General features: G+C 36.7%; 2 protein-coding genes across 5 annotated transcripts; both read left to right on the top strand.

The window, feature by feature from the left end:
* Window positions 1-45192: 45192 nt before the first annotated feature.
* Window positions 45193-113709, top strand: LOC131049948 (uncharacterized). Of its 4 annotated transcripts, none has more exons than XM_057984054.2 (11): window positions 45193-45580; window positions 48608-48690; window positions 99139-99274; window positions 99500-99999; window positions 100233-100280; window positions 101105-101279; window positions 105049-105161; window positions 105287-105383; window positions 105508-105724; window positions 105944-106109; window positions 112956-113709. In XM_057984054.2, the coding sequence occupies exons 1-11, from the start codon at window positions 45400-45402 to the stop codon at window positions 113469-113471; spliced, it is 2232 nt and encodes a 743-aa protein (XP_057840037.2). In that variant the 5' UTR covers window positions 45193-45399; the 3' UTR covers window positions 113472-113709. The 4 variants fall into 4 exon arrangements, with proteins under 4 accessions (XP_057840037.2, XP_057840038.2, XP_057840039.2 ...); XM_057984057.2 differs by lacking the exon at window positions 48608-48690 and adding an exon at window positions 47860-47947 and having other exon boundaries at window positions 45458-45580; XM_057984055.2 differs by lacking the exon at window positions 100233-100280.
* Window positions 113710-117280: 3571 nt separating this feature from the next.
* Window positions 117281-123840, top strand: LOC131857363 (uncharacterized). The gene is made up of 2 exons (XM_059209813.1): window positions 117281-118109; window positions 123350-123840. Exons 1-2 carry the CDS (start codon window positions 118047-118049, stop codon window positions 123650-123652), a joined length of 366 nt encoding a protein of 121 aa, XP_059065796.1. The 5' UTR covers window positions 117281-118046; the 3' UTR covers window positions 123653-123840.
* Window positions 123841-144179: the final 20339 nt, after the last annotated feature.

Raw genomic sequence — 144179 nt, 5'->3', positions numbered from 1 at the left:
TCGAGGTATAAACCCAAGGATAAAGAACACAAAACATGAGGTGGTGTTGTTTTCCTCAGGGTTAGTATGTTGTATGATAACTCATGTATATGACGTATGTATATGCATATAATAATCTTCATTCCCCAAAGAAGGACACTACCTTAGAAGAAAGGGAAGAGAGGATGTCTTTTAAGTCAACATGAAAGAGACCAAGAAAAGATCTCAACGCTTTGCATCATCCCCAAGTAGACATTAAGCGAATAATAGAAGAACAAGGATACATATAGAAGAATGGTCACAAAAGAGAAACAAAGGAGAGGGAGAAAGATCTGCATTGCTTAATATTGCTAATAAAGCATAACATTCGCCTCTCGATCTTGTTGATCACTATTTTGGAAAGGCGAGCAACATGCTGGAGGAGCGACATCAAGCACAATAGATGGAGCTATCACAAGATCCAAACAAGGACTATGCTCATGTTGTAAGTCACTTTGTTTGATTCTAGGAGCTAGGATTAGGGTTTGTGAAAATTCATATGATAAATGTTTGTCCACATCAACATACTCATACTCACTGTCAGAAGCATTAGGAGTTGTATTACCATTATGAATAACATTTTCACCCATTTCTTCATCAAAGTTTAGAGAAAGAGGAGCAAGAACACGAATAGGAATAAAACCATCACATGTTTTATGAAACTTATGATTTGGAGATGTTGGTTGAACATCTTGCTTAGGAGAAAAGGGAATCATGTCAACTGTCGGAGTCTAAGGAGATTGAATATTTTGAGGGATAGCTTCACGAGCTCAAACATGACATCTTCGTCGGCGTTCTCTCGTACAAAGATTTTGTCGACTCTTAGTAATAGGATAAGAAGGAGGAAGAACACTTGAAAAAGTAGGAGTGTTTCTCTCCTTGATAGTGGAAGGTTTAGGTTGAGGTCTTTTTGGTTGAACAATAGGAGAAGCAGGCCTCTTCTCTCGATAAGAGGAAAGAGGTGGAACTGTGCCATAGAAAGGAGGAACATTAGGTGTAGGAAGGAGACCAGGTCCATCATGAGAAGGATGTATAAGTCTAACCTTAGGAAGAATATTGTTGTTCTCCTTAAAAGAAGGTAAAGTCACATCCATAGGGGTAGGTGGACAATATTCCTTAGGAGGAAAATTAGTTCTATCCAAGAGGGGAAGAACCTCATCTTGAAGAATAATAGGAATGTCAAGTGTTGGCAATCTAGGTTGACTTAAGGATAAGATCATATCGTTCTTCCATTTTTATAAGATTGAAAAAGAGCATCGCTCCTTAATGGAAGAGATTGAAACTTTTTAGGCCAAAAGAGATCAATAGAAACACCAGGGCTTCTTTCGGATGGACTAAATAAGCTATGGTTCACGGTTATAATTTCTCCATTGTGAGGAAATTTAAGACACTTGTGGATTGGAGAAGCAATAGCCTTCATGGAAGATAGCCAAGGATAGCCCAACTTCACACGGAATTGCTCAAAAGATGGTATGCTAACAAAGTCAATAGCCATGGGTTTAGTATGGACTTCAACAAAGAGAGTGATAGAGCCAATGGTAGGACAAGGGACGCCATCAAATAACTTCACAACCATATTATAAGCATCATATATTGGTTTATGCAATCGTAAAGTGAAAAGATACTCTTCAGTTATGACATTAACCATGCAAGAGGGATCAATCAGGGCACCACGACAAGGGATATCCTTAACCTTTGCAACTATGTATAAAGGGCCATCGGGTGCTCTAATGGTTTCACTAGGGTCAAATGTAATACAAGGATCTTTAGGCATATCCTATGTTTCTGCCATATTGACCAAGTCTGGAGCCATAGAGGTGAATTCTTTAGAAGAGAGAGAATTAGGCACAATCTCAATAACGTTAGAGGTATGAGATGGCAAGGGATCAATGAAAATATTAAGATTTTGATTAGGACGAGCTACTGATTTATTCCCTTTGTCATTCACACCTACCACAAATATAATATTATTATAAATCGAGTCTTGAATCTTATTCTTCAGTGCAAAACATTTTTCAGTATCATGACCAAGTTGACGATGAAATTGGCAAAAGGAATTGTTATCAAAATAAAGAGATGCAAGTTTGGAAGGATCAATTTGTTTTATAGGAGGAAGTTTGATAACATTTATGTGCAAAAAATAAGACATAATACTATGTAAAGATTCATTCAAAGGAGTAAATTGTCTTTCTCTTTGGAAAAATTTAGAAATAGAAGGCATGCCTGTTGTAGCATTCACATAGTTATTGTTGATTGGATCATTGAACTTGATGAAGTTTTTTGTTGGTTTGAACTTCACAAACGGTTGTTGAACACTCTCCCTCTTATCACTCAGATCCATAGGAGTGGATTGCTCCATTAAATGACTCACAACCAATTGATAATTGTGGAGTGTTGCTCACAACTGTGAAAAGTAAGTAAACTCAGACAAAAGAAGCTTTTCTCTGATATCTTTTTGTAAATTAGAAATGAAAATTCTTTAAATATCATTATCAGGTACATGAAAAGAAAATTGAGCACACAAATGCTTATATCTACCAATGAAATTAGTCACTTTTTCTTTAGCACCTTGTTTACAATGCATTAAATCAGTCAAAGTGATTTTAGGACCAATGTTGTTTTGAAATTGTTGGATGAAAACATTTGCTAGTTGTTGAAAGGAAGTGATAGAATAAGAAGGTAGAGAGCAATACCATTGTAAGGCCTTATCTCTTAGTGTTCTTGTAAACAATTTTGTAAGTAATCGTTGATCATAAGCAAAATCAGTACACAAGGTTTGAAATGTTTTAACATGCGTAAGAGGATCACCTTTTCCATTATAGAGTTCCAATTGAGGGATCTCAAAATGTTTAGGTGGAAAGAATTTAACAATATCAAGAGAAAGTGGGCTCGCAACATCAAAGATGGGCACACTAAACTTGGATTGATTCATGGAAGCAATTTGTTATTGTAAGGAAGACACAGTTTGAGCAAGATTGTTAATTGTCATTTGGGTGGAAGAATTGATGTTAGACATAGGTGATTGAGTAGGTGTTGTGATGTTATTGAAAGAAGGCATGGACTGAGAATAAGGTGGTGGGACATTATGATAAGTAGGCATGGGTGATGATTGGGTAGGAAAAGGGACAATTAAAGGAGGAATAAAGTTGTTGAAGGAATCATCCCCTTGTGTCACACTGATTGGTTGAGAAACAATAGGAACACTCATGGAAGACATAGGTAAAGATGGAGGATTAAATGAAGAAGAGGGATTGCCCCCATGACCTATAGTTGTAGGAATGACATTTTGAGTTGAAGTAGCGATGATGTTAGATGTGAAAGTAGGAATACTAGTCATAGGAGTAGTCAAAGGAATGGAAGGTTTGACTTGTTTTGAAGGTTGTGAATAACCTAAGGTTTCGGTACAACTCTTAATAGGCATGACATTATAATCAACAATATGTGTAATGTCACGCAATATATCAATTCAATTCTTATCACTTTGAATCATGCGCTTAAGACCTTCAATTAATGGAAGAGCTTCACTATTAGGGTACTCTTGGGATATCCATTGTTGAAAGATATCAAATTGATTGTCCAATGTGGAAAGTTGATCTATAGGTACCCTAGTTAAAGCTTCTGCTTCATCATGAGATTCATCAATGGGGTGAATAGGCACATGATTAGGACTGGAAGAATTAGCATTATCCTCATTAAAGAAGTCACCCAAATTAGGCTCCATCTCCTCGGTAATTAAACCTTGGGAAGCCTTAACTCTAATGCTTCGTCTAATAGGGATAGGATAGGTAGGACTAATAGTGGTAAAACTCATGCACTAGATGGAAATTTTGAATTTTGGATTTTGGAACAAAGCTCACAAAATTGATAAATGCAAAATTTAAAAAATACTGATTAAATAATTTGAACTTTGTTGGAAGAAGAGGATGACACAATTTCCAAAAATGAAAGGAAATTAGAATTTTAAAATTAGGGCCAAGGGAATACCACTTAATTTTAAATTCAGAATTTTTAAAATTGGGGCAGACTATAATTAACATCTTCATCATAAATAATTTCTTGAAATTTGAAATGTTAAATTTGGGAGGTATTTCCGATTCTAGAGGGATAAAAAATTGATAAAATCAACCAATCTTCTAAATTTAAGCTATTAAATATAATCATAACAATCTCTCAAAATTTCGGAAAAAAGTCGAGGACCATGGTGGGAACGCACATGGTCTGACCAACTTTTTTTGAAATTTTTAGGGATGGATATTACGATGATTTTAAAGCTAACCCCAAAAAATTGGCAAATTTTACGATCCCTAGATGGGCGAAATGAAGGCACAAATGTGAAAATAGGACCCTATTAGGGTTTTGAAGAAAAAGAGGAATTGGATTGTAATTTTGGAAAGGGTCAAACCTAATAAATAGGGACACCTTGGAAAATGTTTAGAAATCTGAATGTAAATGAAATTGATTTGAAATTCACACAAAATCCAATTAATTTTAAAAATTAGGGTTTGATGGCCTAACCACTTAATTTTGAAATTTGAATATTGGGAAAAAGGGGGGAAATTGAAATTTTGAATTGTAAAATTGAAGACAAATCTAAGAACAATCAGAAATCTGAAAATTAAATGGAAATCCAATTTTTGCACAAGTTCGAGATGATTTTTGAAAATTAGGGTTTTTAGAAGTAACCTCTTAATTTTGTAAATTTTAGTTGCAAATTGAACAAGACAAGGAGGAAATTGAATTTGACAAACAAAGCAATTTTTCAGATCTAAGATAACCACAAGCAAATTTTACAAAGCACAAGTCCAATTTTAAATTTAAAAACTAGGGTTTTGAATGATTTAACCACTAAGTTTGCAAAAAATTGAAACTTGTAAATGAAAAATATGCAATTTTGTTCAAAGGAAAGCATGCAAGATGTCGGGTTCACCAAAATGTAATGGTGGGAAAATGGTGAATGATAGATCAAGAAGGAAACTACCCTTTCCCTCAAAGAGAGATGAGAGTTTTGCTATTGATTACCATTCAAGCAATTTTCACCATGTTACATTAGAAAGAGGAGAGGATAATTCACTAGATTCAATCTCTCCACATGAAGATGGTAGATTGAGATCTGAATGAATTGGGAATGATAAGTTGATCCCCTCTTCCTTGTTTTATTTGGAAAGGAAATTGATTGAATGATGTAGTGCAAAAGTGACAAAGAATTGATTATAACTTGAGATCGAAATATGGGATGAAGCTGTGCACCTAGATCTGGCAGTAAAATGTCGAGACGAAGTTGCCCTGCAAATTTGAGGAAAATTTGTCTGGACCGTGGCGGGAATGTACACGGTCCTTCGAAAAATTTACGAAACGAAAAGGGTTTCTCCATCTCTGTAAATGAAGCCTGAATTCGAAAGTACAGTTGCGCACCTGCAACCTACACATAGAAAAGAGAGGAGAATGGGTTAGGATTGGGGGTTTGCCTTTAGGTCAAATCCTAGTTTTGCAATTAACCAAGTAATGAAAGAAAGTACTTGCAAATAGTTGTAAATGAAAGAATGAATTGTAAATCACCTCAAGGGAGGTTGTAGTAGCAATGTTGATAGAAGTGCTTGTGTGGAATTTAATGTTGAAATCAATCTCCTCTTCAATGGTTGAATCCTTGACTTGAATGCAACACCTAGCCTTGAAGGTAGACTTGAGAATGCTCAATGCTGGAAAAGACTCATTTTTTTTTCCAAAAATTATCTAAAATAATATATTTTCTTTTCAAAAATTATAAAACTTTAAAATATACACATAAAATTTCAAAAAAAATCACATCTTCACATTCTCAATGGTTTAATTGCTATAGGTGATATATGGTGAAATTTTGGTTTAAAATGTTGATTTCAATGTCCCATTTTAACCAAGAAGTGGGAGATACTATTTTGGGATCACCCTTAGGTTATTTTTTGAATGTATTGGTCATCCTTTCTATAGTTAATATTCTTATTACACACAAGATATTGCAAGTCTATATAAGTACACTGTTAGGATTCCCAAAGATACTGAGAGGGGGGGGTGAATCAGTATCTAACCGGTTATAAGATTTTCTTAACTCAAAACATGTAGAGCATATCAATACTGTATACCGGTAAACAAGAAATAATGCAATAAACAGAGATAACAGCAACCACATGAAAAACACACCATAACACAGTAGTTTAACGAGGAAACCCGATGTGGGAAAAACCTCAGTGGGATTTGTGACCCACAATATTCACTTACTGGCCAATAAGAGAATATTACTGCTACAAGAGGGGCCTGCACATGCAAGAAGGCCAAGTGCCTAGAGCTCACTGCTCAATTACAAAATGGGAAGTCTCACTGACTTACAAAATGGATTATATAAATCCAATGTCTTGTACTACTTCAAAATAGCATCTACTATGCCAGATCCAGTACCGGTTTATAGCTCTGCTTCCTACATAAACCCTTAACCTATAATTTGCATAATAGGTCTGCCTTATTTTGCCTATCTTCTTCCTTTCTTTCATTCTAAAATGTTCTACAATGATCTCTTATATATATGAGTCATTTTACAACTTGCCAAGTCGACTTACAATGATTTTACAATAATTTACAAAATATATTATAAACAAAATTCCTGTCAGCTTCTGTGTCGGTATACTTCCTTTCACTGTCGGTGCTTTGTGTGCCGGTGTAGAGTCTGACCTTGCCGGTGCCGGTAAATTGTCTTGCCGGTGTCATAGGATTGTAAGTTTTCCATCAATGACAAAACCTTCAATCACCTACAATATCTCATTAGAGTGTGCATTTGCAAACAATCTCCCCCTTTGGCATTGATGGCAACACTCGTGAGAAAAATCCAAAAATTGTCATCCAAAAAGAATCTACCAGAATTGTCTTGCCAAAAATTGTGTACCAAAAGAATATGTGCTCCCCCTGAGCTGATGAGTCATTTGCTGGTTATTTTTCTCATTCCACTACTCCCCCTTTGGCATCAATGACAAAGGTTCTCAAAGTGTCAATTGAGTGTGGTTTCCTGTTTCATCCTTGTAACCGCTTGGTTACAATCTGAAAAAGATCTGCCAGTACCAGATTCAGGCTCTTAATGAACCGTTTGTTATCTTTTAATGTGGCCTCTGTCCTCTGAATTGTACCGATAAGGTGTTGCATTTTCTATGTCGGTGTTTTCTGTCCTTGAATTAAAGCATCGGATATTTATTTTCTTAAGGAGGCGAGGTAATCCAATTTTGGACTAAGTCTCCATTTTAGATCTTTAGCCTTTCCTTTTATTCTCTCCTTTTCTCTTTCCAACTTTAGAAGTTCCTCCTCAAAACCTGTTATTTTCTGCTCAAAAACTGATAATGGTTCAGATGAATTAATGAAATTATCAACTAGTTGATTTATTTCTTCCTGTATCTTGATGATCTTCCGGTCTATATCTACTGTCAAAAAGTTAGTTTTACATGTATCTCTGTACAAGGTTTTAAATTCCTTCAATGTACTACATAGTTCCGGTAAAAGAGTGTCAAATTGTCTTGTACACTTCTTTATTTCTTCTTCAAAGAATTTGTGTTTTTCCTTCTCCAATCTCTCCTCGAATGCTTCCTCTTTTATTTGTTCAACTGTCATAGTGTTGTCAGTAATATACTCAGACAATGTGTCAAGTTGATTCAAAGAATCTTTATTATCTACATTGCATGTAGGTGCTATCATTTTCAAAATTGGAATTGTGTCATCAATTGCTTTGTATGCTTGTGAACTACACTCTGTTATCTTCTTGATAGAATCCAAAAGAACTTCTGTCACATTTGTTGATTTGAAATCTGCAGTGGAAAAACCAACAATCTATATACCACCGGTGGGAGTAACTTCTTTGCTTGTAGTGACCTCTGGTAGGTCAGTTTGTGTTTACATTTCTTTAAGCAAAGGTTTGGATTGCTCGGTTGTTACCGGTGGCACTGTCTCTGTATGAACCTGTTCTTGTGAAGGAGCCTATTGCTCTGCCTATTTCTCAGTGTTGTCACCTATTGGTTTACCTTCTGAGCTATTTGTTGCCGGTGGCTTATTTTCCACATCTATTTTTCCTGTTGAATCCTTATCTACCACAATATTGACTTTCTGAGTGTCAATATTCATTGTGTATAACACCTCAGAATCAGGATTTGTGTCCTCATGTGGTGTGTCCACACTCTCATTAGCCGGTTGATTGTTTGTGGTAACTATCGGTGGAGTATCAAGAGGCAGTGGGGATAAGTTATCTATTATTTTTATGCTGGGTGGTCCACCAACCTTACCTTTTCCCTTATCCTTATCTTTTTGGTATACTTTGATGGGTTTAGGATTTTGATATTCTTCCTACTTTTCCTTTTCTACAAAGAATATGTCCTATGCATTAGTTGTTTCCTCTACAACCTCATTAACTCTACCAACCATAAGTGCTACATGTCGGTGTGCAGTTGAAATTATTGACCGATTAGCCTCTGAAATCAGTTTATCTATCTCATTTGGTGAGTTGACTGGATATACAACAAGTAGTTTTTCAATTTTTATTTTCTTATCAAGCTCTACAACAGCTTGCCTTCTAGCTTCAAGTCTTTTGAACAGTTGTGCCGGTAATTCATCCACAACTTGCATCAAAATTTTCTTGTAAATATCCAAGTGTAGGATTACACTGTTTTTAACTTTTTCCTTGTCATCAGTTGATAATGAGTCATATAATTTGTTGATGTTTTTCAGCTTTCCATCCTTTGTTATTTCATTGATAAGTTTGTCAATTGGAGCAATGGTTTGTTGAGTCTTCTTCTTGGGGGTTAACTTCTTCTTTGGAGTCAACTTCCTAGCTGTGGGCCTTACTGCTTGTTGTTTATGTCTGGTTCTTATAGGAGAAGGTGTAGATACCGGTGAAAGTTTCCTTTTTCTCACAACTCTTTTGAATGCAGTTGGTGTATCACTTTCTGAAGAATTTCCAACTGGTGAAAGGTGAGTTTCCGGTTGACGTGCTTCTAACTCATCTTCGGTAATACTAGTTTGTTTGAGTACATCATCCTTAATAGCTTTTGCTTTCCTGGATCCTCTTCTAACTATTGCTTCAACCTTCTTAACCCTTTTCTTTGATTGAATTTGGTTTTCAATAGTCTCAGCACTGCCAAATACCTCTTCTTTAGGTTCCTTAGGTGCTTCCAGGAGGGCTTTTGCATATGTTTCTATTATGTGGTCATCAGTTTCATACCCCATTTCAGTAACCCAAATGGTTCTTGGGATAACTGCCTCCATCCAAATTTCATCCTTCTTTATAACAGAACAAATTTCATCCTTATACTTGTTTACAATTTCTTGTGACAATCTGACTCTGGTCTTCATCCGGGCCTTCAATGCCTGAAAATACTCATCTATGTTCTTTTCTCTATTCTCTCCCATGTTGTTTAGTAAATCTGACAATTGTTTGCCTACCAGTATGTCAAAACCAAGATTTTTGTTACCTATACCGGGTACTTGTTTGGTTATGTGTAGCATTAGACAGACAAGTAGATTTCCAAATCATGTCCCCTTTTTGTCTTTCTTAATCTTTCCCAAATTGTCAATTAGCTCATCTTTAAGCCATTCACACACATCTATTTTTGCATTATCATTAATCATGTCATAGGCACTCTTTATGCATAGGCTAGAGACTGAGTTTAACCTATTTCCATGTGTGGTTTTGTAGCCTAAGATCATACTGATGAATCTGACATTGATATATGTTACATCATTTACCCTTAAAGATCTCTTGTCAGATGTTGCGCCAGTTAGGTTAATCACTAGGTCATTTGAGACCTTCTTTGTTTTATTAGGTCTGTTACTGGTGGAGGGTAACCCTGTCATAGCTTTTACTACTTCTTTAGTAATTTTGTGAACTGAGTCCAACCAAAAGAATGCACCATGTACCCTGCTTAGTACTATCCTTATAACATCCTTAGGAAAATCCAGAATACTGAGAATTTCAGTGAAACCTAGCGTTTCAACTATCTTGTGTTCAAGTTTAACATTACCAGATTCATCACAAATTACAGACTTATACATATTCATGATTTCCTCATCACCTAATTCTTCTATATGACAGTGAATATACATTCTAGGGTCTTCAGCAAAAACTACTCCTTTAGGGATTTGAGAAAAAGCACCAACATTATCATCTTTCTTGGCAATTTCAGGAACTAACTGAAATACGGGTCTAGGACGTTTAATCACTTCGACAACAGTAGGGTTTGCTATGAATTCAAGAACATATGAAGAAGCCATGATTATAAATACCTTTATCTGCCTTAGGAATGATTTCTTGATGAGTTTCTTTACTTCTTTGCTCAGAATGCCTTTGCTCTGGAATTTTCGTGCTCTCGAAGGTTTGAATGCTCGGTGAAATGAAAATGTAGCCAAAACATTGTTTTATAATGTTATTTTGCCAACCACCACATTTAATGCTTGTCGGTTAAGTAATGACTTAACTTATCTGCCGGTATAGAAGTAATTTGAACTTCTCACCATCAACCGAGGGAATAATAGCATGTTTCACATTTGATTGCCAAACCCTCAAAGGAATTTTCTTCAGTTGGATGAAGAGTCTCCTGTCGGTGGAGTGTTACTATGTTCTGCCGGTGGAGGAGTATTTCTATCACCATTTAGTTCTGATTTCCTAATCCATTGTTTTGAGAATTCCTACTTTACCTCTTCAACTTTTTCTTTACCTTTCAAACTAGGACCTTTGTTATTTACCGGTGAGGACTTGCTTCTACAAAATTTAGCAATATGTCCAATCTTGTTACAGGCATAACAAGTCATATTATTTTTCTGAATAGCTTTTCCATAACCTATGCCGGTTTGTGTTCTGCATTGATTAGATAAGTGTCCAAATCTTCCACAAACATAACATCTTACATTCATTCTGCAATTTTCTAAATTATAACCAACTTTGTTGCATTTTGAACATTGACCGGTGGGTGTATTGGTATTTTGATAATTTCTAGATCTACATTGATTTTCTCTATGACCATACTTGTTACAGTTAAAGCATTTGCCATTAAATTTATAAGAAGTAGGTTGTCTTATCGATTTGCCTTGATCCTGTGTGTTTGCAGTACCGGAGCTTTCACTAGCTTCAAAGCCAAGACCATTAGTGTCACCATTAGGTTTCTGATTCTTTAACAAGTCACCAAGTTCTTTTGAGCTTTTCTTGAATTTTTCTTTGTGCTGATTTGCAGTATCCAAGTTCTCTTTCCAAGATACCTTTATGTCTCATGAGTTCGTTTGATTTATTTTGTGCATGCATCAGATTTGTCTTCAACATATCATTTTCATAACTAAGTCTTGTGTTTTCATTTGCAACATCATTCAGTTTTCTAGTCAAGTCTTCTTCATTCTTCTTTCTATCTTCAATTTCTTTACAAAATCTCATAGTCATATCCTGCATCTCATTCTTTGTTGTCATGTTTTCTTGTTTCAGCTTATTCATCAGATCACTAAGAGTTTCCTTTTGATCATTCTCATTTTGCATCTTTTCACAAAGTTCTCTTCTCTTGTTCCTTGCAATGGTAAGATTTTCTTGAAGTGCTTGAATAATATCATGTGCAGCCTTTAGATCATCTTCAAGTTTGATATTTTTTTAACTTTTCTGCATCATAGTCTGAGAGAGCTGCTTCTAATTGCTTCATCAAGTTTTCCATCTCTACCGGTGTTAAGATCTTCCTCAAGCTATTAGGCTTCTGAAAATAGAGGACCAAGCTCTGATACCAATTGTTAGGATTCCTAAAGATACTAAGAGGGGGGGGTGAATCAGTATCTAACCGGCTATAAGATTTTCTTAACTCAAAACATGTAGAGCATATCAATATTGTATACCGGTAAACAAGAAATAATGCAATAAACAAAGATAACAACAACCACATGAAAAACACACCATAACACAGTAGTTTAACGAGGAAACCCAGTGTGGGAAAAACCTTGGTGGGATTTGTGACCCACAATATTCACTTACTGGCCAATAAGAGAATATTACTGCTCCAAGAGGGGTCTGCACATGCAGGAAGGCCAAGTGCCTAGAGCTCACTGCTCAATTACAAAATGGAAGTCTCACTAACTTACAAAATGGATTATATAAATCCAATGTCTTGTACTGCTTCAAAATATCATCTACTATGCCAGATCCAGTACCGGTTTATAGCTCTGCTTCATACATAAACCCTTAACCTATAATTCGCATAATAGGTTTGCCTTATTTCGCCTATCTTCTTCCTTTCTTTCATTCTAAAATGTTCTACAATGATCTCTTATATATATGAGTCATTTTACAACTTGCCAAGTCGGCTTACAATGATTTTACAATAATTTACAAAATATATTATAAACAAAATTCATGTCGGCTTCTATGCCGGTATACTTCCTTTCACTGTTGGTGGTCTGTGTGCCGGTGTAGAGTCTGACCTCGACGGTGCCGGTAAATTGTCTTGCCGGTGTCATAGGATTGTAAGGTTGCCATCAATGACAAAACCTTCAATCACCTACAATATCTCATTGGAGTGTGCATTTGCCAACATACACAATGATAATAATTAGGGATTAAACATTCAAATTTTACATCCAAGAAGTGAATACATCTAGACATGTGTATGGCATAATTTAGTTAGACAAGTCTATTATGTCTTATAGTTTCAAATATTAATTCATTCATTCTATGAGTTTTTACATAGCACATTCATTATTTTGAAATAAATATGATGCTACTAGAAAGATGCATTCCTTAATGTAAAATTAAGAAGATCATTTTTATGATTAACACTTATCTGTAATGGTGAGATTATCATACTCATGCCAATTGATATATTGTTTTAGGCCCATTTTGAGAGGATGTCTTAATACAATTATATAGCAAAAAATGGCTAGGTACTCTTCTACCAAATTTGATTCCTTCCTTGGTTCCCATCTACCTTACTGTGCTCCCACTTCCATATTTTTTACCTCATCTCTAACTTATTTGCACCAATCGGCATACATACACATCATCATTAGGCCTCATTCTCTACATTCTTAATCTTTACTTGCCAAATGTGACTCACTAGTGCCATTCTATGCAAGTTATGATTGGTTGACATATGTGTTGCTCACATGGACCAAGCAATTGGTAGATTAATAGCTTATGTGGTAGGAGTAAATTTAATGAAAACGAATTCAAAATACTATCCTCTTCACAAGGAAGGAATTCCTAGTGGTGATATTTAGCGTGATACTTGTGTTATAAATGTTAACCTCTTTATAGAGAGCATTCAAATTTTTGGGGGTAGACTCAAGGAGAAGGAGAGTGTCCAAATGAGAAATCTCTCACTTCAAAATTTTCTTCAACTATGTAATTTTGATGGCTACCAAAATTTTGTTTTCCTTTTCAATTATCTCAAAAGCCTTAGTTTGTTTTGCACTCTTGATGCCTATGGGAGGTGTGAACAACACGCTTAAATCACTCATAGTAACTTCAACCTTATCTTCTCTCACTCTTGGACTACACATGCTTCAAATGTTGCAAGTGAGCACATAGGGAAAAAATGACAAGAGATCATTTATGTTTTGGTTTGAATGTTCTTATTCTATTGACATTTCAAAGCTACAAAATGGAATTTTTAAAATTTACTTTTTAAATGCTTGTTTTGATTAGATGATTGGAGTTTCAAGTTGAATATTTTATTGTTTAAATGTTAAAATGGACAAAGGACTTAATGGTGTTTTATATTTATTTTTTAATATACTTAAATATTGGATGAAAATGGTCATCAAGGGTATGACACGTTCATTAAATCTTGGCGTTGTGGTTGTTGCCACCAAAGTTCAAACCCTCGTAAGGTTGTTGACTCGTGGACTTTATGTCCTTGTTGCATTGTTGAGCTTGTGGTATGAACCTCATTGTTAATGTTTTTAAGGTTCAAAACCTCATTAGGATACTATGTTCATGAGCTTTGTGTCATTACTAGGTTGTTGAGATTGCTTGTTTGAATTTCTAGCATTAATGCTAGGGGAGGAGGTCCCTCATGTGATCTCCACTAGTGTAAGGATAATCTAAATAATCTTGACGTTAATGATAAAAAATTTAAATGAAAAAACTTATGATTTTAATACTACTATGTTGAAACAAGCTTTTTTTGTTTTGTATTTCTAGATGTTATAATTGCATGTATGCATTTTAAGATAATAATATTTTGAAAGGTGAAATTCTAACTTTAACATTAGTAAAGTAAATAATCCTTTTCCCTTTTGAAAACTAGGCATAAATAAATGAGAACTAAAGAAGACCAATCTATCCAAACATTACTTGAATAAATTAATCTTTCCCATATTATTTTTTATTAAAATAATAAGTATTCTTTGAGTTATTAGTTGTTTACTAATTTTTTTCTTGGCGATGGTTAAACTGATTATTTTATTGGTTTGGAATGAAGCTTGCTTGGTTGTTTCTTACTTGAGTTGATTGTTTTGAAATAAAAAATTCTCTTGTTTTGATTTTGGTTTTTGTAAGAATGAAACTATTTTAACAAAAAACATACTACTTCTATGAACACCAAATCCAATTTTAAAACAAAATCATTTCAAATCTAGAGCAAGGAAATATCTATGTTAAAACTAATAACTACTCTGGCTTGCTAAAAGCAAAGTAATCTAAACAACAACAAAATCTATACCTTCTAAACCAAGTATATGACAAATCAAAAGTGTGAAGGGTGTTTATGGTGAGATTTTTTTCCTTAGAGACACAAATTATTTGCTTCCTATACCTATCCTTTATTTTTTTTATTTTTTTTGGTGGGTAATAATATTGGATTTTATTAATATAAAATAAAATAAGAGTTTACACCGAGTAGAAATCTGGGCTTCATACACATCTCTAATCTCCAAAATAGTCCAATAGAAGTAACAAAAACAAACAACCACCTTCTAAGAGAAACCTTTGATACCCTAGCAAACCAAAATCTTTGTTATACATTCCAAAGAAGATCCCCCTGATATATAGAGAAACTACATATAGCCATCCATCTACAAATAAACCACCCGAATACTAAATCTATAAACCATCCAAAAAATCAGACCTACATCCATATCCTAGTAACTTTGAACATATTAAAAAACCGGAGTCTATTACATATGACAAAAAAGTAGACCATTGCCAGACAAAACCTTTCACCTTGCATAGTCTTCAATTTGTTAGAAATGAATCCGCTTATTGGCTTCCTTCATCTCACAGGCTCCATAGACATTTCCATTACATCCCCACCGTCTGCCCTTGTTTTTGGATCGACCTCTTCTATGAATCTCTCACGGTCATGCCTGGGTCAAATCATTCTTCTCTCTCTCATGATGCCTTATTACTTCCTTAAGCGTCTCCCAAGCCTATGCAATTTCTAGCTCATATGCTTCTCTATCTACCTTGCCTACCCACCTAACAAAGGAAACAATTCCAAACTCATCTGCATCCTTAACCTCTTCAAACCCCTCAGAAAATTCTATCCCTACCCCTGGAACAGACCACTCCAAAATGGACTCCAAACCTTCTAGCATCTCTTCTTCAAAGAGTGATGGAGCAACCCACTTGACAACCTCAGTGTCTTCCCCCAATTCTAATCCCCAAGCAATAATCATGGATATAACATCCATAGTGACTCGCCAACACATCCTATTCTCCATGAATAAATTCCCCAAAACCCCTAACGTTGCATTTACCGCCTCCTCTTCCTTGAAGCGAAGAAGTCCCTGCATTCTCTCTTTACTAACAAGCCCCTCAAAACCTTTTTGTTGTTTCTTAGTGTTGACTATAAAGTATGCTTCCATGGTTTCCAAACCGCTCTGTTCTATCTCTCTCCTTCGCTAAAACCAAAGAAAGCAGTTGTGTTCGTTGCCAACAAAAACTTCATCTTACATTTAAATGAAAGCATCGGCTCAATTGACATCAAAGAAATGATTATGAATTTGTCCATCTAACCTCATCTATCTATCAACTTAATTAAGACCATCCTTCCTGACTTAAGACATTCACTGCTAAAACCCCTCACATGCTCAAAAAATTACTGCATTATTATATTATGAGATTGAAGTGATGTGACTTGAAACTCCCCATACACACCATCACTCAAAAAAGAATTAATTGCAATGATGTCACCATCTCAAGATCAACTACACATTCATAATATATTGTCCTTTCCACAACAATTACAATACGCCATTCAAACTCCACGCTCTCACATTTTAAACACGACATACCACTTTGGGGGAGAAACACAATAAGAGCACAAAAAAGTCCATTCATTCAAACATATAAGTTAACTCTTGAATCTAACATCTGCTCTAAATTAAGAGCACCTTGGAAATCTTCTAGCCTTGAGTCACCTTCCTAGTTAAAAGATAAATCTGCAATGTGGTTACCTTCTCGTGTAATGTGACTCACCTTAAAACTATCAAAAGACTTCAAATCTTCAATAATCAATGAAATATAACCCTGCAGATGCCACACTTTGATTTCCCCATTCATAATACCCTGAATTATAATCAGAGAATCCCCTTCCATATGCAGATTCCTAATCCCTAAACTCCAAGCCAATCTAACAGCTAAAAGTGCAGCATGAGCTTCAACCTCATTATTAGTGCTCCTCCTTAACCTCTGAGCTCCACACTTGACTAAATCACCTTTCTCATCCCTTATTACAAAACCTACCCCTGACAAGCCTCGACTGGCTTGAGCTACCCCATCAAAATTCACCTTGAACCAACCTTTCACTGGGGGCTCCAAGATATACATGAATTCACCTTTTTACTAGCATTATTGCTAGACCATGCCCCATGTCTTATTTTAATACCAGGCCACGAACTTTGAATTCTTCTATCCTCTAGAGTAAAGGGGGTGGTCATTGGAAAATATTGAGATGTTGCTGATCCTACAACCTCTTCAATCACATGATTAATTCTACCATGCAATCTTCTTTCCTCTTCCCCTTATCTAGAAAAATTCTACGATTGTGCTCTTTTCAAATTTCCCATATTATTAAAGATGGGGCTATAAGCCAAATACTAGAAAGAGTAGATTTCTTAGGTTGTCTTGGCCAGCTTTCAAAAACCTCTTTGATTGTATGCTGCAAAGGTCCATGCCAATTTAACTTCTCTAACAAATTCAACTAGCACCTTGAAGCCACATCGCATTGAAGTAGTAAATGATCCATGGTTTCTTCAACTTCTCCACACATAACACATTTAGAAGGGCCCATAAACTCAAGTTGTTTCCTTCTCTCCCCAGTAAGAATTATGCCTTTCACTGCTAGCCATGCAAAAGCACCATCTTTTGGTAGACAATATTTGCTCCAAAATAAATCATACACCCTTGAGGGATCATCCTCCCTGCCCTCTAAAAGCTGTTATCCCAATTTGATTGAGTAATTCCCATCCCGAGAACCACACCAAACCACTTTATCCTCTTTCCCTATAAAGAGAATTTTCCTTCGATCTGACACCTCCTTGAGCTGAAGTTGTAGCTTCTCTAAGAGGCTAATTGTAGACAAATATTTCCAAAGCCATTATATCCTAAAAGCCCCATCAATGGCCACCATATAGTCTCTAACTCGATCACCCAAAAGGGGCACCATATGATCTTTAATAGCTGAAAAATTTGCAATATCTTTGATGGCTAGCAACCTTGCCCAAGAGTCTTCCCAAAACTTAGCTTTAGAGCCATTACCAACCTGCTATGTTAGGTGATCAATAACTAAACTTCTACAACTTACTATGAAGTTCCATATAGCCAATCCTTTGGGTGGTTTTCTAATTTTTAAAATTATATGCTCCTCCAATGAGTCCAAATACTTATCTCTCATAACCTTAACCCACAATTGATTCGGATTAGTATAAAGATTCCAAACCAGCTTAGCTCCAAGTGCTTCATTCATCTTTTGCCAATCCCTCAAGCCTGCTCCACCCTTGAACTTAGATTGACAAACTTTATCACAGGCCAAAAGAGGTATTTTATCTTGTTCATTTGCCCCATTCCAAAAAAAATTCCTCATCCTTTGTTTAATCACACTAATCACCTTACTCGAGATCTTAAGACACATCATAGAGAATATGGGAATAGCTGAGATAATAGACCTTAACATCAAAATCCTTCCAACCGAGGTTAACCACCTACTTTTCCATCCGTCCAATTTTCTTAGACAACGATCAACCAAGTTCTTCCATAAAACAAATTTATTTGCTCCACCAAAAAACAGAATGCCTAAATATTTACTTGGAAGGTTTCCCATCCTCATACCCAGAATTCTACAAATCTCCCTTTGTTTAGCTGGCTCTATGTTAAAAAAGAAAATTTCAGATTTCAACTAGTTTACTTGCTGCCCAGAAGCTTGTTCATAATCATTTAAAGTCCTCTTTTTAAACCAAGCTTTTTTGGCAGATGCATCTCCCGCAAGGAAAGTGTCATCAACAAATTGTAAGTAAGAAAGTGGATTCACACCAACAACAATGTTAATGCCCTTCCATAAACCCTCACTACACTTTTTAGAAATCAACCTACCGAGCACCTCCGCAATGACAATGAAAAGGAAGGGGGATAGAGGATTCCCTTGTCTGATCCCTTTCTTAGATTCAAAAAAACCTTGGGGGATACCATTAACAATGACAGAAAAACATGGAGAGCTAATGCAACTATTAACCCATGTAATCCACTCAGCATTGAAACCAAATTTTGATAAAACCTACACAAGAAATTTCCTATTAACCTCACCATATGTAAGCTTTCTTTATGTCCACCTTGGCCATCATTTTTTCAATTTTTGCCAAACGGATAGAGTGGACAACCTCATGAGCAAGGATAATGCCCTCATAAATAGATCTACCTGAAGCAAAACTACTATGTTCACTCAAAATCACAGACTCCAAAACCAATTTTAGTCTATTAGCAATGACCTTTGAAATCACCTTGTATATGATATTACATGAGGAAATTGGATGAAAATCATCAAAGATGAGAAAGCCACCTTTTTCAGAATCAATGCAATGAAAGTGCTATTGAAATCCTTTAGCACAAAGCCCCCTTTCCTCGATTCTTCCACGACATTCAGAATATCTGTTGCAAGAATGTCCCAAAACTTTTGGTAAAAAAGAGCAGGAAAACCATCCCGTCCTAGAGATTTGTGCAATCCTAAACGAAACACAACTTTCCTAACCTCCTCCATAGACACCGGTTCCATAAGCATTTTGTTATGATCTTCGTTAACACAAGAGGGGATTACCTTTAAAATGGATGAGGATCATATCCAAGGTCATCTTCACCATTGAAAATATCTGAGAAATATCTAACTGCCTCCAGGGTAATCTGATTCATATCTGTGAGAATATCACCAATACCATTTTTAATCAAAAAAATCTTGTTGTGAGTCCTCCTAACTTTCACTGAAGTGTGAAAAAATTTGGTATTTCTATTTCCATCTTTTAGCCAATTCTCCTGAGATTTATGTCTGCAAAAAGTTTCCTCTCTTGCTAAGGCTTCAGAATAAAGCTTGTTTAGATCATTTTCTCTGTTAAAAGCCTCCTCATCCATTCCCTGATTAATGATTTGTTCATGAAGTGTTTTCAAATCTCCTTCTATCCTTAGTTTCTCACTAAATATATTCTTGAAAGACTCCCTATTCCATTTTTTAAATTGTTCTTCTAAGAATTGCAGCTTCTTGAAAAAGATAAAAGCTTTATTACCAAGTTTCTCCAGAGTATAACACCACCAACTCTCAACCAACGATTTGATATTATTGTCTCTTAACCACATAGCTTCAAACTTAAAAGGGCATCTATTTGGGGCTATTTCATCCTGAATTCTAAGGCATATAGGATAATGATCTAATCCAGTAACAAGTAAAATTTCAGCAACACAAGTCCAAGGATTTTTAGACCAATCCCCTGCTATAAAGAACCTGTCAAGCCTCTCAGCTATATTTAGAAAACCACTTCTCCTATTGTTCCAAGTGCAATCCCCTGATCTAAAAGTAATTTCAATGAGGTCAGTGTCCATCACAAAAGCACTAAAGTCTCTATGACTCTATCTATTCCAACCCACACCTCCCATTTTTTTTCTGAAGGACGTAAGAGGGCATTAAAGTCCCCACCAAGAATAAATAAGCTTTCCCTATCTTATTTCAGAATACCTGTTAAATAGAACCATAACTATTTTTTCAGATTTGAATTGTTAGGGCCATAATTATTGAAAAAAAAAATTGTACGTAGTTGTTTAGAGTTAATTTTTAGCCACTGCCACCATTTGTTAACTCTGATAACTTCCACCTCAACAATCGAATCCCGCCATAAAATAGCAAGACCCCTCGAAGCTCCTTAAGCTTCAACTAGACTGCATTTCCACTTTTGTAAATTCCTAGAAAAAGCACCAAAATTGTCTTCTTTAATTTTAGTTTCTTGCAATAAAGCTATGTTCGGTCTATCTTGAACAAGACATCTCTTGATCAAGCAAATCTTGTCAGGGGCATTGCAGCCCCTGACATTCCACGAAAGAGACCTCATTGCCCCCGGGAAAAGGCATAGCCTTTTTCCGATCTCAATTTGCTTTGGCCAGCAGTGTTGCCCGTCATTTCCAATTTGACCCTATTTGATTTGTCTCTCCTCTTCTTTTTCTCTCCCACTTTAACTTTCATTTGAAAATAAAACATCATTTCTAGGGATCTCTTTTCCTTCATTCTAGCATATGCCTTTATCCCCAGTTCGTCCTCTCCCTCCAAAGAATAGATGGATTCAATATCCGATTCTGAGACCAAATAACCTCTGCCATTGTCTTTGACTCCTTCAAAAGAGCTTTCAAAATTTCTTATAGGAGAAATTTGTATGTCTTTAAACATAGGTTCCTCTGTGTCTAAGTCCAAATTTCCATTCTGTACATTATCATTGACCTCTCTTAAACACTGATTGAGAGGCAGGGGGATGTCCATTTGATTCAAATCCATATTCTCTGATGTGAACAACTTCTCCTTTTTAAGGGAACCCTCACCATCTTCCTTGAAAAAGCCTTCTACCCCAGCAAAACTAGACTCTGATCTTAGAAGACGTTGATCAGCTTCCTGATCACCAATATTCTCACATGGATGATTAAGCTTGATTTTCTGATTTGCCATCAACAAAAACCATTGGATCTCGCATCTATGGCCATCCCTAAGGATGATCTTCATAGACTGACCTTGTCATCACCATTTCCATCTCTCTTTCAATCCCAGATTCATCCCCATTTATTGAGCATAAATTATTAGTGTCCCTATCAAAAAATTCATCAATTGCTCCTTTCTAAGACCCACTTCCAATGTCAAAATCAGAATTACTGACCGAAACACATCGTCGTTTGAAAAAATATAGAACTTCCCAGTCCACTTGATTCCATTGTTGTTCCCATTGATTACCCTCTGACAGCTTGATAATATCATCAGCTAACTAGTTTTGTAATGATTGTTTTCCTTTGTCATTATCTTTTCAAGATCCTGACGGGTGAGCTATAACTTTACATTTGGAACATGATTCCATAGCCTCCTCCAAAATGATCTTTTGCTTCCATATGTCTGAACCTGTCTTGATCTCGATCATGTCTGGAAGATTGTGAATCGGCTGCCAGTTTATACATAGCCTTGAAAACAACTAAATCAGAGGTATCTACAACTTCCTTCGTCATGACAAACTCGCCTAGTTTATTACCAATCTACCTTAGGGTTTCCAAATCTTTATACTCCTGAGGTAGCCCTAGCAATTTCAAACATATCATAACTGTGTTTAATGAATCTTCATGTGGATTAAAGTTGGGTTTCCAGTTTAGTATGGTGAAACCTTTTCCTTCCAGGAAAAAAGGGCCATTCTCAAGGATCTAGTCCCTATCTAGGGTTGTGGGGCAAATAACTTGGTAGAATCCATTTCCTAAAGTTTTGATTTCTATCCCCTCACCCCAATGCTCATTACACCATGATCTAATCATAGAATAAGTCGGACTTGCACCCCCCCATTTTAAGAAAAGGTCTTTATCATTTAAAAATTGAATAGACTCACTCCATTCCTCATTGGCTATTTCTACATAAAGAACCCGACTATACTCTGCATTAGGGTTTACCTCTAACACTTTTGTAGCCTCAGATGATGGTTTTGGTCGCCAAAATTTCTCTTGAACCGTCTTGAAATCCACTTTTGGGCCTAAATATAATGCCCGATAGTCACCAAAACTTCCACCCCTATGTGCCCTAGATGATCTAAAACCATACTCACCATCCTGTTTCCTGAATTTTGAATTCATCAGAGCCTTCCATGTCCATCTGTTTTGACTGTTAGGGTTCCTAATAATGTTGGTCCGATCTTAGTTGAATCTCCTGTTTAGAGGCCACCTGGAACCTACACCTCCTCTGTAAAGGAAACCATCGTGTTTCCTGAAACCAGACCTTCTACTCTGTTCCGCCATTTTTTTTGATATAATGTACTATACCTCTCCTTTGCTGATGAAAAGAGGATATATAATAGAAATCAAAAGTGTGAAGGGTGTTTATGGTGAATTTTTTTCCTTAGAGACACAATTAATTTTCTTCTTATTCCTCTCCTTTGTTGATGGAAAGAGGATATAAAATAGAACGATTTAGGGAGAAGAAGACGATATTATACTATGGTTGTAAGAAATGCTAAGCATTAATCTTTGATGTTGTTATAAATCATGAAGATAGAAGCTTAGAGGTTGTAGATGTTTTATAAATAATATCAAGAGCCTTGTTAAAGTTGTAGGTAATTGATATTATGGTGCTTCCATTTCCAAAATAGACCTACTAGCATGCTTAAAATTGCAAGAACCAAAAGAAATAAAAAAATTTAAGAAATAAAAGACTCATTCAAAAGAATTGAAGAATCTATTAATGTGCGAAGATCTATAATTAGATATTATAACACTAATTTGACTATGATGCGTGCATCTATATAAGGATTAAACTAGCCATTGGAAAGTGTCAAAATTATAAAAATATATGCATGTAAAATAACTCATCGAGACAAAATTAACATATGCATTCCCCCTTTTACTATTAATTTAGTTGTCATCATCTGTGTATACATTGGGACCTTCACATAATTGTTGAGTATTATTTTATATAAAGAGGCAAATGTGTCAATTAAAAGTAACAAGGATAAGTTTTCAAAAAACAAAAAGGATGAAAGCTTGGCAAACAATTAAACAAGTGCAAAACAATGAATGGGGAGAATTGTAGGGGTTGATTAAACACTTCCACTATACTAGGATTAGTTGAGTTTTGTTTTTATAATTCATGTCACATAGGGTTATCTGCTAAGCCATTGGGTCATCAATGGATCTACTATGTACACTTGTCCACTTTTGGGCACTTACATATCCATGCCTTAAAATATGCATTCCCTTATCCTAGGTCACTTTCACAATGCATGGGATCAATCACACATGGCATGGGTTTGACCCAAAATTCAAAATTTTAAGATTCAAATTACTAACTCTTACACTTTCCTTGTTATCATTTGGAAGCAATTTGTTACAAATTTGTGTGACAACTCATCATGTTTTATTTATGAATTTAAACATATTAAGGAGTAATTTAATTATTATTCGACACCCTAGTCATTTCATATAAACATTTTGATTTGGAGCACTAAAAAGTTACATGAAAATTGACATCTAAATCGCCTACACATATGCTTGCTATCTACCCACATTTGTTAAGGTTGTTGAGCATTTTAAGGGGTCGATAAAAAGTCAATAATCTCCCCAAGGTATTTCTAAATATTATTTGTCCTTGCACCAAGTAAACAATAGGTATTTCGGGGAACCAAATTGCATTGTACACAGCTCACAAAATTAGATCTACAAATTGTAAGAAAGATCCATGTTGTACAAGATTGATCCAAAGCCACATAGTGATCCACACAAAATTTGAGGATAATTTGCATTCCAAAGTCATCATTTTTCTATGCTAAGATGAACCAGTTTTACATGTGACCAACATTCATAATTCATCTTTATACTAAGAGATAAGTATGTGTTTTATTCATATTGAATTTCTTAAATTAGTATTTATTATTCTAATATTTACTTAGCATGAACTTATTCATGTTAATTGTTGATTATTGATTGTGTTATATTAATTAATCCAGGTAGCACCTAAGGACAATGACATTTCCATGTAGAGTATTATTTCTATGCCAGGTGTCTTTGTATAAATTATTCGTATTGATAAATTATAGTACACTTAAAGTCACTTCTTTTTTATACGATTATTGAATATTTTCTTAAATTTTTGCAACATGAGATTCTAAAAAACTAGTAAGATCACTTAAAGATACAATTAAATGACTTAAAACACAAGTATATAAATAACCTTAAATCATAATGACTTTAAACTATTTATATATTGTAAAGCGGAAAAATCGAACCCTAGTTGTTCTCCCCTCCCCAACTCCAAGGAGAGAGAAGGGAGAGTCACTAGGGTTGATGGTTTTCACTTAGGGGAGACTTTACATTCAAAAGAGGGGTTGAAACCCACAAGATCCAATCCCACGCAATGCAAGATTGGATTCTAAATGAGTTTCAAGGGTTAAGACATCAAGGATACCCTCTTTTGTAAAGAATGTAGATAGAAAGATTGAACTAGGAATGCATGTAAAGTAGGAAAGATTCGCTTATAAACAAAGATAGGGATATGGGATGAAGCTGCGGACCTGGAATTAGCAGTAAAATGTCGAGACGGTGCTGTTCTGCAAATTTGAGCGAAATTTGACGGGACGATGGCGCCCGGCATGCACACGGTCCTCCGAAAAATCCGCAAAACGAAGGGGGATCTGTTCGTCTCTGCACAAGGATTCCAGATCTTTAATTATAGCCACGTACCTGCAACCTACACACAAAAAAGAGAGGATGATTGGGGGGTTAGGGATGAGGGGTTTGCCTTTAGGTCAAACCCCGGTTTTGGAATTAACCAAGAAATGAGAATGTTGTAAATGTAAATGTTTGTAATGTAAACAAGTACCGATACCTTGTTGTAAGAATGTTTGTATTCTTACATGCGAAGGTGTAATGTATGTAGTATGTTGTATGTTGTATGTGATCTCCTCTTCAATGGTTGAATCCTTGTCTTGAATGCAACACTTAGCCTTGAATGGAGACTTGGAATGCTCAATTGCTTGAAGGAATGCTTGAATGCTTGAATGTTTGAATGTTTGAATATGGCTTCTGCGTCTTGTTCTTGCTTATTTTCTTCCTTTTTCCTACCTCTTCAAATGGGAGGGGAAATGTAATTTATATACTTGTCAATTAGGGCTGATAGACTGATTTTCCCGACCTTAGGCCGACCAGGAAACATTATTTCCCGAATTGCAAACTTAAAGACCCGATGCCCAAAAGAGACCGGGCCCAAAATAGGGCCAAGGACCAGGGCACTGGGCGCCATGGTCCCACCTCCCGGGACAGCAGGGTGCAAGGAGGGATCAGGCCAGGGTACAGAAAAATGCAGCTTTTGGTGTCGTAAACAGGTTTTGGGGTCTCCATTCAGGTTCAACGTTGCGCCGCCATCGTGAAGACCCAAATGCAGTCGAAATTGCAAGTGTCGCAATTTTAGGACGCTACATATATGTACCTTGACTATTCAATAGTCCTTTATTTACCAATATATGTTGACCTTTAAGGTACTAGCGAATGACAAATAATCACATAAATATATAAACAACCTTATTAGAATGACTTTGCTCAAAAGACATAAATATACATTGAGCAATGAAACTATTTAAATATCTACTTGTAGCCATTCAAGGGGGTTGTGAGGCTTTATACCAATTAAATTGGGAATGTAGAATTATGGGATTGGAAAACCAAGATAATCCTATTTGACTTGCTTGTCACATTGATAGTCCTTTGTTGGCATGAAGTTTGAGACAACAATATGTGAAATAAAAAATGGAGGCAAATAGAAAGAATCCAAAAACATTTAACCATAAGGAGCAATACAATCAAAATTTTACTTCCATTGAGATAGTTGAAACACATACTTTTACATTGGACTTATTGGTGATGGCTCAAACATTATGCTATCTAAAAATAATTCAAAATATGAAGAACCATTATTGGCTCAAAATGGTGGTGGAGGAAGAGTTAAATTAGAGAAAAGGCATGTATATGAAATTGAATGACAAGTGGATGAGTAAATATACCATTAACATGCAAGACTGTCCAAATTTTATTGAAGAAATAAAAGATAAAAAACTAGAATTGCTATGTGGACAAAGTAAATTGATTGTAAGAGAAAATATATATTAATTTTTTTAAGTCAACATGGAATCATGATGAAGAAGCCTATATAAGTGTATAAATTAAGTAGAAGGTTGAAATGTTGATAGTCCAATTTAAGGACTAGCTTGTGTCATCTAAAATGTGGACTCAAAGGTGGACAAATATCTAAGAGGTGGAAAATGAAAAATGTCTATTTTAAAATAACAAGCGAATGTTAGAAATATAATAACACAACATCATGAAGTGTGTACACAACAATGACATCCACGTACAAAGATAACTTAAAAGTTGACAACCCAACCAATTAATTTGAGATGCCAAGACAAAACAAAATAACGAACTTTTAAATCAAAATCCAGAATAAAAAAATCCAACATAAAAAAAACTTCAACTTTTTAAAATAACTAGGGGAAGAGCACCAATAGCTGACATAGCTCCAATAACCGCCATGTTATTGTCATAGTGACCCGCCGAAAAATACAAATCTTTTTATCAGTACATAACTAAAAAAATACCAATAAATATTTAATTGAACACCAATAGATGTTCGCAACTAAATGTGTAGTTGACCACAAAAAAAAGTTAAAAAAAAAAAAAACTACTGGTACATTTCCAATTTTAATACAAATCATCTTGCACAAAATATAATGATTATTTATTATTTTAAAAACTTTATGTTTACATTTACCACTCTATGCAAGTGGCTAAAAAGTACAAATGTACTTAAATTAAATTTACATATGCATATTTATTGGTGCATTACATGACATAAAAACAATCAAATATTGACTTCATAGACACTCATGTGTACATTCTCCCAAACACCATTTCATAGCTTCATACATTAAATATATATGCATTTGGTACCTGCATTTGCAACAACTAGTGTAAGGCTCCCCAATAACCAAGAATTTGCATAAAAAAATTTTAAAAATTCAAATTTCATTCAAACCAACAAAGAAAACAGAAGAGAACGAAGCAATGAAGGATTGCATATTTAATATGAGATGATCAATTGTTTCCCATAAAATTCAAATTTGAAAATCAGCTACCACAAATGAATGCATTCATATTCGACATTCGAATTATTTTATAAAACATAATTTCCTGTGTCACTTTCATTATAATCCAATTCACTGCATATCCCCGAGCTCTGCAAATTCCCTTTGTACATTCCTTATTCAAGGGCGCTCATTCAGTTTGGTACATAAATTCCCTCTATAGTCAATGTTTGATTTTATAAATCTTTCAATTTTAATTATACTGTTTTCAGTAAACCAACATTTCTTTCATATATTTCTTTCAATATCTCATAATTGTATTTCATTCCAAGTTTTCCTATCAATATAATCACTATAAATAATATTAACTGGCATATTGGATGTCAAATGATGGTTTATGCTCCTTCGTAGCTGCATTATGCTTTGTATATTGATGATTTCTTTGTATGTGGTTTACAGTTTCATTTCAATTCTCTCTTATAGTGTACTGTGGCTATATGGTTATTCCCCATACGCGCGCGCGCACACACACATTTGTGTGTGCGTGCGTGTGTGTAAAGACACACATGATAGCATTTTATTTTGTTCAAAGGTTTTCAATCATGTATTTGTACTTGCAGAAATTGATTTGTTTTTTCAATGGTACATGGCATTGAGAGTTTCATTTCAATGATCTTTCTCTGTTTATAATGCCCATGTATTATATTGTGAACTTGACTCATTATAATGCTCTTGTATTTCAATGCTCTCTTACAGTTTAATAATGTCGAAATCCTCAAAGAGAATGGCAAAAAAATCGATTATCTCTTTGTTTTCTTTGAAACCCCTTCATTATTTATCATTTCATTTTATGGGAGTGTTGTTAAATGGCGTCTCTCTGTTTATAATGCCAAAATCATTACAGAGAATGCAAAAAAAAATGATTATTGTTCATAATTATTCGAAACCCCTTCATTATTTATCATTTCATTAATATGTATGCCTGATAGTATTATTTACAGTGAGTATATATATGTATGTATGTATGTATGTAAAACATATTCCTAATATTATAAAGTTTAAAATGGGTGGTCAAAAAATCTATTGAACACCCATAACAACCTTTTTGTGTACACGTTATGGGCCCACTTGGCACGAATTACTGCCAACTATGTTGCCCTAAAAACTTTGGGAAATGAAGAATTTTTGGGGGCATTTTCATTGTTTTCTCTACAAAAAAAACCTTGTTCTCTTGATGCCTAATAATATTAGCTACAGTGAGTAAATAATATTATCAGGCATACATATTATACTGATTTCAAACAACTTAATAATATTATCAGGCATACATATTATATTGTTTACAGAGAACTTTAATCTTTTCTACTTATTGCTTCCAACAAATTGCATATGACAAATACAACAACATCATTCAGTAGTTAATCATATGAGAAATGAATATGCATCTAATTGAATATCAACAATATCCAAGTTTTAATCACATCACAGTTACATCTTTTACTCCTGCATATCATGCTTTTATTTTTTGTCCTTGTGATATATATATATATATATATATATATATATATATATATATATATATATATATATATATATATATATCTGTGTGTGTGTGTGTGTGTGGTTATTGTCTAATAGAATATCAACAATATCCAATTTTTAATCACATCACAGTTACATCTTTCACTACTGTAACTTGTGCTTCTATTTTCTATCCTTGTGATATAAAGTTTCAAGTTTTGTGCCTATATGGTTATTGTCCATATATATATATATATATGTGTGTGTGTGTGTGTGTGTGTGTGTGTGTGTGTGGTTATTGTCTAATAGAATATCAACAATATCCAATTTTTAATCACATCACAGTTACATCTTTCACTACTGTAACTTGTGCTTCTATTTTCTATCCTTGTGATATAAAGTTTCAAGTTTTGTGCCTATATGGTTATTGTCCATATATATATATATATATATATATATATATATATATATATATATATATATATATATATATATATATATATATATATATATATATATATATATATATATATATATGATATTAAATGATGGATTTGTACTCATTGGTACCTGCAAAAATTGATTTGTTTTTTCATCAATTATCTCAAAGGCATTGTGGATTTCATTTCAATGATCTCTCTCTCTCTCTCTCTGTTTGCCATATGGTTGCAGGTTAGGTGAACAACATGGCATGAGGTAGAAAGGGAAACAAATTTGTTAGACGTCGAACAGTTAGAGTCACTCGTGCGGTGCACTTAACCAACGAAGATAGTATGGCCCAAAATGAAGACATAGTGACTCATGATTTGCCCAATGCAACGAACAATGCAATTGATCTACAACCTACAGTTGTAGATGGGATTTCCAGTGCAGGTTGCAATCCTATTCCTGAAACATCGAATGCGCTGCCCTCAAAGGTGCCAAAAAATATATAGAGAATATCCAACATGAAAGCAGCAATAGCATGTATGGAAGATAAGCATATGTCTGTTAGAGACGCATCAATCAAGTATGGTATCCCCATTACCTTTGTTAGGGCATGGCTAATGGGAATTACAAGCATGACTGTGAGGGGTCCACGTACCATTTTATCAGAAGAGGAGGAGATTGAAGTTGTCCAATGGTGCAAGGACATGGCTGAAATTGGCCATGGTCCGCAAATCAGTCAATTACAATCAACCATTTCCCAAATTAGTGGGAATAGGCCCAATCCATTAAAAAATGGGATGCCAGGAAGGTCAAGGTGGGCAAGTTTTAGACGGAGGCACCTAGATTAGACAATGAGAACAATAGGAGTGGGGATTCTGTTAGAGCCATTATGCTTTGACCTTGTATTGTTGCCTCTTTCTATGACAACTTGGAGAAGATGTACAACTTAAATCACTATGGGTCTAGTTGAATTTGGAACTATGATGAGACTGGTGTGTAAGCTGGGAGGAATTGTGGAATGAGAGTGATAACCAAATTGGGGCAGAGGTCTGTACCGCACCTTATTTCAAAAATTAGAGAGTGGATTATTTTTTTGGCATGTGTTAGTGCAAGTGGGTTTAGTATTAGTGGTTTTTACTTGTTCAAATCTAAGATTCATATCTGAAACTACATTGCAAACTGTGAGCCAGGAGCATGCCTGGCAGTCCAAGACCATGCATGGATGACAAAGGATTTATTCCTCAATTGGTTGGAACATTTGGCACATTCAGTCCCTGGTGGGGTTTCACCCTCTAATAGGGCCCTTTTGATCTTTGAGGGTCATGGAAGCCATGTGGCATTCAATACAATTGAGGAAGCAAGGCATATAGGTATAGACTTGGTAACCCTTCCTGCTCATATGAGCCACAAACTGCAACCACTTGATGTCTCTGTATTTTCTCCATTCAAGAATTATTTCAAATAACAAAGGACTATATGGATGTCAAAGCACCCACAAATTGAAATCAGAAGGGAAGAGTTGGCAACTCTTGCGAGCAAGGCCTTTACCCAAGCATTAACACCAGCTAATATAACGAGTGGCTCCTGTAGGAATGGAATTTGGCTACTTAATCGAACTGCATTACATAATGATATGAGGCCAAGTGAGGCATTTGATGTTGAAGAGGATATACAACAAATTGGTGGAACAAAACAAGTTGCCACTACAATGGAAGAAGAATCAGAGCACATTGTAGTGGAGGCTTGCTTGCGGTTGTATGGTTATAGTGAGCAACATATTGAAGAATTTGTGAAATAGTATAGTGGAACACAAGCAACAATTGATGGTATATGTTTTCCACAACAAACCAACAAACCAAGTCTGCCCCCACAAACCAGTCAACTAAATGAGGGTGTGGAAACATCAGCAGGCATGTCTTTGCCAAAAGAAGATGTCATACCAGAGTGGATTCAAGAAGCAACCAACTTTGATGATGCAACCTTTTCCATGCCAACTCCACCTGAAATTGATCTAGCAAATGTGATCCATTACTTCACCAATGCAACCAACTGGGAGCAACAAGATGGTGTTGATTGTGAAGAAGAAATTCACATAAGTGAAGAAGATCCTGACTTTTTGCCATGCACCCAAGAGGATGGACAGTAAGCGTCGACAAAATTAACATATGCATTCCCCCTTTTACTATTAATTTAGTTGTCATCATGTGTGTATACATTGGGACCTTCACGTAATTATTGGGAATTATTTGATATAAAGAGGCAAATGTGTCAATTAAAAGTAACAAGGATAAGTTTTCAAAAAACAAAAACGATGAAATCTTGGCAAATAATTCAACAAGTGCAAAACAATGAATGGGGTGAATTCTAGGGGTTGAGTAAACACTTCCACTATACCAGGATTAGTTGAGTTTTGTGTTTATAATTCATGTCACATAGGGTTATTTGCTAAGCCATTGGGTCATCAATGGATCTACTATGTACACTCGTCCACTTTTGGGCACTTACATATCCATGCCTTAAAATATGCATTCCCTTATCCTAGGTCACTTTCACAATGCATGAGATCAATCACACATGGCATGGGTTTGACCCAAAATTCAAAATTTTAAGATTCAAATTACTAACTCTTACACTTTCCTTGTTATCATTTGGAAGCAATTTGTTACAAATTTGTGTGACAATTCATCATGTTTTATTTATGAATTTAAACATATTAAGGAATAATTTATTTATTATTCGACACCCTAGTCATTTCATATGAACATTTTGATTTGGACCACTAAAAAGTTACATGAAAATTGACATCTAAATCGCCTACACATATGCTTGCTATCTACCCACATTTGTTAAGGTTGTTGAGCATTTTAAGGGATCGATAAACAGTCAATAATCTCCCCAAGGTATTTCTAAATATTGTTTGTCCTTACACCAAGTAGACAATAGGGATTTCGGGGAACCAAATTGCATTGTACACATCTCACAAAATTAGATCTACAAATTGTAAGAAAGATGCATGTTGTACAAGATTGATGCAAAGCCACATAGTGATCCACATAAAATTTGAGGATAATTTGCACTCCAAAGTCATCATTTTTCTATGCTAAGATGAACTAGTTTTACATGTGACCAACATTCACAATTCATCTTTATACTAAGAGATAAGTATGTGTTTTATTCATATTGAATTTCTTAAATTAGTATTTATTATTCTAATATTTACTTAGCATGAACTTATTCATGTTAATTGTTGATTATTGATTGTGTTATATTAATTAATCCAGGTAGCACCTAAGGAAAATGATATTTCCATGTAGACTATTATTTCTATGCCAAGTGTCTTTGTATAAATTATTTGTATTGATAAATTATAGTACATTTAAAGTCACTTCTTTTTTATATGATTATTGAATATTTTCTTAAATTTTTGCAACATGAGATTCTAAAAAACTAGTAAGATCACTTAAAGATACAATTAAATGACTTAAAACACAAGTATATAAATAACCTTAAATCATAATGACTTTAAACTATTTATATATGTACCTTGACTATTCAATAGTCCTTTATTTACCAATATATGTTGACCTTTAAGATACTAGCGGATGACAAATAATCACATAAATATATAAACAACCTTATTAGAATGACTTTGCTCAGAAGACATAAATATACATTGAGCAATGAAACTATTTAAATATCTACTTGTATTCATTCAAGGGGGGTGTGAGGCTTTATACCAATTAAATTGGGAATGTAGAATTATGGGATTGGAAAAGCAAGATAATCCTATTTGACTTGCTTGTCAAATTGATAGTCCTTTGTTGGCATGAAGTTTGAGACAACAATATGTGAAATAAAAAATGGAGGCAAATAGAAAGAATCCAAAAATATTTAACCATAAGGAGCCATACAATCAAAATTTTACTTCCATTGAGATAGTTGAAACACATACTTTTTCATTGGACTAATTGGTGATGGCTCAAACATTATGTTATCTAAAAATGATTCAAAATATGAAGAACCATTATTGGCTCAAAATGGTGGTGGAGGAAGAGTTAAATTAGAGAAAAAGCATGTATATGAAATTGAATGACAAGTGGATGAGTAAATATACCATTAACATGCAAGACTGTCCAAATTTTATTGAAGAAATAAAAGATAAAAAACTAGAATTGCTATGTGGACAAAGTAAATTGATTGTAAGAGAAAATATATATTAATTTTTTTAAGTCAACATGGAATCATGATGAAGAAGCCTATATAAGTGTAGAAATTAAGTAGAAGGTTGAAATGTTGATAGTCCAATTTAAGGACTAGCTTGTGTCATCTAAAATGTGGACTCAAAGGTGGACAAATATCTAAGAGGTGGAAGATGAAAAAATGTCTATTTTAAAATAACAAGCGAATGGTAGAAATATAATAACACAACATCATGAAGCGTGTACACAACAATGACATCCACGTACAAAGATAACTTAAAAGTTGACAACCCAACCAATTTATTTGAGATGCCAAGACAAAACAAAATAACAAACTTTTAAATCAAAATCCAGAATAAAAAAATCCAACATAAAAAAAACTTCAAATTTTTAAAACAACTAGGGGAAGAGCACCAATAGCTGACATAGTTCCAATAACCGTCATGTTATTGTCATAGTGACCCCTCGAAAAATACAAATATTTTTATTAGTACATAATTAAAAAAATACCAATAAATATTTAATTGAACACCAATAGATGTTCGCAACTAAATGTGTAGTTGACCACAAAAAAAGTAAAAAAAAAAACAACTACTGGTACATTTCCAATTTTAATACAAATCATCTTGCACAAAATATAATGATTATTTATTATTTTAAAAACTTTATGTTTATATTCACCACTCTCTGCAAGTGGCTAAAAAGTACAAATGTACTTAAATTACATTTACATATGCACATTTATTGGTGCATTACATGACATAAAAACAATCAAATATTGACTTCATAGACACTCATGTGTACATTCTCCCAAACACCATTTCATAGCTTCATACATTAAATATATATGCATTTGGTACCTGCATTTGCTGCATTTGCAACAACTGGTGTAAGGCTCCCCAATAACCAAGAATTTGCATTAAAAAAATAAAAAAAATCAAATTTCATTCAAGCCAACAAAGAAAATAGAAGAGAACAAAGCAATGAAGGACTACATATTTTACATGAGATGATCGATTGTTTCCCATAAAATTCAAATTTGAAAATCAACTACCACAAATGAATGCATTCATATTCGACATTCGAATTATTTTATAAAACATAATTTCCTGTATCACTTTCATTACAATCCAATTCACTGCATATCCCCGAGCTCTGCAAATTCCCTTTGCACATTCCTTATTCAAGGGCGCTCATTCAGGTTGGTACATAAATTCCCTCTACAGTCAATGTTTGATTTTATAAATCTTTCAATTTTAATCATACTGTTTTCAGTAAACCAACATTTCTTTCAATATCTCATAATTGTATTTCATTCCAAGTTTTCCTATCAATATAATCACTATAAATAATATTAACTGGCATATTGGATGTCAAATGATGGTTTATGCTCCTTCGTAGCTGCATTATGCTTTGTATATTGATGATTTCTTTGTATGCGGTTTACAATTTCATTTCAATGCTCTCTTACAGTGTACTATGGCTATATGGTTATTCCCCATACGTGCGCGCACATACACACACACACACACTTGTGTGTGTGTGTGTGTGTAAAGACACACACTATAGCATTTTATTTTGTTCAAAGGTTTTCAATCTTGTATTTGTACTTGCAAAAATTGGTTTGTTTTTTCATTGGTACATGGCATTGAGAGTTTCATTTCAATGATCTTTCTTTGTTTATAATGCCCATGTATTATATTGTGAACTTGACGCATTATAATGCCCTTGTATTTCAATGCTCTCTTACAGTTTAATAATGTTGAAATCCTCAAAGAGAATGGCAAAAAAATCGATTATCTCTTTGTTTTCTTTGAAACCCCTTCATTATTTATCATTTCATTTTATGGGTGCATTGTTAAATGACGTCTCTCTGTTTATAATGCCAAAATCATTACAGAGAATGCAAAAAAAAATGATTATTGTTCATAATTATTCGAAACCCCTTCATTATTTATCATTTCATTAATATGTATGCCTGATAGTATTGTTTACCATGAGTATATATATGTTTGTATGTATGTATGTAAAACATATTCCTAATATTATAAAGATAAAAATGGGTGGTCATAAAATCTGTTGAACACCCATAACAACCTTGCTGCGTACACGTTATGGGCCCACTTGGCACGAATTACCGCCAACTACGTTGCCCTAAAAACGTTGGGAAATGAAGATTTTTTGGGGGCATTTTCATTGTTTTCTCTACAAAAAAAACCTTGTTCTCTTGATGCCTAATAATATTAGTTACAGTGAGTAAATAATATTATCAGACATACATATTATACTGATTTCAAACAACTTAATAATATTATTAGGCATACATATTATACTGTTTACAGAGAACTTTAATCTTTTCTACTTATTGCTTCCAACAAATTTCATATGACAAATACAACAACATCATTCAGTAGTTAATCATATGAGAAATGAATATGCATCTAATTGAATATCAACAATATCCAATTTTTAATCACATCACAATTACATCTTTCACTCCTGCATATCTCGCTTTTGTTTTTTGTCCTTGTGATATATGTACCTGTATGTATACATTATATACATACATGTATCTGTATATATATACTATACATATTATATGCATCTACACACACACACACAATAGCATTCTATTTTGTTCAAAGATGTTCAATGATGGATGTTTCAAGTACTTGCAGAAATATGAACAATAATTAATTTTTTTTACAACTTTCACTCCTGCATCTCATGCTTTTATTTTCTGTCCTCGTGATATATGTAACTCTATATATATACATTATATACATATACATTTATTTGTACATATATACATTATACGCATATATATATATATATATATATAGAGAGAGAGAGAGAGAGAGAGAGAGAGAGAGAGAGAGAGTAGCATTTTGTTTTGTTCAAAGATGTTCAATGATGGATGTTTCAAATTCTGTGGCTACATGGTTATTGTCTAATAGAATATCAACAATATCCAATTTTTAATCACATCACAGTTACATCTTTCACTACCGTAACTTGTGCTTCTATTTTCTATCCTTGTGATATAAAGTTTCAAGTTTTGTGCCTATATGGTTATTGTCCATATATATATATATGATATTCAATGATGGATTTGTACTCATTGGTACTTGCAGAAATTGATTTGTTTTTTCATCAATTATCTCAATGGCATTGAGGATTTCATTTCAATGATCTGTCTCTCTCTCTGTTTACCATATGGTTGCAGGTTAGGTGAACAACATGGCACGAGGTAGAAAGGGAAACAAATTCGTTAGACGTTGAACAATTAGAGTCACTCGTGGGGTGCACTTAACCGACGTAGATAGTATGGCCCAAAATGAAGACATAGTGACTCATGATTTGTCCAATGCAACTGATTTGGAACCTAAAACTGTAGATGGACTTTCCAGTGCAGGTTGCAATCCTATTCCTAAAACACCGAATGTGCTGCCCTCAAAGGTGCCAAAAAATATATAGAGAATATCCGACATGAAAGCAACAATAGCATGTATAGAAGACAAGCATATGTTTGTTAGAGACGCATCAATCAATTATGGTATCCCCATTACCTCTGTGAGGGCATGGCTGATGGGAGTTACAAGCATGACTGTGAGGGGTCCATGCACCATTTTATCAGAAGAGGAGGAGGTTGAAGTTGTCCAATGGTGCAAGGACATGGCTGAAATTGGCCATGGTTCGCAAATCAGTCAACTACAATCAACCATTTCCCAAATTAGTGGGAATAGGCCCAATCCATTCAAAAATGGGATGCCAGGAAGGTCGTGGTGGGTAGGTTTTAGACGGAGGCACCCAGATTTGACAATGAGAACAACAAGAGTGGGGATTCTGATAGAGCCATTATGCTTCGACCTTGTATTGTTGCCTCTTTCTATGACAACTTGGAGAAGATGTACAACTTAAATCACTATGGATCCAGTTGAATTTGGAACTATGATGAGACTGGTGTGTAAGCTGGGAGGAATTGTGGAATGAGAATGATAACCAAATTGGGGCAGAGGTCTGTACCGCACCTTATTTCAAAAATTATAGAGTGGATAATTTTTTGGCATGTGTTAGTGCAAGTGGGTTTAGTATTAGTGGTTTTTACTTGTTCAAATCTAAGAGTCATATTTGAAACTACATTGCAAACTATGAGCCATGAGCATGCATGGCAGTCCAAGACCATGCATGGATGACAAATGATTTATTCCTCAATTGGTTGGAACATTTTGCACATTTAGTCCCTAGTGGGGTTTCACCCTCTAATAGGGCCCTTTTGATCTTTGAGGGTCATGGAAGCCATGTGGCATTCAATACAATTGAGGAAGCAAGGCATATAGGTATAGACTTGGTAACCCTGCCTGCTCATACGAGCCACAAACTGCAACCACTTGATGTCTCTGTATTTTCTCCATTCAAGAATTATTTCAAACAATAAAAGATTATATGGATGTCAAAGCACCCACAAATTGAAATTGGAAGGGAAGAGTTGGCAACTCTTGTGAGCAAGGCCTTTACCCAAGCATTAACACCAGCTAATATAACGAGTGGCTTCTGAAGGAATGGAATTTGGCTACTTAATCGGATTGCATTACATAATGATATGAGGCCAAGTGAGGCATTTGATGTTGAAGGGGATATACAACAAACTGGTGGAACAAAACAAGTTGCCACTACAATGGAAGAAGAACCAGAGCACATTGCAGTGGAGGCTTGCTTGCGGTTGTATGGTTATAGTGAGCAATATTGAATAATTTGTGAAATAGTATAGTGGAACACAAGCAACGGTTGATGGTATATGTTTTCCACCACAAACCAATAAACCAAGTCTGCCCCCACAAACCAGTCAGATAAACGAGGGTGTGGAAACATCAGTAGGCATGTCTTTGCCAAAAGAAGCTGTCATACCAGAGTGGATTCAAGAATCAACCAACTTTGATGATGCAAACCTTTCCATGCCAACTCCGCCAGAAATTGATCTAGCAAATGTGATCCATTACTTCACCAATGCAGCCAACTGGGAGCAACAAGATGGTGTTGATTGTGAAGAAGAAATTCACATAAGTGAAGAAGAACCTGACTTTGTGCCATGCACCCAAGAGGATGGACAGTAAGTGTCGAGGCAAATCACCAGATTCTTGAGACTTCCAGTGCAGATAATGAATCATTCTGCACGGGCAGGTAGGAGAGGGGTGCTATGTCTTAGTAGGTAGTCACAAATTTTGACATCTGATGAATACATTCAAAAGGAACAAGATAAAGAGGCAAAAGGAAAAGAGATGAGGAATTGGTAGAACAAAAAAAGAATAGATGAAGCAAAGGAAGACAGAACGTGAAGAAGATGCACTAGAAAGGGAGGCTATTAGGGTGGAAAAAGCAACAAGAAAATTCTAGGAATCCCAAGAAAGGTTCATTCAAAGACAAGAGAAGGCAAATAAAGATGAGGAAGTGAAGCTTGAGAAGGCGAGAAAGGCAGTTGAAAAGAAAGATAAACAAGCAAAGAAAAGAAAAAATGTGGCCACAACTGCAGATCCTCTACCCCCTCAACACCCAATTTTGATTGATATGATGAACCTTTTGTCCCCAACCTTAGTAGCTATTAGTAATATCCAAGTTGGGACTGCACCTAGATGCTCAGACATTATGCAAAGCCATGAGTTGCTTTCTCATATAGCAAGTTGCTTACAAGCCCCTCCAAACCAAGAAAACACCTCTGCTGGGCTTGGTTATGTGACACCTCCTCCATTTAATACCCATATGGATAATTGATCTAGTCTACAATCAATTATATTTTTTGATCACTCCGAAGAGCAGATTTTGAGTTTAAATATAACTGTGATATGATTATAAAATGAAATACTACCATATTTTGTAATGTTTTCAGAACTTCGTTGTTGTTTTTCAGATATCTCATATGATTATACCAATGAATTGATGATGTTGTTATAAATCTCATATGATTTTTTTCTGTCTTCAACTAAGTGTGTTGCTTTTCTGAAATCTCATATGATTGTACCAATGAATTGATGTTGTTGTTATAAATCTCATTTGATTTTTTTCTAATGTCAACTAAGTGTGTTGCTTGCAACCATATGATTTTTATCTAATGATTATACCAATGAATCTCATATGATTTTTTTATAATGTCAACTAAGTGTGTTGCTCGCTATCAAAAGAGGCCACATAAGTGTTGAAATTAACAAGATATGACATAACAAGAACATAAGAATATAAGAAGAACAACAAAACAAGATATGCATAACAGTGTTGAAATTGATCACTATCAAAAAGACCACACCAGTGGCATCTGATTATTCAGATGCCACTGATATGCCCTCTTTTGATAGTGAGCAATTTCAACACTTATAAGTGTTGAAATTGCATGCATTATATATAAACAATCTACAAAGACAAGATTGAAACATACAAAATAAAACAAGACAACAATTCACAAATTGCAGTGTCTACTAGGTCATTGCATTGAAATGATAAAAGGAGCTGTCCTATTTGCAAAAGGCAACAAGCAAAGAGTTATTTTCTAGTGCCTTACAAGATATTTTGTTAGCAGCCAAGTTTTGGTTGTTGGCAGTATCTAACAAAATGTCTAGTAAGACACTATTAAATAATTCTTTGTCTATTTTTTTATACAAATGGGACAGTTCCTTTTGGTAGTGTGTGTGTGTGTGTGTGTGTGTGTGTGTGTGTGTGTGTAAGAAGATAACAAGAACAAAACAATATATGCATGTAAGTGTTGAAATTGCAGGCATTATAAATATACAATCCAAAAAGAGAAGATTCAAACATAAACATATCACAAATTGCAGTGTCTACTAGGTCATTGGCAAATTAAAGTCATAAAGACTTTACCTGAGAGGAAGGCTTTTTGTCTTCTATACAACTCCTTATTGCATCTCTAGATGTCTACCAAAACAATCACAACAAAATTCAATACAAATTAAAGCGTGTTAAGAAACACATTTAAGAAAAAATGCATAATCATCTGAGATATCTACACAAATTAATAAAAAATGTAAGCATATAAGGCATAATCTCCCACAGAATTAAAGTGTGTTAGTAAACACATTTACATTGATATAATGATCTTTGACAAGTATGGTTCTTCCCTCGATGCTCCAACATGCCTGCAAAAAAATTGTAAAAATCGGGGGTAGTAACGTTGTCACAACAAATCATCCATACATTATTGCATGCACAAAAACTATTTGACCGTCTTCAACATTTCACAACATGCATACAATCCTTACACACATTCATACATACATATTCAAATGCATAAGTACATACATATACATATCCATCTACATGCATATGTACATATACATATAATTACACATATGCACATATACATACATGTGTGCATGCATATATATAACATAGATACAAAATGCATATAAATAGTTACATAAGGAATGTGCAGAGGGAATTTGCAAAGCTTAGGAATATGTAGTGAATTGTATTGTAATGAAAGTGACATGAGAATTCTGTCTTATAAAATAATTTGAATGTAGAATATGAATGCATTCATTTGTGGTATTTGATTTTCAAATTTGAATTGTTGTGGAAAACAATCAGTCATCTCATATTTAACTTATGTAGTCCTTCAATGCAAACAAGGTCTGTTTTCTATGTTGCCTTCAATGAAGCAAAGAAACTGGAGTCAAGTTCACACTATAATATAGGGTCATTATAAACAGATAAAAATCATTGAAATGAAACCCTTAATGCCATGGAGAGAACTGATGAAAAAATAAATGAATTTCTGCAGGTACCAATGAGTACAAATCCATCATTGAAAACCTTTGAACAAAATTAAATGCTATTGTGTGTGTGTGTACACATACATGGGGACAATAGCCATATAGCCACATTAAACAGTAAGAGAGCATTGAAATGAAACCGTAAACCACATACAAAGAAATCATCAATATACAATAACCATATAGGCACAAAACTTGAAACTTAATATCACAAGGACATAAAATAAAAGCACGAGATGCAGGAGTGAAAGATGTAACTGTGATGTGATTAAAAAATGGATATTGCTTGTATTCTATTAGATGCAGATTCATTTCTCATATGATTAACTACTAAATGACGTTGTTGTATTTGTCATATGAAATTTATTGGAAGTAATAAATAGAAAAGATTAAAGTTCTTCGAGAATAGTATAATATGTATGCTTGATAATATTATTAAGTTGTTTGAAATCAGTATAATATGTATGTCTGAAATATTAGTTGCAGTGAGTATATACTCACTGTAACTAATATTATCAGCCATACATAAAATTGAAATAAAAATATTAACAAACTATAACTAATTTCCCAAAGTTTTTAGGGCAATGTAGTTGGCAGTAATTTGTGCCAAGTGAGCCCAAACATGTACGCGGGAAGGCAATATCAATGTACCCATAAAATGAAATGATAAATAATGAAGCAAAGAAATTGGAGTCAAGTTCACACTATAATATAAGGTCATTATAAACATAGAAAAATAATTGAAATGAAACCCTCAATGCCATTGAGAGAACTGATGGAAAAATAAATGATTTTTACAGGTACCTATGAGTACAAATCCATCATTGAAAATCTTTGAACAAAATAAAGTGCTATCGTGTGTGTCTATACACACACACACGTGTGTGTGGACAATAATCATATAGCCACATTAAATTGTAAGAGAACATTGAAATGAAACCGTAAACCGCATACAAAGAAATCATCAATACGCAAAGCATAATGCAGTTATGAAGGACCAAAAACCATCATTTGACATCCAATATGCCTGTTAATATTATTTACAGTGACTATATTGAATGGAAAACTTGGAATGAAATACAATTTTGAGATATTGAAAGAAATATATGAAAGAAATGTTGGTTTACTAAAAACAGTATAATTTAAATTGAAAGATTTATAACATCAAACATTGACTATAGAGGGAATTTAGTTATTTTGCGTGTATCAACCTGAATGAGTGCCCTTCTATAAGGAATTTAGTGTTTCTATTGTTGATTACAAGTATATACTCACAATAAATAATATTATCAGGCATACATTATATTGAAATAAAAAATATTTGCAATTTGTTAAGTTCAGTGGCTATATGGTTATTGTCCATATACATATACATATACATATATATTCTATTAGACAATAACCATATAGCCACATAACTAGAAACATCCATCATTGAACATCTTTGAACAAAATAAAATGCTATTGTGCGTGTTTATATATATATATTGTCCACACACACACACACACACACACACACACACACACACACACACACACATATATATATAAGACAATAACCATATAGCCACAAAACTAGAAACATCCATCATTGAACATCTTTGAACGAAATAAAATGCTATTGTGTGTGTTTATATACATATACATTATATACACATATATACATACATATAGATATATACATATATGTGTATATATGTATATATCTATATGTATGTATATATGTGTATATAATGTATATGTATATATACTTATACATATAAATATATACTTATGCATATAAATATATGGACAATAACCATATAGGCACAAAACTTGAAACTTAATATCGCGCAAGGAAAAAAAAAAAAAGCACGAGATGCAGGATTGAAATATGTAATTATGATGTGATTAAAATCTGGATATTGATGATATTCTATTAGATGCAAATTCATTTATCATATGATTAACTACTAAATGATGTTGTTGTATTTGTCATATGAAATTTATTGGAAGTAATAAATAGAAAAGATTAAATTTCTTCGAAAACCGTATAAAATGTATGTCTGATAATATTATTAAGTTGTCTAAAATCAGTATAATATGTATGTCTGATAATATTATTTACAGTGAGTGTATACTCACTGTAACTAATATTATCAAGCATCAGGAGAACAAGGTTTTTAGGGCAATGTAGTTGGCGGTAATTCATGCCAAGTGGGCCCATAACGTGTACGCGGAAAGACTGTTATAACCATATAGCCAGTATATACTCACTGTAAATAGTACTATCAGACATACATATTAATGAAATGATAAATAATGAAGAGGTTTCGAATAATTATGAACAATAATCAATTTTTTTTGCATTCATTGTAATGATTTTGACATTATAAATAGAGAGACACTATTTAACAATGCACCCATGAAATGAAATGATAAATAATGAAGGGGTTCGGAATAATTATGAACAATAATCAATTTTTTTTGCACTTACTGTAATGTTTTGCCATTATAAACAATGATACATCATTTAACAACGCACCCCTAAAATGAAATGATAAATAATGAAGGGGTTTTTAATAATTATGAACAATAGTCAATTTTTTTTGCATTCACTGTAATGATTTTGACATTATAAACAAAAAGACACCATTTAACAACGCACCCATAAAATGAAATGATAAATAATGAAGGAGTTTCGAATAATTATGAACAATAATCAATTTTTTTTGCATTCATTGTAATGATTTTGACATTATAAACAAAGAGACACCATTTAACAGCGCACCCATAAAATGAAATGATAAATAATGAAGGGGTTTCGAATAATTATGAACAACAGTCAATTTTTTTTGCACTCATTGTAATGATTTTGATATTATAAATAGAGAGACACCATTTAACAGTGCACCTATAAAATGAAATGATAAATAATGAAGGGGTTTTGAACAATTATGAACAATAATCAATTTTTTTTGCATTCACTGTAATGATTTTGACATTATAAACATAGAGAGACCATTTAACAACACACCCATAAAATGAAATGATAAATAATGAAAGGGTTTCGAAGAAAACGAAGATATAATCAATTGTTTTGCCATTTTGTGTGAGGATTTCGACATTATAAACAAAGAAACACCATCTAACAGCGCACCCATAAAATAAAATGAAAAATAATGAAGGTGTTATGAAGAAAACGAAGAGACAATCAATTTTTTTGCCATTCTCTATGAGGATTTCGAGATTATTAAACTGTAATAGAGCATTGAAATGAAACTCTAAATCACATACAAAGAAATCATCAATAGGCAAAGCATAATGCAACTACGAAGGAGCAAAACCATCATTGGACATCCAATATGCATGGAGGAAGAGCGCGATCGTTACCTGGGAGCGCAGAAGAGCCGTCAAAATGGTTACAGAGGAAGCCAAGAAATGGTTGCAAAGGAGAAATGACGACGAACGTAGAAAATGCCCCAAAAAATCTTCATTTCACTAAGTTTTTAGGGCAACGTAGATAGCGGTAGTTCGTGCCACGTGGGCCCATAATGCATACGTGGGAAGACAATTATGGGTGGTCAACAATTTTTTCGACCACCCATTTTAAACTTTATAATATTAAACATATTTTTAATAATATGCATAACATAAAATATTTAGGTTAATTTAATTTTATAAAAAGGTGAAAAACATATTAGTTTTTAGGTATTTTATAAATGGATATTGGCTTTTTCGTGTGTCGTTATTGATGCAAAAAAGGTCAAGTATCACGCAACACTTTGAAATGACCACTTTTTGACCTTTCGACGCATAACGACCCATATAAATCAGATCGTTACTACCCAAAAACCAGATGAATAAGTTTAAGCAGTTAAGTGACATGAAAACAACCAAAAAAAAATTCAAAATTCAAAATCCCATATACTATTTAAGATATGTGAATGCGCGAAATTAACTACAAGCGAAATTAGCCACAAAGACTATGATGGCTACAGCTCTGAATCCATAGGCTCCAATTGGTCTCGCAGACATACATTCAAATCTTTCTCATTTATTCAATAATGTAATTTCATTCTACGATACATTTCGTTCAATTGCTACAATCTGAAATTTGGTTGGCCATATTATTACACGAACACCGAAAGGATTTTTGCAGACTAAAATTGATGGCGTGGCTGGTAGGCAGTGCACGTTTGCCTCTCTTTTACGTTTTACAAGGGCGAAGGAAAATTTACAGAGGAATATCTCGTGGGATGAGCTTGGCAAGTGCGGAAGAACATGTGCCTGTGCTGATTGTGGGAGCAGGCCCCGTTGGCCTTGTTCTTTCTCTTCTGCTCACTAAATTAGGTATAACACTTTGCTCCTTCCATGTTCCTCTCGTTCATTTTGAATTTCTTCCTGCAAGTAGTGCGACTTTACGCAATCGAACTCTTGGGCATCAAGTTGTGAAGACCACTTTTATACCCTAAATGAAAACGGTTCCCTAAATGCTTTGCACATACGTTTGGTTGTTAAACTTAGAATAGACGCCACAGGCGTAAGACGATCAAACAAAACTCTGGATATTTTCTAAGTAAACAGTTCATATGTGATCAAATATGATATTTAGAATGGTTATTATGGTCCACACATGGGGCAACAGGTACTAATATGGCGATGGGATGTCATTAGAATTACAGTATAAATGTAGTTACTATTGATTTTTATCTCTGTCGCTGATCGGTTGGAAAATGCAGCATTTCTGGGCAGGAGTTGTACTAGAATCAGGTGGAATCGGGCAAGGAGCGGATTTGGGTGTTCATTTTACAAATAAACAATTCAAAATATAACGGGAGGAGAGTCATATGAAAAGATGCAGCCTGTAACTGGACGAATTTGGGATCAATGTGGCGATTCCAAGCCATTTCCAAACGGAATCCAGTGTTGGGTGAAATTTTTTGAGTCATCTTTTTGACTTTCTTGATCTGCAAAACCCTAAACGAATGTCGCCAAACACAATAACTACCATATTATTATGCGTTTCATCTGTAGGCTTGCAGCAACAAAGAAAAAACATTTCACTTGTCGGAGTTGCAACAAAGAAAAATCACCATTTCATGTGTTGTAGTTGCAGCAGGAGCAAACAATGAACAATGAAAGGAGCATGCAGCCAACAGGGACAACTCAGCAACCACAAAACAATTGATGACTTAGATGTTAATTTGCTCACACTGTGACTGGGACAAGGGTTTACTCAAAATCTAGGGTAAATAGACTGATATTTATGTAAGAAAAACTCCAGGAAATCTAGGGCGAACTAAGAAGTCACGAAATCTAGAGAAAATAGACTACAAAATCTAAAAATCTACAAATTATTGGTCCATAAATTGTTTCATAATTTCATTTTTCAAATTCTTGAATGTGCTGTTCAATCAAAATGTTTCTTTCCAAACTTGTTTTAGGATTATAATGGTAGTCAGTTCTAGCTCCATTGGCCAACTCCCTTCCAAATCGATCCAAGTTCACCTTTGTGAAGGTATGTAGCAATGATACAATAGATTCTAGGTGGTGGGACATATGTTTAGATATGCCACCTCATAAGATAACATAATTGAGTAGATAGTAGGGGGAAGTAGATGCAAGAGTTGTCCTTAGAATAGGGCATCCTTTGAGGAGAGGATGGGAACCATGGAGTTCCCTTGCTTTTCCGGCCCACAATGTCACCCTTGATTTTGTAGAGATTTAGAGAGCCACCCATTTTTAGGTAGGAACGAAGAAGAGCTCACTAATGTGAAGAGAATGAGGGGACTATTAGAGAGGACATTTTAAATTGACTTGAGAGATTGCCAATCAAACCATTGCAAGATGCTTCTATACAAATGGTATGTCCAATATTGTTCAATCATTATGTTGGCAATATATAGTGAAAAAAGCAAATGAGGCCCAAGGGTACATGGGCCCAGGTTATGAGAAGGTATGCAACACCTTATTATCAAAAGAGCTAAAAAATATAGAAACTTCATTGCCTTCAATTAGGAATTTATGAAAATAGATAAGGGTGCTGTTGTTTTCAATGGATGGAAGGATGTAAAAAATCAGTCATTGATCGATGTCATTGTAGTGTGCCCTAAATCGACAATGTTTTTGAAAGTTGTGGGTTGTGAAGGGCAAGTGAAGGATGCATAGTTTATTGCTAACATCCTTATATAATGCATTCAGAAAATGGGTCTTCAAAGTGCTGTTCAAGTCATAATTGATAATACAAATAACTGCAAAGCAGCTGGTATCAGCTGGTATGTTGGGTTTTCACATGTATTTTGGACACCTTGTGCCGTCTAGTCACTCAACCTCATGCTACAAAAGTTGGATAGAAAAATAGATTGGATCAAACAAGTCTATACTAAGGTCAAAAATATCCAAATGTTCATTACAAACCATCACATCTTAGGACTTTTTAGATCATTCTCATAATTGAAGCCATTGAAAGTACTTGAAATAATGCAAACTTAAAATTTTACGCTTGCCTTCAGTAATTTATTATAAAAAAATGAAGTATGCCTTGGTTTTTGTTTTTAATTTTTAATTTCTAATATGTTGCTAAGACTCGATTCTCATCCAACATAATTGTCTTGAGATGACTCGTGAAGGTGTGGGAGATGCTTTTTAGCATATGGTCATCGACTAACTTCGGTCAATATGGAGGCAATCCAACATTGAGAGGGCAACAAATGTAAAGTAAATAATTTTAGATGACATTTGTTAGAATTTGATGGAAGATATTTTTAATTTGATTAAGCTTGTCATGAGTATAATCCGCTATAATAACACGGATAAGCCTTAAGTATGCTCTGTTTTTTGTTTTTAATTTTTAAAATCTACTTCAGTGGTAGAATTATGAAACACGAGCCTCAGCCTCAAGGTCCGGTTTCTTGCAATTATAATTGGATGGATGTGTAATATAATTTATATGCTAGAAGGGGTGAAAAGTAAGCCTCGTTTTTCAGATCAGGTTTCTTGCTACTAAGCTTCAGAGAGATGTGTAATTTAATTGTAAAAGCATAAGGGACAAGGGTCTTCAACTTTGTATGGTAGGGGTTAGTCCTCTTATAAGTTGCCTGGAAAATTCAGAATTCTTATTCAAAAGTTCTGCAAATATTGCATTGAGTCTAACCTCATATTCTGTAACAGCTACAACACAGCTGCTTGTGTTTGGGTTGATTAATTTCTAATTCTAGTCCTAGCATGTCTTAATACTTTTTTTTTAACCAGAGGCCTTACCTCTGATTGACTTGCATATATGTAGTCATTTAAACTTGTTTCTTAATATTATTGTTGGATCTAATGAACACATAGAGGTTATGAAAACTGATGGGGGTTGTTGGTGCTGATGGGCAGGGGTCAAATGTGCAGTCATAGAGAAAAGTCAGCAGTTCAAACAACACCCTCAAGCTCATTTCATTAACAACAGAACTATGGAGGTTATTTTGAATTTTCTTGCTATTCACTTGAGTTGTTCATCAGATATATTGACAATATATGCAACATGAGAGCCCAACTCTTATGTTCTTGTTAGCAGATTTCTTTGGCCTTTCACTCTTACCTCTCACCTCTTTCTTCTATCTTCTGACTCTTTGGTATTATTTTTATCTTACTTGCACTCTTCCTTTGTGCTGTCCTTTTTGTGGAACTTTTGAGTTCAAACCTTGCGTCTCCAGCTACCTCTTATCTTGTATATGTGTTTTGGGTGCTTTTCTCGTCTTGTTTTGTTTTCCCCAACAACTCTTTTTCTCATCCTTCCTCTATTTCTTTTTTCTTTTGGTGTCAATTCCATCCTTTCTCTGTTTATTAAATTGCCTTGTGATTTTTCATTTTTCATTTTTCTTTTATTTTATGATTTTAGTATTTTTATAATTAACTTTGCTTTTGAATCATTATTTATTACTATTACTATTATTACCATTGTATTCTCATGGTTGTTGTTAGGGGTCAATAACACATGTTAGTTTGAAGTCGGTATGGTGTTTATGTTTGGTTATGTTGAGTCGCTGAGAGGTTCCCGTGGGGTAGTTGGTAGTTAGTGACGGTTGGCAACTTGGCCAACTGTCGAGTCTATATATGATTCGGATGGAACCTCGGCAAGGATGGTATTGTACTGACATATTCTTGAGAATTCAATAAAGATATCATTCTTCTGGTATAGCTGTTTGTTATTGTTACTTATGCTTTGATATATGAATGTTTTGTTACATGAATAGTTGGTACGTGTGGGAAATCCTTGTTTTACCCGTGAGTTTACCAACCTCACATTAAGGTCTAAACAGTTGTTTTGTTAACTTATCCTTGGCTTCTCCACTTTTCTCATTAGCTAGTACAATTTTATTTTGATCTCCCTCTTTTTATGGTGACCCACATCCTTTTGGTTGTTTTCATGGATATTTCCTTTGGGATCTATGTTCCTAGAGGCATCTCTCACTAATTATAGGACTAGTCATTCAATCTTCATATTATTTTTATCCTAATGATGAATCACAGAGTGTGATGTGAAATGTCGGTGAAAATAAACTTACACAGTTTTACTGGAAGCTTTTTACTTACTCTTATGGACTATGAAAATCTTAGATTCATAAAAGATTAAGAATGTCCTTATAGTCACACATAAATGTCAAATTGTCTCACACTTGTAAATTTCCGTTTACAGTTTGTATTGGGATTTTTGCAGGTTTCTTGGCCATTAAATCAAGTTATGTGAGCTAAGCCATCATTTTAATGGACACTTGTGCGATTTCAGGCATTGAAGAATTAAATGCTAGACTTTGCTTTACACCCATTCTGACAATACCCAACTTAAGTTAACCTTTTGAAGTTGAGACTAATGCATCTAGTTTCACACTTGATGCTTTACTTCACTCAGCATGGACATCCTTTTTAAAACCATTTAGTAACATTCATTGACATTGTGTGAATGTACTCTATCTATGAGGAGTTCTATGATTGCTACAATTTGTGCAGCAATGGTGACACTATCTCCTAGGCAAAGAGATCATCATTGAATTTGATCATAAACCTATTTAGTTTCTTCATATGCAATGTAAGCTGGATAAAATGAGGAATATAAAGTGGATGATAGAGTTTTGGTAGTTTGATCTGGCAATTAATCATAAGAAGGGTAAAGATAACAAAATAGCTGACTACTTGAGTTAACCTTTAGTCACCTCACTATTAATTGTGCTTGATACTTGGCTGTAGAACATTGTGGATTGGGCTTTATAGTACTCTACAAATTGAGAATTTGCACCTAACCACATCTTTCTTTTTCAAGGACAATAGGACAAAAGAATTCTTTTTTCAAGACAAGCTTTTTTGTACATGCTTGGACACGTATGCATTCCTTTCGAACACCTTGGAATCAACCAAACATTGACCTCACTTTAACAACACTTTTATTGGCTGTATATGCACAAAGACATAGGGGACCACATCAAGTCTTATGTTCCTTGTACAGTAACCGAGCCAAAGAATTGCAAATTGGATATGCATGCATGTCTTCTAGTTTCATTTAATGCATAGGAATCTATTAACATGTATTTTTTATTTGGCTTGTGATGACAAATCGTCAACACAAATCCATGTTCTTTACAATTAATAATTACTTGTGACGGCATTCATGGTTGCATGCAAGAAGACAATAAATGAACTTGAGACAAACAATTTAATCTTTTGACACATTTGGATACACTTTGGGGTTCCTCTCTTAATCATATATGATTGAGATACTTTTCTAGAAAACTTTGTGTGAAACGTTAGATTCTCACCTAGATAGATCAACAATATTCATCTTCACATTGATGTGCAAATTACGTTGGTCAATCTCACCTACTTCAATTACTATGGATGTACAATAGTGCTTATCCCCACACTTTGGACGACAACTTAGCCTGCATTCAACATGTGCACAGCAAGGCTATTCATAGGTCTGTAGGCCAGAGTCCATTTTAAATTTTTAAATATGTAATGGATTCCATGTAAAGACCTGTTGTGACCATTTCACACATCGCCCCATCGCAAATGGGGACCCCCTCTTTTTTTTGCTTGTTTTTCGCTTGTTTTCGCTTTCGTTTTTAGGGTTTTGTTAGTCAGTTAGTTGTCTGGATTTAGGGCTAAGCCTTAGGGTTTTAAATTTTGCCTTTTCAAGCCAAAATCCAGTCTTTTTTGAGAGCTTTTGAGCTTTCTTTTCTAGAATGCAAATTTTGAATGCAATGATTTCGCCAAAATGGTCTAATTTTCAATTGGAATGTTCATGCAGAGCTTAAACTTGTCTAAGTGTTGACCGTCAATGTGAATTTTTGTCTGATTGAATATTTTGACCAAATTTTGACTTTTTTGAATTTTGATCCTAGGCATTGGAATTGATTTGTTTTCGCCTCGTGAAGTGTTAAAATGTGAAAAATCTTGTTATTTTGGCCTGTAGGAGCAAAATCGCTCCTGTCCCTCAGTGAAGGACGGGAGCTCATTTCCAAATATCTCATTGTCCTTGCAGAGTCCAGATAAAGTTTACGTTTGAAGTGATGGAGAACGACGAGACCTTTCCATTGAATATAAATTGAAGATTTTCGTGAGCACAGAAATGCCTCCAGGAGGAAAATCGCTCCTGTCCCTCAGTGAAGGACCGGAGCTACAATTCAAATTTCACCTTGTCCTTGCAAGATTTTGATAACTTGATGATTTGAGAACGTCCGAAGGAAGATACTTTGCCAAATGAATATAATTTGAGATGCAAAAACGAAGGAAAATGACCTATATTGACTAAATCGCTCCTGTCCCTCTCCAAGGGACCAGGGCGAGGTACCTTGTAGCTCTCGTCCCTCTCCCAGGGACCAGAGCGATTTCCTTCATTTTGCAAAATCCAGACAAGGGTCGGGACAAGTTTATGTTCAAAAACAAGGGAAAACATGAGATGAGTACATTGAATATAAATTGAAGATTTTTGGGACGTCCATACCAGTGTTAAATGCCTAGTTCGCTCCTGCCCCTCAGGAAGGGACCAGAGCGATTTTTGATATAATTGCCTTTTTTGCAAAATTACAAACAATGTCAAGGCATGGGCGGATAGAGGGAAGAAGGACGAATCCGTTGAATATAAACTTAGAGCATGGCAAAGTGAGATGAAAGCCACAAGGGAAGGATCGCTCCTGTCCCTCTTCAAGGGACCAGGGCGATACAATGGTGATGATACGTCCCTCCAAAGTTCAAGGTCGTCCCTCCAAGGTTCAAGGCCGATCCAAGTCAGGACGAAGGTTTGGCGAGGACATTTCAAGGCATTTCCATCAAGCGCAACGTTGCAAAGGTCATCACATGGAAGGATTTGCACTCTAAAGACCTAGATCGCTCTTGTCCCTCTCCAAGGGACCAGAGCGATATCTACATAATGGCGTAAATTTCAAAAGGCAAACAAGTTTCAAGTTACCAAGAGGGTCGAAAGGACATCATTCCACGCAACGAAGTTGATTGCAAGTTGGTACAAACAAGAACAAGCATATTATGATGAACTTCGCTCCTGTCCCTCAGGAAGGGACTAGAGCGATATTGATATATTAGATTAATCCATGCAAGATTTACGTAAAGACAAAGATACACGAGGTTACATATGCTCCAGGACATCGTTTGAAGATAATTTGCAAGAGTTTTAAACGTCCAAACATTGCTAATCGAGGTAAAAGTCTCCCATCGCTCCTGTCCTTTGGACAAGGACCAAGGCGATACTATCAAAACACTCACGTTCCTTCAAAGGTCAAAGCGAAGCGAGGTTAGGAAGTGCGAAGGACGACATTTGGAGGACATTGCAAAGAGGATCGAAGTTTAAAAGTCGCCAAGATCAAGGAGAAATAATGGATCGCTCCTGTCCCTCTCCAAGGGACAAGGGCGATGGTCCCTTTAATACATCCAAACACATAATGAAAGCAAATGGAAACAAGCGCAAAGGACACAAGCAATGATAGTTCGAAGGTCAAAGATACAAGATGAACATGAAGACATGGAGATCGCTCCTGTCCCTCTCCAAGGGACAAGGGCGATGTTAGATAGAACACATGATATTTTTGAAAATCACGTTAAGACAAGGACGCACAAGGTTCTAAATGGCATCTGGAAGATAATACAAGGAAAGGATCGTACCAAAATGGAGAGTTTCAAGCAAAGAACTTAGGATCGCTCCTGTCCCTCTCCAAGGGACCAGGGCGATAATGGTCATGTAATGCATTCGCTCGCATAAGAAAGGAAATCAAATTCGAAGGACCACCAGATGATCGATTTGGGACATGGGAATGAAGGAGTTGAACGTTGAAAACGCAAGAATCTAGACCAAAATCATGGATCGCTCCTGTCCCTCTTCAAGGGACCAGAGCGATGAGGTACGTCCCTTTATTTTCATATTTTTGGCGCCAAATTAAACAATTCAAATTTTCTTTAAATGCTAAATCAATTTAAAAAATTGAAAATCCATTTTTTATTGGCATTTAATATGGCGTTAACATTTATTAATTATTTTTGCCTTATTTAAAAATCGAAATTTGCAATTTAAAAACGCAAGGCATTAATAGTTAATTATTTAATTAATAAAAAATCAATATGAGCGCTCATATATGGAGGTCGGCCTTGTTATGTCATTGCAAATCATTTAAAAATGGTTTTATTTTTATTAAGTCGGCCTAAGGGGTAAAGGATGCAAACGCTATATAAGGGGGGTAGAATTATCATTTTCTACATCATTATTTTACCTTCCTTCATGCGAGTTGACAAGAGGCGAATATAGTGCGAGTTTCATTTATCCAAGGTGGCGAAGACATTCCCAAGGTGGTGTGAGGCGTGCGAAGTGTGTTTGAAGAGGTGCGAATTGCCTTGAAGATCCATCCAAGACCACGCCTAAGGCGAATTTGCTAAAGACTTGGAGATCTATTTGTGCGAGTTTGAAGATCACATTCTCTCCAGAGGTGGCGAAATCAAATTTGAGGGGATCATATTGAAGATTATCTTTATACCTCAATTTTGCCTAGGCAAATTTTGTTTTTGCATTCTAGAGTTAGCTCTATATCGAGGTATGGCGATTTAATTATTATTGTTTTATTCATTCATCGTCATATTTCAAATTTTGAATTTTAAATCTTTTAGCTCAATCGTTGTATTTTAGGAAATGATAACTCTAGGGACTTATCATGAGGTTTCCTAAAATCTATCTCTCTTATCTACGTTATTTATTGCAAAATCTATTTCTTATAATGAAATGTTGTGTAGGTATGGCGACCCCAAAGGCGGGAGCATCCACCAGTCGCTCGGCTCTCATGAAAGAAGATCAGAAGACCGAAGAAGTGGAGACCAAGATCGTGTCCAAGTGGAGCAACGTTGGAGATACAAACTTGGGAAATTTTAGCACGAAGAAGTTCCGAGAGGTCCCTTACATCGGCAAGCCATCACCTGTCGCCCGGAGAATAATAGAGAGTGGCATCATTAAGGCGGCCGGTTTTCCTCCAGCTATTTAGTGCCACGAGTTGATGATCGAGTGTGCCCGTCATTACAATCCACAGTCCAGGACAATTGTGTCCAATGAGGGAAACACTTTGGCGTACCTTTCAGAGGAGGCCATAAGTGAAGCCTTCCATCTTCCAGAGCACAGGGACATGATATACAAGAGCATTGAAGGAGCCAGATCAGTGTACGATGATGATCCAGATGCTTGTCTAAGCATAATCAACAAGAACTGGCTACTCAAGAGTCGTCCCCGTCTGAGCAAAGTACCGAACACACCACACCGGATTGATTTCCAAGAGGAGTACAGAGATTTGATTACCATGCTCAACAGAGTTACAGGAGCACCTCATGCCTTCTATTTTGAGAAATGGATGTTTTATTTCATCCAGGTGATTGTTCAAGGAAAGGGTACAATACATTGGGCTAGGATAATTAGCCATTGCTTAGACGTACAGTTGAGAAGACTCAGGGCTACTAAGTCCTTCCACATGAGTTCATATGTCATCTATGCCTTAATCAGGAGCGTTGAGTACGCAGGACTACCTCACAGAGGAGTGATTGGAAGAGGACCCGGCGAGGTCAGAGTTTGTGAATCCTATACCTACTTGCATCATCCACCAGGGAAGAACTACAAGTTAATCAATGATACTTTCACGATGAACATCACCAGGACGTTGCAAGGAGGGATTCACAACAGATTATCTCAGGATGCCCAGGAGTTAATCAAGAGGTACGGTGCTTGGTTCATTCAGTTTCCCAAGTTCACTTACATTAGAGTGTATGGATGTCCTTTACCACCATACATGTTGCCGAGGTACCCTACAGATAGAATTGTGTTACTTGAAGTAACAAGGCAATTGGCAGCATATGTGAAGGCATTTAGACACAGACATCAGAATGGAGTTCAGGTACCTATTATTTTGGGTAATTCAGTTGAGGTATGTCCCAATGTCTCAGCCATGGATGACGCAGAGAGGGAGTTAGCCTTGTACCCTTTTTCATCTTTTGCTTGGAGGAATAGTTTTGACCCTCATGGACATTTAGAGGAGACGGTCGGTAGAAGATTTAGACATGAGTACCAGATTGAAGATTTTATGATGAACCTCCTAGATGATCTCGAAGTGAAACGAAAGATACATTCTAGATTGCCTTTGGATTTCATCAGGAAATGTAAGATTTACAGAGTGGCCGACCAAGCTCAGGACAACGGCAGGCACATCCAATCTTCATATGATAGAGAAAGCAAAACAATAAGTTTGAATTGGAATGAGCCCGAGGCCGTGGATTTAGATGATTTGATGGCACCAGTCTTGTCTTGTACTCGCAGATGGGTAGACGTTCAGCATCAGAAGTTGAGAGAACAAGGCATAGCTATGTCTTTTACTTTGGAAGAAAAGCCAGCCGAGGGTGGAGCCAGTGTTAGTGAAGGCAATCCTAATCCTAGGAATTCAGGAGAAGGTAACCTTCGATGTGCTAGTGAGGGCAATCTCCATCCGAGAGGATCAAAGAGAAAGGAAAGATCAGAAAAGAAAGAGCCTTCCAAGAAAAAGCTAGGTGCCGGCAAAGATCAAACACCAGGTACTTCTTCCAGACCAGAGGATAGAACAGTTCGAGTGGAAGAGTCCATGGAATCGATGGTACAGAATGACAGACAGGAGGAAGAACAGGCACAGCATGTTTCATCCGATGGATCCCTCCAAGACTATGATTTAGATAATGATAACGAAGTAACATCTCCTCCCAGACAAGAAGAAGTAGTACACAAAGAAATTCAAGTTCAAGAGACAAGATCAAATATCCCAGATTGGTTGAAGGAAAGATTGACTAAGGTGATCGTAATTGAGGACGAGGACAGTGCAATTGATCTAGAGAGCCTTGTTGGACGTTCACATATGACAACAGAGAAGAAGAAGGCTACAAAAATGTCCAAGATGATTCGAGATGAGACTGGATCTAGAAAACTGCAGATAGCTACACCGGCGGCAGACAAATATGAGGGTGAGATCCTAGCAGAAGACTATCATATACAGACTATTGAGTTGGGACCATCCACAGCAGAGCAGACTCTAGATGATGCCACCGACACATTTGAGGCATTGAAGGACAAGCTTAGAGAAGAAGTAGAAAAGAATAGAAAGCTTGAGAGAGAGGTCGGTGCATGGAGGACATATTTCAGTCACATCAATGAACCTTTGGGACGACAGGATCCAGTTAGATCACCATTGCAGGCATTGCCCCTTCAATCAATCAATGAGGCAGAAAGATTCAGGAACCTGGTCCAGCGTACATGTGGTTGGATGGATAGATCTCACACGGTGGCCATTGAGTTTGTTACAAGGATGTCGAAGATCACCCATCAGGCTATCCAAGTTCTTGAGATAATCCACAGATTGATGGCAACAGTAGCTGCATTTGCCCATACCAAGGACGTTGTCATTCCTGTCTTGAAAGTTATAAGACACACATCCAGAAGAATTTTAGCACAAGAGAGGATCTTGGAAGGTGATTCTCACAGTTTGTTTCAGTGGTCAACCTTACTCCATATAAAGAGTGTTCTCTTTGAGGACATCAGTGTTAGATGTGGTCAAGTTGAGGAGGTGATCAATCCGATCCAGGACAGAGTATTTGAGGTACTTCGTACCATTCTTGGCAGAAGGATCGAGGTCGAGACAGATGTGGATTTACAAGAGTTTGAGGATAGAATCACGATCATCTTTCGCAAGGACGCAGATGTTACAGATGAGCAGTATGATCAGATGTATGCCACCATGCTCCTGATTGATAGAACAAAGGAACTTGAACCTACTTGGGACGCAGCTCTTCTAGATGCATTTGATCAGGTTATCCACTTAGAAGAGAGTATCAAGAATCTTCCCGAGATTCCAAGCACAGAAATCGAAGGAATCGTGGCAAAATTCATTACATATGCTAAGAAAGAGAATTGGAAAGGGAATAAGATTCTAGATGAAAGGTTGTTACAGATGACATGACATCTTATTTCTCATTGGTTGATACCTCCTAGATTTTTGTGCCAAATTTAATATTTGGCTATGTATTTAATGTTGTTCAGTAAAAAGGAGGTCATTTGTAACAAACCCTAATTAGGGTTTAGGTGTCACGATCTTGTCCATTGATTTACTTTCAATCTGGACCTTTCATTGTAACTGGGGATGCTATTTATACCCCCATTTTTCATTTCATTTAAAAAAATATAGATGTAATAGAGTAAGAGAAGAATAGAAAAATAGTGAAATAGAGAGATTAGAAGTGTAAGCAATTTTATTTTGTAGCAAGATTGAGTCTTGAAGAGAGAAGTTCAAGCAATTGTTGTATATGATGACTTGGAAATCAATAAAATATTGAAGTTATGGTGTTTTGTTGCAAGTTTCTTGAGTTATCTTCATGGTTGTTGGATGTACTTGAATCACGCTCAATCAAAGTAGTTTGTTAATTTGAAAGACTAAGTGTGAGATTTGATATTTGGTAGGATTCGCAATCCAAACCACTAGCTTCTTGCTGATTGTAGGAACGCCTTGCGTGGTCGACTGGAAAACACTTTGAGTCCTTAACCTTCAAGCATTTTCGCATCTAGGATATGTACCTTCGTAGTAGTGTCCTTGGTCTTTGATGCATTGAACACCATTATTACCTTAGAAGATCGCACTAATTTCAGTTGAGTTGTTATCTTATGGCAAAATTGAAATTGGTTGAGTCTTGCCAAATCTCATTCATGCTAAGTCGTTCATAGGGTTAGACTAGATTAGACTTACTTAAACCCTGTCCTTTTTCCATTTTTTGAAAGTTCCTTTTAGATTAGTGAAATCTTCGAACCATTGAATCCGTAAGAAGCCTTGAAGGAAACAGCAAATCACATCATACCACTAAAAAGCTTGTCCACACGTGGAGACCCCACTAAAAGAACCTTGGAGTCCATCTAACTGATCCTTTTTGCAGATCTTCAGCAGTTAGAGACTATTTTCTCAAGAGAGGATAAGATGCCTGTCGGTATTTTATTCTGTGTATGATTGTGTACAAAATACACGTCAACAAGACCCTTAGCAATTTTCACCCAATTTTTCAACCAAGTTTGCACCTTTATCCCTCTGAACAATTTTGTCAAACAGTTTCCATGCATGTGACAGTGAAAGAGTTTTGTTTGCAGATTTATATGCTTTAATTTGATGGGTTTACAATGCAATAATCATTATATAATATTCATGAATAAAAATAATGAACAGATACCATCCATTGAGATGACTGAAACATGAGTCCATTCCAAATATGTTATGGATTCCATGTAAAGACCCTTGGCAATTTTCACCTAATTTTTCAACCAAGTTTGCACCTTTATCCCTCTGAACAATTTTGTCAAACAGTTTCCATGCATGTGACAGTGAAAGAGTTTTGTTTGCAGATTTATTTGCTTTAATTTGATGGGTTTACAATGCAATAATCATTATATAATATTTGTGAATAAAAATAATGAACAGATACCATCCATTGAGATGACTGAAACATGTTACATTCGGGCAATAAATCGTCTGTTACAAAGTTTATAAAAATACATTACAATCTGACCTTAACTCATCAATGAGGAGACAATAACATCAGCACTTATTCACTTGAATGGACATATCCGTACATATGCGCTTGCAGATTTGGATCAGAAATTTCCTCTTGCATAGGTCTGAAGTGACTGCCAAAACATACACCCCACCTTACAGCAGTTGTATGCCTCCATAAAGTTCAGCTCTATTGGTATATATTGTCTGAAATGTCATGCCTGCCCTTGTGTTTTGTTTACCCCAGCCAGAAATACCCTCAGCTGCTGATAAAAGGGGTTGGCTCACCGATATAACCTTAGACGCCTCTTCCAAGACTGATATTTCATATAAAAAATGCCTTTGACCTGCCTGGTACAGTCTTATTCCCCACCTGGTATGTCTCGGGCAGCCAGCACAGATATTTCCAATGACAATAAAATCAAACACCGAGCTTTAAGGCTCTTTAATCGCCCGCCAATAAGGAATGGTCTTCAAACCATGGCGTCCAATTCCTTCCTTGTCAGCCATTCGAACTTCATTAAATTTGTATTGCTTGCAAGACTTTACAAGTTTAACTTTCAGCATTGAATCTCTTGCATGAAACATGTATGATTCCACCTGCTAAATGGCAAGGGGAGATCTCTCACCACTGCAATCACTTCCCCTAGGGTTTTTCTTCCTAGGGTTTGCTCTAGCAAGAAGCTCCAATTCCACAAAAGAGAAAACTAGCCAGGCATATATAAAAGGAGCTCCAAAATCTCCTTTTATAAAATTTCTTAGAACTTTCTTGAAGGTCTTTTTGAATTCCCGCCTTAAAATAATTCATTAAAGCACATTAATAAATTGACTACTTTAGTCACTTTGTAAAATTAATTAATATAAAGCTATTTGTAAAATGTACTTTACTGGACAACTTTTATTAATTAATCTAGTTTATTCCTTGATGTCTCAAAATTAGCCTACGGGAATCAAATAGGTTAAATAATTTTTCTCTGCTACTCGGAAGGGGACATTGTAGTCCTCCCTTCTCGAGATTGCTTGCCCTCAAGCAATCTAAGATTAAGATGCTGCAAAATTTGCTCACCTTCCCACGTAGCATCCTTCTCCGGCAAATCCTTTCATCTTATGAGATACTCCTTAAGCACTCTGCTCCTCAATCTCTTTTCTTTGACATCCAAGATAGCATCAGGAATCAAGACCAATTTTACCTCCTTATCTAATGGGGGAAGCTTTGGTGGTGAAGTGATATGCTGCCCAAGTGTTGTAATGTCCCCTTTTTGAAATAGGATTTAATAATAAACAATAATAATAAAACTAAAATGTAAAAGAAAAAAAAATAAAAATTTAAATTATAAATATAAAAGAATCAAATAAAACATAAGCATAACTAAAATTTAGTTAAGTTTAATGAATGGTCAAAAGGCATGAGATGAAAAGTTGCGACTCTCTCAAACATGAGATATAAAAGGGAGAAGAGAACTTCATTTGAAAGGGGGAGAAGGATGGAGGAAGAAAGAAAGAATGGAAGATGTGTAAGAGGAATGAGAAGAAAATAAGAAATTGGTTCATTCAATAATAACAAATGATGAAGGGTTGTGACTCTTTCAAAGAGTGGTAATTATGAAAGGTTGTGACCCTTACAAAGGGGTAGATGTGGTGAAGGGGTTTGACTCTCCCTCATATTGGAAGATACAAAGGGGAGGAGGTTTCATTTGAGGAGATCCAAGGGAGATCAATTTAAGGAATATTATATTATTCTCAAAGGCAACTGTTATCACAAAAGTTCACACCCTTGCTGAGCTATCAACTCAGCAACCTTGTGAAACATGGAAACAATCCTGAAGTGTGGGACCTTGCACAAGGGGTTGAATCTTCGGAGAAGGCCGACTTCCTTCTCAATCCAGGTGCAGGTGTTGAACCAACTCATCACTTCAAAACTACTCCTAAGGCTATCCTAACAACTTGCAGGGGTAAATGAAAGAGAGAATTGCTTGAAATAAAAGGAGGTGATGCACCAAGAAGAGATTGTTCCTCTCCCTACCCGAAATGACACAAAGAATCGATTGAAAACCCCAGGAGATGCACAAACTTCAGTTGTATGAGTGACCCCAATGCATGTATGGAGGTTAGAATTCGCTGAATGCCAAGAGGGGAGAAGGTTTCCCACAAGTCACACTCAGAAATAAGTTAACACAACATAAATGAGAGAAGAGCCACAAAACATACACCTATGATGAAGGTAAGAAAACATACACAACATACATAAGTTGAAAGAAGGCAAGAATGGTGATTTCAATTAATTATAAGGCCAATGGCCAACTTATAGTTGCAAAATACAGAATAATACAAGAGAAGTGAGAGAGCATAGAATAGCTCAAGCCAGGAGGGAGAGAACCCTTTACAATGAGGCTTAACAACCTTTATATAGAAAAATGGTTACAAGAGTGATCATGACCCCTGTATGTCAGTTCGGGAGTGCAGGGAAGTGCATGTTCTTGACTTCTGTACATGCAAGCAACCTAGCCATACCCACAAAAGGCAACCCCGAGAAGGGTGGATTGACTGACCTTCCAAAGTCAGAGTATGCAGATATGACATAAGTCACCACAACAAGCATGGCCCCGTACCTCTCTTGATGGAAATCCTGCCAAAAACATTAAATGCACCCTTGTGGCTCCACAAAAGAAGGTGCACAAGTCACAAAAGTTGTCAGAGCATTTAAAGCTTTGAGTGTCGATCACGCCATTCGGAAGTGTTGCAAGCCAGAAGGAGTTTGGAAAACTTTGGGGACTTGGGTCATCAAAGTTTGGGAAACTTCGGAGACCTGGGTCATCGAAGTTGGGGAAGACTTGGGAAACTGGGAACCTCAGGGTTCTGAAGTTCCGGGGTTGAGGAAGAGAAGACTTATGAACTTCAGAACTTGGGTCACCGAAGTTGGGGAAACTTTGGAGACCTGGGTCATCGAAGTTGGGGAAACTTTGGAGACCTGGGTCATCGAAGTTGGGAAGACTTGGGAACTTGGGGGGCACGGCAAGACAACACTTCATACTTAATGATTCCATTGTTTTCTTCTTGATCAATTGAGGTAGCGGTGGTCCATAGAACATATCTTTGATTGGTTCTCATTGATGGACCAAGGGTGTCATAAAATGACAACATTTTTGGTGACCTCTGCGGGATGCTTGCCTGCTAAGCATATAGATCAGTAGCCTGAGCATCCATTGGGCACTGAGTCATTGAAAGACCCAAAACATGTGTGCGCCATCACTTGGAGGAAAACTAGAAACTAGAGCGCACACCCTCTTAAGGAGAATGCGGTAGGTGCACAAGCACCTTATGAAAGCAAAACAACTTCTAGTCTAATATTTACATAGTCATCAACACCCTCTTCAGAAGCAGGGCTTGAGATGAATCCCATTCACTGGGATTGGAAGAACTTGGCCATCAAGCCTGGAGAGATGAAATGCATTGGCCTCCTTGCAACTAGTGATGACATATGGACCACTCCAGATAGCATCAAATTTGGAGTGTCGCCCAACTTTGGCTCTGTCTGCATCCCACTTGAGAACTAGATCTCCCTCTTTGAAGACCCTATTAGTAGCCTTTTTGTCAAAAACCTTCTTGATCTACTCTTGATGAGTCTCAAGCGTATGCATAGCCCGACTTCTAACCTCCTCCATCTCCATCAGCTCAGCTAGCCTTACTGTCATGGCATCATTCTTTGTTAATTCCAGCTGATGTGCTAGTTCAAGATAGGGTAACTCTAGGGAAGTTGGGATTCTTGCTTCCTTCCCATATACTACCATGAAAGGGGAGTTATCGATCGCCCTCTTGGGTGTGATCCTCTCAGCCCATAAGGCTGTCCTCAACTTAGTATGCCATGCCCTCTGATTGTCTTCAATCGTCCTTTTAATTATCTTGATGAGGTTCTTGTTGGAAGATTCAGTTAAGCCATTACCCCCATTACCTTGAGGGTAATAGTTGGATGACGTCTTCAAGTATACACCATGCTTAACTGCCCAAAAATTGATTTGGCTTCCAACAAATGCTTTGGCATTGTTTGATATGATGGTGGAGGAGACACCGAATCTTGTCACAATTCCATCAAGGAATTCCAACACTGAGGCCTCAGTGGCATCCCTCAATGCAACTGCCTCTGTCCGCATAGTGAAGTAATCTGTTATGGCCAAGATCCACTTATGGCCAGCACTAGAAGGTGGATTTATCATGCCAATGAAGTCTAAACCCCATTGGGCGAATGGTTGATTTGCTTGGATGGGGTGAAGAGGTAGGGCAGCTAGTCTTTGCTTCCCAGAGAAGAGAGCACATTTCTTGCAATTCTTCACCCATCTATGCGAGTCACTGAATAAGGATGGCCAGTAATAACCAACCCTCATTATTTTGATAACCGTAGTCCTTGCAGAGAAGTGGCCCTTGGAAGAGCCATCATGAAATTCCTCTAACAATCTGCTGACTTGGTTTTGCTCGATACACATCTTAGTAAGACTCCATTAGACTCTTTTCGAAAAAGAGTGCCATTCTAAGACATAGGTAATGCACTGCAACCTGAAATGCCTTCTTTTGGTCTTGTCCAAACCTTGGGGGTATCTACCTTCCATTAAGAAGGTGGTCATGTCACTTACCCAACTGAATTGAGTGTTGTTGCCAGTTGGTTGATCCTCTTGTAACACAAGGGCGACCTTTGAAGTAGTCTCAGAAGATGAGACAAGCTGTTCACATAGGCCCCTGCCTCTTACAAGCTTGGTGATCTTGATGTTGATGCCATACTCCTTCCTTGATCTTGACGTAATGGGAGTGAAATCCTTCCTTGGACATGTCAGCTATCGAAGGTTTATCAAAAGTTTTGCACAAGTTTCCTACCCTCTGGATAGGCTAACGAGGAAGGGTAAACCGTTTGTGTGGGGAACAGAGCAGGAAGAGGCCTTCAAAGAACTGAAATCTAGATTGGTGAGTGCACCAATCCTCACATACCCTAACTAAGACAAAGAGTTCCACTTCATGTGGATGCCTCCAACTATGCCATCGGTGCCACCCTGGCACAGGTAGGCGTTTAGGGGCTGGATCATCCCATCTTCTTTGCCAGCCGACTGCTCTCCAAGGCCGAATGGAACTATAGCACAACGGAGAGGAAGGCACTTGGAATGGTGTACTCCGTACAAAAGTTTCACCATTACCTGTTGGTGACACTGTTCACCTTTTATGTGGACCACCAGGCCTTAATGTACTTAGTGAATAAGCCAATAATTTAGGGCCGGGTGAGCCGATGGCTGTTGTACTCCAAGAGTTTACCTTCACGATCATAGTACGGCCAGGGAAGAGCCATGTAATCGCCGACTAGTTGTCAAGGATCAAGTCCTAAGAACCCTCGAAAGGGGTGAATGAAGACTTTCTAGATGCCCACTTGTTCCAAATAGCAGCATTACCTCCCTGGTATGAGAACATTGGCGAGTACTTGTCCACCTCAACATTTCCAAAGGATATGCCTCCAAGAGAGCGATGGAAGTTGGCATTGAAGAGCAAGACATTCTAGCTGATCAATGGTCTGTTGTACAAAATGGGACCTGACCAAATCCTTCGGAGATGTGTGATGCAGGAGGAAATTCCGAGTGTACTAAAAGAAGCACATGATGGGCTTGTCGGAGGCCACATGGGACCGAACGACACCGCACGAAAGGTATTATTGGCGGGACTGTGGTGGCTGACCCTGCACACCAATGCGTGTGAATGGGTAGTTGGCTGCGATACATGCCAACGGACGGGGAGACCACTTAAACGAGATTTTATGCCTTTGTTTCCCTCTCGGCAGTAGGAATTGTTCAAGAGATGGGGGTTAGATTTTGTGGGACCCCTGAAAGTGAGCAACATGCACAGATGTTGGTACATTGTTGTCGCCATGGAGTACTTGACGAAGTGGGCAGAAGCTAGAGCCCTCCCAGACAATACTGCTATCAGTACGACAAGGTTCCTGTATGAGCAAATTGTAACCAGGTTTGGAATCCCCATCCACATTACAAGTGATCGGGGAATTCATTTTGTTAACCAAGTCATCAGGACAATGATATTGGAGTTCAAAATTTTCCATAATTTGTCAAGTCCGTACTACCCTCGAGCAAATGGTCAATTCGAAGCAACAAATAAAGTACTGGTATCAATTATCTACAAGTCCTGTGGAGTAGAGCAAGAGGACTGGGAGGAACATCTTTCGATGGTATTGTGGGCGTACCGTACTACATATAAGGTGACTACGGGTCACACGCCGTTCCAGCTCATGTATGACCAAGAAGCCGTGGTGCCGACAAAATATAGTGTACCAAGCCTACGAATTGCAGTAGATAAAGGAGAGCTTGAATGTGCGTCTTATGAACCTCACACGGTTGGATGAATGTTGGATGATGGCATAGTGGGCGGCGGAGGTTGCCCAACGCCGACAAAAGTATTGGCATGACAAACACCTTTGATGGACGAACTTCCGTCTCGACCAGTTAATTTTGAGGTATAACGATCGAAGCGAACTTCGATCGGGGAAGTTCAAAGTTTGTTGGTTGGGACCTGTTGACGTGTATTTTGTACACAATCATACACAGAATAAAATACCTAAAGGCATCTTATCCTCTCTTGAGAAAATAGTCTCTAACTGCTGAAGATTCGCGTAAAGGATCAGTTAGGTAGACTCCAAGGTTCTTTTAGTGGGGTCTCCACGTGTGGACAAGCTCCAGTGGTATGATGTGATTTGCTGGAATCACAAGGGGACTTACATTGAACTTCCGATCTGCTTTGCTGGACACAGGCTCTTACTAACTTAGATTAAAAAAAATAGAAAAAGGATAAGGGCGAAGAGAGGATCTAATCCTAATACTAAGAATGTAGGAGCAATGACTTGACCTTTTGATGAAACTCTAACTAGGTCTTGTTTTGACATCAATGGAACATCTACACAAGACTAGTGCAATCTTCTAAGGGGAGCTTTATGATGTTCAAGTTATCACCGCAGGCATAGATACCATCCAAGTTGATGCATATCAATGAAGAGGCAACAAATTGAAATTGAGCTTAGGCTGAATGATTCCAGTTGACTACGCAAGGCAAGTCTGCAATCAACAAACTGCTAGTAGTATGGATGTACGAATTCCACCATCAATCAATCACATTTCCTCCATTCATCTAATTATCTACCATCTAAGATTGAAGACTCAACAAGAAACCATGCAAATTGCAAGAAAAACGACATATTTCACCATTACTTCAATGAAAATGGAGTTTGTTTACAATCAATGGCAACAATTTCTTGCCTTGTCCTCCTATTCTACTCTCTAACTACTTTCAACTATTTACAAATCTCTCTAATTCTATCTAAAAATCTCTTTCACTCTAATTCTCCTTTTACAAATGAAATGTTTGGGCTTATATAGTGCCCACAATACAATTTGATGGCTTAGATCAATTCAAGATCAATGGCCAAGATTTTACAATGAAAACCCTAATTAGGGTTTGTTACAACCATTACATAACATTTAATGCTTGACCAATGATAAAATTGTATTGCTTGGACACATGTCCCTTCTAGAAAAATCGACCAATGGATAGCCGGGGTAGGTACATCGGAGTTTGTGCCACCTTCCATGAGTTAAGTACATTGAATCTGGACATGCTGAGATGGACTTCTCTGATTGGAGAAATGATGACTAGGACGCCACCTCATCTGACACTTGAAGCTTGCTAGATATTTAATTTGATGTCGTTGAGAGGCTATCTTTGATTAACTCTTGTTCTAACTCCTTTTGTCCTTGATGTGCAGGATGATGTACCTCGCCTTGGAACGCTGGATTGGAAGAGGTCGCCCATGTCTTGGCTTGATCGTCCTGGCGAAGACCGTCCTTGATCCGGCTTGATTTTCCTTGAAGAGACCTCCATTTGACGCCTACACAACATTTCAAAATTAGTAACATGATTTTGCAATACATAACATAAATTAGAGAGCAAATTTTAGGAAACTTAATGATAAGTCCTTTATTAATCATTTCCTAAAAACAACTGAGCTAAGGCAAAACAAAATTTCAAAATTCAAAATTAAGGCAATGACGATCAAAATTTGAAATTAAAACAAGAGATCTTGCCATACCTTACTTGAGAGCTTAACTCTAAAATGCAAAATAAAGGAATTCGCCTAGGCAAAATTTGAAATTCGATAGTCTTGATGTGATCTTCAAAAGAACGTTCCTCTTATCAACTTCGCCACCCTTCAAGCCTTGGACGTGATCTTTTCTTCAAGTTAGCAATTTCGCCATCTTTGATATGTCTTTGACGTCCTAGGCAACTTCGCTCAAATAGAAACTTCAAGTTCGCCTCTCCTTTGGATAGTTACTAGTGCCTTCTAGCTTGAAATGAAATTCGTTCCTCCTTTGCCTTCTCCAAGTCGCATATGAGAGATGATAAATGATGATGTGAAAATGAAATAAACTACCCCTCCCTTTATAGCGCTCACACCTCTCACCACCATTTAGGCCGACTTTGTAAAAATAAAGCAATTTAAATGATTTTTAAATGAATAACAAGGGCCGACCTCCATAAAACAAATAAATACCAAGCGCTCCATTTAATTTTTTAATGAATTAATAATCAATTATTAAATGCCTTCATTTTTAATTAATAAATTCGATTTTCTTACAAGGCAAAAATAATCAATTAATACCAAGCGCTAAATTTAAATGCCATTAATTAAATATCGATTTTCCTAGCATTTAAATAAATTCAAAAATGCGTTTGAGCGCCAAAATTTTTAAAAAACATGGAAAATATGTACCTCATCGCCTTGGTCCCTGACTAAGGGACAGGAGCGATCCATCACTTGGTCTTGATTTTTTGCACTTTTGACGTTCAAAGCCTTTAACCTCACGTTGGAATTGGCATTTTCGCTAGGATTTTCAAACTTGAGTGACTTGTCTTGCAAATAAATGTCCCTTAGATGTGATATCGCCCTGGTCCCTTGAAGAGGGACAGGAGCGATCCTGAAGCTCTAGCCAAAACGTGTCATCTTTCATCCTTGGTTCCTCGTTCATTGCCTCTTAAAGGACGTCCTTGACCTTAGCTATCCTTGCATTGTCTTGATTTTGTCGGAACATGAGTGTTTTAGTAAAAATCGCCTTGGTCCTTGTCCAAAGGACAGGAGCGATATGAGTCCTTTAACTTAATTGATAACACTTTTACGTTCAAAACTCTTGCATATCATCTTCAAAAGACACCTTGTACCTTTTACCCCTTTGCAAAACCTTGACTTAACGTGATTTTTGAAGGAATTAGCAACTATAATCAATATCGCTCTGGTCCCTTCCTGAGGGACAGGAGCGAACTTCAAGTCTTTGGGTTCATGCTTGCGTTCTCCAACTTGCAATCACCATCATCGTGCAAAATAAAGTTCCTTGATCCTTCGTGATCACTTGATGCTTGATAAACTTTCAAATTTTAAGCCTTCATAAGAATTTCGCTCTGGTCCCTTGGAGAGGGACAGGAGCGATTTTAGCTCTATGGGCCTTATTTCACTTTGTCACCTTCAAAACTTATATTCAACGGGTTCGTAATGTGCTCTTCTATTCATCCATGCCTTGAGATCGGTTCAAACTGTGCAAGAAAGTCATCCACAACAAAAATCGCTCTGGTCCCTTCCTGAGGGACAGGAGCGAACTTAAGCATTTTGGTCCTTTGTTGACGTTTGATAATCTTCAATTTGTCTTCAACGGGTTCGATTGACCTCCTTTCTTGCCTTCGAACATAAAATTTGCTTGATCTTTACCTAGATCGTACCTTATGAAGAATTTCGCTCTGGTCCTTCAGTGAGGGACAGGAGCGAATTTGACCCTCTAGGCAAAACTTCATCATCTCATTGTTTTTGATCAAGTCTGGATGCTCTATCATGCTCATTTCGTCCTTCACCATGCCTTTGATGTCTCGATTCGTCCAAACAAGGTCAGGAATGGCTCAACTAAGCATTTTCGCTCTGGTCCCTTGGTGAGGGACACGAGCGAAATTTGACTTGTCGCACTCTCGATCAGGACAATTTTAATGGAATATAACATTTAAGTATAAGTGACATTTCCTTCTATGTTTCTTCTTTCTTATACTTTAAGTTATATTCCATATATACTTTCAGGATGTTTGAGAGTGGTTTCAGACCTCCAGGAGTTATATTGCAAAATCTAGTTTTTGGAGGTTTTTTCAGTTTCCAGACTTAGTCAAATTCAGGATCAGGGCATTCCAGACTTAGCCAAATTTCAGGATCAGGACCTCACTCAAGCCGGACTTGCTACCCTGTTGATCTCCCCGACAGCACTTCAAGTTATATTCATTTGATAAAATGTACCTCTTTGGACCTTCTCACATCGTCAAGACGTTAAAATCTTGCAAGGACAAAGCAAAATTGGATTTGTAGCTCCGGTCCTTCACTGAGGGACAGGAGCGATTTTGCTCCTACAGGCCAAAATATCATGATTTTACACATTTTATCACTTCACAAGGCGAAAACAAATCATTTGAAATGCCTAGGATCAAAAATCAAAAAAGTCAAAATTTGGTCAAAATTACTCAATTGGACAAAATTCATGTTTCATCATCAACACTTAGACGAATTTAGACTCTGCGTCAACATTCCAATTGAAAATTAGACCATTCTGGCGAATTCATTTCATTCAAAATTTGCATTCTAGAAAAGGAAACTCAAAAGCTCTCAAAAGCGACTGGATTCTGGTCCGAAAAGACGGTAATTAAAACCCTAAGGCTTGACCCTAAATCCAGACAACTAACAAACTAACAAAACCCTAAAAAAAAGCAAAGCGAAAACGAACAAAACGAGCAAAAAACATGGGTCCCCATTTGCAATGGGGCGATGTGTGAAAACGTCACAACATCTAGCGCCACCTTGAATAAATGTTGAAAAACATTTCAGAGATAAAGACTCAATCGACACCTAGAACCTCTGGAAAATTCAACCTAGCTCATCAAGAGATTAGAAAATGTACTCAAAGTAGAAGGAGAATCCTTAACCATATCTAGACACTTAGTCTTTGATTACCCAGGTGTGTGCAAGTGTATTCATTCCTCTCGACAAGACAACTATGACTTTCAGGTTCCCCTGTGATAGGCTACGTAGTATATCTGAACTTCAAAAGCATCCTGGATAGAGCCTCGCTGCCAGTCAGACGTCCATAGTCCCGACGAGGTTATCGCCGCAAGCTCACGAACATTGCTCCATTGCCAGCCAGGCGTCTATAGCCCCGATGGAGTTACTCGCATATTCCCTTTAGCCAATTTTGATATTTCGTTTCATTTCACTTTTCTCTTCATTTTTTTCTTTCATTTTCTCTTTTTTTTTCTCTTTTTTCTCATTTTTTCCTTTTGATATTGCTTTTTCTCTTCGTCAATTCCTTTGGCTTGTAAGCAGTGAAGCTTACTGGGGTTTGAGGATTGCGGTGGCGCTGAAGCCAGATTTTAGATTTTTCACCAATCACAGCTTTGCCTAAAAACCATAATGACTCGGAGTCTATTAATGTGTGAAGATATAGTAATCAACAGATGTCGGCATCAAGACACAGAAAATGATTCCCTTCCAAGTCAAATACAGGTCCTGATCAGATGATAAAGCTGAAGAGGAACAACCTCGGATTCCGAGCACTTCATGAATAGATATCTAAGAAATGAGTCTAACATAAGATCCAGGATATTGCCAGCGTGCGGGCAACAACACAAACGCCCTTCTCACAAGATGGAGGCTCCCACTCAAGACACCTAAACTAAAGCAAACCGACCGACAAACCGACCCAAAGCAAACTAAACTAAAACGCACACCAAAAGAAAACAACTAAACTACCTGAGCCACACTAGATCATGAGTCAAATGACTCAAGGCAAATTAAGAACAAGGCTCAAAAGACCTCTAATCTAAAAACACAAAAAGAAAACCTACTCTAAACCTATATACAAGAGTCCTAGACTCGACACGACTCAAAGAAGCAAAATATGTACATGACTTTACATGATTTCTCAGGTTGTGCAACAGGAGCATGGCAAACGTGATGGTTCTCAATCGGGCAAATTCATCCTTAAATACAAAAAGGCAAACTCTCACCATGCACATCTCATACTCAAGCAAGTTTTCACTCAAAATGATCAACTGAGGTAATTCGTTAGGACCATGATCAATCCAGATGCAAGTTGTTTTCCCAAAATCCCCATAATCAAAATCATAATAACTTTCAAGGCTAGGACTAAGGAAAGAGACAACCTGGCGTATTTCAGGCTCAGACGACATTGTATTGTCGGAAGCGAGGTCACCAACTGCTTCAGGAGGTCGCCATTGATGACGAATCATTCCACGAGTATCCACAACATATTGATCTTGATTAGGAAATTCCTCTTGAAACAAGCTCAGCGCCCCTTCGAATAGCTCAAGATTCTCTGTTTTCACTGAGATATCTTGCATAAACCAGGCATCTTCATGAAATATTGTTAGCATATCTTCAAAAATGAGAGTCTCCTTGATAGATTGAGCTTCAAACATCTCCTCTAGTGGATCAAAGATAATCTCAGGTGACCTTTCTTCTTCAAGTATAGTCTCGGGAGGTCGAAGTTGATGATGGATCATATCACTCCCAGTAACTTGCTTATCTAGAAAAAATTTTGGCAGTGATTCCATTTGTGTTTCCTCTGCAAAATCTTTCAATGCTTCCTCAAATAGCATAATGGTGATAAAATCTTCAAGCGCCCCTTTGAATTGTTCTTCATACCTGGGCTCACTTATGATAATTTGTAGCTCTTCACTCAATATCTCAACTTGATTGTCTTCTTCAATGAGGCCATTCGAAAACTCTTGCAATTCAATTTCAAGGATCTCCTTTTGTAGCATAAGTGAGAATTCTTCAAGGAATGAGTCGTCCTTTCCTTTAGTTGCTTGTTCAACTCCTGGATCTTCCTTTATTATTGCTTGAATATTCTCAACTGATTCTTCAACTTTTGTTTCATAGTATTCCTTTTCAGGTGCAAGGCATGGCAGGCTATCCATTGTAATACATTGATCATCAGGTGCATTGGTATTGTCAACGTACACTTGATCCTTCTCACATTCAGATGTTGGAGCAATGTCCTGTTCATAGGTTCTCCTAAATTCGGCTGCGAGATGTGCACCCCAAGATCCATTCATGATACATTCTTCCTCGGACAAAGTTGGCATTCCAAACTGGTTTATGACTTGATTGATAGCCATTTCACATACTAAGCAAGTAAATTCCGAGTGAGGTGAGTTGTGAATTCTACACCACAATGGTAGCAATATGTTTTCCAGACGCATTTCACCATCCAAAACGAGTTGACTCTCGATCATCCACATGAAGCTTAGAAGAGGATCTTTAGTCTCTGGGACACTGAAGTTGCCTTCTTCCGTTTCTGGCCTTGGGACATCCCAAAAGAAGATTTTTCCCTGTGCTGCCGATTCCATCCTTGATAAGTACTTCAAGCAATGCATTTCATCATGTTCCTCTGTCTCGTGAACTCGACACTGCCCTGGTCTTGCAAACTCGGACAATCTACGTGGATAAAGTTGTGTATCTAACCTCCACCAAAGTTCAGGAAAATCAACTTGTTGCTCCTCGTGAAACTGTTGTCGCTCCATTGAGAAATCCTTCTTTTTGATTTTTTGATTTTTTGATTTTTTTGGATTTTCTATTTTTCACTTTTTTTGGATTTTCTATTTTTCGCTTTTTTTTTGGATTTTCTGGAATAAGAGAGATCTTGAATATCTCGGATTCAACTTGAACGTTCAACTGGTTCCAGCTTGATTCCTTCTTGCGTAAGTCCAACTAACGATCCAGCAGTCACCTTCCTTCGAGTGTTTGAGAAAAAGCTTTCCACTGATCTTCCTTGGATTCAAGAGTTCGTGTTCACTGTCAAGCACTCCTAATTCAATCTGTCGAGCGTGGAGGAGGGTAAAAAGTTCTTGACAAGATCGGACTTTCAAATGCTCAGCCCTCCTTCTAGCGCCAATTCTGTTGACGTGTATTTTGTACACAATCATACACAGAATAAAATACCTAAAGGCATCTTATCCTCTCTTGAGAAAATAGTCTCTAACTGCTGAAGATTCGCGTAAAGGATCAGTTAGGTAGACTCCAAGGTTCTTTTAGTGGGGTCTCCACGTGTGGACAAGCTCCAGTGGTATGATGTGATTTGCTGGAATCACAAGGGGACTTACATTGAACTTCCGATCTGCTTTGCTGGACACAGGCTCTTACTAACTTAGATTAAAAAAAATAGAAAAAGGATAAGGGCGAAGAGAGGATCTAATCCTAATACTAAGAATGTAGGAGCAATGACTTGACCTTTTGATGAAACTCTAACTAGGTCTTGTTTTGACATCAATGGAACATCTACACAAGACTAGTGCAATCTTCTAAGGGGAGCTTTATGATGTTCAAGTTATCACCGCAGGCATAGATACCATCCAAGTTGATGCATATCAATGAAGAGGCAACAAATTGAAATTGAGCTTAGGCTGAATGATTCCAGTTGACTACGCAAGGCAAGTCTGCAATCAACAAACTGCTAGTAGTATGGATGTACGAATTCCACCATCAATCAATCACATTTCCTCCATTCATCTAATTATCTACCATCTAAGATTGAAGACTCAACAAGAAACCATGCAAATTGCAAGAAAAACGACATATTTCACCATTACTTCAATGAAAATGGAGTTTGTTTACAATCAATGGCAACAATTTCTTGCCTTGTCCTCCTATTCTACTCTCTAACTACTTTCAACTATTTACAAATCTCTCTAATTCTATCTAAAAATCTCTTTCACTCTAATTCTCCTTTTACAAATGAAATGTTTGGGCTTATATAGTGCCCACAATACAATTTGATGGCTTAGATCAATTCAAGATCAATGGCCAAGATTTTACAATGAAAACCCTAATTAGGGTTTGTTACAACCATTACATAACATTTAATGCTTGACCAATGATAAAATTGTATTGCTTGGACACATGTCCCTTCTAGAAAAATCGACCAATGGATAGCCGGGGTAGGTACATCGGAGTTTGTGCCACCTTCCATGAGTTAAGTACATTGAATCTGGACATGCTGAGATGGACTTCTCTGATTGGAGAAATGATGACTAGGACGCCACCTCATCTGACACTTGAAGCTTGCTAGATATTTAATTTGATGTCGTTGAGAGGCTATCTTTGATTAACTCTTGTTCTAACTCCTTTTGTCCTTGATGTGCAGGATGATGTACCTCGCCTTGGAACGCTGGATTGGAAGAGGTCGCCCATGTCTTGGCTTGATCGTCCTGGCGAAGACCGTCCTTGATCCGGCTTGATTTTCCTTGAAGAGACCTCCATTTGACGCCTACACAACATTTCAAAATTAGTAACATGATTTTGCAATACATAACATAAATTAGAGAGCAAATTTTAGGAAACTTAATGATAAGTCCTTTATTAATCATTTCCTAAAAACAACTGAGCTAAGGCAAAACAAAATTTCAAAATTCAAAATTAAGGCAATGACGATCAAAATTTGAAATTAAAACAAGAGATCTTGCCATACCTTACTTGAGAGCTTAACTCTAAAATGCAAAATAAAGGAATTCGCCTAGGCAAAATTTGAAATTCGATAGTCTTGATGTGATCTTCAAAAGAACGTTCCTCTTATCAACTTCGCCACCCTTCAAGCCTTGGACGTGATCTTTTCTTCAAGTTAGCAATTTCGCCATCTTTGATATGTCTTTGACGTCCTAGGCAACTTCGCTCAAATAGAAACTTCAAGTTCGCCTCTCCTTTGGATAGTTACTAGTGCCTTCTAGCTTGAAATGAAATTCGTTCCTCCTTTGCCTTCTCCAAGTCGCATATGAGAGATGATAAATGATGATGTGAAAATGAAATAAACTACCCCTCCCTTTATAGCGCTCACACCTCTCACCACCATTTAGGCCGACTTTGTAAAAATAAAGCAATTTAAATGATTTTTAAATGAATAACAAGGGCCGACCTCCATAAAACAAATAAATACCAAGCGCTCCATTTAATTTTTTAATGAATTAATAATCAATTATTAAATGCCTTCATTTTTAATTAATAAATTCGATTTTCTTACAAGGCAAAAATAATCAATTAATACCAAGCGCTAAATTTAAATGCCATTAATTAAATATCGATTTTCCTAGCATTTAAATAAATTCAAAAATGCGTTTGAGCGCCAAAATTTTTAAAAAACATGGAAAATATGTACCTCATCGCCTTGGTCCCTGACTAAGGGACAGGAGCGATCCATCACTTGGTCTTGATTTTTTGCACTTTTGACGTTCAAAGCCTTTAACCTCACGTTGGAATTGGCATTTTCGCTAGGATTTTCAAACTTGAGTGACTTGTCTTGCAAATAAATGTCCCTTAGATGTGATATCGCCCTGGTCCCTTGAAGAGGGACAGGAGCGATCCTGAAGCTCTAGCCAAAACGTGTCATCTTTCATCCTTGGTTCCTCGTTCATTGCCTCTTAAAGGACGTCCTTGACCTTAGCTATCCTTGCATTGTCTTGATTTTGTCGGAACATGAGTGTTTTAGTAAAAATCGCCTTGGTCCTTGTCCAAAGGACAGGAGCGATATGAGTCCTTTAACTTAATTGATAACACTTTTACGTTCAAAACTCTTGCATATCATCTTCAAAAGACACCTTGTACCTTTTACCCCTTTGCAAAACCTTGACTTAACGTGATTTTTGAAGGAATTAGCAACTATAATCAATATCGCTCTGGTCCCTTCCTGAGGGACAGGAGCGAACTTCAAGTCTTTGGGTTCATGCTTGCGTTCTCCAACTTGCAATCACCATCATCGTGCAAAATAAAGTTCCTTGATCCTTCGTGATCACTTGATGCTTGATAAACTTTCAAATTTTAAGCCTTCATAAGAATTTCGCTCTGGTCCCTTGGAGAGGGACAGGAGCGATTTTAGCTCTATGGGCCTTATTTCACTTTGTCACCTTCAAAACTTATATTCAACGGGTTCGTAATGTGCTCTTCTATTCATCCATGCCTTGAGATCGGTTCAAACTGTGCAAGAAAGTCATCCACAACAAAAATCGCTCTGGTCCCTTCCTGAGGGACAGGAGCGAACTTAAGCATTTTGGTCCTTTGTTGACGTTTGATAATCTTCAATTTGTCTTCAACGGGTTCGATTGACCTCCTTTCTTGCCTTCGAACATAAAATTTGCTTGATCTTTACCTAGATCGTACCTTATGAAGAATTTCGCTCTGGTCCTTCAGTGAGGGACAGGAGCGAATTTGACCCTCTAGGCAAAACTTCATCATCTCATTGTTTTTGATCAAGTCTGGATGCTCTATCATGCTCATTTCGTCCTTCACCATGCCTTTGATGTCTCGATTCGTCCAAACAAGGTCAGGAATGGCTCAACTAAGCATTTTCGCTCTGGTCCCTTGGTGAGGGACACGAGCGAAATTTGACTTGTCGCACTCTCGATCAGGACAATTTTAATGGAATATAACATTTAAGTATAAGTGACATTTCCTTCTATGTTTCTTCTTTCTTATACTTTAAGTTATATTCCATATATACTTTCAGGATGTTTGAGAGTGGTTTCAGACCTCCAGGAGTTATATTGCAAAATCTAGTTTTTGGAGGTTTTTTCAGTTTCCAGACTTAGTCAAATTCAGGATCAGGGCATTCCAGACTTAGCCAAATTTCAGGATCAGGACCTCACTCAAGCCGGACTTGCTACCCTGTTGATCTCCCCGACAGCACTTCAAGTTATATTCATTTGATAAAATGTACCTCTTTGGACCTTCTCACATCGTCAAGACGTTAAAATCTTGCAAGGACAAAGCAAAATTGGATTTGTAGCTCCGGTCCTTCACTGAGGGACAGGAGCGATTTTGCTCCTACAGGCCAAAATATCATGATTTTACACATTTTATCACTTCACAAGGCGAAAACAAATCATTTGAAATGCCTAGGATCAAAAATCAAAAAAGTCAAAATTTGGTCAAAATTACTCAATTGGACAAAATTCATGTTTCATCATCAACACTTAGACGAATTTAGACTCTGCGTCAACATTCCAATTGAAAATTAGACCATTCTGGCGAATTCATTTCATTCAAAATTTGCATTCTAGAAAAGGAAACTCAAAAGCTCTCAAAAGCGACTGGATTCTGGTCCGAAAAGACGGTAATTAAAACCCTAAGGCTTGACCCTAAATCCAGACAACTAACAAACTAACAAAACCCTAAAAAAAAGCAAAGCGAAAACGAACAAAACGAGCAAAAAACATGGGTCCCCATTTGCAATGGGGCGATGTGTGAAAACGTCACAACAGGACCCTATAAAATTAGGGAGGTCAGAAACAACAAAGCAGTAAAACTTTCTACCTTGGATGACAACCCTATACGTGACTCTGTAAACGACTCTAAATTGAAGATCTATCGAGAATGTGATAAGCCAATAATAGCAATCAACATGCTGGGTTATGCGATTAAGGGAGAATGGACCATCGGTAGGGGCAAGGAAATAGAAGAGGATCCGGTGGTCGTTGCAGAACCTTACAGACCCGATGAGAATTGGGCCGAACTAGTCACCTTCATAGAGGAAAGATTGGTGCGGAAGCAAAGTCGAAGGCATTAGAGTGCCTCGGATCCACAAGCACCTTACCAACGCATTCTTTGGTGACCCAGCTTTATGGATAAGGCTTGGCGGACATTGGAGGAAAAAAAATCCCTACGAAGGGCTCCATGAAGGAAATATAGCCTACGATATTGACGAGGAGGTGGAGGCACGAAGGAAGGAGGAGCTGGTTGGGAAAGAGGAAGAACCCTTCGACCTCGAGGAAGAAATTGACTTAGAAGAATATGGTGCAACTCTCGAGCCATGCTTGAAGATGGTATTGAAGGGGGAGGATTATTTCATGGCAGCAATATATCTCGGTGAGAGGGAGGCGACCCCCAACTCACTCTATCGAGTAATCCCCAATCTTGCAGGTTCCCCACAAATCGACGGCAAAAAGGTAACTTGGTACCAATAGTATGGCAAAAGGTACATAGACGGAGGATACAAGGGTGTGGGACCAACACCCCTATTAGACAAAATTTTTGATCTAGAATATGTAGGTACTTGTTGCCCGGAGGAATGTTATAGAAGGCCATCCTACATGTGCGCATGGTTACATGACTCTGAGATTAGAATGCGACCTGAGGGAGACTAGGCAGGGGTAAAACGAAGAATGGAGGGTACTGAGAACGAGAATGATGACTCAGAAAGGCCTAGTAAAAAGCAGAAAGAAACAGCTGGCAATCTGGCAAAAGGGAGGAAGGGAAAGAAACTTGCACGTAAGGCTAAGTTACCTAGGCTAAAGAAAACAGTAAAACCCTGTACAAAAGAGGTGGTACACACGAGAGCATAGAAAAGCGACGGAAAAAGCACCCGGAGGGAACTACAAGTTGTCAAGTATCGACCCACATTAAAGGTACGATGAATCAAATTAAAAATTTCAGGGCAAGCTAAAATATTGAAAGGGTATTTAAAAAGAAAAATATTAAATTTGGAGAAGGCTAGGCAAGTTATAAAAACTAAATGGGAAGGGTTAAAAATCATGAGAAAATTAAAACAAATGAGAGATATTATAAAGTCAGGAATGGAGAAATTACATATAATGAAAAAAGGATATTTTATAAAAAATTGATAAAATATGCCCTAACCCTTCAAGTGAGAAAATTTTGTAAATGCTTTGATCTGGTCATTCAAAGCAAACCACGCAGACAAGAAGTCTTGAACTCGCTTGGAGAAGCATCATGTTGGGTTGGCTAGGGTTTGGAAGTAGCACTGTACAGATCTGTACAAAGGCTAGAGGGTGAACTGTACAAATCCGTACAAACAAAGAAGGTGATAGTGTATGGCTCCATACAAAATTCAGGAAACAACAACGAAACAAAGCTGTAGACACCCATACGAGACTGGGGAAGCAACGAAGAAGGGAAACATCAGTACATATCCGTACGGGAGAGATATCTGTACAAACCTGTACGACAGGATATCGACGAGAGTGAAGAGTGGCTGTACGTATCCATACGAGCAGAGCAGGAGATGAAACAAGAGGGCCATGTAGAAATCTGTACGAAGGTTGGAGTCGTTCGTACAATGTTGGCAGAGAGGTGTAAAGGGATCCGTACGGAATTGACTAGGTTGGAAGGCACAAAAGACATCCGTATCGAATTGAGAGGGATCCGTGCCAAGTTGGAAGGAATCTGTGCAGCTGAGGAAGAATTTCTATACAGAGGACAAGACACGTGGAGAGAATTGTATGGACAAGAAAACGTTTGGGATAACCGTTTGGCACAGAGGAGTGTACATCTGGCAGGAGAGTTGTATGGTGACACAGTAGAAGTTCTGAGGCTTATAAAAATTGATCCAAGAATGCCAAAATTGAGTTTTGGAAACCCCCAGGATAGGAGCAAGGTGAAGACAATACATGCAGGAGCCATGGCCACACCCAACAACAACAAAGGCAAGAAAGTTAGAGCACGAGTGCAGAGGGACGAACCAGTAACCGTGCACACCTTGACATGGGAAGGGTTGAATGGAGCCGATTGTCGCACATGGTGGAATGAAACCAATGACTCCAATATTATAAAAATACATTTGAAGCGTGTTGGAGTTGACAAGATTATACAGATGCCTGTCTTCAATATTAAGGAGTTCGAGCTGATGTTGAAGGCAATGGTGGCAAGTTATGATAGGCATACCCATAAAATGATGGTGAAGTACGGGGGATGCAACATTATCATCTCCTTCTCCGCTATGGAATTCACTAGGGTCTTTGGAATTCACCAGGGGAACTCGGTGGCAAAGAGGAAAATTTCACTCGAGCAGAGGAAGAAATTAGTTAGCCTAGTTTGCCGAGGGGATTTGACGAATGAAGAGTTGGACAGTATCTGGCATGGAAGTAGTCGAGGAGTGAAGAGGACTTTCCTGGCCAACTCAGAATGGCGATGTATCATGGATGTAATCAAAAGCAGGCTCGCAAGTGCAAGTAGGGGTTCAAACATTGTTGTTTTGATGCTCTACTTAATGAATGGGCTGCATAATGGCACAATGTATAATTGGGCGTCCTTTCTCTCGAACAGAATCAGAGAACTCCTGGGGTTGCAACATAAGGCATTCTACATGTCGCATCACGCAATCACGTTATTTCTAGAAGCCATACGAACAGGGAAGCCTGCTGACAAACGAGGACATTTGCAGCCATTGACTAGAGTTGAACCTTGCAATCCGCTGATTTTTTATTGGACGCACTTGGATACCATGGTGGTCCGCAGCGACCAACCTCAGAGGAAGAGATGTTGACAGGACGCAGGGCAATCTAGCAGTGTGGGAAGTGACGACAGCGACGAAGATACTGTGGAGGCCTCATCATCCGATAGAGACAGCGCTGAAGAAGATACCTTCTGGGTGGTGGTAGCCCAGGTGGAAGATGAAGTGGAAGTGGTCGGTGAAACACGGGTGGCAGAAGGTGTAGGGGAAAGCGAAGTCTCTCAGAAAGTGCCAGAGACCACACCAGACTTTGCTGCACCTGTTGATGGAAGTAAGGATTCTAGACCCTCGGGAATTCCTAGTAGTCACGAAAACCCTGTTGGCCAGATGGAGGAGGTGCCACCGTCGAGAGTAGAAGGGATGCACGAGGTTCCAGAACGAGTAATTGTGGATGTAGTTGATGTAGAGGCATCTCTGCCATCCAAGACGACACCTAGGACAAGAGCCACATTGACACAGTTCAGCCCCACGAGAGTCACAGATGGGTAGGAAGAAACAATTGATTCATGGCTACTGGAGACATTGGGTGTTCGAGTGGAGAACATTCCAGAGCTACCATCACCTGGTGGACATGGCGAAACGGAATTGCCATATGGCAGTTTTGGCGGTCCTGAACTCCCCTTTGGTGACATGGCACCCCATGGCGAAATGGGAATTCCATCCGACGGACATGACTCAAGAAAGGCATTGCAGGTACAACACGAGCCACAACAGGTAAGTGGGGAGGAATCTTCCTCTCCTGAGATAGAGGAAGTGGTGCTATGCTTACCTAGACCCAACCCAGAGGATCCTTTCGGTACTATGCAACAATGTGTGGCTCAATTGGAGGGGATGGCCAGGTTTCTGGGAGTTGTGGGCCACCTAGTGAAAGATATTGATGTCGGGCATGATCCTTGTATTGCCAGGGTGGCAGAGCGACTCTTGTCATTCATGAAGGAAGGGTATGAAGCCGAGTTCTTCTGATGCTTTACAGCTAAGTGATGGTCGAAGTCTGAAACAGAGGAGATGTTGGACACATGGATGGCCACCCTTGTAGTAGATGATGGGCATGGCATTTTTGGGTTCCTATGGGGGATGGAGCTCGCATTTCGGGACTGAGTCTTGAAATATCGTAGAATGGCAGTAGTCAGGGTGGAAGCACTCACTACACAACGGGACCGGGCAGTTCGTGAGGCAGAAGCAACATGGAGGACACTGGCTCATCATATCCAGAAGAGTCAGGAACAGTTGGCCCAGGAGCATTCACAAGTGACATCCTTGGAGGAAACAATGGCCAAGCACACTCAAGAGTTAGCTGCCAAATATAACCAGAAGACCCAGCTAGAGGCCAAGGTGGTGGAATTGGAGGTGAACCTGGCACTTCAGGAAGAGCTATTGAAGGGGCAGGGTGAGGAGCTGCAGAAAACACGCAACAAAATGCTTGAAGTTGCCTACATGGTGAAAACTGCACGAGAATGGGAATTGGCAGCCACCTAGCGCCTCCAGCAGCGGTCGGGCACTCCCCAGTCTTCAGTTTTGCCAAGGACGCCCTCTCATCCTTCTCAACAGTAGTTGTTTTTCTCCGTAGTAGTTGTTTATTTAGTAGCTGAGATGAGCTCCCATTTTGTTTTCGTTGTCTGGAAGATGACTACTTTTTTGCGGGGGCTGATGTTGGCCGTAAAATGCTGACATAAGAATAATATGTTATTATGTTTTGTTATGTTAATTAATGGGCCATGTGGGGTTCCCATAGGGGTAGTTGGCAGTTGTGGCGGTTGGTATCTTCGCCAACTGCCAAGTAGTATATATACTTTGTTGTAAGGGAACCTCGATAGTGATTATTGTACATCCATTTTGCTGATGAAATAAATAATATCTTTCTGGCCATATTGTGAACTTGTGATGTTTTGTGAATAACTTAATGCATAATATCTGTGTAATTCCATTCTGTTTACCCTGTAATTGAAACTAATACCGTAGCGGTAAACACTTTCTTTAAGGAAATGATGATCTCCGACTCCTTCCTCACTAATGGGATTCTCTAGAGATTCCTCTAGTCGCTTCCGGCAAGTTCTGTTCTTTAAAAACAATAAATCTTCATCACATATGGGGCTCCAAAGATCTCTGTCTCTGTTGCTGCTTCCTCTCCAATATGGATTGCTTCCATTGCTACAACAATTTGGGCCTCTTCTTGTGATAGGCTGCATTCCTTCTCATTGCAGTCTTCCACCTCTTCTTGTTCTGCATTGTCATCTTCAATGCCTTCCCCTTCATTGAGGTTACACAACTCAACAAATCCATCCTACTCATCCTGTTTATCATGATCCCATTCATCTATCTTTGCGCCCTGTAAGTCTCGGAAGATCTCATTCAAGGGTCTTTTATCTACTAATATTTCTGCCAACTTTTCAAGGGATTCTATCTTTCCCTGCTCTAGCAATTCTACTCCTTGTCTAATCCTTGACTCAATGGATTTCGTCTTTGAGAATGGCTCTTGCTCACAAAGTGAGTATTCATCCTCACGATACTTTTTCACCTTCTCACAACTTTTTACTGCCTTTGTTGTATATTTCTTTCTGTTTGGCTTCTTATTGTTGCATGCTTCATCATCTTCCAACATACACCATAAGTCCTCCAACTCAAACTGTAATTGTTTTAACTCTTTTTGCCTTTCCTTTGTTAACTTCTTCCTCTGTCTTTGGCTTATTCTTTCTTCCAACTTGGATAGCCTCTTTTTCACATTATGATTTAACTCCATGATTATATTTTCAGTCCCAAAACAGAGCTGCAACTCTCTTCTCCTCTTTTGTTCTAAATGGATGATCTATTAACCATATACCAACAATCTTTTGCTATTCATCTCTTTAAAGAAATTAACATAAATTTAGAGAGCACATTTACAAGTGAATGCTTCACAGGCTAATACAAAATGGCCTCAACTTAGACTTCTGCACCAAAATAGACACCAACAAACTTCTTTTAAAAAACATTGAGAGTCATTCATAGAGTAGAATGTTTTCATCTTCTTCTTCATTTATGTAGAGCTAATCACATCATAACAACTTTTGTTTGCCTTGGAACCACAGAAATCTCTTCATCTCTACATTCTTTGTTGTAGGGAGATAAACTTCTGTGCATGTACCCTATAAACTTCAGCATTTGTTATCTCTTCAAACTTACCATAAGTCACAATGAATTTCACTGACCAGGCTCCTACTTGGTCACCTTAGAAACTTCACAAAGTAATTTCTATACACACCAGTGGAGCATTTTTCTGCCAAGAAAATTTTGGACAACATTGAATATCTCAGACGCATCAGAAGAACAACGAGCAGCTCCAAAACACTTCACTAAAGTCTGCAACGTCCATCCACAAGTTGACGTGTCTTCTTTTTTCCAAGCTGCAGGCTTCTTCTCCAGCACAAATGCCTAAAATTTGTCTTCAACTCCACGGCTTCTTCAATCTGCTAGAATAATGCTGCTGAAAAGAACATGGTCTCCACCCTAAAGTCTCCTCAAACTCCTATCTGAAAAATTTGACTAAATAACTTTCTTTCCACTCAACATTATGTCTGAGTTCCACTAATTCGTGAAGTAGAATCATTAAAAAAAAGTGGCACTCTAAACTTCTTGACTTAAATCCCTAACTTTCTATTAGCTCTACATATTTAAAATGTTGCAACTGTACATATAATGTGAATGTAATAAAAGGACAACCACAGTCAATGGAGGAACTAGAAACAGATACTAATATAGAGCACGGTGACTCACAAACACAGGAAAGGTTTTGCTCTGATACCAAACTTATGTAGACACTCTGGCTTCTCTGTTGTAAACTTGAAATATCATTGACTTACTAATGTACAAACATTCAAGATCCTTTCTATTACCCACAACAAACAGAGATGGAAGGAAAACAGACAAATAACAGTTATCAGCAAAGGGTTAGCTGAATACAGATAAGCCTACTCAGAAAACAGCAAGGAGAATACGGAAGACATTATTTTATTAACTCGGCAAGTATTTACAATAAACTCAGTCCGACTCTCCTATCCACCCCCCCCATCGTTACCAATCTCCAGTTTAATATCTTCCTTTGCTCACCAAGTCATCCACTTCAAACAAAACTCTAACTCTTTAATTTTAGTAATCACATAACAGCTGTTTCCCCACTAGTTTGTGCCATTTCTAACTATTTCTAAACATAGCAAATACAGTTAGACTTGGTCTCCTAAATCTGGGATATCTCCTAATCTGGGGGATTGGTTTGATTGTGCCTCCTAAATCACAAGAGTCAGTTTGCATGGGAAATCACCTGCTCGAGCTCTCCACAGGACACTAAGGCCTCCAACCAACTCCGCTTAGCCTAGGAGAACCTGGAAATAGGCTGACTGGAAACCAAACTAACTAAGAGCAAAAAGGGATCATTGCACACTAAGTCTTAGCCAAGTCCGAGTCTTGTAACTACAATACATACAAATACAAATAGTTTACAAACTAAGTTGTTGGTTTTGGTATGGGATCAGGTATGGGTACAACAATATTTTATCCTTGGGTACGCACTGCATGCGCACAGACACATGCAAAAAATTGAAAAAACCATTTGATAGTATGATACTTCATAATTGATCAATGGTATGATAAAGGTAAATGCCAAATTGATAGTTCAAAATTTCAATATTATCATATATGTATTTGACAATTCAAATGAAAATCATTACAATTACAAAATTTGAAATAAATACAATAAAAAATTTATTTTTTTATAATTGTCTTCAATCTTCATCAAAAGGATCTAGATCAAGGTCATCGTTTCGTTTAACATCATTTGAACATGTTGCCCTAGTTTTTAGACATCCAAAACTTAAACTTTTGCAGTGTTGAGCTTTTTGTATTGGCTTAGATGCAAAAACAATTAAATCTCAAAAATTGTAAAGCATCAAGAGTAATGGTCTTGTGAGCGTACCTCTGGTACCATTTTGAGAAATGTGGCCAATTTTTTGGAAAAGCCCCTTCATCATATGTGAGATTTTAACACTTACATTTTTGTGAGCCTTTATTCGAAAAATATTAAAATCTTATTTTTGATGCCTAGTCATAAGTCATAAATAAATTTTCATGGGTTAAGATCACCACAGCCCTTTTAGCACCTGGTTAAAACTTCAAAGCCTGATTGCTTGTTAGTCAAAAGATATGTTCATTTTTTTAAAATGGGGCTACAAGATTTTAAATGGAAAATATTATATTGTAATTCAAAATAATTTAAAAGATTTGGGAGGGAAATTAATTAAAAATCTTTTGTTCCATTATACCCATCCCGTTATTGTGTTTGGATGCCCAAATTTTCTAACTTTTAAATGCATCTGCTCCCATGCTCGAAAAGTTGAACTTTCTAACTTTTGCGCCTAATGCTCCAAAAGTCTAACTTTTGAACTGTTTATGCTCCAATTTTAAAAAAAGTTGAACTTTATGCTCATGATGCTCAAGAAGTCTAAGTTTTTAACCTATGTGCTCAAATGTTCAGGAAATCTATCTTTTGAACTCCATGTGCTCTCATGCTCAAGAATTTGAACTTTCAAACCTCCCAAAGGTTCAAAATGCTCCAATGCTCAACAATTCTAACTTTCTAACCTCATGGTTGCTTGGTTGCTCCAAAATGGGAACCTACCAACTTCTTTTTTGAGGGTTATTGAAATGGTTTCAAGAATTCATAACTGCCAAGGCATTACAGTTGGAGAGCAGAGTTATTATAGACAAAGAAACTGAAGTGTTTGACAATAAGCTTCATATGAGATGCTGTCTCATAATTTCAAGCAAATGCAGTGGTTGGAAGCACTATAATTGAAAACGCTTTGCTCAATGTATATAGAAAATGATATACACCTTATGGATTTATTGTATTGAGATTTTATTTAACACATGCTCAATGTGATACTTGCAGAAAAAGAAACAAGATTGATTCATTTAAAGGACTTTTAGAAATTTCAAGCAAATGCGAGATGTGGAAGCATCGACAAAGCATTTGAGTTGTTTGATAAGTGCGAAGTGTGTGAACATAGGAAGGGGTAAGTAGACTGTTTGACGGAATGCTGCAAAGAGATACTGTGAATACAATGATAAGGAAGTCTACACAAAACAAATTTAATGAAATGGCTTTAGAAACTATCTTACAAATGCAATTGGTGTGTACAATTCTAGATTCTTGTCGTTTTCTACATGTATGCAAAATGTGAAATCATAGACACGATGCATTAACCATCTTTCAAACTGCACGAAAGAGATAGAATCTCTTGAATTCAATGATTGCGGGATGTGCACAAAACAGTCATTGAAAAGTTTTAAAAAGTCTTGAGTAGCTATAAAGCTGAACTCTACAATCTTTTCCCACAAAAATGAAGCTTCATATCAACATATGGTTACCCATCGAAACATTATGATTTGCAGATTTTTGTCAGATATTGAAGTTGCAAGTTTACATATCGTGATGCACATGAACTGTTTGGCAGAATGCTCCAAAGAGACGTCTTTTCACAGAATGCAATGATTGCATTGAGTTTCACTAAATTGGTTTGTTGAGAAAGTTTTCGAAGCTTTCAAGTAAATGCATTTCGCAGGTGTAAAGCCAAATTCAACAACAGCCAGCATTCGCCTTGGAGCGATCAATATGTTTTCGGCATGAGTTTTAATTATTATTGTGGGAGATAATTATAATGTATGAAGGGCATAAGTATTGCAAAATATATAATGAGCACACAGTATCACTTTTATTGTGAGTTGCTGGTGACATCGATCAAACTTGCTTTGTAACTATTGAGTGCCTCAAATAGATGTCATCTATTCGCAAGATATGCATAAAATTGGTTGTTGAAAAATCTTCCAAGCAAATGCAATTGCTGGTTAGAACCAAACTGCATAGTTCATTTTTATGTGGCCTATGGGAGAGTAAAGGCATTACATATGAATTGTTTGCCAGAATGCTTTGGAGGATTGTCATCTCAAGGAATAAAATCAAAATGATTGCAAGATTCGTAGAAAAGGATTTGCTGAAAATGTTTTAGAAACTTGGAAGTAAATGCGATGAGTAGGCATAAAGCGGTATTCCACAACATTTGCCTGCCAAGAAAAGAATAACAAAGCCAATAAAAGAGCTTGAAAACAGTTATGGACAACCATCAACGCATAATGAAGAGGGAATTTTTGTCAGATATTAAAGTTGGAAATGCTCTTGTAGACATGCATATATAATGTGGATGCGTAGACAGGGCACCTAAACCATTTTACATGCCGCCTCAAAGAAATGTGTAGAGCCAAATTCTTTTCATCCTCTAGCTGCACAAAAACCATGCAAATCAATACAAAACTTACATGAGTTGTGTGATCGAATCCCTCAAAGAAATGTCATCTCATGAACAGAATGCATTGGTTGACATACATACAAAATGCTGAATCATAGATGAAGCACTGTGAATTGTTGTGCATCGTACTCCAAAGACAGAGAGGCATCCCATGCAATGTAACCATCATAGAGAGCTAACAAAATGTTTATGCTGAATTGCGAGCAAATGCAAGTGGCACAGGTAAAGCTTGATTCAACAACGTTTACCAAAGTACTTAGAACTTTCAAAGCATCTACAAATTGCTATACATGCCAAGGATGTCCACTGATTGGATGCATTAATTTCCACCATTGTCCTCCTAGCTGCGGCAAAGTGGAAAGTTATGAAGATGTCCGACTCTCAAAACCTTTAAATCAATGGAGCACTTGAAAAGTGGAAGCACAAACACAGTGAATGAATCGTTCTGAAGAATGTTTTGAAAATAAATGTTATCCATGGATTGCAATTACCGCAGGATATGTACCATATGGATTTGTTGACAAAGGCTCTAGAAACTTTCAAACAAATGCAATTGGTAGGTGTAGAGCTCAAAATCAACGAACTTTAGCAATCCTCTCCCCGTGTGTGTGAATATAAGATCTTTGGAACAGGTTACTTGCACTTATCAAAGCATGTGGATAATGGGGCTGCATGAGTATTGATAGCTATGCTTACAATATGTGGGATCATAGACAAGGCCTACAATTGAACTATTTGACAAAATGTTTTTGAGTGATGCAGTCACATAAGATGCAATGATTGCAGGATATGGACAAATTCGTTTTATGGAAAAGAAAACAAATTTTTTCAAGCAAAAGTATTCGACAGGTGTGAAGCTGATTTCCACAACCTTTGTATAACATCTTCCTTGCCTTCATCAATGCAAGAGCCTCGGTGTGGTAATTGCTCTTGGTGACATGAATGCAAAGTTTAGTAAAGTGTGGAAGAGAAACGACATCCCATAGAATGCCATGATTGTTGGTTATGTTCAGCATGTGTATGAGGAAGAGACTGATAAGAGCTTGCACCACACATTTCAAGTTTTGAATGCATTCATGAGTAAAGCCAAAGATATGGTAATGCTTGCTAAAAAGATGTGGACAAAGCTGTTAGCAAGATCAATTGGGCACTTTAGTGTAGGTAATGATGATGAGATGGGAACCAAACAAGAGATGCAAGATTGGCTTCTCAGTATCGGCATTGAGTCTCCAGTCACAAAAGAGACTTCTAGTGCTCTTTACCATCAACAACTATCCCATTAGGTGCCTCTCTTAGAGCCGTGTTAGCTGGCATACAACAATAGCTTGCAAAGTTGGCAGATTTTGTAAAAGATACCATTGGAAAGAGCCAAAGGCATGATCGCCCCAGTTGATGTATATTGTATGTTCAATTCTGCTCGAGGGACAAAGCTCATTTCACCTGAAGATTTCTTGTGAGTTTGTGCCATTTGGGAGGAGCAAAGTCAAAATCACAGTTGTGGTTTTCTATGTTTGTTGCAATTATTGTGATTTTTGGTCAAAGTGCTAGTAATGGTTAGAATTTTGACTCTTTTTGCATAAAAGTTAGGGAGTTTCCAACTTTATTGTTAATTGTTCCAAATTGTACAAATAACTACCTTGCTCAAACAAAGATGGTTACAAACCCGAAATGGGTAGCTATGCAATGAAGAGTCTATAAATATGGGACTCATAGCATTATAATAGGGACTCTTATAGAGGGGAAACATTGGAGAAATTTTTAGAGACATTTCAAAGAACTTTTTATGTTCATATCATGTAGAAAGTGATTTTGGACTTGTATATTTTCAAAGGGATAATGAAGAATGCATCTTAGTTTGTGTGTTCTAAATGTATCCATGTGTTATCATTACCAATTTCTCGTATGTCAAGTTGGTAGTCTTTTTTATGCATGCATGATTTGTGCAATTGATGTGATGATACATAAGCAACCTTTGGTATCTCAGTTTGAATGTGTTGGAGTAGCCTATCTCTTCATATGTAGAGATCTATCATTCTTCGTTCATCATCATCTCATGGCTAAACATATTATGTTATACTCCCTTTGTAATTTGTTACCAGTTGGGAAATCTCGGTTGATGTTCATATGTCTATTATGTTGAAATGTAGCTAGGTCGAATCCCTAGCTTGATTAATTTTAATGTGGCCCTTGGCCATAAAATTAATTGTATTGATATAATTGATTAATGCTTAGGGCTGAGCCCCAATTTGGATAGCTTGTAATTGGGCTGGGCCCAAATAGATATCAATGTAACTTGTGAACCTTAAGGGCAGGTCCTATTTGAGTGATGATGCATATGTAACTTGTGAATAATAATTATATTATTATTATTTTTGGCGGCAAACTCATCTAGGCCGACCTTGGGGTTCTAAAGATTGATGCCATGTATATATGCAAGGCAAGTTGATGCCTTATGATGCCATTATTATCATTAGCGAATTTGTCTCTACTAATCAGCAATCTGAATCAACGAACTTCTTCAGCGACTTCAATTAATCATCATTGGGGAATCTCCTTGAAGTTAGCAAACTGCTGTTTGATGTCCTGCGATCTGCCTTGTCTCATATGCGAATACTCCAGAACTGGGCAAAGGTGTTACCTTGAAGATTGTTTATGTGCTGGGCATTCATATTGATCTAATTCTGCTCCTAAATGATCGCCTATAGTCCAGATCAGATAAATTGAATCTATGCTACTCTAAGTGAGCAAACTTGTAATTGTATTCTGCTGATTATAAATACTTTGATCTGGATTATTGTTCCTGGGTTTTTCCTCCAAGAGGGAGGTTTTTCTAGGGTATCTTGGTGTTCTTGTGTATGTGTATTTGTTTATTTCTGAGTCATGTTATTCTGATCACTAAAATCAACATATTATTGGGGTTTCTATCTCTTACATCTCTTTAGTTTTATGTTTCCTCCTTTATGTACTTTCAGGTTAAAAGTACACAAAAATCCTAAAAACCCCATCATACGAGGGAGCTGCCCCTCTCAAATGCAGAGGAAGATTGTGGTTTCACCGCAATCTCTCCAACTGTTGGAACGTTTGTCACTGCTCTTTAAGTGAGCAAGGTCAGTTTTAGAAAAACAACCACATTGACAAATCTGTTTACCAATAGAACCACAAGTAAATGGAGTGCCACTCTCGCTAAGTGCATCATGTGTAAGATTCTCATCATCATCAATATTGACTCTAACAAGCTTTACAATAGATGTATTCAAGTTTGTACGCTTAGGGGCTATGTCCTAATGCTTCTTTGCCCCTTCGTTTCAGTCATCTCGCTTATGTGATGGAAGACACAAGTCGGAATGGACATAGTTTACAAATTAAAATATTATATAAATACAAATGTACAAATATATGTATTTTTTGTAGTTATACAATATACAAATACTTTTTATATTTGCATTGGATTAAGTTATTCAGTATTTGTATTTTCATTTCTATATATTGTATATTTGATTTTGCACGCACGTGCGCACACACAAACACACACACACAATGCTCATATATATATATATGTATGTTACACACTAATTTGCCAGTTTTAGTATATTATATGGGAATGGATACACATTAAAGGTTTGGGCATGCTAGTACAATAATCTTGGGTATGGTATGAGTACGGCTTTGTGTGTGTGTACATATAGGTATGGCTGTACATATAATATTTGTATTTGCAATTTTGTATAGTGTATATTGTTTTAAATATATAATGTATGCATATATGTATATGTATATATGTAGATATAAATATATATGTATGTATGTAGATATACATATATATGTCTGTAAATATATATACATATATATGTATATCTACATTAATAACTATATATATGTATATGTACATATATATGTGTGTGTAGATATACATATACACACATATATGTGTAATGTATATCTACATATATACATACATATATGTGTATTTATATATGTAGGTATACATACATATATATATGTATGTAAATATACACATATACATACACATATACATACAAATATATATGTATACATAAATATGTATGTATGTATATATGTATATATACATACATACATAAATACATATATCGACATAGATATGTATATCAAAAACAAATATACACTATACAGAATTGAAGATACAAATACTATATGTACAACCATACTTGTATGTACACACACAAAGAGCCACACCCATACTCATACCTACTATTATTGTATTGTCGTTCTCAAACCCTAAACCTGTATCCATTCCGATATGGTATACCCAAACTGGCAATATATGTATGCATGTATATGTATATATATTTATTTATTTAGAAATACATACATACATACATATATATATATATATATATATACATATATACATATATATAAACATAATATATATATACACATATGTATGTATATATGTAGATATACATATATATATGTGGATATACATATATGATGAATACTAAGAGGGGGGGGGGGTGAATTAGTATGCCAAAAATCTTTGCACTAAAACACTTACACAGTCTAAAGATAAACCGGTAAAGCAGTCTGACAGTCAAACCGGTTACCACACATACAAACTAAAATGCGAATAAAACATTCACCCACAAAAGCAATACAACCATAACACAAGATATTTGACGTGGAAACCCAATTGGGAAAAACCACGGTGAGATGGAACTCACAAGTCACTATCTGCAGAATAGAAACCAGACCGGTTAAGGTCTTACAATGTTCTTCACCAGAACAGATCCTGTTAGGAATCTCAATCTCTGTTAGGAGATAAGTCCAATTAAAGACTACCTTGTTAGAGGATTTTAGATTCACATGTGTGAACCACCTTGTTAGAGGATTTTACAAAGGCTTTGAGGCCTACCCGGTTAGGGGCTACTGACTTGTTAAAGATGTGAGTAATCAACAAGTGTTTGATCTATCTAATAGCACAAGCTGCTTGGTTAGATCTAGTATTGCTCACAGCTAATGCATTCTAGCATTACTTTAGTCTTCTCTATCTCTATCTCAGTTACAACTCGATCTTCTCAGATAAGATCACTCTTCCCAGATAAGATCGCTCTTCCAACAACTCAACATCCACCTTAAACCCTAGCTCAACATTAACCCTTTTCGCAACAACCTAAAACCCTAGACATGATGTCCCTTTTAAAGGAATCTGATTTTATGTCGGTCCAATAGGATTTCTTTACAATTTCCTAGGTTCAATGAACCTAGACATACTTAGTAACACGACACAGGAATCACCGTTAATGTGTCGGCACCGTCAAACAATCGTGGATTGGTAACTCATCACAAAATGCCGGTTGGTAACTCATCACAGAGTATTACCGGTTCATACAAAATACCGGTTGCCGGTTTGACAAAAATGAAGACTGGTAAGAATGTGTTGTGCCGCTTTGCACCCTCGTACCGCTTGTGATCTGCGAATCGCTTGGGGTTGACATGCCGCTTCAGATCGGGAAACACATTCTGCAAAATCACTACTACTCTAAAGACTAGAATACAACATACCGGTTGAGCATGAGCTCATACATATAAAGGGGATCTCAATACAAGTGTGTCCATCAATGACAATCACAACATAATCAAGAGGCGAAGCAATAAGGGTTGAAGCATACCCTTCCAGCATGTCAAACATGACCTCATAGCCCATAGGCTCCACTTCCTCCATTCTAGGCTCAACAGCCTCCATTAGACATTTATCCACCTGAATAGTGAAACAGATGTCATCTTCATACTTCTTCATTATGTCACCTGAGATTCGTACCTTCTGACTCATCTTTCTTCTGAACTCATCAAAGTATTTGTTCAGTACCTCAGGGTAGCCGGTTCCAATGGCTTGCACACTTTCCTTTATCTGCTTGGTTACCGATTGGTCAGGGGACCACTGGACATCTCCTACACTCGGAAAGTAGCCTTGAAAATAGAAAAACAACCCTACCAGTAGTTGTCCAAACTTAAATCTCAGTGAATTGTCCTTTTTGATTGCCTTAAGATTTAACAGGAGTTGCCTCTACATATCGGTGCATAAGTCAAATGATTTATCCTCTATAATCATCCGGTAAGCGGCATTTACTGCTGCAGCAGATACAAAATTAATCCTGCTGGCTGAGAATGTTCTGTAGCCTATCACCATGCAGGCGTATTTTACCAGTTCATCCTTGATAGGATTAATTGTCATACCTCGTGAATCACTTGTCGAACCAGTGAGCTTGGTCATTCCGTTTTTCTTACCGTTCTCAGGGCTGGCACTTCCCCTGTGTTGCAGAAACCGGTGACTGCATGAATTGCCTCAGGCGTGATATCATGTGTTCTCTCCAGGTACATCTTGTCACCATGGACTCTGCTCAAGATGATCCTGATGTGATCCTCTGTGAAGTCTTCCAGAAAATATACTGCATTATGAAGTTTCTTCTTCTCTAAGATACTGAACTCCGGTTTGATACTTTTGTCCTTTCTGCAAAATAGACCTAATTGAGTATGAATGGCTAAGGACCCTAGGTCTTCTATCTTGCAATCAATATAGTCTGAAATTCCTTCTTCGACTATGACTCCAACTGGAACTTGTGACAAAGCATTATACTTGGACTTCCTCTGAATGAAACTTTTTGACTCAATGGATGTGCTTGAACTGGTATGAGATGCGGAAGCCATTGAAGAGTATTTCAAGAACACGAAAAATACCTTTCAAATGCGAATTTAGGGCTTCCTGATTCTGCTTTACTTCGCTCTCCGTCGGATGCCAAATCACCGCTTTGAGTTCTCCACTACCGCTTGCAAACTAGATTTGAATCTCTTTCAAAGTTATCCAATTTCTTGAGATCTAATGCTCAAATTGCCTTTTCTTCGCTCTGCACTTGAAAACTTTTCTTCGCTCGAAAACAAATAGTGAGAAATGATTTGAAAGATGCATTTATACATGTCTCTCACCTACCATCATTAATGCTCCTCTATTAGGGCGTAAACCCTAATTTGCCTTTTTACCGTTTCCGGTCTTCTGCCAAGCGACAGGTGTAGCATACCGGTTAAGGTCTTTTATCGGTGTTAACTGGGGGTTCGAAAGCATTTTGCCATTTGCTCCCCCTAAGCCTTTGAGGCTTAGTTTGCCGGTTCCGATATTTCCACACTAGGTGCAGAAACCGGTTCCTCTTTCGACATTGTTGGTTTCTTCTTCCATGTTTTCTTCATGTCTCCTCGAACTCTTTCAACATCTATTTCTCCTTCCTGAGTGACCGGTATATCATCAGATATACTTTTTCTGCTTCTGCAGAATCTTGCAATGTGACCCGGTTTGCTGCAGTGATAGCAAACAAGTCCAGGTGGTCTCCAAGGTCCATTGTACATGTTTCCATTCTTCCTTCTGCATGTTGCAGCAGTGTGACCATGACCATGACAGATCATACAACTTTCTCTCCATCCGGTTGTCGCTTGATGACCACCGCTTCTTGACTGATGATTGAAGTCATTAAACCGGTTGTGGTTCTGGTTCATAAAAGATTCAGGACCAGTTCTTTGGGTCCTCTGAGGATATCTTCCAGTGTTATCCACTACAGACTTGCATTCAAATGCTCTATGCCCAAACTTGTTGCATGCATAACAATGACCATTGAACTTATTGAATCTAGGTACATTGTTGATAAAATAAGGAAAATTATTGTAGGCTTTGCTCCTACATACATTGGCAGCGTGTCCTTCTTTAAGACAGTTAAAGCAAACAGGTTTGAATTTTTGCTTACCTTTTCCTTTGAGTGCCGGTTGCTTCTTTGATGCTTCAGCATTTGTTCCTGAGGATTCTCCTTCCTTATGTCCAGAAAAACCAAGACCATTGGTATTCTTTGCCGGTCTAGATGACTCAAGCTTTTACTCTAGCTTGACTGTACTTTTGCCAAACTTAGCAAGTATTTCCTTTGACTCAAAGAGTTCTTTGGAAATAGCAGTGTTTGTCTCCATAAGACTTGCATTTTCAGAGATGGCAATGTTCAGTTCTCCTTGCATGTCTTCTTTTCCCATTCTACTCTCATGAAGGCGAGCAATTAGTGCACTAATCTCATGTTTCAACTTGGAGATCTCATGATCTCTGTCTTTTACCAGATCTTCACCTTTTCTTCGGTTCTCAAGCTCTTGACTGAACCGAATAGTCAGTCCTTCCAACTCCTTTCTCAGATTGGAGTTTGAATCATTCAGCTTATTCACTTCAGCAATCATAGCTTCCATGTTAGCTTCATCTTCAGAACTACTTTCAGATAGTTCCATCAGCTTTTTTGCATGTTCTCTTCTTTTTGCTTGAGATGCCTTGTATTTGACCATAAGATCATCATAGGCTTGCTCAGACTTAGTGAGCCGTTGAGTAAGTTCCCTCAAGGTGTATTCCCCCATATCTCTTTTCAAGTGGTTAAACTTATAGAAAGGTTGGCTCTGATACCAATTGATGAATACTAAGAGGGGGGGGTGAATTAGTATGCCAAAAATCTTTGCACTAAAACACTTACACAGTCTAAAGATAAACCAGTAAAGCAGTCTGACAGTCAAACCGGTTACCACACATACAAACCAAAATGCGAATAAAACATTCACCCACAAAAGCAATACAACCATAACACAAGATATTTGACGTGGAAACCCAACTGGGAAAAACCACGGTGAGATGGAACTCACAAGTCACTATCTGCAGAATAGAAACCAGACCGGTTAAGGTCTTACAATGTTCTTCACCAGAACAGATCCTGTTAGGAATCTCAATCTCTGTTAGGAGATAAGTCCGATTAAAGACTACCTTGTTAGAGGATTTTCGATTCACATGTGTGAACCACCTTGTTAGAGGATTTTACAAAGGCTTTGAGGCCTACCCGGTTAGGGGCTATTGACTTGTTAAAGATGTGAGTAATCAACAAGTGTTTGATCTATCTAATTGCACAAGCTGCTTGGTTAGATCCAGTATTGCTCACAGCTAATGCATTCCAGCATTACTTCAGTCTTCTCTATCTATCTCTCAGTTACAACTCGATCTTCTCAGATAAGATCGCTCTTCAACAACTCAACATCCACCTTAAACCCTAGCTCAACATTAACCTTTTTCGCAACAACCTAAAACCCTAGACATGATGTCCCTTTTAAAGGAATTTGATTTCATGTCGGTCCAATAGGATTTCTTTACAATTTCCTAGGTTCAATGAACCTAGACATACTTAGTAACACGACACAGGAATCACCGTTAATGTGTCAGCACCGTCAAACAATCGGTGGATTGGTAACTCATCACAAAATGCCGGTTGGTAACTCATCACAGAGTATTACTGGTTCATACAAAATACCGGTTGCCGGTTTGACAAAAATGAAGACTGGTAAGAATGTGTTGTGCCGCTTTGCATCTTCGTACCGCTTGTGATCTGCGAACCACTTGGGGTCGACATGCTGCTTTAGACCGGGAAACACATTCTGCAAAATCACTACTAGTCTAAAGACTAAAATACAACATACTGGTTGGAACAAATACCGGTTGAGCATGAGCTCATACATATAAAGGGGATCTCAATACAAGTGTGTGTCCATCAATGACAATCACAACATAAACATAAAAAATGCCAACAATATACATATATACCTACATATGTGTATATATATATTATGTTTATATATTTGTATATATGTATATCTACATCTACATCTACATATACATATATATGTATATGGAGATGTAGATATACATATATACATATATATAAACATAATATGTATACACATGTATGTATATATGCAGATATACATACATATATATGTATATCTACATATCTACATACATATGTGCATATGTATGTATATATCTATATATGCATATATATGTATGTATATATGTAGATATGTGTGTGTATATATATATATATATACACACATGTATATCTACATATATCTATGTATATATGTAGATACTGATAGATAAACATATATATGTAGATCTATACATATAATGCATGCATATATAATATATATACACGTACATGTTATATCTACATATATATATACACAATTGAAAATACAGATACTATATGTACAGCCATACCTTTATGTACATGCAAAGACATACAGAGCCATACCCATACCCATACCCATACCTAGGATTACTGTATTGGCGTGCCCAAACCCTGAACCTGTATTGATTCCCATATGGTAACCAAAACTTGCAACTGTGCGTAATATATTTAACCTACCTTAGGCATTTTGCTAAGGTGGGTGTGGAGTGAATTATTCTGTTAGACTAGTTGAACCACTCGGCCACATGTTTATTGCTGCATCAATATAGATGAATTCCAAATAAACTGAGATGGTACATCAGTGTAGATTGCGAACATATGAAGTCCTATACCTTGTGTAATAAAATGAGGTAAGAGATATGATATTAAATCAAGAAAGTAGAGAGCAAGGTAGAACTGTTATAATTGCATTCTTGCACAACGAATGCATCACATTGTTGACATTATTAAGTTGTAAATTGCTCTGCCTAGAGAAATGACTAATGACAGGTTATGTTGATTAGTTAGACACATTCTCAATTGTGATGGTCTCCTTAGATTCTGGTTAGATCCATTGGACAAATTATGATATCAAATCATGAGAAGTAAAGGGTGCAGTGAAATTTCTTTGATTTTATTTTGGCACAATGAAGATGAAATCGTGAATTATTAAGATATTTGATTACTCTGCCTATAGACATGGCCATCCCACTGTTGAATATGTTGACTAGTCACCATTTTGAATCTGGTGTATTACTCATTAACTACTGAATACTACACTAATTGATCACTTCTAACAAATAATCTTGAGGACATCTTGCCGTGAAGATTTTTCAGCTTTTAAGATCAATTTAGGTTGCTGTCATTCTTTATCAAACAGCAAGTCATTTTTAGTACGATGGTATTTGTCTTGATAGTTTTATCCGTTTGATTTGTGGTGATCAAGAGAATAGGGTCAATGTTGATGAAATGCTTACTATGGTAGGAAAACTGTGTTCTTGTTCTTAAAATTGAACAAAGTGTTCAGAATCGAGTGTGTGTATTTATTCAACTGTTCTTCTGGAACTTCGTTTATGACATACATATTTGATTTATTTGGTACAGGTGTTTCGTAAACTGGATGGTTTGTCGGAGGAGATAGAAGAATTACAACCCTCAGTGGAGCAGTGGAGAAGATTCATATATTGTACTTGTCTATCTGGAACTATGTTGGGTACAGTTGATCACATGCAACCCAGTGGTATGCTTCATTTCTTTCTTTCTTGATGCAGTTGCAATCCTTTGTAATGTGTGCTTCGGGTCGCTTGCAGTTTCTTAAATGTTTTGGCGGGGTCATAATAATTCTAATCTATAATATGGGCTGTTTCTAGTTGCAAGACCCAAGTTAAATCTTTAGAGGTCAATATTAGCATAATGAAAATTTGTCTTCTTAACTGATGGACTTATGGTTGATTGAGTCATCCAGACTTAGGACAAACAAGGAGCCCAACATCTGTTGCCCATTTTTCACAGCATCGACTTGTTCCTCTGCTACTTAAAAGATTGGAAAAGCTTGGTTTTAGCATTTACTCTGGGGACAATCAATTAAATGAAGGATATAGAAATTTTGGATCACCAATTGGAAAAGTTAATTTAGGTCATGAATGTGTCTCCATAAATCCTACATCCAATGGGATCAAGGCTGCAATTTATTGTGTTGAAAATGGATTAAAGGTTCTGAAGAACTTTCACTGCAGTTTTTTGATTGGAGCAGATGGAGCAGGAAGTACTGTGAGAAAATTGATGGGAATAAATTTGAAAGGTGAAGAGGACATGCAGAAATTGATAAGTGTACATTTCTTGAGTAAGGAGCTCGGACGTATTCTCTCAAAAAACAGGCCTGGAATGCTATATTTTGTTTTTAACCCCAAAATAATTGGTGTGGTTGTTGCTCATGACCTAAATGAAGGAGAATTTGTAGTTCAGGTAATGTACAGATAGAATAGATTTATGATAGCGTTCACGAATCACAACAGCACATTTCTGTCACTTTGTTGTTCTGTTTAAAATTTATATAATGTCTAGAAAATTTAGAGTATGGCAAAAATGAAATATTTTAATTTCTTTGTCGCATAATTTATATCTAAGCTTGGATAATTTTATCTTTTTTCGCTTTCCTTCTTAGTTATGTCATGTTGGTTCACTTTGTGTTTTTGTAGATACCTTTTTATCCTCCTCAACAATGTTTTGAAGACTTCAGTACTGAGGTATTGGAAGTGCTTAAGCATTTCTTTTTCACACGTATATGAAATTTCCACTCAAGTGTTCATGCTGTTTGATTTGTTCTATTAATATTCCGGCAATTCTCCTTATAAAAGCCAGACCATTTCTTCAATAAGAATAGCTTTTAGGAAGTCCTTTCTAAAAATCATTTTTTGCACGTGTCAATTTGGATTTTATCTAACAAAGGTTTTTGTTTTGTTATTTTTCACAAAGAAAATATGCTATTATTGAGTACAACAGAATGAAATAGAAGGCTATTATATTAATACACATTTTTTAACTCCATTCTTCTTGGTGTAATACCCAACAGACTGCTATACTTATAGTTGTCACCAATTGCATAGCTGAGAAATCAATTTTTTAATCAATAGAATAGAAATTTCTACGTACTTATCCAAATCCCATTCTATTCATTCTTCCACATGTATGGACTTGGATTTTGGGAGTAATCTGGGCCCAAAACCTTTCTTAATATATATATATATTCCTCAACTTAATGATGGATCATGAAGTGTGACCCAAAACATCTAGTATCTCATTTCTTCCAGAGTTTCTTTTAGAAGCTCTTTCTTTTCAACGTCAGGGGCAGTGCAAGCTTAAAATCTAGAGTTATAGTTGTTGATCTCAAATGTTTCATAGAGATGAAGGATTTGTTAGCTTATTTTTCATGAGTTTATAACTTTATAGCCAGAAGGCAGCTATGGTTGTTTTCCTATTTCAAGCAAATACCGTTTGTTAAGTCAGATAGCAAATTTACAAAATAAATTGATTCAATATATAGTGTATTTGACTATTGCATTTTATGCAGGTATGCAGGGAACACATTTTCAATCTGGTTGGAAATGATAATGTGGACTTAGAAATAAAATCCGTAAAGCAATGGGCGATGCATGCTGAGGTTGCTGAAAAGTTTATATGTGGCAACTGTCGGGTCATACTTGTTGGTGACGCTGCTCACCGTTTTCCTCCAGCAGGGGGGTTTGGTAACTCCATAGACCATACACCATCCATATATATACATAAAATGACCTCAAAATTGGTCAAAAGCTAAATGCTTCAATTATCAAATAGATATACTGAACTTTAGTTATATATAGCTCGTTTTGAGCTTATGTGATTTAGCATAGATCAATGGAATTATATTCATAAGAAATAAATTAATTATGTTAATGCCCAGTAATGACAAATTTGCCAATTAATCAATGAGCCAAAGGTAAGAGAACAATAATACATGTCTTCGTTAACAGTAATTTCAATGACAATGTGAATAGATGACAATTAATTAGGCACTAAATTTGATTTTGGCATTTGACTAACAAATTCAGGCAATTAATCATTGGTCCAAAGACGAGAACTGGAATAGTTCAGATTATTGAAGAACGTTATTAATCTTGTAATTTTCTTGAAGAGGGGTCCAGAGGAAGACATCAAACATTGAATGTAAAATATTGCCTAGTGATATCCAAATATATGATATTATGTTTCACTGTGGAAATCTAAAATCTTTGATAACATAAATTTTCTTTAGCATCAAGTCCAATGACAATATATAACGATCAAATTAGTATTAATTGTACCTTTGACATTTGTGTAACTGGCTTTAATTTTTTTTTTGTCTTTTGTTTTTTTGATTTTTAAGGATGCATCTTATATAATAAAATTAAATAGGAAGTATCCATCAATCAAGCAAACTGTTTACAAGGAAAATTTACAAGTTCAATGGAATTTTAAAATAGAGGGACAGGGGATGCGAGGACAGTTTTTGGGGATAGGGCAACCATGGACCTAAATTTGGGGATGACAGTGCAAATATGATATATTACTTGAAATGTTAGCTATAAAAAATGTATGAGAAATAAGAATTTATCTTTTTAATTTTCAAGTTAAATTGTAAACTACCAAACACAATGCATTGGAAATGCTGAATATCAATATATATTATATACACTATATTGGTTACATTGAAGTACAATGGGCTAATTCCTCAGTTGTCTAATTATCCAGATCCATCCCAAAGAGCATTGCGAATTCCTCATCGCTGGAGCTTCTGGATCCATCTAGTTTAAGCTCATCCAAATGGACATCTACCAACTTTGATCAATATGTGTCATCTCCTTGGGTGTACATCCCATTGTGCTGTTGGACTTCTCTTGTACATAATCATATTGTGGTCCAAGAGACATAAGGCACTATGTACAACTACAAGCTTCTTTACTCTCCTAGAGTTAAGCTTGTTCCCGTTGATAGGCTCTTGATAGAGTGGATGAAGTTGCATGTGGTCTGATTTCTCTTAGCAATAGAGAAACTATAAATTTGAGACAAGAGGCAAATGGCCATTGTGGTTGTCAATGATTGAAGCTCATGCCTAGTCCACCATAGTATTATCTTGTGCCATATCGCTCTTCCTAACTTTGCCTCTTTTGGATAGCCCTTGAGTGTAGCAAATTTGATCCACTTGTGACAAATGTTAGCAGCCTCCTCTACACTATCCATATCAGATTTTCCTTTATGAAGCTTCTCTTCACCTTAGTATTTGCCACAAGTACGAATTTGCTAGGGCTTTACACATACCACTTTGGGATAAATCCATAGGGAGCCATGTGCAAGGGAGTGTTGAACTTCTCCCAATTCCACTGAGTGATATACCTTTTTATTTACTCTCCTCACCAAGTCGGTCTGATTACTATTTTGTTTGCATTTAAATTGTTTTACCTATCTCCCAAGGCCGACTTATTATGTTTTTGATTATCCAATGGGGCTCATCTATGAAGGAGGCCGACTTGTATAACATTTTGATTGAATGCATTATCTTTTAGGAGGCCGACCTATTATGTCCTTGAGCGCGATTTAGAGGTGCTAAAGAAATTTTGCTTGAGCTGGGCGGAATTGCAAAGGAGAGAGGGAATTGCACCCTCCTTAGTGTTGTTTCCTTAGGCGGGATTGCAATAAGGTATAGGAATTCTGCCATTCTTCCTTGAAACTTAGTTGATTTCAACTTTTAACTTGGGTGGGATTGCAATAGGAAGAGGAAATTCCACCCTTCCTCTTAAAACTTAGGCAATTTTCACTTTCTATGCAAACTTTAGCCGATTGACTATGTTTCTTGAGCGGATTTCCTATGTTAGGAAGGAAATTGTGAGGCTTGGAGGGCAGAATTACACCTACCTAGTGCAATTGCGCTCTTCCTCTTGACTTAGTTGATTTCCACCCTCGAAATTGTAAACTTTGTAAGCACATTTTCATGATGTAAAAGAAATCAACATTTGGGAGTGAGCGCATTTCTGATGTTGTGAAGAAATTTCCAAGTTTGGGGCACAATTTAGACGTGGAAAGGAAATTTTCCAAGTGCAATTCTCTATCCTTCGAGGAATTGGGCGCATTTTCATCTTTGATAGGAAATTTTGATGACTTTGTTCAACATGGAAGAGCAATTGAGGGCACTAATTCACCATGAAAAACAAATTTAGAGTGTTGGGCACTAATTAAGACCGTGGAATGCAATATGTTGGTTGCATTCCACGACTCTTAATTGGATTACCTCGGCTTTCAAACTTAACATTTTCTCACTACACTGGCTTGACAATTTCTTAACAACATTGACAATTTCGACAACTTTGCATCTTTGACAAATTTGACAAGTTAAACATGGATTTTGTCCTTGAGATTAAATCCTTGGAAAATTTCCTCATTCCACATCCCAACCTAGGAATTCTTAAGCCAACTCACCCATCGCAGACTGACAAGACATCACTTCCCTCCTTCAAGAGCTAGGAGACTAAGAAACCCAAAAATGCTGCCAAGCTAAGGAAACTAAGAAAACTATTAACACTATCAAGCTAAAAGTGGGGGTCCCCATTTGCAATGGGATGATGTGTGAAAATGTCACAACAGGTTCCTTATAAAAAAATACAGTCTCTTCAAGATGCCGATTTTCCTAAGTTCCGTCTCAAGGCTTGAAATGGCAAGTCCAAGTTCTGGTATCTGGTTAGTAGAATTTGTTTGAATTTCATTAAGGCACTGCATAATTAGGTGGTAAGTCAAATTTATGGTTAAGATCTAGAAAGTATTAGTATTTTTTATCTACTTACTGGGGTCTAGAAAAATTTCCTTGCACATAGAAGAGAGTACAGTCTACCATAGAAGGTTCGTGCTAAAATTGATGAATAAGTTGTAGAATTAAACCTTTAAAATCAAGGTAGAAGAATCACAATGTTTTTCATATGGTTAGAGGCATGTCTTCTGAAAGAGGATCAATCCCAAGGGATCTTAATAGTCTTGACATCTAATTTATTTTTCAGTTATTATAAGAATTATTCTTCTGTAGTTTTCATAGCCCTCACAAGCAAACACGATACTCCTTTGGGCCGGCCTTTGCTGCTAATTTAATTTGGTCTTCATGATTATCTCACAGGCTTATATTTTTCTGTCAATATTTGTGGTCGTTGGTAACTTGGTATTATGTGTTTGCATCTAATTTTTGGTCACTTGTGATAGTAATTTTCAATTTTGTCCATTTTGATAAAAACTATGTTTATTGACCTCTTATGGTTTACAAGATTTTAGCTTTATGTTTTATATTACTAGGCTATGCCCTTACATCTGGTTCATATGTACAAGTTTGTGGGTAATCAATTATTTTTTAAGCTCATCAAAGCTTTTCATTTACAGAATATGCAGTTTCCATCCTAGTTCCATCTCTTAGAGAAATTTATATATTCCACTTTTGCTTATGTTGATCCACAAGAATTGCAGGAATGAACACAGGCATACAGGATGCTCATAATTTAGCTTGGAAATTAGCTTCTGTCTTGAATGGGCTTGCCTCACCTGACTTACTCACCACTTATGAAATGGAGCGCAAACCGGTACAAGAGACATTCTGGATATTATGTATTATTTATTTCACTATTTTCTCTTTTCCATGTATGGTTGGAACCTTAGTAATTCAGAAAATAATTACAAAATGTTTCTATTTTTCCTTTGAGATCAGATAGCAGAATTCAACACAGCTCTCAGTGTGGCAAATTTCAAGGCAGCAATTTCTGTTCCTTCAGCATTGGGTCTTAACCCAAATATTGCAAATTCAGGTAGAGACATATCTTCTAGTTTGTTGAAATTTTTTAATAATCTCCCCACCTGTTTGAATCATTTGGAAATATAAATTATATTTCTTGATTTGTTTAAATTTGTGATTCTACTGAATTAGGATAGTGCATCAGACAGTGAATGGGATTGGTTCCATTCTTCCAAGTCGGTTGCAAACAGTACTTTTGGAGAGCATTTTTGCACTAGGGCGTGCACAACTGTCAGCTCCTCTCCTTAGCAGGTATAATCCAATAGGATCTGCAAGGCTTGAAAGAGTGAAACATATCTTAGAAGATGGCCAGAGCCTTCAGCTCCAATTTCCTGCAGAGGATCTTGGTTTCAGGTATCCTCTTCAATCCCTTAACAACTCTTAACATTTCATGTTTGTCCTCTCTTTTACCTTCTGCTACTTCTATATGGGATATGTGAAATTTGAAAGGTAAATATTATGTAAGTTGTGCCTGGATCTTAAGATGTGTATGTTAATGGTACTATCTTGAGAGCATTTCCTGGTTGCTGTTTTTGTTTAGTCAGAAGAAAAACTAATTTTTGTATTGTGCAGATATGAACAAGGCTGTCTGGTTCCTGAAGGGAACATGTCAAATGATACATCAGAGGAAAAACCTACTGGAAGGCGTAGAGATTATATTCCGTCGTCTAAGCCTGGATCACGCTTGCCACACACGCAATTAAGGATTATAGGTCAAAACAGATTCCATCTAACCAAGGTGAATGAATATCTGTTAAATGTTTTATAATATGGTAAACTTTTTCCTTGTCATGGGTGCCATTAAGGCATATGAAGTTACCTTGTTTTGACTAGAAAGTTTTCTAGACTTCATTCTTTGACCTAGCTTTGTCTGATCTTCTACTTCATTGCCTTTGAGTGCAAAATGCTTCCAATCTTTGTCTGAACTTCATAGTAGTCACACAGACATAAAATGTAACACATGATCCATTTCTACTGCATGATAGCATGGTGACGGTCATTTCACAGCTACATCTAAAGAATATCTGGCCTTGTATTAATCTTGATCTGCTGGTAACAGAACATCAATTTAGGAGTGCCATTGATTACATAGTCTACTTTTAGTTTCTGAGGGAAATCAACTGCACACTGGACCTAATATATTTGTAGGATTGCCACAAAGGAGCCCAATTTTAGTCTTCTTTAGCCTTCTCCTCTGTTGTGCTTTCTGTTGGATCTCAAATCAGATTGGATAGTTTCTAAGGAAATGCCAACTCCTATGATCAAAACCTCCAATTGACTTGGCCAACTTATAGAGTGAACCTATTTGGTTACTAACTCTCTCACTTTAGGCTCTGCAAGACCTAGGCGGGTATACCTACTCACTAGTCACTTTTAATGACTAATGCTTTTTATAGCAGATTGAGTATCTTGATCTAAATTTCTCCCTATCTCAGAATGGCATAGGTTCCTAGGATAGGTGGCTTTTAGATGAGTTCAAGATTGTTGTTGTGAAAGCTATTCGATCTTTGTGCTTGAAATTTGCATGCATACACTATTGCTAATTGATTCTATATATACATCCTACTCAACTATTCCTATTGCTTTAAAGTAAAGGTAATTGACATGGTAAAAGGTTGTTGTTTATGAATGATCAGTGCCTTCCCTTTTGTTTGGGCCACAGAGTCTATTACTTCAGCAGGACTTAATGTATGCTTCTATGAGACAATTTTTAAATCACCCCCTAGGTAGATTTGTCAGTTACTTTTCCTCAAAAAGATCAGTTTTAATAGTCTTATGCTATAATTTGCTTGAATGAATTTAACCCTTACTTTAAGAGACCATTCAAGGAAGACTTACAAGGAACAATTATAATCCACAAGTAGGCCTTTTATTCAAATTAATAGCAGCAGGCAAATAAACTTCACTAGGAAGATACAAGCAACCGTATCTTCTATGAGACAATATCACAGAACAACTGCCAATTGAAATAAACAACTCACAGTGCATACGTAAAGTTACATCTATCTCTTAATATCTTTTGTTTTACAAGAAACCTCTCATATATATGAGAACAAAAACTATCTTTACGAAGAGTCATGTCTCTTCCCAACATCAACAACCAGGTTGTATGTTCTTAAGAAATTTAAATAAAAATATATTAAGCATTCCCAAGTGGTTTATGTAATCATCCTCTCTGTAGCCTTTGACATCAATGTTCTGCTTCTTCATCTCTGCCTGCAATGAAATGTACTCAAAGATTATTTGGTTGACATAAGGGGCCAAATCTTTATCCCGATCCAATCTTGAGATGGTTCACTCCTTGATGCTAGCAAGCTCATTTTGCCATTGTTCCAATGATATCAATTCCCCCTCCTTGTAGATTGTTGGCATTCGTGAAGTGCTTCCATCTTCCATCGCTTGGAGGTCTTTGTTCAATGTATCAGCATATCCGTCATGTTTCTCCAAGTACGCTGTCCCTTCTGCTCTCTCTTCAGTTGTCATGGTATCAACGTTGTTCATTACCTCTTGCAGTCGTTTCTTTAATCTTTCATGCTCCCTCAGAGCCTTGACAGTCCCAGTGTACACTTTCCAATACTGATCTGCATGTGTTAGCATGGTTCTAAATCTGTGTTCAATGATATCACTAACCAGTTTATCCATTTTCTGTCAAGCACTTTCTACTTGTTTAATTAACTTCTCACTCTTAGTCTTCCAGTAGATAGTATTTGTCAAAGCATCTATAACCTTTCGGTCAGTTTCAAGTGCCAGACTTAGATCATCAATGCCTAGAGCAGAGTTTTGCTGTAGTAGTCTTTCCTGTAACCGTTGCACTTCCTCACTGACCTTTTCATACAAACCTTTATAGGTGCAATTCTCCCTGACTAAGAATTCAACTTGATCTTGATTTTGTCTTGCCACATCCAAATTCAATTTGGCAGTGACCCTAGGGTTAGTTTTCCCAACTTGTTGAACCATTAAATGTCCAAAGGCCTCGTCAATGTCGACAAGTAATGGCCTTTTCTCCTTAGGGTACGTAGCCCACAACATAAGAGTTTTCTGATCTGGATCATATCCTGATCCCATGAAAATCTTATCTATTACATCTGGCATAATTTGTTTGTCGAGCCCCTGTTTCTTTAGAAAACTATCAAACAACAGAGCATATCTCATATTCCATCTTGAGTATACTAATATCTCAACATCTTTAAGTAATAGCCTTCCCCTTTCAGGCGTCATTTCCTTCATGGCTTGGTCTATTTCCTCCTGCAATATTTTGAGCTTCTCTTCCTCGGTTTTCCCTTTTGTATTGGCTCTGACTAATGTTTGTACTGGCACAAAAATGTGTTAAATTCTTTGGTATGAATAAAGTCATTGTCTGAAATGAATTCTTCATGCTCCAGTAACCTGACATCATTGATCTCCTGTACACCATATTGGCCAGTTGCCAGATTCATCTGCATGTCGCGTTCATATCCAGGTGGATACTCTTCTCTTGGTGAATCAACAGGCATAAACTCAGAAATAGACCGGGGAGACATGTGTGCCAAAGGCTCTGTATCCCTGACATCTTGTTTCCTGTCCCTGAAAATATACATAGGGACATCATCTAGAATCTCCAATTCATGTCCCATAAGTTTATTAGCTTTAGCTAAGGGGTCATCTGCCCCCTGCATAATATCCTCATTAATTTTTCCTCTACTAAGCTTCCATTCGTAGGCTCTGGATATTTTGTCATATTTCGTTCTTCTCTCTATAGCTTCTTGCTTTCCACATTTCTGATGAAATCATTAGGCATCAATGGAACATGCTCTCTAGCCCTTAGCGTCTGTGATGCTTTTGCTTCTCTCATATAGCCTTTAGGGTCGAAGTTTGATCTAGGATCACCTTCCACCATCTTATAATAACCCAATTTATTCTACAATAAACCATAGCTTTTTGAACTTTTAACAATAAAGTCTGAAAAAACCAGTAACCCAGGCACTATGGATTGCTTCCCATGATCTGTCAAGTGTTTAGCACTGGCTATCAATAATTGTCTGATAATCTCAAGGCAAGCTACTCTATTAGGCACTGTAATAGGCAACAAATAAGGCTTTCCTTCAAACCCATACACCCTTATTTGAGTATAATCCAAAAAACAATACCAATCTCCCCAATTATGTGTAATTGGAGTGTCTTCACATAACTCTTTTGGCTTGAGAAATCTTTGAATTTCTGGAGATATAGAATGATCACACGGATAACCTAGCAATCTATACAGTGTCTTAATGAAGTATTCTTCAAAATGCCTATACTGACTATTGTTGTATCTCTGGTCCCACGAAGATAACCATAACTGCACAGGCTTCCTCACTCCAACTTTATCATAAGCCTTGACACGTAACCCATCCGGCCATAATCCTTTATCTTGTCCACTACAGAGTAATATATGCATGAGAAAAGAATAATATTTGAAATGAACATTCACCATATCTCCTTTCAACTTCTCCAAACCATGATTCACGACTTCAGATAAATAAGCAGCAAAATCAAATGCCCTAGGGTCCTTTGATTGCAAATCCGCACACATTATCATAGCCATTATATCCATCAAGGGGGGGGCTTCTATTCCTAAGACCTGGGCTACACAATAATATGTGTACTTGAAATAGGGGTAGAAAAGGTTAACATCAAAGGGAGCTTTATCTCCTTCACCGAATGGCACTGTCGATCCTGCAATTTTTGGTCTGTGGATAGGGAGTCTCCACCTCTTATATATATGTTCCATATTAAAGAATTCTTGAGTAAGTTTGCTAGTATCTATCTTTTCTTCAAATCCCCAATCTAAGTCAAATACACTTTCTATAACCTCTTTAGTGATGGACACTATTGGTTTCCCCATATAATCATATATGGTTTTCATCCTGGGGTCATAATTGTTGGCTAGAGATTTCATAAGTTCAACGTTTACAAAAACATTGGGTACTGCCAATTTCCCCAGGTTCAATCTCCACAAATTATTTACAGGCTTCGAAGCATTTCTTCGCACATATCCAAAGATGAACAATTCATGCCCTCTGATCTTTGTCCAAATGTCTCCCAAATTTTCAAACCTATCCTCCAAGCCCTCATCGTCTGTTTTAATCTTTTTGGACCAATAGCTCGAGGCAGGGAACTGGTCTAGTAAGTCTTGGTCTAATGGGCGACCTTCCTTCTTCTGCCTTTTTGGTTTCTCCTCTACAGACTAGGTTTCCTTAGGTTTCCTAGCTCTGGTTTTCTTAGACGAAGAGACTTCCATTATAATGACAAAGTTCGGAAATAGGGAACTTAGTTGGAGTTCTGGACCTTCTGATTTTTGACAACTCTCTGTGAATTCTTCTAACCAACGCTGCCTGAATTGTCCTCTTCCTTGTCGTTTTTATTACAATTTTACAGTAGTTTCATCAGTTATATCCACCTGTTATGTAATGGTCATGAACTCACTTGTTTTGAATTTATGACGATGGGACTTCATTTAATTCTGGAATGATTTCGTGGTAGAAAGTAATTACTTCTTCTAATAGTTCCTTTTCTCTTTCTTCGATACTCATTTGCGGCATGATTTTACCGTTTACTTTGATGAAACCACGTTCTTCGGCAGTGTTCCTTTCTTTCTTATCAAAAGGTCTCCTTTCATTGAACTTACTTTTGTTTCGATGAAAGTATTGTTATCGCTATTGTGCTTCAGGTCTTTATTGAATCATTGTTTTTCATCAAAATGGATCCCATTCATTTTTATTCCGAGTGATCAACTTCGATGTGAACCTTTGCTGTTTCATCGAAACTTTGTTTTTCGATGAAATGCATTCCATCGTTATACCTTGAAATAGTTTATCTGATGCCCGAGTTCTATCGATGACAAGTCACTGATGAGTGACCTCCATGTCTTATCGATATTACTGCGCCGATGAAACTTTTCGTTTCGTCAAGAGCCAAAAACCCTCCCTTGACGACTAGCTTCCATCGATGACATTTTACTTTATCGATAAGACTTTAGACGTCGGCCTAATGCTTTATTGGTTCTTCAAAACTCACATCTCTTCAAAATAGTATCGTCGATGGCACTTCAATACATTTTTCGATAGAAACAATGACTTCAGTGATTCTCTTTTGAGTCTTATCGCGGCCAGAATCCCTTCGATGGTTCATATTAGCGAGGAAACATTTATCAACTTCTTCAATACAACAGATATATCTTTTCGGTGAGACTAAGCTTTTCGGTGAGTTATTTTGCTCACCCGATGGTCGAATTTGACCGATAAGAGTTGTGAACCTAATGTCGATGAAAATTCAAAGGTTTCTGTAGAAATTCTTAAGGGTATACTTAGTCGTCCTTTCTTTTTTAAGAAAACTTCTGTAGCTTCAACATGAAATCAGGGATTATTATGATTAGAAATATAATGCTCAACACTTTCCTTCCACAATGTGCCTGTCAGCATTTTTTGTTCTACACTATCTAAGACTTTAAGTACATAAGTGATGATTTATCCCCTCTATGCAGTAGTGTATAAGTTGGGTTGCTTATTTAGGTTTGATCTGCAATAATTGGAGAACCATGTGACAGAAAGAAGATATGTTATTATAGCAAAAAGTGTTGAAAATGTAGCTAGGTCGTATCCCTTGATTGGGCCGACCTAGCTTGGTAAATTTTAATGTGGCCTTCGGCCTTAAAATTTATTGTGTATGGGCCTATTTGGGATATTGTGTAACTTGTAAATTCAATAGGTCGGGACCTATTAATATGTAACTTGTAAAGTGTTATTGGTCAGGTCCTAACCGATGTAACTTGTGATATTGGTCTGACCCTATAATGGCAAATGTAACTTGTGGTTATAAATGGGTCTGACCCTATGATGGCGAATGTGAATTTGTAATTTGGCGCCAAAGCCAACCTAGGCATAAGGGTTAAGGGCATGTGTATAACATAAGCGAATATCATCTGCCTTAATGCGATCTGTTCTACTCCAAAAGATCAGCGAACTACATTCTGAAGTCAGCGAAATTGTCTTCTAGCTGGGCGAACATCTTCCTAGGTCTGCCGAGCCTGCTCCAAGGCTGCCGAACCTGCTCCAACGCTGCTGAACTTACTTCAGGCTGTGCTACATCTGTTCTAGGGCAAGCGAACTCTCTCACATGATCTGCAAAGAACAATTTGGGCGATTGTTCAAATTTGACCTGAACCGTGATTCAGATAAGTTCTTTGTATGCCCTAGAAGGGCAGTATTGTAATCTGCTGCTACACCTAATCTAATCAGATCTGAGATCTTTGGTTGCTGGGTTTTTTCCTCCAAGAGGGAGGTTTTCCTAGGGTACATGTGTGTTATGTGTATGATTTACTTTGCATTCTGATTTTCTGTTCTATACTGCTGATCCGATCACTAAAAAAACTAACAAAAAGTAGGCAGGAAATGTTTGATTCGTGGGGACCTTTATCTTGTTAATTCATTGGTTGTATATCAGAGGGCATTTGTGGGATTGTTAAAGGGTTGATAGGTTGTTTCACCACCATTATAGCCAATGTTGTATCCATTTTAATATTTGTTTCTGCTTCTCACATTATCGTAATTCCATCTTATATTGACAGGGTATCTGCTCAACTTTGGACCTAGTTCCTGGACATATGCTTGAGTTTCTTCTCATTATTGCACCTGATAAAAGATCCTATGTTTGGGCTCATGCTGCACTTAAAATGGCAAAGGCTTGCAAATTTCCTTTAAAGGTCTGTATTATGTGGCCACAAGAATCTTCTCACAATGCTCTTTGTAACCAACCCATACATGAATATCATGAAAATAAAATGCTGATAACACCACAAAGGCAATCGATAGATGAGGGAGGTTCTGTGGTTGCAGAGGATTGGAGGAGAATGAACAGAGAATCTGTGATTGATGCTGAGGACATCACAGGGTCATGGTGGGATTTATGTAAAATGCCAAATCAAGGTGCAATTTTGGTTAGGCCAGATGAACATATCGCATGGAGGTCAGATTTCAGTTTCAATGAAGATGCATTGGATGAGCTAAACAGAGTGTTCTCGATATTGTTAAAGAAGCCCGCTTTGGATGCTGGCCAAATATTACAGATTAAATCAAATCCATAACTAGCCCAGATTCTGCTATAATAATTTCATGTATAGTCACTGGGATGCATTTATTTCTGGATTGCTTTTGTAAGCACCTTTTTTGTGTCACTTTCTATACTATGTATAGAGATTAGCATGTTTTAGTTAAGAAATCCGTAAGCCCATATAGAGAACTTCACCTTCATGAAATGTTATTACAATGACGCCATCTTCTGTTACTTTGGTAATATAATTAAACTTAAATTTTTTGGTATTATGCTTTGAGAAGATTCCAGAATATTCAAAACATTATTACATCTGTAATTTAGCAGTGAGCTTGGACAATATGCAAGTCAAACCAACAATAGTTTAAGAATACAAGTGAAAAATTGAGATTTTAAGATAGTTATCTTACCCTTCATTCAGGTAGCTATGAATAACAAAATTGCAGAATATAAACTTGCAAGATGCATCCAAATGCTTTAAAATGGGAGCAATATTTTGGTTTAAAAAGCTCTTAGTTACCACTTTCTTGCCATTGTTACAAATAATATGAAAGTTGAAGAAACACTTCATTGTTATAGCTATTTATTATTTATAATGATCTCTTTCACAAAACAATTAAGCCAGAACCCATGACAACACAATTGAGTTAGAATCCATGACAAGTGCTCATAAACAACATCCATTAGCAATCAAAATCGAGGCCATTCGAAGTCAATGGCAAAATTAATTCTCAAACTCAGCTTACACGATGAAAACAAGTAATAGAAATCGACACGAAAGCATATTTCATTTTAGAAGGAAAGCACAGAAGAGCAATCATTTTAGAAATTGCTACAAACATAGAAAAGAATAAGCACCAGGCTACATGACAATGTTCAACAATAGTAAATGAAATGGGTTCCAATGATAAACATTCTTCCACAATTTGTCGTTTGACGCTGTTAGAAGATTGCATCATAAAAGAAGATTAATCCTCTATAGACGATTCTCTTTTAAATGTCGAGGGCACATTTTTTCCGAAAGATTTAAAATCATCGCAAGAAGTTTATTTTAATTTATTGAGTATTCAAGCTCGAGAAACATCAATGGACTGATTAGGGGAAGTGAAAACATAAGAAAAGAAGTGCAACAATGGTAACTTATTTTCATCTCCTTTTGCAAAGCTGATCCCTAAAAGTATCCATTATGAAAGAGTACAAGAGAATAAACGTTTGTCCTTAATATATATCAAGTGAATAAGAAGATTTATTTCTATATTCTATAAAATAGAATAAAAGGTTTTTAATGTTAATGGGGTTAAAGAGAGTCTAAAGGACAGTTGCTCCAATCATTTTAACTTTCTGCATTGCTGTTCATCTATTTTTTATTTTGACAATGAAAATATAGCAAAAAGAACAATAAATAAAGATGTACAAAATGAAAATAAAAATAGAAGAATAATGTATCAGATATTGAAGCCACAATTTACTTGCACAAATAAAATATACCATCTAATTATACATCTGATGTTACACATGTATATAAAAAGTGAAGCTTAACTAGAACAAGACTATTTAGCATATGGGTTAATTACATCAACAAAATTTTACATTTATTTTCTTCACTGTAATTGCAACAATGTGTCTCTCTTTTAATCATCTTTTCAACAAGATCTTTGTAACTCGATTGATTTAACATAATTGATGGAAGGTGATAGAATGTCCCTTGATTATGGGGTTTGAAGGTGCAATAAACACAAGAAAAGGTTGGAATTATGCTAGTCCAATTAACTAGTTTTTAAATCCTTTATATGTGAAAATCACACCTTGTATATGCCTTGATGAGTGCTTCTCCTTTTTATTTTACTTGAGAACAATACAATACTTACAAATCACTTAATTTTTATGTAATTTTCTAAATGAGATATAGTTCCTCTAATGACCAATTTTACGAAATTATTTAGAATAAAATCCTCCTTTAGAATCAGAAAAAATTCTCTTGAATGTGAATAGGACAAAAGGAGGAATGACTAGTTATATGAAATTATTTAGAATAAAATCCTCCTTTAGAATCAGGCAGAATTCTCTTGAATGTAAATAAGACACAACCAACTCAATTAGTCCTTTGAAATGATATAATCAAGAACAGGATAAGCCAAAGGCCCAAAAATTGCAATCCATTTGCTTTGGGGCAGCATTAGCAAATCAACTGCTCCGATGAAACTCAATATGAACATTACTATTGTGATGCGGAGACACACCTTGGCCAACAAAATATGTGAAGTCCAAAAGGTGAAGACAAATATAAACCAAACAACATTACTTGCACAAAATCTACCAAGAAAAGGTAAAAAGCAAAATTAGAATCCTTGATCTTCCAAGCAATCGGCATAGTGATGATGCAAATGATCCATGTTGACACAATCAAAATGAAGCAAATTTCCATTAACTTTTCAAGAGTAAGGTGAGCATTCTTGAGCTCTTCGTCCAATTTTTGTTGTTCAACGTCTTTATTCGATAATTCCATCTGCAAAATATGTACCAATATATATTGTTAACATATACATTAATTTTAAAACAATGCAAATAGTGAAAAAAGAAGAAACCGACCGCTCAATGATTGCTAAACAATGCAGTCAGTCTCTCTCGTAAAATCAAAAGCTGGGATGAACCAATAATTAAGAGAAGCTCCTCAATTTATTGTCGATAATGATCCTATTTTACTTTGAGTCAACTACTTTAGATGAAACTCTTCATAATTCATTTTTTTATATTTTATTACTAAAGGTTTGTAATATTTCAACATGCATGGGCACTTTTATTTTAGATTTATAATATTTGATTAATGAAGGGATATAATGGACACTTAGTTTTACTTCAAACAATTATTTATTAGGTTTGTAATATTTTATTTTATAAGTGAAATGTTTCAACATAATTTTATTAGTGAAACTTCAACATTATTTTTTATAAGTGAAATGTTTCAACATAATTTTATTAGTGAAACTTCAACATTATTCACAAATAGTTTTAGGTTAAACATTAGTTTTAAATGTAATATTTTATTAGTGTAGAAATGCAATGTTCAACAACATGCATAAACGCTTTTACTTTACACAATTATTTTTAATTTTGACGAGTTTGACACAAAAAAAATAAAATTTTGTTAATTATTTTTTAAATTTATATTGTTTTTATTACAAGATTAGTATGTTATATATATATAGATTTAGATTTGCATTAAAAAAATTAAAGTTAAAAGAAAATTAAAGTTTTAAAAAAGAATTTCTCAAATTTATTAAAATGAAATAAATCATTTAACGAATTATAAAGATAACATAAAAAAATATCCAATAAAATTATAATTATTTAAAAAAAATCTATAAAACTAAAATATTTAAAAATTATTATTCAATTATGTAATTTATATTTATTTGATTATTATTTAGACATTCAATCATATTTGTTCTAATTCATTTTAATTAAATATATAGGTAAAAATTTCATAATATTAATTATATTATTCAAATAATTTCTTAATTTTATTTATAAATTCTAATTATATCTCACTTCCACCTCTCAACTACTAGTCACAATGATGATGATGATGTAGTCTTAATAGGTTTTTTTTAGTTTAGTGAAGAGTTTAATAGAAATATAATAATAATAATAACAATAATAATAATTTAGTAGGAATTTTATAAAAATTTTTTGTAAAGAATTTAATAAAATAAGAATATATTAAAACATAGAAAAGAAAATTTTATTTATTTCTAATTATATCTTCAAAGGAAAATGTTTAATTAAGGATTGGCTCTGCTCTGCGAATTGAATGCGAGGAGGATCGCGAAGGTGGCTCTGCTTTGCGAGGATAATAAACCTTTATCATTATTAAGATTATGAGGATAATAAACTAATACATGGAAGAAGGAGAAAAACGAAGTGTGGAGGCTGCGAGTTGAAAAGAAGATAGCTGCGTGTGAAGGCGGCTAAGATAATAAAAGAGACCATTTCCATCGCATGAGTTGTGAGCTACAGCCAGGAGAGAGGGTTGTTAAATTAAAACGAGCGGATATATCAGACAACAGCAGGAAGAAAATTACAGACAAAGAAATTGTGGAATTTTTAGACTGGTATTGATCGGAATGGAACCGGGGCTCTGCTCTGCGAATTGAAAGCGAGGAGGATCGCACCGATTGGCTCTGCTCTGCGATTTGAAAGCAAGGAGATCACACCGATTGGCTCTGCTCTGCGAATTGAAAGCGAGGAGGATCGTGAAAGTGGCTCTGCTCTGCGAATTGACGGCGCTTTTGTTCGCACCTTGAAATTGGACGCTGGATCACGCTCGCGGGAGTACTCTTGCGTCTACGTGGAGGGGTTTATCTCCTCCACCTGGTTTGCACCTCCTAATTCGCCCATCTACTTTCTCTTTATCTTTCTTTCTTTCTTTTTCTCCTCTGCATTTATTTCAAGTTACTCCACACCCCATCTGCCCCACCCAGCGCCCCCTAACACTGGTTTCCGATGGAACCGGAGTCAGACGGTGTTAATACTTCTAACCCTAAACCCTGCCCGCATACCACTCCAGCCCTAAAAAAATCCTTCGCTGAGATCGTCGCTCCGTTTGCCGATGGAGTCCGCTCGTCGGCACACTTCATTAAGGCTCCTGCAAACGAAGGATCCAGTAAGGCAGGTACGTCCCCTTGCAATACCTCGGACCCCTTCGTTGTTTCGCCAAATTTTGAAATGATAAGTGAGATTGCTTTGGAAAACGAAGACTATGTGACACTGGTATCTTCTTCACTTGTGTGGATGCTCAAAAATGCCCACCTAGGAAATTTGTAGACGACTGGTTTCACAATCTGTGGAATCTCAAATTAGGGCTTAAAATTACATTTTGTAGACAAATACAGAGAGGTATTTTTCTCATTTTTTTCAACTCGCATGAAGCCCAAATAGCAGCTCTTAATCGCCAGTACTGGACGGTAGGGAATACCTCTTTTCGAGCCCTTGCTTAGTTTCCAGAGGCAGTTAATGAGGAAGTCCTCGCATTGTCCTCTCCCAGATGGGTCATCCTCAAGGATGTCCCCCCTTTTTTGTGGCGTTTCCTTCCCCAGCTAATGGCACCATTTGGTAAAATCATTCGGGTTGATGAAACTACTAGGTTGGTGCCCAACCTAGACGCAAGAATGCTTGTCTCTATCAAGCCCGAAATTGACATTTCGCCTTCTCTAAACCTAGATATTAACGAAGACACATTCGTCTGTCCGATTGAAATGCTTGGAGGATTGAATGCTTATTTTCTCTGCAAAAAGGAAGGGCATATTCACAAAAATTGCCCAATTATCAGTCGTAGGAAGCAAAAGCATAATTCTGATGAAGCGGCCGTAAACCCTAAAAAAGTTAATGATACACATCCTCCCCCTACTGTTATTGTTAAACCTAAAGACGTGATGTCCGTAGATCCTGCTCCCGCTCCTAATGAGGCTAACCCTCTCATCCTCGATCTCGCACCCTTGGCCTCCGAGCCCCTCATCCCTGCGTTCGACCCCTCTCAAAATCCTGTAGAATCGCCCACTGATTGCTTTCAACTTGTTACCTCAAGAAAGTGGAGATGTAAAATCACCCCCCTTAAAGCCCTAAATCTTAGCCGCTCCTTCTCTAGCCAAATGGCCTCTTCTCCTAAGCCCTAGGTTCTTGACCAATCCCCTGTCAAATCTGTGGTTAGAAATATGGTTAATAAGTTGGAAAACCCCAGTCTTGGTGTCGATGGTGCTAGCATTAGCAATAACCCTGCAATGATCCTCAGATCCGGAACCCCCATCCAATCGGTCTCCTCTTCATTTGCAAAACCTATTTCTAATACTAACACCATCGATCCCTCGACTCCATCCTCGCTCAAAGAACTAGAGGACGGTCATATCATAGAAGTTATATATGCCAATAAGGGTCCAGATGAAATTAGGCCTAGCACTATGCTCCCTGACTTTCCAGGCTCCCAGTTGTCTGGGTCCCTCATAGGAGGAAATGCAGTTACTAGAGCTGATCCTCCCGAAACCAGTGAAGATGATGAGGATTCTATGAAAGGGCACTCCCTTAATAAAAAAAAAGGTAGGCCTATGGGCTCCAAAAACAAGAAGAAATCTGGCGATCAACAACGATCTCCCAACCAGCCCCCCGTAAACCCTCCTCTTTGATGAAGTACATATCCTGGAACATTCGAGGCCTTGAGTCGCCCGACAGAAAATTTGTTATTAAAAGGTTTTTGGACTTGCATAAAAACTTAGATTTTCTCATGTTACAAGAGCTTAAGTCTGTTGGGTTCTCCCTCGACACAATGCTTGACTTCATTTGGCGAGATGCTATCAAAGTTTGTACCAACCACCCGAGAGGTAAAGGAGGAGTTGGGCTCCTTCTTGACCCTAAATGGGCAATGTACCTCAAGGATAAAGGGACTTCCCCCTGTAATAGAGCAGCCTGGGCTACCTTTGAGGTTAAGGGTTCTTGCTTCGGCATATGCTCCATTTATGCATCTAACGATTATAAGGAAATAATATCCCTCTGGAATTGGCTAACTTCCCTCCCAAATATTCCCTGGGTCATGGCTGGGGATTTTAATATGACTAAATCCCAGAATGACAAGGCTGGGGGACTTCCGTTTGAATGGAAAAATACAGAAAAGCCTCATTGGGATAGATTCAAACAACATCTGCAACTATTTGACCCCCTGGAAGGCTCCAAACCTGATACCCCCAACCTATGGCACACCTGGTGCAATTTTCAGCAAAACACTAATAGGATCTACTCTAGGTTAGATAGGTTCTATGCTAATAAAGACTTCTTCTCCTTCTCCCCCAACCAACTTGGGAATGTGGTTGCAGTCTTACCAACTACCCTATCTGACCACTTCCCCATTCTAGCCATTATCAACATCAGGAACTCTATCACCCCTAGCCATCCTCGCAATAAGAAATTCTTGCTCAATACCTCCTTGCTGCAAGATGAGGATGTCCTGCATGCCATCAAATTAATTAGACTCTTCAATCTGCAACCGCATCTCCCCCAATCCCCCACAATTAGATGGCAGAGGAACATTTCTTCCTGGCAGAATCTTCTCCAGACCATTGGCCAGAAGAAAGCCAAGGACTTCAGACTCATAGAAAAAACTCTTACTCTTCGACTCCACTCCCTAGAGCATGATATTCAACTTCAACCTTCTTCCCCTACCTTGGCAAAGCAGGTCGTCGAGGCTAGAGATATCCTCAGAAAGCACCAGCAGGTTAAAATCAGAGGTGCCTTCATCAGAGCTCGCAACCACTGGCTTCAATTTGGTGATAAGGGCTCTAAAATATTCTTTAAACTACTCAAACAAAAACAAATCAGGGAAAAAATTGATAGAATAACTATAGACGATAAGGAACTCCTAGATATCAATGACATCAAAGAAGCCTTTGAAGTTTTTTACAAGACTCTGTTTACCTCTGAGGATAATGAGGCTGCGGCAGAAGCCTGTACTAGGGGTAGGACCATTATTCCTAATAGAATCTTTGAGGACGAATCCAGCCTCCTCAAAGCTAAGCTAACCATGCAAGAAATCAAGGATGCCATTAAAACTCTTAAGGATAACAAGGCCCCAGGCTCTGATGGGCTTCCTATTGAATTTTACAAAGCTAACATTGATTGGATCTCCATCGACCTCTATGATATCTATAATGAAGCCCTTGCCACTGGCACCCTGGGGGAATCCATAAATAGGGGTATTATTAAACTTATCCCTAAAGAAGGGGACAAAGCCCTGATTAAAAACTGGAGGCCAATTACCCTCCTTAACGTCTCCTACAAGATCATGGCCAAAGCCCTAGCCTCCCGCCTTGAGAAGATCCTCCCCAAATTCATCTACTCCACCCAAACAGGCTTCATTAAAGGCATATACATATTGGAGAATCTTGTAACGAGTTGGGAATCCATGGAATGGGCCAGAACATTAGACCAAGACGTCGCCATGTTCCTTGTCGATTTTGAGAAAGCATATGAAAGGGTAGAATGGAACTTCATCCTCATGATGCTCTCAGCCTTTGGCTTTCCTAGCGAGTTTTGTGACTATATTCGAATCCTCCTCAAGGATGCATCCGCCCTGGTTCAAGTCAATGGAATCCTTTCCCAGCCTATTCCCCTGTCTAGATCAATAAGGCAGGGCTGCCCCCTTGCTCCTGCTTTGTTTGTCATTGCTTCTGACGCCCTGTATTATCTCCTTAGAGATGACACTCTCTCCCCCCGTGTCCAAGGCATTACCCTGCCAGACGACTCCGAACTGATTAACATCCAGTTTGTTGATGATACCTCATTCTTCCTGAAGCTCTCAAGACATAATATTGACTCCCTCAATCAAAAACTTGACATTTTCCGTAGAGCATCCGGAGCCCAGATATCCAGGACAAAATCCATCCTACTTGGATGGAAAGATAATCCCCTGGATTGGCTTGACCAGTTTGGCTATGCATGGGGAGGACCTACTAAACTAGTCCGTTATCTTGGCATCCCCTTCTTGATATTTCCCTCTCTTAAGGACATGTGGGGTTGGGTTAGGGAAAAAATAGATAGTAAACTCAACAAGTGGGACAATAGGGTCCTATCCCTTGCTCGCAGGATTCAAGTCTGCCAAAAAATCCTATTTTCATACAGAATCTATTACTCCTCAGTATGGATGTTTAGCAACTACCAAATCTTTGAAATCCAAAGGGCTATCAGACGGTTCCTTTGGTCGGATGGGAAGGGTAAAAGGAAAGCCCACACGGTCAAATGGACCTGGTGCCACTTGGATAAAAAACTTGGTGGGCTGGGCCTCAAGGATCTTAGGCTGTAGGCATCTCCCTTGCTGCCAAATGGATATTTCACTCACTAGAAGGAAAAGAACCCTGGAATATCCTCATCAGAAACAACATTCAAAATGGTGTTCCTAAAAATGCCAAAACGTGGAAAGCTCTCCCACTCAGCGACCTAATAGCTGGCAGTTTTCCCGTGTCTGTCCAAGGCACCTGGGTGTTTAAATCCATCTGGAAAGCCTGGGAGCATGTGCGTGGTCTAATTAACAACTCGAGCATCAACTTTGACAACTCCCTACACGGTGAAAGGTCAATATGGTGGAACCTGCATCACAACTCCAAACCCCTTGCTTTAACCCAAGGTTGCTCTGCTAAGCACTGACATAACAAAGGAATCAAGTACATTATGGATATCCTTGAATATGATAACCTTATTAGCTGGGAGGCTCTTAGCACTAAATATGATCTCCCTGCATCACATAAAAAGACATACAATATGATTAAAAATGCATGTGTTCCTTTTCACCTCCCCAAAAACACCCATGTAGATGCCCATAGATACCTCTCTTTCCTATGGAAGGATGGCTCCACCCTCCCTAAAATCAAAGCCAAATCTATCTATACCCTGCTAAACAGTGACTTCTCGGTGATCGAACACATCAACAAACTATGGTATGTTAACCATACCCCCCACACTTGGCAGAAAATCTTTGAGAAGCTCTGGCGATCCCCCATTCCCCCTAAAATTCAATGCTTCAGATGGCAACTCATTTTAGACAGATTACCCGTTAGGATTAAATCTGCTGAGTATGACCGGTGCTTTGTCTGCAGAAAACCTGAGACCGCGCGTCAAATATTCTTTGATTGCCCCTTTGCTAGAGAAATTTGGCTTCTGTTTGGAATATCTATTGCAGAATCTGTTTTTACTCTTGATATTGTTACTGGTTTTATTCATGGACTGCGGAATGATACTAATCTTTTTTGGCAAATCTTATCTTCTTACATTCTCTAGTTTATTTGGAAACTTAGAAATGAAGAGAAGTTCTAAGGCATTACAAGGGAACGTACTGAGTTTTTCAAAAAATTCACACATTACAAAATTGCTGTGCAGGTCTGTTATGTGATGAACCTCGAGAGAAACAAGCTACTACGATTCGTGAAAGATGGCAAAGCAACCATGTTTGTTCATGAGATGCAAAACGGGTACGAATGGGCTAGAATTGCAGAGAACCAGACCTCTTTTGACAAAGCAGTGAAGAAGCTGATAAAGGATCTACAAGACAGTAGGCCTCCCCCTTTCAACAGGATTGAGATGTGCTCCCAGATTCTAGCAAGAAAGAAGGTGGTCTGGATGGAAGGAGAACAAGGCTGGACTATGTGGCTAGAGGATCGGGATGAGATCCTCCAATACTGAACTATTTTGTTATGTCCCTTCTTTTTGGCTAGAGTGATAATTGTATATAATCCTTTCTCTGGTTCTTCAGTTTGGCGGTGGTGGCCCCGCCCCCCGCTCACTAGTTTTGTATAAACTCTACGTCTAAGTTTCTTTGGACTCTCGATATTTAATACAAAAAAAACAAAAAAATTATATCTTCAAATTCACCTGCCACTCACTATGAGTTTATCAATCAATTCTTCTATCTCCATCTAATATTATTAATTATAATAGAAAACATGATTTAAAAACATGATTTTTTAAATTAGAAGTTTTTTAAAATCTAGATTTAAAAATGTAATTTTGACATTCAATAAATAATAATAAAAAGTTGCTTTTTAATTTAGATTTCTTTTTTTTAAAATCTAGATTTAAAAAATATAATTTTTCTTCTTCTGTATTTAATATAATAATAGAAAGTTCTTTTTAATTTAGATTTTAGTCTTTAATTTATTTTTAAATTATTCGTTCTTAAATAATAATAATAATAGAAAGTTCCTTTTAATTTAGATTTTAGTCTTTAATTTATTTTTAAATTATTCGTTCTTAAATAATAATAATAATAGAAAGTTGCTTTTTAATTTAGATTTTTGTCTTTAACTTATTTTCAAATTATCTTAGTCATTAAAATTACATGGATAAAAAAACTAGGTGGGTGCCATTGTATCTCAACATAATAAAAATATGATGATATAATAATAATACTAATAATATATAGTCTTAATAGATTTTTAACTTTAGTCAAGAGTTTAATAGAAATATTAAATAATAATAATAATAATTTGGTAGGATTTTTTTTAACTTTTGTAAAGAATTTAATAAAATAAGAATATATTAAAACATAGAAAAGAGAAAAAATGCCTTTTATTTAATTCTAATTATATCAATCAATTTTTTAATCTCAATGAATAATAATGATGATGTAGTCTTAATAGATTTTTACTATATAATAATAATAAATAGTGGGAAGTACTTGCTTTATAGTATAGTAATAAAAATATTTATATTTTTAAAATAGAAATTATTTATCTACAATATGATTGGATGAAAATTTTTGGTGTTATAGGAGCAAATTTATAGGAATGATAGATTTTATAGACTTTTAAAAGATTTTTTTATATTTAAAAAATAAATGTGTATTTAAAAGAGCCTTTTTAGTTTTTATTGATAATTTTGTAAATAAAGTGATTTTTCTATATAAATATATATGAGTTTTAGTATATATATATTTTTTATTTTTAAAATTATAGGTAATAAAATCAGTTAACTATTGTATAGGGATTTGATTCAAACCATTTAAATAAAATAAAATAAAAATTTAAATATATACTTAAACTATTTCATTACAAGCATTACACAACAAATATTCCTTCTAGCATACTTATCTTTAGAGGAATGTAGGTAAAGTATGCCAAAGATATCATATTTTTTCATTATTCCACTTAAAAAATTATTATATTATTATTTTGTAGGATGAAAATTATATAATTATATTATGATTAAATATTAAATTATTGTGACCCGTCCATGGGTTTCCCAGGGTTAATCCTGCTAACAACCGTCTAGATAGACAAACGATTAAATGGTCAAAACCAGAGAAGGGGTGGGTGAAAATAAATTTTGATGGAGCTTCAAAAGGCAATCCAGGGACCTCAGGAGTGGGATGTGTGGCTTGTGATGACAAAGGAAAAGTCTTGTGTAAAGGGGCTAGAAGACTTCAAAATGACACTAATAATGAGGCGGAAGTCCAGGCGACTTTACTTGCAGTTGATTTAGCAGCTAATCTAAAGGTGTCGACATTACATTTAGAGGGTGATTCCCAAATTGTTGTCCAGGCTCTGGTTAAAGGACATACCCCGTGCTAGAAATTAGATAAATATATAAAGATAATAAGTGAATTTTTTTTTTTTTAAAGAACTATTGCATCTGACACGTGAAAAGAGAGGGAAACACTCTTGCAGATGAGCTGTCAAATGAAGCATGTGGCTGTCAAATAAATTTTGATGGAGCTTCAAAAGGCAATCCAGGGACCTCAGGAGTGGGATGTGTGGCTTGTGATTACAAAGGAAAGGTCTTGTGTAAAGGGGCTAGATGACTTCAAGATGACACTAATAATGAGGCGCATTTAGAGGGTGATTCCCAAATTGTTGTCCAGGCTCTGGTTAAAGGACATACCCCGTGCTGGAAATTAGATAAATATATAAAGATAATAAGTGAAAAACTATTTTTTTTAAAGAATTATTGCATCTCACACGTGAAAAGAGAGGGAAACACTCTTGCCGATGAGCTGTCAAATAAATTTTGATGGAGCTTCAAAAGGCAATCCACGGACCTCAGGAGTGGGATGTGTGGCTTGTGATGACAAAGGAAAGGTCTTGTGTAAAGGGGCTAGAAGACTTCAAGATGACACTAATAATGAGGTGGAAGTCCAGGCGGCTTTACTTGCAGTTGATTTAGCAGCTAATATGAAGGTGTCGACATTACATTTAGAGGGTGATTCCCAAATTGTTGTCCAGGCTCTGGTTAAAGGACATACCCCATGCTGGAAATTAGATAAATATATAAAGATAATAAGTGAAAAACTATTTTTTTTTTAAGAATTATTGCATCTCACACGTGAAAAGAGAGGGAAACACTCTTGCAGATGAGCTGTCAAATGAAGCATGTGGCCTTGAGCCAGGGGAGGTGAGGTGGCGGAATGACAAAAACAAAACTGTTGAATGGAGTTAAGATGCACTGCCAAGTTGGTACGACATTAAATTTAAATGCCTTGTCAGAAGCTGATTTTTTCCTGCGCAAGTGTGAGTTAATGAGCAGTTATTGTGACATGCTCTGAAATGGTGGCGATGGTGGAGAACCATGCATTCAATGCCAATTTTGTAATGCCTGCACAGATTATGAATAGACCTGGCGAGTTGGTGAAACCAGCTTTAAAACTGGTTTGATCAGAAATCTCTGCATTTTCTCAGAAAGCTCAGATATGGAAGCTAATTTCACCCTGTAATCTTCCAAACTGATGCCGACATTTCGTGGTCTTGTTCTGCCAAAGAAACTCGAGAGAATGTTTCTCGCTAAAGACCCGCGGCTTCTAAAAGCGGTTTAGTTGGTTTTAGGAGAAGAGGTGGTTGTCATTGGTCACCACTACAGGTGCAAAGCAGACATTTACTTGCTGCTCATGGCTTGGGGTCTAGAGCTGGGACACACAGTTGAAGAGGTGCGGAAGGTGCTGCAGAGACTAATCCTAGGGGAATATCTATTAAACCTGGAGTCCTTGCTGGAGTGGGCGGTGTCGGGATGGGGATTTAATCTTACAGAAGGTATCCCGAAGGCAAATGAGGAGATGAAGGCACGTCACTTGTGCATTTAGTTTCTTCGACGACGTGATGAATTTAAATTGCAGTTCAAGGATGACGCGTAGAGAGGCTGGGAAGGGCTTTTAATCTTCATCCAGATCATGGACATAGAAGATGTGATCAGGCAGGAGGGTGATAGGAGAGTGGTGGAGATTGTGAGCCCTAAGAGGCGGATAACAAGGAGACTATCCGCAGAACTAGCTAAGCAGGCGGGAGATTATGTAGAATGTGGATGGGATGGTGGGGTGGTTTCTCCGAGCCGACGAGGTGCAGCGAGAAAGAAGGCAGGAGGAAGAAGGAGGCGACAACATGCCGAAAGTGGAGACTCTTGCCGTAATTGGGTGTCTGGTGAATCGAGTGCCTTGGCTGCAAGAGGTGTGAAGGAGGAATCATGAATAGGTCATTACAGGCACGATACCCATAGGTGCCAATTTTCTCTGCTTTTTTTTATCAGTTAATTTCACAGTTGAACTTTAAATTTCAGTTTGAAACGCCTAATTTTTGACAGGCAAGATGTAATAAGTTTTTTCGTACTCTTAAGTTTGGGGGGGGGGGGGATGCGTGGGTGCTGGTTACTGGTTTTGAATTCTAGCTTTTGGGAGGGTGGTGATGACAGTCATGGATGTCTTGTTTTGGGAGGTTTTTGATAGTTCATTATCTTCGAAGTTGTAATGCTTTAAGTTTAATTAAATAAAAATATATATTTTATCGATCAAAAAAATAAATATTAAATTATTGCAAGATATGATTATGTTATTATGTTTTAATATATTCTTATTATTATATTTTTATTAAACTCTTTACCAAAACAAATTTTTTTATTATGATTCATTGTTATTATTATATTATCATATCATTATATTTTTATTTTATATTTGTTCTTATTCTAAGGATTATTGGTCTTCTGAATTTCATTTTGAACCTTTTCTGTTCTCCTCAGCAAGTTTTTTTCAAATTTCTTGTCTTTCGGTTCTGTTTCCAAAATTGTTGTTACCTTCTAATGGTTGCATAGATCATTGCTCTGTTAATTCTTCTCCTCGTTCTTCTTTTGTGGGTCTGGCGGATGATACCAAAATTGTTCATAGTTTGATTTTTGATAGTGATTCTTTTTTGCCCATTCCAAGGTCTCCTTCTTCTCTTTCCTTTTCTGAAGAGAAGATTCAACTTATTGCTTCAAATATTTTATTTTTCAGTTTCTTCTGATCTATTTGATGAGATTGTTGCAAAGGAATTTCCCGAATTTTCTTTTTCTTCTGCATCTACCTCTTCGGGGCCTGTCCATGATGGTTGTCATGTTTCCTCTTCTTAGCCAAATTCAGTTGAAGGTGTGGATGTGGATCTTATTGATAGTCCTTCTTCAACTGTTTCTAATTTGTATGGATTTGATTTCTCTCAGAAGTTAGCCTTGGAGCAATCTCCTTCTGTTTCCCCCCCTATTGTGAAAACTCCTAAGAAGAGGGGTCAAAAACCAAAATTGGCTAAAATCAAGGAGGAGATTGTGGCTGGTATTCAATCCACTATTGTAGAGAAATTTTCTTCCCAAGTCAAAACAAGGAGGGCATGTTGCTCTCCTTGTGATAAATGAGGATTTTATCTTGGATTGTCAGGGGCTTAAATGCCCCTGATAAAAGGGGAAGGATCAAGAAATTTCTTGATTCTTCAAAAGTGGATATCATCTTATTGCAAGAGTCTAAACTTTCTCAGGATTCTTTTGATAACACAATTTCCAAATGGTCCCTTTGGAAAGCTGTTCATGTTCCTTCTTTGGGTGCTTCTAGTGGTCTTATAACTTTATGAAATCCTAAATCAGTCAAAGTTGAGATGTTATCTTTTGCTTCTCATTCGCAATTGTTAAAGGTTGATTGGTTTGAAGTCTCTTTTGTTTTGTTTAATATTTATTGTTCGACTTCTCCTTCAGATAAAACCGACTTATGGGATTCCTTATCTGAATTGTTTTTACGATATGATGATTTTTTTATTATGCTTGGGGGTGATTTTAATGCTCTCCTTTTCCTGGATGAAAAAAGAGGGGGTAATCCTACAGCTTCGAAGGTTATCGATGACTTTTCTTCCTTTGTACAAGACAGTGCATTATTCGATATTTTCCCTTCTAATGGTTCTTTCACTTGGACTAATAGGATATCTAAATGCCAGATTGCCTCGCCTTGACAGATTTCTTATTTCCCTAAACCTACGTTTGAGTAACTTTTCCTTTTCTTCTGAGATTCTTACCTCCTCAGATTCTGACCATTTCCCAATTTTGCTCAATTTTGATAAATTGGATCATGTTTCCTCTGTTATACCTTCTTTTAAGTTTGAAAAAATGTGGTTCACTCATCTTCATTTTCTTTCTTTATTAAAGTAATGGTGGATAAGTGCTCCGTTTTGCAAAGGTACTAAGATGTTTCAATTTTATTCCAAACTGAAATTTGTGAAATTTCAAATTATGGCTTGGAATAAATTGGTCTTTAAGAATATTTTTCATGAAAAAGAGGTAGTTGCCAATGATTTGAAGGTTGTTAATGAGGAGATTATTAGACATGGAACTAATCCTCCACTAATGATGCTCAAAATAAATTGTAAGCTTACTGGGAGATCCTTTGCTCCCGGGTTGAAAAATATTGGCAACAAAAGTCTCGTGAGGTTTGGCTTAAAGAAGGTGACAGGAATACTACCTTCTTTCAAGTTGCTTCTACAATTTTTAGTATTAAGGAATCTAAGTTTGGTTATGTCCTTAATTCAGATCAGCAGATTAGAGAGGAGGGGGTGTCTTTTTTTAAGGAATTGTTATCTCCTTCTTTTTCTTCTTCCTCTATGGATCATCATGTGGATTTGCTTTTAGGCTCTATCCCCTCCCTTGTTTCTCATGAGGATAATGAATTTATTATGAGGCCTTTTTCTTTAGATGAGATTCATTCTGTTGTTTTTTCCATGGCCCTTGACAAAGCTCCAGGTCCTGATGGGTTTACTATCTTGTTCTTTCAGAAATGTTGGTATTTTATTGGTTTTGACATATTAATGGCTTTGGAAGAGTCTAGGAGGGGTGGGTATATCCTTAAAAAATTTAACATCACTTATATTGCCCTTATCCCAAAATCTAAGAATCCCCAAACTTTTGCTGAATTTAGACCCATTTCTTTGTGCAACTCTATTTACAAAATCTTCACCAAGGCTATTTATTTAAGACTTAAAATTCTCCTTCCTCGTATCATCTCTCCTCAACAAGGAGGTTTTGTTCCAGGTCGGGAAACTCATGAGGGAGCAATTGTTGCTCATGAAACTTTATATTCCATAAATTCATCCAATATCCCAACTTTTGTGGTCAAACTTGATATGATGAAGGCTTATGATAAAGTTTGTTGGACTTTTTTGCTCAAAGTTTTGAGAAAATTTGGTTTCTTTGAAAGCTGGTGTAAATGGATCAAGAGTTGTATTTCTATTGCTTCATTTTCTGTCATCATTAATGGACCTCCCTCTGGATACTTTTCTTCAACCTAGGGTGTTAGACAAGGAGATCCTTTATCTCCTTTCTTATTTATCATTATGACATAAGATTTTAGTCGATTGGTTATTAAGCAAAAAGATTTGGGCTTTTGGCAAGGGGTGTTAATTCCTAATTCTAATATTTCAGTCACTCATAACCTTTTTGCTGATGATACACTTTTATTTGGGTCTTCTTCTATTCAAGAGGCTACTCATATTAAATTTATTCTGGATACTTATACTGTTGGATCTGGCCAACAGATTAGCCCCCATAAATCCAAGATCTTCATTTTTAATACTCAGTTTGTGGCTGATAGACTTGTGAATATCTTAGGTTTCCCAGTAGACTCTCTTCCTTCTACCTATTTGGGGATTCCTTTCTTTATGGGATCTGCTAAGTCTTCTTTTTGGAATTTGGTTATTGAGAGACTTAAATCTTGTATTTCTGCTTATAGGATAGGTGGTTGTCTCTTTCAAGTAGGATACTTCTCATTAAAACGATCCTATCTGCCATTCCTAATTACTATATCTCAGTTCTTCAAGCTCCCAAATTAGTCATCTCCCAAATTGAAAAGATTATTCGATCTTTTCTTTGGAAAAATAACATGACAGAAGATAAAAAGATTCCATTGATTTCTTTGACCAAGATGTCTCTTTCCAAGAAAGTTGGTGGTGCTGGGATTCAAGACTTATCTAAAAGAAATAGGGATTTTGGGGGCAAACTAGTTTGGTCTATGTATACTAAGCCCCAATCTTTGTGGTGCCAAATTATGCAAGCTAAGTATTTGGATTCCTAGAATCCTGCTAGGATCTTCACAATTTCTAATCCTCCACAGGGGTCTGCTATTTGGAAGTTTATGATCTCATGTAGGGAAGTGGTCTCTTATTTTCTCTCCTGGTAGGTCCATTCGGGGGAGGATATTCTTTTTTGGAAAGACTCCTGGAATGGCTTTCCCCCTCTTTCGCAACATGATTCTCTTGCTTCTGTTTCAGTTGTTCTTTCTCAATCATGGGGAGTTAGATTGGCTGATTATGTAGATAGTGTTGATATGTTTTCTCACAAGGTCTCCTGGAAGGATCCCTCTACTCTTCCATTGTCCTTGCAGGAAATTGAAAATTTTAAATCTGTTTTGCAAGACCAAGTGGCTTTCCTTTCTAACATCAAAGATCAACTTATTTGGTGCCCTTCTAAATCGGGAAACTACTCTGTTAAAGAAGGATATTTTGCTATTCAACAAATGGCCATTCAAAATGCTCCTCATCGTGCCTTTTTGTTTTGTTGGAATAATTCAGTATTACCTAAAGCTGGTGTTTTTTCCTAGCTCGCGTTGCAAAATAGAATTTTGACTAGTGATCGTTTAGTCAAATTTAATATTGTAGCCTCCTTTTCTTGTGTCTTATGTGGTAAAGTTCTTGAAGATGTCAATCATCTTTTTCTTCATTGTGAGTTTGCGAGTAGTTGTTGGCATTTTGTCCTCCAAAAGTTATCTCTTTCATTCCCTTTGCCTTTATCTTTATGGGACATGTTTCAGTCTTGGCCAGTTTTGTATTCATCTTCTCTATTTGCTTGTTTGTGGTTTATAATTTCCTCTTCAGTCATATGGGCCATTTGGTGGGAAAGAAACAAGCGCATTTTTAGATGTGACTCATCGGATTTATCTGTTGTTCTTGGGTTTTTGGAAAGAAGAATTATTGAGCAAGTTAATGCTTATGTTCAGAAATATTTTAATATGAATTCAGAGTTCTCTTCCTGGGATAATTTTATGATTTCTTCTTAAAAAAGTATCATTATTCCTGTATCACCCGCCTTTCCAAGGTTTCAGAAAACACCTGTAGACAGAAATTCCATAAAATGGCATCCTCCTAATGCCCCTTTTTGTAAATTGAATTTTGATGGATCCTCCCGTGGAAATTCTGGTGATTCAGGAATAGGGATAGTTTTTCGTGATCATTTGGTTTCTTTATTAGCATTAAAAGCTATGCCAATTTCTTCTAGCACAAATAATATGGCCGAGGCTTGTGCTCTTTTAGAAGGTCTTGTTATGGCTAAGGATTTGAATTTCAAATACCTTCATATTGAAGGTGATTCGGCTATTGTCATTAATGCTTGCAAGGCAAGAAAAGATGATAATTGGCATTTCCGGTATATTCTTGAAAAAATATGGACCGTTCTTGATACGTTTGAGCACCTCATCATCTCACATGTTTATTGTGAAGGTAATGCATTGGCTGATTGCCTCGCTAATATGGGTTGTGACAAAACTGTTATTGATTCCTCTCGATTGGGGTGTGATTTGATGAGCTTCCCAAACCTATTAAGTATAGCCTGTAGAGAGTTGAGTATTTAATCTTTCTTATTATATGATTGCTCGTTTATACGAGTTGATATTATCTTCTCTTGGTGAGGTATTCCTTTTCATAATTTCATTTGGTTTTGATTTGAGGTACTTTTCTTTACTCGATCATCACTTGGCATTTATTAATGATGAGTTGATTGTTATTGATGTTGTTTGTGTGTTTGGTACTATCTTCTGGTGCGAAATATGGAGATATTTATTTTCACATTGGGAATCCGTCCTTCATATGCCATTAAAAGTTTGGCGTGGCGTTGTTTTCATGATTATCTCTATACGCCGCTTCTTTTGGTTTGTCAGATTTTTTATGATATATCTCCTCTTTCTTTTCATTTACGGCATAAAAATTTTAGGCTTCATTTATCTCTAGCATTTCCGCATTCACCTCTTCTCCTTTGGCATTTGTCTATAATGGCAGACCGTAGATCTCATGTCATTGGTGTCAGTCATGTTTTGGACCCTTGTGTTTCTTGTAAATTCTCCGTGTTCTGTAGTATATATATTTTGGTTGCAGGTGTTTTTTGGTGCAGGGACATGTCAATTTTGGTTGGAGGAGTTCTTTGTTGTAGGGCCTTCAAGATATCCAATGAAGATGGATATGTCCTTCGATGCTGGTTTAGTCCTCTTGCTTTTTGGAGCTCTCTTCTTCATTCACTGGGCAACCTATGTTGTTTCTTTTTCATGTCCTTATTTTGTAAATAAGCTTGCATGCTCCTATTCTGTAAAATGAGCTTGCATGCTCCTATTTGTAAATGAACCTGCATGCTCCTATTTGTAAATGAGCCTGCATGCTCCTTTGCTAATCTCTATTTTGTAACTAGCTCCGGCTAGAGGATTGTTCACTACTTCTCTTCTATAGTCATGTTGATGAGCAATGACCAGAGTTTTTCTTGCTGGTTCTTTTCTCTGGGAGCTCAGTTTGAACCAATTTTTAAATATATTGTAAAAAATTATATATTATTAATAAAATATATCAAATGGCATTGCCACCTTGCCAAAAAAAATAAAATAGTTATTTTATTAATATAAATTATAACTAATATTACATAAATGTATTTAAAATAATATATAATCTTAGACTAATAATTAAAATTAAGATTAATTTTATTACTATAATTATAATTATACAGATTTTATATATAAATTAGGATTATATTCTTACAAAAAATGTATATTTTCACTATAAAATTTATTTGAATAAAAGGGTAAAAACTTTATTAATAATAAGAAACAAGCATTACATAAGAAAACCAAAGGCCCAAAGCTTCAGAAGAGAACAACAAACCAAACAAGTTATCAACTAGCTAAATAATTGGGTTCACTATAAAATTTATATTATATTATAATTAATATTATTTTATTGAAATAAGAGTTGTAGTTAATATTACTAAAAAAATAATTAAAATAATAATATGATTTTAAAATAACAATATTAAAAAAATATAATAATTAAGAATTATAATAAATATTCTATTATGATACTATAAAGGCAAGTACTCGCCACTACGTGGCACTTGTTATAATTTTGAATTATTGTTATTTTAAAATCATATTATCTTAAGTATATTTTTGTTATATTAACTACAACTCTTACTTCGATAAAATAATATTAATAATTATAATATAATATAAATATTATAGTGAAAATATACATTTTTCATAAGAAATAATCTTAATTTATTTATAAAATCTATATAATTATAATTATAATTATAATAATAAAATTAATCTTTGGTTTCTAGTTGTGATTTAGTGAAGTATGATTGTTTCAGTGAACAATCTATCAATTAGGTCTTTGGTCTAGATTGTGGCGGATATGTGCCAGATGATCATGCAGTTGTAGTATGATACTTATGAATATATATGCTCATCACATTTCAAATTTCATATGCTCATGTGTTTTACAGTTGAAGATATTCAAGTTTGAGTTTTGGTTGGTTTAATGACAAAGTAACAATGTGCAGGGATGCGTTGCATTCCTCTGCCTTTAGTTGGTTAGAGTGATGCAGTTCATTATTTTGGGTTCATTGATTTTTCATGTAGATATTTTGATTATCTATGAATATGCTTGGTGGTTCGCATTGAAGATTGAATCAGTTGTGTTGGTGCTCGTTAACAAAGTTATTATTTAGGGCCGACCTATGATATTTTGGTTCGTGTGGTAGCATGCGGTTTCATAAGAGCTATTTTGGAAGTGTTTGGAAGGTGTTCCAACACAGTGTGATCTCTCACACATTATTTGTCTTTTGCATTATCATGGAGATTGGATTTTGGTCCGACCATTTTGCATATACACGTTACACTTATTTTGGCCAACCTAGTTGATAATATTATGGTTGCGAATGGTATATAAAGGATGGAATGATTAAGTAGATAAAAGAATGAATTGTGTATATTTTGTGAAGCAAATGTGAAGCAGTACAAATATTTGTATGTATAGAAGAGCAATGATGAAGGAAGTTTGAGATGTGTTTTGAACAGTGAACTGTGATCAACATTCTAGTGAATGTGATTCTCTGTAGTTCAACCTTTTTATATTTTTATATCAAAACTCATGTATCTTACGCTAAAGAAGTAATCTTTAGTTTTTTAAAGTCCTTATTGTATCTTGATCTAAGGTTGTGTGCGTTAGTTTTGCAAGTCCACTAAGGGGCAATGAGCTCCTTGACCTCTAGCCTAAACATTATAATTAGTTTATTATATTTTGAGTGTGATTCTTGTTGTAGTTTTTCTTAGTTTAAGTTTTCCAGATAAAAGTCGATATTAGATAATCTATAAAATAATAGTATAATAATAGATTAGAAATAATATTATTAATTATGGGGATTGAACTGTCCCAACATAAAATCCTAAGGATAAGAACAAATATAAAATAAAAATACAATGATATGATAATATGATATTAACAATGAATCTTAATACAAAATTTATTTTGGTCAAGAGTTTAATAAAATAAAAAATAATATAATAATATAATAATAAGAATATATTAAAACATCATATTTTACCTCGAATGGCACTCCAGAGTTGTTTGAAATCTCCACAGAATGGAGCTAGGGTTTCCTTCTCCCTGCCGAACTGCAAGGACAAAATCCCCTCTCACCAAAATTGCTCTGCCCTGCCTGGGAAGCAGGGCTCCAAATGTGCAGCAAAAAATGGGATTGGCCTTCCCTCAAGTGATGATAATCTGGTGTCACAGTTGCAGGTAGGTGAATTTCACGGGTTTGAAGACGACGAGTCCTCACACAATGTTGTGGATCCGCCACACTGTGGGCACATTCATGCCAGTGACGCCACTGTTGGGAATGAACATGCACGGGGGTAAAAGCCCACCTCAGGTGTTCGTGGGTGTGGCGAAAAAACTCCCCCGCATACGGTCAAACCGACACCAAGTTCCCATTAACAACGTAATGGTGTTTCGGGAACCTCTTTAATTCTTTTGTCCAACGCTTTTGTTGTGTAATTGGATGTGGAGGTTGATAAGGAAGTTGCTCATAATGTTTTAGTTTTTTCTGAGTTAGGGTTGATTGGAAGCTTCAGGGGCCCGTGGCCAAGCTATTAGAGGTCAAAACATATGTTAGTACGAATAATAATTATAAGTGTGTTATGTGTTTTTATGTTTTGTTGTTGCCGAGAGGTTCCCGTCGGGTAGTTGGGAGTTGGTGACGGTTGGCAACTTAGCCAACCATCAGTGTTGGGACTCATTAAATTTGAGTCAAGTTTGGAGGCCCATTTCAAATTTTTTCTTTGCAATTTCCTAAACGAGTCAGTTTGAATGGCCTAGTTAGAGAGAGGGAAAGTGGAGCCAATTGATTTTCAAGGGGTAAGGCTCGAGATTCATGTTCTACACCTTTCATTTAGCCTATGCAGTGATGTGCAACTTTCATAATTCAATTTGGATAGGTTTATGAGGTACCCATTTCAAGGGGTGAGCTGAAAGTGCATTTTAGGCACAAATGCAGATTTTATTGAGTAACCTACTTTGAGTGTTTGTATCTTTTTCCCTGTTGATCATCATGGAGAAATTCAAAATGGATTCAATTGTATGCATAAATGTGAATTAGCTAGCAAAATTTCAAGTTCTTATGAATCAATCTGCTCAGTTTTTGAAGATCAATCCGTTTGCAGTTTGTGTGTTTTGGCAAGTCCCTGTTTCGACAGCTAGTCGGAGCCCTGTTTTGCACAAGTGTAAAAGTTGCCTTAGTAAGTGTCATGCCAGAATGTTTGTTCCGGATTATTATTGGTATAGATGACAAGCTATGTTTCAAGTTTCAGGCTCCTACCAATCCATTTGATTGGTTTTCAAAAGGGTTCATTTAGCCATCCTTTTCAGTTATCTGCACTTTCAATGCTATATCAGTTAAAGTGGCCATTTTTATGAGCGTGCCATTTGCATCTAGTCAGATTTTTGGTTGAACTAAGAATCCAAATTTTTAATATGTACTTCAAGGTACCTATTATTCAAATTTGAGGGCCTATGGAGGTCGTTTGGTATTTTTGAGAAAGGCATCATGTGTTGCCAGAACATTGACTTCATCAGGTCCGTAGTGTCGACAAAGCCAGTTGGTCATTTTCGTTGATTAATATCTCTTCGCTCGGGACTCATCTTGAGAAACCGTTTAGTAGATTTCATGCTTGCATATCAGAGTACACGCCTGTCAGATGGTGAGGTCCAGAAAGGTGTTTTGACCACTTTGAAAATTATGTCTTCACGATTAAATGCGAAAATGTGGCGTAATTGCTTGAAGGTTGCAAAATTCAGTCTGATGATCCGAAAATGATGCCGATCGTTTCTAGAGGTGTGTTTAAGGTTCCTGAAGCATTTCAGAGGTCAGTTCCATGAAAACAAATTTTTTTTTAGTCGGACCCACTTTGGGGCCCGACCTGGCCTATGCCCGTGCATTGTTTTTATTGGTGATTTTTGCTTACTAGGGGAATTTCAGAATATTCAAATAATGATGCAATTCACAAGTCACAATCAAGTGAAGTTCATATGGGTAGCAGTCATTGAAGATTCAAGCTAACAGACACTGTGAATTCTAGGTTTAACAATGTAGCTCAAATGAAGGAGATCATGTCTTGTATTTCTACAAGCCCTTCACAGTCCTTTCAAACCATCAAATAGAAGCTAGATTTTGACCGAAAGAACAGTGAGTCTACAAGATAGTTTTAGTATGAACAACACCAAAGCCATGAAAATAAATGACTATTGACTTAGGATAGTTTTTATGGTAAGAGTCCTAAGCAATGGCATTGATTAGTAAGTTGTCAAATTGCTGTCAAAAGACACCAAATCATAGCACTCAGATTGTAGCTGTCATCTCCAGAAGCGTTCAATTGGCAGCTGTAAAGTGTAGTTGCCATGACCCTTGCCTAACTCCTCTACGTGGCTTTGAATGGGCATGGAGTTGTTTAAAACAAATGCTAACAACAAACCATTAAAAGCTAAAAAGAGAATGCTATTGGCAAGTATAAATCCAATCTCCCTCCCCTGCTGCATGGAAGTGACAACAATGGTTTTAAAATTCAGCAAATAGCTTTTGGCAGGTGTATGCCCAAACACCACGATTCTACAGTGGTATCCTCCATTACGCAGTCTCCTATCCTCCCTTTCCTCTCTGTGACATGTAAAAAGGGGAGCAACAATTAGAACATTCAAGCAAATGCATTGAAACTGCAACATCTTCCTCTTCCCATGTGAAGCTCCAACAAATGATTGAAAACTCGTTAATTCTCCCTCACGTGGCATGCAAAGCAGTATGAAATTCTGATCAAGTGCATTGACATCATCCTAATTTTCAATGTGGTTTTTGAATGTGTGTGGCAAATGAAAATATGGCATTCCAAACAAATGAGCTTCAAACAACAGTTTAGTCTCTTGCGTGGAGATTGGAGAAGGAGTTGCAGGTAGCAACAAAACCTTCAGTGATAGAGGTGAGGGCAACGTCAAAATTCGAAGAACCAAACAAATTTCAAATAAACTGCAACATCCTCTTTCACATGGATGATGAAGGTATTTCTTTAAATAGAAAATTAGGCAAATGCATTGCCAGTATCCTCTCATCATACGTGATTTTTTTAAAATGAGGGGCTATCAATTTTCAAGCAATTGCAATTAGCAGGTGCATAACTTGTGTTGGCCTCTGTGGTATCTCCTCCTTGTGCGTGGAGTGGTGTTTTAAAATCTAAAGAGACTTTCAATTAAATTTACAGCAGTCCTCTCTCCCTCACGTGAGCCATGAACTCCAACATCCTCCCCGCATGAAAAAATGGAAGAAGGCATTCAAGTTTCAGACCAACAAATGCCATGAAAGACTCTGGAAGACCATCCAAAATGGAGTCCCAGGCTTAATGTTTTAATCCCACATTGACTTGGAAATGGTTCTCTTTGGTGTTTATAAGTAAATCTCCACTAATGTAATATGTCAAAACCATCAAGGCTTTTGACGGACGGTGCTCGTTGGGCACCCAACGGACCCCACGCGCGTGAGCATGGATCCCAAGGTGACTGGAGGAGGTGACAGATGGTGATAGGTGGACCCCACGCAGACACACTTCTCGAGGCAGACGGGGGAAATTTTGCAGAGAAAGGCTGACTTAACTAGCGAGCAGGTTTGGAGTAGATCGGCGGTCGACGTGACTTCGCGAAGGCGAGATGCACGAAGGATAAGGGCTACGAAATGGCAAAAAGCTCAGGTGGATTGCGAAGAGTTAAAGAGTGAGCAAGTTCGAAGGATCCGACAGCCTACGCGACTTCGTGACTCGAAGATGCAAGATTGTTAGCCATCGCGAAATGGCGAAAGACAAGTGGCAGGTCCAGGTGGAAGTCCAACTCACGGGTCCCATCCCAATGGCGGTGACGTGGCACACACATGGCATATAGGTGGAAAGACAAGTGGTAGTGACAAAACAGACACATGGCGGTGATGAGGTGTCATCCGAGGTGGCACCTAGTGGACCCCATCGACCAATCAGGTACCGACACATGGCAGTGTGTTAGAGCACAAAAGAGCCAAAAATCAAAATTAAAATCAGTTTATTATATAGTGCAGACTATATAAAAAAATGAAAAATTTAAATGATGTGCACACATGAGGAATTAATTCGCTCAGGGCTCAATTTTTGGCCAATATATGAAGTATTATATGTTTCCGGAAAGCTCTCGGAGTGAGGAATCCAATTATGCAGTCAAATTTGACAAAGATCATATATTTTGGGAGCAATTTGGTCGGGAATGAAATTCAATTAGAAAGAGGGACACTTGGCTTGTTCTAATGAAACCTAATTTGTTCCCTCTTCCTTCTTATTCCAATTTTCTTCTCAGTTGTAAGGGTTCCAAAAATTTGGAGAAATGCTCCAGATTTGATGGCTTCCAATTCTGAGTTCTCTTCAATATTGTATAGGGCAGGGTTTTTCTCTTGAGTAATAGAGTTCTTTTTTGCTGTAGATATTTTGCTGTAGGTTCTTGTGTATGTAAGGCATGCACAACTTCACACAGAATTCGTCTCTAGATGTATTTCTTGTTGTTACAAATTGAAGGCCTTGAGGAGGTTTGAAGTTTGTCAATTTCAAGGAGGTTGTAGTGATTGTTGCAGGTATTCTTCAAGGAGGAATTTAAATTCTGTAATACATAATAGATAATGGGATATACATTTTTACAGATCTGATGGTTTTGTGAATGAGCTGGGTAATGCATTTTTGTAAGGCATTAATGCAGGGATATTGATAATGAAGATGGGTTTGCAGTATATGCTGTCATTTACAGTTTGATATATGACTCTGTTGCCCTTAGATAAGGCACTGGTCTCACAAGTTTTGGGGATGTTCTTAGAGCAATATACAAATTAAAAGATAAATCTATTTCCCTTTATGTTTAGGGGTGTGTTCTTCTCATTCCAAGCTCTGTTTTCATTTATGATTTATACAGATCTAGCCAATCTGTAGTGTGTTTCTAGATTTGGTGAGTTTGTGGAATGATCTATCTGCTTATTGTTGATGCAGTTATGTGTCTGTAATCATTGTATTTAATGCACCAAAGTGTGTCCCCCCCTAGGTCTAGCAAAACCTGGAGTGCAGGAGGATCATTAGGATCCTATGTTATGTTGTCCAAGCCCTGAAGTGTTTCATTGATTGAGGCTGGCTATCTCATAGATAGATTTGTAGGTGTTCTTGGGTTATCACTTTTGGTGAACAAGAAAAATGGTGACTCTGTTGGGGATTTAGTGATGTAAATTTTTTGTCAGATCAAAGCCAGTTAGTTCAGCCAGATCCATTTGGGGAAAGAGTCATAAAAGTGTTAAAAATTTTCTATCCTTTTATCTTTGTGTGAGTCCAGATCTGTTTATGTTGTACAAATGATTTTATAAATTCTCACAACAGTGAGTGGCGACTCTAAAAGATCTCTGCACCAGTTTGCATTATTGTTCAAATTTTTTAAAGATTTGGTGGACTTGCATCAAGGATTTAGTAGCTGCTTGGGGTTTTATGATTGTAGATCCCAAAGAATTTATTGAAAATATTTTCCTCCGTGAAGGAGGTGGCGACTCTGTATGAAGATCAGTGTGTAATGTTAGAAGATCTCAGAAAGATCTTACCAAATATCAGAGCAGTAGCAACAACAAATTTACTCCAGGTATTCCGCATTATTGAGGTAGTTATTTGTTCCTTATTAGGTGAAAAGGTCACCATAAAAAAGGAAAAGAAATTCATACTTCACAAATTTCCTAATTTGAAAAGTTTCAGTTAAAGCATGGGTGAAGTGTTTTGAATAATAGAGAAAATAAACTCCAGCTGCAAATAAATTTTATTGGTTGAAAATAGTGAATGTATTCAGGCAAGATTGCAACTAGTAATGGATTGTTGCAGAAATTTCTCTATTAAAAGTTATGTGCCATTTTGTTTTGATGGCATACCTAGTTACCCAAATCAGATTCCAAGTGACATTAGGGAGCATTTACCATTGTTTAATGGGGACCAGTTACAATCAGCAAGAGTGCATGTGCAAAACTTTGTTGATTTAATGAATGATTATGAAATCTATCATGAGGATGTTTGCATGAAGTTGTTTGTGAAGAGCTTGAAAGGGGATGCCAGGATTTGTTTCTCATTTTTGCAAGAAGCTTCTATTCCCTCATGGGAAGAATTATTTGCATCTTTTCTTGAGCAATTTGCTGAGAAAATAAACTCCAATGATGCACTGAGGAAATTGATGGAGATTAGAATTGAGGAAGGTGAGTTAGTGCCGACCTTCAATGTCAGATTTTTCAAAGCATTGGTTGAGATCCCACAAGGGTATAAACTAAATGACGAGGTGTCTTTATTGATTTATTTGGATGCCTTTGGAAGTAAGATGAGTTACAGGTTGAGGGATAAAGAGCCAAAGATATTGCATCAGGCATTTGTGACAGCCATGGACATAGAGAAAAACTTAAAATATGGCATTCCTAAAAGACTTGTATCTGCCGGTCTCTACTGTCATAATGTTTGTAATGCTGCAACTAAGTGTGAAGTGATAAATAATGTTCAAAGTTTTGGCGTTCATACTTGTGTTGGCAACCATGATAATCTAATTCCCTTTGAAAATCAGAGTTGTTTGGTGCAAACAATGGTTGATCCTCACTTAAATATTGATAATGTCAATTGTGTTGAGGATGAAGTAAAAGTATTTTTAGATTTCACTTCTTATAATCATGTTGATGATCTTTCTAATTTGAAAGTTATGCACAAAGTTAATTCAAAAAATTTCAATGGTACACTTGATTGCAATGAAAATATGGCATGCATTGATGAACATTTTTTTATGGAATCTCACATGGAACAACAAAGTGCAATGCAAGCCCAGAAGATTGTAGAACTTAGAAAATCTCTTGAGGTTGTGGACAAGAAGGTTCAAATATTGGAGAGCCTTCGAGCCATTAATGAAGACCTTCTGCAATATACTGAAGAGGATTCTTCGGAAAAGGACTATGAATTGAATGGCTATACACTTGAGCAACATGCTGATCTAATAGATGGTTTTATGACAAAAAATTTCAGTGAACATGCTGAAAGTTCATCTGATGAAGTAAATGACAACAATGTTCATTTTCATTCTTTGGCTGATGACGAGTGTTCTATTGGTGAAGAAGACCAATTGTGGCAAGATAAGTAAGATTATCTTGATTTTTAGAATGATGGTCAAAGGATGAAATCTTATGGATGTGAAACATGAAACACTGAGGATTGTTCCAACCAAGTTTCATTTTCTTCTTTGTCCGATGAAAATGATTATGATGATAATGCGGATGGTATCTTTAGCAATTTTACTAATGCTTTATTCAATGCTGATATAGATACAGACCAATCACTTCAGTGTCATAATGTTCATAAGGGGATTCTCCATTTAGTTTCTAACCCTATGTATGAAGAAATAACTGATCAGCCAGATGTTGTAAATGATGAACCAGTCCATAATACTGATGAAATTCCGAACAGCAATAGCATGGGTTGTAAAAAAATATTTCATGATGAAGGTAAGAGGTATGGGTTGTGTGGTGACTACTTAAGACCACAAATGAAAGTGTTTCAGGTTGATGTAAACCTGAAAGGGAAAGAGTTAGTTGAGGATTTGCTTCAGCCAGGGGTATGCATTCTTTTCCATGAATGGGATGTTGAGAATGCAGAGGTTTTCAGTTTGATAAGAAAGGATAGTATGAGGTGTGATCAACATAGTGAAGTATCACATCCGGATTGTAATGTTCATGTTCCTTGTTTGCATCAGTTGATTAGTAGTGTCCCTCATTCTATTGATTCAAATGATAGTAAGGTGAGTGCTGATAGGAATTGCAATGTTGAAAATGAGTGTTTTATTTTTCAAGTTCAGCATGATGATGCCCTTGCAAATGATAGAATTGAATGGGATAGTGAAAGGTATGGCAGCTTGTGGGAGGCCTCTATTGTGATTTGTCTCATGTTTTTACTTGTGTTGAAGTAGTGTGTGATTACAAAGTTCAAAATCAGACCAAAGGTAAGCACACCAACTATTTTAGTAGTATGATGGTAAGGTTTGATTATAATGATTATGCTCAGTTGTTACTGGAAGGCACCTTTGTTGGGATCTTGATATCAAGGGATGAAAATCAGATTTTTGACAAAGGTAAATGTTGAGGAAAGTGGAGCAGCTTAGGATCAGTTGTAAGTATGTTTGTATATCTTGTATAGTTGCTTTGCTTCAGTTGTGTGGTTTTCAATAAAGTGCCCTGCTGTTTGGGTTGAATAAGGAAGCCCTATTTTAGAGAAGAGAAGTGATCCGTTTTTGGGTGGTTTGCTTAACCATTG

This window comes from Cryptomeria japonica, chromosome 8 (genome assembly GCF_030272615.1).
Source record: "Cryptomeria japonica chromosome 8, Sugi_1.0, whole genome shotgun sequence".
Lineage (NCBI taxonomy): Eukaryota > Viridiplantae > Streptophyta > Pinopsida > Cupressales > Cupressaceae > Cryptomeria > Cryptomeria japonica.
The sequence above is the reverse complement of the archived record's forward strand: the minus strand, read 5'-3'. Positions and strand labels throughout refer to the sequence as shown.

What these genes read in the sequence shown, in the direction of transcription:
- LOC131049948 (XM_057984054.2), top strand. Translation starts at nt 45,400, where the DNA reads ATGGCGTGGCTGGTAGGCAGTGCACGTTTGCCTCTCTTTTACGTTTTA. An exon ending in TTAACAACAGAACTATGGAG is followed by an intron (nt 48,691 to 99,138) that starts GTTATTTTGAAT and finishes TATTTGGTACAG; the next exon opens with GTGTTTCGTAAACTGGATGG. An exon ending in CCCAAATATTGCAAATTCAG is followed by an intron (nt 105,384 to 105,507) that starts GTAGAGACATAT and finishes GAATTAGGATAG; the next exon opens with TGCATCAGACAGTGAATGGG.
- LOC131857363 (XM_059209813.1), top strand. Translation starts at nt 118,047, where the DNA reads ATGGAGTCCGCTCGTCGGCACACTTCATTAAGGCTCCTGCAAACGAAG. An exon ending in CGAAGGATCCAGTAAGGCAG is followed by an intron (nt 118,110 to 123,349) that starts GTACGTCCCCTT and finishes ATTGCTGTGCAG; the next exon opens with GTCTGTTATGTGATGAACCT.